The sequence below is a fragment of the Lepidothrix coronata genome, unplaced genomic scaffold (assembly GCF_001604755.1).
Source record: "Lepidothrix coronata isolate B3197 unplaced genomic scaffold, Lepidothrix_coronata-1.0 Scaffold102, whole genome shotgun sequence".
Lineage (NCBI taxonomy): Eukaryota > Metazoa > Chordata > Aves > Passeriformes > Pipridae > Lepidothrix > Lepidothrix coronata.
Window position 1 is genome coordinate 2258296 of NW_016690282.1, and position 144179 is coordinate 2402474.

Genomic DNA, 144179 nt, shown 5'->3' on the forward strand with positions numbered 1-144179 from the left:
TTTATGGTAGTTACTGTCATTTGCAAACTTTCTACTTGGTACTTGTCCTTGCCTTTTAGGCACTTTCGTGGACATCATCAGCCAATTAGTGACATAGGAGAAGACCCAGCAACAAAAGTTTCTTTCTAGTGACAACCAGAGTGCAGGGCATCTTCCAACTACTTTAAGACAAGTCCCATGTCACCTAGTCAGTCTAACTGAAATTTGATTTATTAAGGAAGGAGAAAGAGGAGATGTCAGCATGAAAATGTTCTGCGGGAAGTAACCAGCCATAGCCATTATGTGTGAGAATATCGGACTACTGAAGTACACCCAGCTTAGTGGAGAGAAGATGCATCTTCCAAAAGAGAAGGAAGTGGTTTTGTGGGTTTTGGTGTTTTTTGGTTTTGTTTTTTTTTTTCCGTTTAAGCCCTGTTTGGCAGGGAGTTTAGGCATTTTCTGTGAGCTTATTAGTAAGTTTTATCCTTCCTGCCATCAGGTCTTTATTTTCGTTTTTTACTTTCAGGATACCTAATTTCATTTTTGTTGGCATGCAAAACTGAGCACTTATTACCATCTCCAGATATTCCCTTTATCTTGCTTTTTGTCTCTAACACCCCCAACCACACACACCTCTTTAATCTATTTTGCTTCTACACTGACACTTGCATCACATGGCATGCAATACTAAGTTTCTCTGCTCAGCTTTGATTTCTATTACTTTTTCTTCTTCTTTCTTCTGTCCAACTCTTAAGGCCCATTCCCGAGAAGACCACAGACTAGGGACATCCAGTCTTCTTTTATTTTTCTTTCTATGTAAGAAGAAAACTTCTTGATGGGCCAGACAACACTTTCCTAACAGTTGTCCAGGTGAGGAAGCTACAGAATTCAGGGAGGCAGGTTTATGCAATTTTCAACTCCCCATTAACGTTATTGTATATTATGCTAAGCACATGCTATTGGCAGACATCATATCTGTCATGTTTGCTATGGAATAGTAGAAAAGAGAAAACAGTCTTCCCTGATTTACAGGATATTGAATATACCTGAAATTTAATCACGAACACATTTGTAATGAGGCTGAAAATGACCTGTCAAATTCTGGCTGATGATTTCGTAATTAAAAACAATGATAAATCTTCTATATGAGAGGTAAGAATATTTTATTAAGATACCAGTGTGGGATTACATAGAATACATAAGGAAAAACAAAAGGAAGAAAGCTGAAAAAAACCACCAAAACCACAGAAAAATCCTCATCTTAATTCTGTTTATAAAAAATATGCATGAATACCAATCTAAAAGTAACAACAAGGCATGAGCAGTACCTTGAAGTGACTACTCAATAAATGACTGAAGAAACATCACCGTTTCTGGGCTAACATTTATTGTTAGAGCTCAGCTTTTGTTTTTCATGCTTTGCTTCAGCAATATGCAAGCTGAGTGGCAGCCCTCTTTTTACAGCGATTGACTTAGTCCTTTTAAAAGAAAAGTTTCCTAGAATTATGCCAAAGACTGAAAAGTGAAGTCCAGATGACTTAATTCAGGGAACAAAAAAGACTGAGTATCTTTTCACAGAATATTCTGAGTTGGAAGGGACCCACAAGGATCATCGAGTCCAACTCTTAAGTGAATGACCCATAAAGGAATCAGACCCACAATCTTGGTGTTATTAGCACCATGGTCAAAACAACTGAGCTAATCTCACAGTTGTCTTGCACTGGTCTTTAACATGCTGTCCATGGAACTGATCACAAATATATATGCTGTGTTTTAACCTCAGGAGGCAACGAAGCCCCACAGCCCCACTCATCCTCTGAGTGGGATGGGGAGAAGAATTGGAAGAGTAAGAGTGTGAAAACTCGTGGGTTGACATAAAGACAGTTTAATAGCTAAAGCAAAAGCTGCAAGCAAAGCAAAATTTGCTTTTTGGGATTTGTTCACTGCTTCCCATCAGCAGGCAGGTGCTAAGCCATCCCCAGGAAAGCAGGGCTCCATCACATGTAGCAGTGACTTGGGAAATCAAAGCATAGAATCATAGAATCATAGAAGATCCCAAGTTGGAAGGGACCCATAAGGATCATCAAAGTCCACCTTCTGGCCCTACTATCACTCAAAACATTCCCCTTTTCTTCTTTTTCCACCAGCTTTTATTGCTGAGCACAATGCCATATGTTATCAAATTTCCTTTTTCTTCAGTTGCTGTCCCAGCTGTTTACCCTCCCTCCTTCTTGTGCACCCCCGGAGTCCTCACTGGCAGGGCTGTCTGAGAAGTAGAAATGGCCTTGATGCTGTGTAAGCACTGTTCAGCAGTAGCTAAAGCATTGGTGTGTTATCAATACCATTTTCATCACAAATCCCAAAACCAGAACCACACAAGCTACTAGGAAATTAACTCTATCCAGGCAAAACCAGTGCAATTAATTAGCTCTTATCTTTGCACCCAATGCATCACAATTCTACTTGTTTGTCTTTCCCACAGATGTCTGCTCAAAGCACACATATTTTCCCAAAGGAAAAATGCCTGGTTTTGACTGTGCTTCCCGTACAAATCTAATCTGGGTCCCACTGGGGCTGTTCTGTTCTGTTCACAAGCAAAATCACAATATACAGATAAGATTTGTCATACACAGCCGATTCAAATTTACAACTACCATATAACTCCCACAAGCATGGGCTGCACATGTCAAAACAAGGCTCCAAGCCCTGTTTCCTCAGCCATACTCCTAAACTATTTATACAGGGTAGGGATTGCTACCTTCCAGTCTGAGCAGTCTTCTAGACTATAGCATAGCCTGCAGGACCCAGGAACTCTTTTAGAGCATCCAGCCCCAGGTGCCTCTGAATACCACACAGAAGCAAGACTGGGGACATGCACACATCCTTACCTCTGTGCCCTGGTTTCTGTAGAAGTGAAAAACACACATATTGTCCAAATGAAAGCTATGGCACATATCAGACAGCTCTCCAAATGAAGTAATGGGGAGACTGGGATTCCAGGACATATCACAATCCCCATCTCCTGCAGAGCCTTCTCATTTTCTCTTCTGCTTTGAGGGTAGTGACTGCATAGAGCATAGCCAGGAGGTTGAGGAAAGCATTCACTCTTCTCTTTCTTGGCAGTCCTGGACCTGCATCTAGAGCACTGAGTCCAGTTCTGGATTCCCTCTTGCAGGAGAGAGAGTAAAATCTAGAGAAAGTTTAGCAGAGTGTTATGAAGACAGCTAGATGGCTGCAGAACATACCATGTAAGAAAAGATGTATGTATCTGTATTTCTTCATGCTAGAGAAGGAATGGTGGAAAGGGATTTAATTTCTGTCTGCTACAGCTGAAAGTGGATTTATAGGGAAGATGGAGCCCATCTCTGAGGTGCACAGAGAAACCAAAAAAATAATGATCAAAAGTCTCAGCAGAAATAAATCTGACTGGATATAAGGAAAACAATCTTTACTGTGAGAGTAGTTAAGCACTGGAATAGGGGACCAAAGAGGCTAAGGATTTTCCATGATCAAACTGGAGAACTATGGACTGGGTAAATGGTTGGTGAGAGGGTGGAAAACTGGCTGGGCTCCACCACTGGCAATCCACAATAACAAGGCCAGCTGACAGACTCTTACTAGTGGCATCCCTCAGGAACTAATACTGGGAGAATATAATTTATTATGATTGTTAGCAACAAGCGTGATGAGATAGAGCTCACTCCTGGCAAGGCTGCAGATGATACCAAACCAGGGGGAGCAGCTGTCATGCCAGAGGGTATGAATGCTATTCTGAGGGACCTGGACAGGCTGTAAAAATGGACTGACAGAACCATGAAGTTCTGGAGAGGCAAATGCCAAGTCCCCCATCAGGGGCGGAATGACGCCATGCAACAGTGCAGACCAGGGACTGACTGGCTGGAAAGCAGCTTTGCACAAAAAGACTGGGAGGTCCTGGTCAACAAGAATGGAACATGACTCAGCCCTGTGTCTTTGTAGTAAAAGCAGCCAACCAGGTACAGGGATGTTTTAGTAAAAGGGTGGTCAGCAGGTTGAGGGAAGGGATTATTCAATTCTGTCTGGCACTTCTGAGACTGCATGTGAAGTGTTGTATTCCCAACTGCAAGAGCCATTGACATACGGGAAAAATTCAAAATTTCCCCAGTCAAGTGGTGGGTTTTCCTAGCTTCTGCTTGTTAAACCTTTCAGAAGTACCACAGACACTCAGGAGTGTCAGCTCCCCTGAGTTTCAGTTGGATGTAACCTGTTAAGATGCTTAGGGGTTTCTGAAGATGTTGCATTTTGGAAGGAAACTAAATAGCTCTGCAAGAAAAGGCAAAACAGGTTGCAAAGCTGGGAAAGGAAAACCAAATGAAATTATGTTGAATCAACTCCTTGCTCACATGTTGTTTTTCTTTTAGTAGTGCTGAAAAAGATTTTGTACCCTCTTCAGCTAGACCATTTGTGTCCTTAGCTCATTCAGAGTAAGAAGATTCTCTTGCTGAGCAGGAATAATTCTCCTTTTGTCTTGGCCCCTGCACTGGTAATTGGAGAGAGCGAGACAAGCAAAGAAGAAAAAAAATTGGTTTCTTCATCAGAGAAGAACATTTGAAGGTGAGACAGGGAGGGGTGATGGGCTCAAAAGATCTGTAAAATTGCTTCAAATGTTTCCTGGTGTAGTAGGCACTTTATAAAAGCCCAAAAGGCTGCACTAAATGGTGAACTGAGCTGGTTTTTTCTCTTCCTTATATTGGTTTCTCTTACCTGCAGTAACTGTTTACCCACATTAGACATGCAGTTTTGAAAAGAAAGTACAACATATAATTTTTAAAGCCATGTGTTGCTTCCAAATCATTTATCCAAAGAGACTTCATAAATATCCAGAGATGTCACTCCTCTGCTATGCAACAATAACAGATATGTTCAAAGCACCTGATGCAATTAAGGTGCTCAGGAGAGGCAAAGATATAGAGGTGCAATAAAACTCAAAAGCTGTCAAGGCTTAATAAAGTATATAATGTAATAATAATATATTAAATAGGGTGGAGGGAGTCCAAAGCAATGATGGTTAAAAAAAAAAAAAGCTGTAAATAAGTATTTAATCATATCAGACATACAAAGGAGACTGCTGCGTGGCTCACTGATGCTGTCTAATCTTCATTTTTGGAAGTCCTGTATGACTTTGTAGTTTTTCTTCCATAAGCGACTCAAGCACACAATCAGGAAAAAAAGCCTCCATGCATTCTTATCTAACATCATTTTTGGTGTTATTATCCCCTCTATAGGTTCCCTCCTCAGAAGGCCAGTGTAAAGCTGTTGTGTCACTTCAATACCTCTTAGCCCTGCAAGGTAGGTATTGCTGCTCTCTGATCGGAGTCCTGCTTGGAAGTGGTTGAAAGTCAGGATTGTTGCTCTGCAGCAGGGAGGCAGAACATTGCTGTGTTTGGAAAAGAAAAGCCGAATTTACAGTTTTTCTAGGGGAGACAAATCCCCACACCCAGTTGAAAAAAAAGAAAGTTTGCAAATACAAAGACCACTTGTAGCAGGGAGTGCAGATGTAACATTGGAACATCCTGGAGCTGCAAACTGGAGCTTAGCTGGAACAGAGGCTCGAATCACTACTTTCCATTTTAGTGCAATTCCCACAGCTGACTCTTGAAGACAAATTGTCTGGCTTCTGCACTTTTATGAGCCAGGCAGGGTGACAGGTCAAAGAGCTAAACAAGAGGTATTAGGAACAGGCACACACAAGTGAGAGGCTACACAGAAATACCCAGCCAGATACATAATCCGAATATGCAAAAGACCCAGATGGAAAACCTTGCTCAGTGATAATTGCAGCCAAGAGCAATTGGGAGAGAAGCTTTGTTTGCCTTAAATGTTTTTGCACCCACCCCTTCAAGTGACTCAATGGTAGCCACCATAACTGCCCAAGAATTCCAGTTTGATAAGGTAGTAGGACTGGACAGAAGGATGAAATAAGGGCAGAGGGACAGGGAAGGGGCAGAGAAGGCTTTTATTTTGTGTCAAAGACTCTTTTCATGGGTGCTGTAGACCACTGTCTCCATGAATAGATACCTTTCAAAAAGCTGACTAACAAATAGCCCCAAGGAGGATATGTTAACAACCCAGTCTCTCTGAACAGGGAAAGGCTGAGTTAACTTCAGTGAACATCAATTACCTAGCACAAATAAAGGTGGTGTAATTACAGAGGGGAAGGTGGGGGAATCTGAGGACAGATCCAGGTACCACTTCTTCCAGGGACTAGAGTCGTAGCTGAATATCTACCATTTGAACTGGTGGCAACTCAGGAGATTATAAAAAGCTGGTTTCCTACAATGTGGTCAGGATGCTGCTGTGTTTTCCTTACTGCTATATCTCCCTCTGACATTCCTTTGTGGTACGTGTGGACTCCATGTCAGCAAACAGTGAAACTCAGCTTTTAAAGGGAGCAAAGAAAAAATTTGGCTTGTCCCAGCTTTTGGACAGGATTTTTTACCCCAGGGAGCCCAGGCTGCATTCCCAGGTTTGCCGGCAGCTCCAGCAGGATGGTGATTTTCAGAGAGTATTCACAGGCAGGTGAAGCCCACAACCACTTGACCTCTACCAGGTGTCCTGCTGATGGGATCTGTGGGATTGAGGGGAAGGGAAGACCACCCTGCCATGGGATGGATGTTGTACCATGTAAGCAGGGGCACATACCCCACTGAGATGTGTTGTGAGGAATAGATGTGATCCTCCAGCTTCCCCAAGGAAGACTGCTTCCATGTTTACACTGCCATTACAAAGAGGAGGAATGAAGTCCTGACACCATTAGCATCAGAAAGAAAAACAGACCCCACAGAAAGAAAAGTGAGAAGCCTGCACTCTTTCATCCTACTCTCCACCTGCTCCCACACAAACCTCAACATTTCCTTTTTATTCAGCCCCACTGTCATTGCCCCTTTTTTTGGGATGGGTGTTGCATTGTGGCAGCCTGGGGTGCAAGGCTGTAATCCCCCAAATTAATTAACATGTTGGAGATGCAGAAACATCCCACATGTCTGACTCCTCCTGTTTCCCACTGCCTTTCTCTAGATTGTCATAGCTTGACGTTATTGAAACGGTGTTCTGGAAATAGAGGACGGGATACATTTAATTATACACTATATTTGTAGTCTGCCAGACTGACAGCTTGTTTTAAATAACCAAACACTTGGTGATAATCAAACAGAATTTTTGGGTTGAGCTGACAAAGCGCCAGCCAGGAGGAGCACAGCAATGCAAAGGATGCTGGGACTTCTGCAGACATGGCAAACCCACCCAGCCATCAGCCTGGCCCTGGGGCAAGGACGCCAGTGCTGTGCTGTCCAGCAAGCTCAAGTCAATGTGTACCTTAAAGTTGGGCTCTCCAGCATTTGTCTACCAAAGTGCTGTAAAGAAGCTGTAGTTTTCGGAAACTTTATCTTGACATATAGGTGAGAGACAATATCTCCATTTCTTTTTCATTTTCACGGCCTCCTGTGGGAGGCCTCCATATTCCCCTACCCCCCATTCAACATTCAAGTATTCTCACTGGTATTTCTTACCTCGTAAAGACTGAGCAAGGACTATCATCTGAACCATCCACAATGATTGAAAGATTCTTAAAGATTATGATAGAGAAGCAAAAGCTCTCTCCATGGTGATATTTCACCTTTATATGATTGCCAATCTCAGATAAATACCACACTAGGTTTTCTTTCCCAGCCAGCTCAGAATTTACCCACCTCTCTACACTGCAATGCTTATAAAAGCAATCTTGCCTTTCACTTAAACCCTACATTGTGTCCAGAACACAAACTGAAACATTTCTGTACCTCCTAAGAACTTTCAGCACATTCCTGGTGCTTTTTTCAGCCCTCATCAGACTTTTTCTCTCTGGTGGACAAACATTGGCTTTAAAACCCTAGACTTTTCCACAGATGCCCTTTATCTCCACTGATAGTCAAAGCTCCACATACAAACATCTTCAGGCTCTCACGAAACACAGTCTTTGGGAACAGCTTTAATTCTGTGTACACACCTTCATAGGACATTCCTAGAGACCTCTCTTTTATGACCTGGAGCAAAGATGTTCTGTGATACATCCCACACTGCCAGTGTGGTGATACAATGTAAATTATGTTTCCTGTGACTGCAGAGACTGTGAGAACTGCCGAACCATTACTGGATAAGGAAATTACTGACACAGTGAAGACTCTTTTGGAAGCATTATAATCAGTTTCTCCCTATTCCTCTCGCCATGTACACGAAAAACTGGTTATTTAATTCCTAAGAAGGTAAAAAAAGGAAGGGTGTGCTGTGTGATAGCTGAACAAGAACAATAATCAGAACAATGAAAGACAGAGAAGGAGAGGGAGCTTTGTCAATATTGCAAAACTATATGCTCTGTTTTATATAAAAAGTAAATACTATATGATACGATCCTTTATGAGAATGAGGAGACTTTTAAAATCCTCTCTGGACCTCCTTTCTCCCTAGAGGATCATTTCCTTGTTCATTGCAGATGGGCTAGCTTTTCTGTGCCGTTGAATTTCATTTTTTCCTCCTGTCAGAGGACAAGACTCCTGGATGACTTTGTCTAAACTCCTAATGAGCAGCCAGGTGACCGGTCACTGAGTCCTTTTAGGAAGCCAGAGGACGACAGTTCCATCTCTTCCCATCCTTATTCCCTGTGTTATTCATATGGGGTCAAATTGCCCCTCAGCTGGTTACTCACAAGCCCTATTGCAGTTACAAAGGTCTTTAAAATCTGTGGAGGGGGTTCCATACCCCAGAACCAGGCAGTGATGCTGGCATGGACAGGCTGGGTAGTTTTCAAAGCATGGTTGGTGTGAGGCTGCCCCTGACAAAGCCTCTGTGATCACGTGCTGTACAGTGCACCCACTGCCCCTGCCAAGTGGCCATGGCAGCTTCTCTCTGTTGCCTTTCTTCTAGTCACAGGATGCTCAATGCTCAACCCTTTTGCACAAAAGTTGGATCAAACTCTCAAATGGATGAGTCATTCTGGAGTAATCTTTTTTTCCAGTTTTCCAGCAGTTCAGACTTGTAGTTGTGATAAGGATCTAACTATAGCATGAAAAAAGTACAAATATAGTAACAGTCCAAAAAGGTGTTCCAATGACAGCCCCACTTTCAGGAGAGAGGAAATAAGCTAACACTTAGGTACATGTCTCACACTTACCTTGTAATTTGCCAGCATAGGAGGCCTATTTGTAGTACAGCTGTGACAATATTTAAATATAGTAATTTTGAATCTGAATTATAGATGATGTTTTGTACTTTAACAGATCTCAGTGGCTAAATATTTATCTTTTCCTCTTTCAGGTGTCTCCTTTTGTTGGCAGATTTCCAGTTCTCTCTGCATTGCTTCTCTCCTTTGGAAATAAGGCACTGAATAAGGATCTCTCTTCTTCAGAGCCCCGCTCCTCTTTCCCTTGGCTCCTGTGGTGAAAGTAATTAAGAGCAATTGATTGCTATAGAAATATTAATATTTATTATTGGTACTGCAGTAATATCCTGAAGCTTCAGCAGCTGTGATATAAATATATGAGAGAGCAATAACTGTGGCAGTGGCAGCTGAGGATTATTACTTCAACCACAAGGTCAATAACCCTGACATCATGTAGGTGGACTCTGAAAAAAGTGAAGTAGGGAACCTCCCAGAAAAAAAACCCTGCAAAACACAGTTGCAAACATTTGCATGCAACACAAATGGAATAATTTTAAGCACCGTTTCTCTTGAAAGAATCTCTGAGAACTGATATCTATGAATCAGTCTTTTGAGAAGTTGATGAATATGGATTGACAGAAAAAAAATCTTCCATTTAAACTTCCTTACCATGAGTCTGCTTATCTTCTGCAATTGTACCACGTGCTTCATTCTGCTGAAAGTTAACTGCAATCATCAGAAAAGTTTCTCAAGACACAAGCACAGTAAAGGAGCAGTTTTATCTTGGTGTGCCTGGCCTGCCAAACCACCATGCTAGAGCATTAGCCTCTAATATTTCCTGTTAAGTGTATCCTACCACAAAAGGCTATCTTCCTTTTGAGGAAGAATATAACAGTGAGATTTGTGAAAGCAGACAGCATCCATTCCACTTTGCTGCCACTGCTGACTGCAGTATCATTGATTCTGGCCAAGAGTGAAGTTATTTTGAATATCTCCAGTCTCTTATTTTGTCTAGAAAGAAATCCTGCATGAAAAATGTATAATTGCAGTAGGCCCCAGATGATACAATTTCAAGGTACCACAACAAAATGGTTACCAAAAAAAAATAAAAATTACACATTAAAAAGATAATAGAAAAGAACATTTGAGATGTGTCTGCTTTTTCAAATCACACTATAACAATTTGAAGAACATGGGACACTGCTTCATGGAAATTCCTCTACTTCATATCTTTGTGCTAAGAGTTACTTTAAAGAAAATTTTCACCCACTATAGTGGATTAGTGTATTACTATTTAGGCACACACAGATTAAGAGGATATACACACCATGTGTGTGTCTGATGAGTTTTTAACAGCTTTATCTATTTACTAATGAGTCAAGAAAATTTTAGTTAGAACATGAGATGGAATGATAATGCACTTTAAATCTATGAAGGGATTTTATGAAAATGACAAGGGCCAATCATTCTAATTAGCCAAGAAAGAACAAGATGTAAAAGGATTAAAGGAACATTGTCAGATTGCATTTTAGAAACCATCTAATTGTACAAAGTCCATACTCTGACAACTTACACTTTAAAAAGCATGTCCTGGCTTTGAGATTATTTAAAATTCTCTTGAGAAGGAAATTTCCACTTTCTGTTCATTTTTGGAAGATATGTGAAAACTGGTTTTTGCACACAAAGGTCTTGTAAGCAATTATGCATTGAACAGTTTATTGGATGTTACATAAATAAATTAGAGTAAAATAACTTCTTCAAATCTGCCAATTATAGCTAAATTTTCATTTTACTTCCATTAAAACATATGATTTTTTTTAACAAATGTGGTATTTTTCAAATAGACAAAGAGAAATACAAGGGTATGGTTTTTGTTGTGTTGTACCTGCTATGCTACTGGCTGTGATGCAATTTAGAACATGTATTCAAAAAGAAACATTGGTTCTGGGAATCCCCTTTTGCAGCTTCCAATTTGAGACAACTAAAAAAGCCCATTTTTCAAAGTTGCACTACTTAGTTCTTTCTGAAAATAAGGTCCCAGCTCAATGTTTCAGAAAAGAGATGTCTCTAGAACAAATAGTCGTTTTGAAAAACTGTGCTGCTTTTTTAAATTGAATAAGTTTTCCAGAAGTAACATGTCAAGGAGTTAAGAAGAAATATTTGATCTCTCTTGCTATTTTCCTTCAAATGTGTCATTTGGTCCCAGTATTTCTTCTGAGGAATGGTGGACTAACTGTAGTGTACTAACACAATTGTAAATATCCTCTTTTTTTCCTGCAGAGATACAAATCTAGTTTTAAAATTCTGTTATATAAATGTATTAGCTAGTTCTGCCCTAAAAACACCTCTGACAGTCTTAAATGTCCCAGTTCAAAATATTTTTCAGTGACGTTAAGCATTTTGTGGATTGTTTCTTGTTTCCCCTAATTTTACTTTATTTTTTTAATGCCACAGAAACGTTCCACATGTTTAGTTAAGAACTAAGATAATCTTTGTATTTTTTTTACAGGAAAAATATTTACTGTTTCCTAAACAGCCAAAATATTTTCATAGTGTAGACCTGCCATAGTACCTGTTAAGTACCATTGAAAACTGCTTTCCATTCCAGGCACTGCTTTTAAAATAAAAAACTTATTGACAAATATGAAGAAGTGCAAATAAAAGCAGTAGAAAGCAGATATGCTTTGATAATAGGAGAGCTAGGGATGAGTGCAATGAGAGCAATGAGAGCTAAGGGTCACGTTAGGTAACCAAATGACTAGATGAACTGGCTTACTGAGAAGGATAAAGGAAGCTAGGCACAACTAGGTTGCCTAAACAAAAATGAATGGTCAGTGGAATATTAGGCTATATGTATTCATAATAAGGAACAAATAATAAAGAGAGAAGGGTACTGTTTAGGGTGACATAACCGGTCATGACTTGACTATTGCCATAACCTGAAAATCTTGACAATGCAAGAAGCATAGCAAGGGAAACTTCCTGACAAGATCTTCGGGTTGTTCAAAATTGCAAAGCAGGTGAAGGAAGTTTGATTGTCTGAGGCTAGACTGGGCAATAGTTGAACCTGCTGAGTACGTATTTTACCATTTCTTGAAATTCGTATCAAAAAATTCTAGAAAATTTTTAGATGGCAAAGCCAAGGTACAAAAAGAAAGCTGCTTCAGAGTTAAGATTACTGACCCTGCTACACTAAAGCTCTGCAGGAAACTTTCAAGAAAGGACCTTTCTGTGACTCTTGGCTTGTGTCACTTGTACAAATAAAAAGCGCAGGTATCAAGCCTTTGGAGGTAAGATGAACTAGATAACGTAATAGATCTTTTCCATCTCTATTTTTCACGAGTGTACAAACAAATATTCGTGCCAGGGAACATTAATCACTATTGGGTAGAGGTCTAAATCAAAGAAGGGAAATAATGTTTTGTGCATGCTCAGCACACAATGTTCTAATGTTTATAAGTATGTAATTTCCAAACCAAATTTCTCCAAACAAGGCAATGCATCATTCAGGAGTACATTCATTTTCAAGGATGATGTTTCAAAACAAAGTTGTTTTGAGTTACTGGGGATGAAAAGCGTATGAAAAATACCTTAAGTGGTGAAAATCACTTTTTCCCTCCTCTTCATTGGATAACTTTGAAAAAAATACAAACAGCTGGATAGATTTTTATGAAAGTTTCTAAAACCAATTGAGTCTTGGACTGAGAGCAAGCATGAAAAATTTGAACCCCAAAGGTAAAATTTTTTTAAGAAAGTTATAAATGGCTGTGATTTAGAATTGAAATGTCATTTTCAATCTTGGCAAGATCATAACAACCACAATGCTACATTAACTTGTGTTGTGCAAAGCTGTACTGATAATGGAAAAAACAATTCTTTGAATTTCCACTGACCTGGAGCAAGCTACTCTGTCAGGAAATCTGTCACAAAAACAGAAAACAGGGAGTAAGAAAGAGGGTGAATAGAACTAGAGAAGAGAAGGAAGAAAAGGAGTAGGAGTGAATGATAGGTGGGGGAATGAAGATTGACCAGAACAGTCTCTCTCCAATTCTTCTGTTTCCCCATGGGAGGGTAAGATCTCTGTGGTCAATGTTGTTCATTTGAACTCAGTGGTGAAAAACACAAGACATGAAAATGGTAAATAAGAAGGCAAAAAGAAGATGAAAATGGAGGCAAGGTAGAAGAAATTGATAAAATGGGGAGATTAAAAGAGAAATTACCACAGAAAGTAATTTTGGACCTACTACCAGAATTCCTAGAAGAATCCTGGAATGAGTCTCTCAGTTACAATTCAGTGAGAGCTCACTTAAAACCATTTTGAGAAATCTGCAAAAGCAGGGCCAAGCGAGAAATAGGGTGGGTGGAGGCTGAGTGGAGAAAGAGACAGTCTGGAATTGTTCAAGACCGCAAAGCCATATTTTTTCTTCCTACCTGGAAGGAGCTATAGTTAATGTTTGCCAGCAAGGATGCCTCACCAAAGCCAAGACTCTGGAAGTACCAGCTGCTACAGAAGCTCCTGAAGCTCCAGATTTGCCAAGGGTGCCTCTGTGTCAGGGAGCTCAGATTAAACAGACTGTGAGGGATGAGATTATCCAAACTTAGCAGCTTTCCTTAAATTTGTTAGCAAACTGAAGTCTCTTGTTGGAGATTCTGTGTAAACATACTGGTTAGAGATCTTTTCTGAAATTTCTATAGCTTCTCAAAACATTACAATGGTTGTCCTAGTTGCTGACCCAGCTCTGCAAAAGCTAGTTATAAAGCATTTCAGGCAGCAGTTTTTGATGGAAGCTTGCTCTTGCCCTTACAGCATAGGTCTGAAGCCTTATTAATTTTCTTCTGCTACCATTTTCACTCTTCTCAGATGCAAAACGTTTTTTGCATTTTCTGCTTGTCACCAAGTAGTTTTCAATGAAGAACTCCTCCATGAGTTTCAGCCACGGGCTCTGCTCTTATCTTCTTCCAAACCACTTGCAGGGGTTGAGAGTATTTCTAGGTTTTCCTGTATAAACCAGTTGTCACATTGCAAACATCCATTCAGCTTTTGATTTGTCTAGTTAAGAGTGAACTCTTTGTTCCTTCATGACCATAACTCAATATGGACAGACAAAAACAGGAAAAATCTCCTCTGAATTACAGATATTTTCTCTCCTTTGCATATTCTTATTTTAAACTAGCCATCCTTGCTCTCTACCAAACAGCAAGAAAAGTTCAGAGATGCATTTCACTTGTTCTGGACCTGCTGACATTTAGAAACAAATGTCTCCCTTATCTGGGAGACAAGAGACAGGCATTGTCCTCAACTATTCAAAGAACCTTGGTGCAACATTCTAACACTTTTCGCAGTATTCTACATATTACATATAAAGGTATAACTGATATCAATCTCCACCTTTATTTTAGCAAGTACTGAGTATGTATGGCAGGCACATTAAGAACATGAATCATAAAGCTGTTAAGAAAGTGCTTTGATCCATAATTTCATTCCTCTTGGGAATTTTTTAGGGCCATCTTACATCACATATAAGAAGCTTCATTGAACCCTAAGGGTGCCTCATGGATGGAGTGTCACATAATAGAACCCCCAAGCAAACCTTTGGTACAACGTAAAGGTGGCTAAAGGCAGGTATTTGACAGTACTGGTTCAAAATACGGCTATTTGAAAAATTTCCATGGGGATTGTTTTCCAAAGATAAATATCTTTGACAAATGTGTGCACATAAATATTTTGATCTGGAAAAAAGCTGATTCTGTAGAAAAACAAAGCCCCTTAAAGCAAAACATATCTATAAATCTCTATAGATATGTCTAAACAGAAACGAATTTTGGTTCTTCCACACATCAATAACCATAAAAATGCATTGTGGGACAGAGAGTTTGGTTTCTTGAAGTTTGAATTCTGGATATTAGTTGAAGTTCTCTGGAGAAAATGTATCATTTTAAGTGGTATAAGAGACTGTGATGCATTCCACAGGCAAATAGCTATATTATTCTATGGTATGGCTCTGTTTAATGCATTTTCGAGATGAATACTTTTTGCACCAAAATATATGGTTTTTAATTTTGCACAAATACTTAGTAACTTACTTCAGGGAGAAAAAATAATTTTCAGCTTGATTCTTTAGAAAACAATTTTGCGTCAAGTAAAGGTGTGCTAATATGCAGGAGTTTTCAGCACTGGGAAGGCTTAGTATAAAAGCTGGGCTGGGGATTACTCTGTACTGCTGAAGTGAATGGATAACAGGTACAAAACTCCACAGGACTGTGGTTCTCATTGTCTTCCTGTTATGAAGAAAGTGAGAACCCTCTCTGTAGCATAACTTATTTTTATAACATGTTTTTGATATTTTAAGGACAGTAAAAAGTTCTAGGCATGTTTTATATTGAGAGATATTTAAGGATAGGTTGAAATTTCATTTTGAGGGAAGTTTTTAGGGATAATATCAGCTCTGACACAATTTAGGTGAATGGTCTAGGCAGACAATTAAAAATGTATCCCAAACTAAACAGATCCATGACAAAACATGCAAAGTGGACTTAATTGCTTCTTTTTTTTCACATTAAAAAGTCTGCCAGAGAGAAAGACTAAGAAACATTAAATAATTTGTTCAACAGATCCCCAAAGGTGATGGAAACAGGGGCACAGTATCTGACATGGATTCTATAAGAAAAATACTCTTTGCAAACTAAGTATGTCCTCTGGGTAATGATCACAATGGCTCAAGTCTGCCTTGATCAAAGCCAGGATCTGATTGTAGGATGAGACCTGACAGCCTCATATTTAAAAGATTTGAAGACTGAGCAGTTAAAAGTTAGAGTGATTATCTACAGCAATGGGATATACATATCTCAGAATGAAAATGGTCTGTAACAACATCTAGTCACTTCTGGATTTAGTGAAAGTCAAAATAACTAATCCTAACCTTTCTCTTCAAATGGTGCACATACTTTTGATCACAAAGCAAAGAGGAAAAAAGAATGCAAAACACACTTTTTTTAAAACTGCCATGCAATTTAAAGTTTAATTTAGGTAGATTTTGGCTGAATTCTGTACAAAGTTATGGGCTGTTTACTAGTGGACAGCATTATATATTGTCAGGTCACTTTTATAAGGTTTACTAAGTCAAATCTTTTTTCTAGAGAGGTACAAAGGTTTAGGTGTTTCCGATAGTTACCTTTGGATCAGTTATTAAGAGAAATACTGAGAGTAATGCTTCACATGGCATCTGTCAACACTAGGGATGGCTTAAGATCTTTTTGCCCTCAACCTGCTTTCCTTCCTCCCTTATCGCCAACACGTCCTTGGTGCTTACCAGTGCCTTATCAGTGCTCTGCTCCATATTGCATCTATGGGTATAATCTTGTTTAAAACAAAAGAATCTCTTATGGAGAGTTTTTGGGTTAAAACCACAGAGGTTTGTGTGCATGTGTGTTAAACAGATTTTCCACCTCTTTAAACCAATACCGCACAAATAGCAAAACGGATGGAAGCAAAGGAGTAACTTCAGGAGAAAAGTCAGGATGTAAATCACTTAAAGTAGCTCTGCCACCAAAGGATTCATAACGTGAAAAAATGTATTTGTAACACTGCTCACAAGTAGATTTGCATTTTCCAGTCTTACACAAAATTTGTCTCTCCACACAGACTGATAGATTTTTATTGAGCTTTCCGATTGTTCTATTTTATCATTACTGGAAGCAACAAACCTATGATTGCTTTGTTTTAATTGTCTATCAGGTACTGTTGCAGTCTTTTGGGTCCCTTTGTGCTACACAGTTTTTAATTAATAGGTTATGGACCTGCTCACACCCATGAGACTCCATTAAATGCAGCTGGATGGTACATAACACTTACTGAATTACAGCACAAAATTTGTGTAAATGTACTGTCTTAAGTCATGTCCAGCTAAAATTCAATGAAAAGTTTAATGAAGCTTGTCAGCCTGTCTAATAAAGAATACTGTCACTCTGTACAGAGCTGGAAAGCACAGAAAATTTTGTCACAGTCTTTTTGTCAGACATGATGAACACTGAAGCCCAAGTCAAAGTATAGACTAGAAACAATTGCTTTTCATAGTTATATTTCTATTGCAGGATCCCTGACAACCCTACAAATCTAAGAAACTGGTTATTTTTACATTTGCTTCTCTTGTGCAATGTGGTGCTATTTAATGCTATTTTCCACACACACCTAGTGTTCTTTACAGTTGATTGGTTTGTGGAGGAATATGTATTTGTGCTGGGGGTTTTGAACATGGCTGTTGCAAAATGCATTTATTTTCTAATGTTGACCATGATAACTAGAAAGTTATCATGGTGAGGTTGGTGAAATCCATAGACACTTTAATGGGCAGGTAGTTGTTAATAAATTGGCGATGAAAATTGCTATAGGATTCTAAGGTTTTAGGTCAGATGAAGAAATTGTCCTCATACAACATAGATGTCCTGCTGTATACAACTCCTCATAAACTTCTTAAAGCAAAATTTTTCTCTGATTATTGTTCCTTCAAGAATAACTGCTGGTATCTTTGCACAGGAATTTGTGAAGCTATGAGTGAAAAAAATAAATGAACTATTGTGCATTATGCCCAGTTTTAAAATCTTCATGCTGACATGTTCTTCAGGATGAGATTGTGCTGGTATCAGATCCTGGTACAATGCATGGATATACTCTGAATGATCAAAGAAGTTTTATGCTGAGAAATTTCTGAGGCATAATTTGCCTTAGAGAAAAAATGCTCCCTGAGTGGAAAGACAGACACAGATAGTTTGCGTATCCTACTTCTATTAGAGCTCCGGTTGTGTCTGATGCATCTACCTGAGTTTCTGTATTCATCATTATTGAGAAATGTATAGGAAGCTCTGGGGAACAGGGGTGGAAATAAGAGAGCAGGTAGTGCAGCTTTTTCTTGGGGTTCTCTGAGAAGTCATTTAGTAATGTCTTTGAGATAAAAGACAGATGTATGTCTTTTTGCCTTGAGTTCCTTTTTGTATCTGCTTGTCTTGCTGATGCAATCTTGCATGATGTATAATTTCAGTCGCTCTTCCCGAACGTAAAGATTCTTATTGTTTTTGGTGAGAAATAAAATACAACTTAAGTGGAGATTATTTTACTCTCATCCATCTACATGAATATAAGGTCAGATTTTGAGCTTTCAAATGTGTGATTCCCGAAGCAATTGAATTAAGAGCTTGACAAGATGAAGAGGGCCTAAAAGAGAAAATACTGTTTCAGGGGAAGGAGTTATTGATATGTAGGTGGGAGAGAAGACTAAAACCTGTTTTACCATATAAACGCCACCAGTGGGGTTGGCTGTCACAGTCCATGAGGGATATCACGTTATCTGTCATCATTTGTTCTCTTCCTTTCCTACTGGTAACTGTTTGCAGAACAGGGAGCATCTAAGATGAGACAGGGGCCACAGATTTGATGGAAACTCCCCATCTACTCAGCCTGTGTGAACTACAGAAAGTGTGTCAGAAAGACAAGAACAGGAAGGAGAGAGGTGTGATGGATAGCTCCTCATCAGTTCTCCTCAATCCACCATTCTCCAGTCTTCACAGGAAACAGAAGCGTAGCATCATTATTCAAGAGTAAATAGAGATGAGAGAGAGGTCATGCAGAGGAGAAAAAAAAAAGGAACAGGAGGAAAGCAAAGCAGCAAGAAAAATACTGACATCTGTTACACTGTGACATAGCCTGGAGGTCTCACTTTGTTTTTGTACTCTTCTGCTAGCCATTGTTTCAAACATTACAAAAATACAGCCATTACACTAGGAGTGTAAAAATAAAAAAATCCTGCATGAAACAAGGGGACCAGATTTACTGTTAGAGGTCCGAAAATGCTGGTAGCAACAAAACATGTTATAAGGGATGGATATCATAAAAGAGGACTGTACAGCTTCTTAGTCAAACCTACATAGATTTCAACAACATCCAAGTCCTGCTGAACATATTTCAACCACATCAAAAGACAAGGAGAAAAGTTGTCCTGACTGAAAATAACTTCCAATGTGCTTGATGGCATAAAAAGTCTTCTGCTTGCTGGGACCCAGCATACCAAAACCTAATTGAAGAACTGTAAGATATCTGCAGGCACGAGCAACTAACTAAGAGAGATGAAATGGGGTTAGTCTAGGGGACGTGTTTGACCACTGTGGGATATGTCAGCATGACAAAGTCAAAACCATACAGCCTCCTTGGAACAAACACAATGAAAAAATTCTGAAACAAATGTTCCTCCTTGAGCTTTTTGTGCCCAAACTCGTTGGGATCTTGGCTTTTGACAGGACATAGCCTGGGAATATATGTGCAGCTGCTGGGCAGAGGCTTCATGCAGTTGGATGCCAGCCTTGGGTAAAGGCAGGAGGAAGGACCAAGCATCTGCCTGCAGCTGTACAAGGATCACATCACACACTTCACTTTAGTTTTTCCAGGTAGCTGGTCAGAGTTTAGCTCCACTCTGCTGACTCTGAAAAATTAGCATTATGCTTGCTTACTGGAATTTTTAAGTATTTTTCCAGGAGCATTTAGCCCTCATATGCAAGCACATTTATCTGAAAAGCTGAAGGAAACCTCTTATTTGCTCAGAAAACTCCAGCGAGGCTTTTTAATACATCTGTTAGGATATCTAGGAGACTGAAAAAGCAAATAACAACTGATTCTAAGGTTTAACAAGTAACAGGAAAACCAGTATATGATGCAGGTACTAATGCCTTTGGAGTAACAGTAATATAATTATATAATTGCCAGAGAGGAGTAACACTCATTGCTATACCGTGAGTACCTATTACTATTCCAAGTCTGCCTTTTCTTAATTTTCTTAGAATTTATGCATGTAAAGTAATATGCTCAATGACAATTACATATTTTCTCTAATTGTAGTAAAAGACATTTCAACACTTCTAAGGAAGGTGGTAAGGGAAAATAGTCTACTCCTTTGTTTTTTGTTAAAGAAGTAGTTCAATTTTTAATTTTTTTTTAAATAGGTCTTCTAATGGCTGTATACTTGCAACAGACACGATATTTTCTTGATGGTGGAAGTGAAAAATAAAGAAAAACTTTTTGTTATGACTGATAAAATCCAGTACATTTTGTAAGTCAGAATTTTTACGTTCTCATTAAAAAAATCTCTGTAGTTGCCAAACTCTATTTACATTTTCCTATGTTTTGTGCATGTTTCCAGACTCTCCTAAACTGTCTCTTCTGTGTTTTTTGACTCTGTCATAACGCTAAAGCCCCTACCCCATCAGCAACATGAAACAGCTTCCAGAGGTCTGAAATCCCCCAGTGCAGACATCTGGCCCTTCCCACAAACAGTTTTAGGCCACAGAAGTGAAATGTGTATTAGCTTCCTCTCCTAAACTTAGTTCACATGAACAGCAAGAGTCTACTGATGATATCAGTTAGTTACTTCATTAGCTGAAATAACAGAAGCTAGTGTTGGCACCCAGCCTCCCAGGGAAGGAAAGGGACTTTTTCCACATGAGACTGTTCTGGTGGAGAAGTCAGAGTGCAAGTCCAATGAAAAAATGAACTAGAATGCCAATATTAAAAGTTTGAAAAGTCAAATTGTGAAGCTGAAGAAATGTCAAAATTGTACCCAAAAAACATACATTGCTTTCTCACCCAGGATTCTTGTCTTGTTCAGTACACAGAGTGGATAATGGATGAGAGAGGAGCTGGCAAGAACAGAAAGGATGTTCTCTGCTTCAAAAGCTGGATGGCTGAGCTTTATGCCAAATTCTGCTGATACCTTTTGTCCAGGATGATGGACAAAAGTGTAACAATAATTGATATATATAGGAAAGGTTGATTATGTTATGCAACTCACCTTAAATCTGCTATCTCTTGATTGTTATTTCAACTTTAACCTTCTTTTAATTTTTTTCAAAAAGCATTTTAATACACTTTGAAATGGGTCTGTTTCTCACACTCAGTAATGTCTGTTAGTAGGCTGTTCAGTGCTGATCTGTTGCATACAAGGGGCTCAGGTATTCCTTCTACTGCAGTCCTGTGTCCAGGAATCCTTCTATCCCCGTGCCTCAGCCTGACACATGTTGCAATACGTCTTGACCATGTGGAGCTGTTCATGGGCAAGCAAAAGTCAAGCAGGTTTTAAGCCACTGTAGCCTATGCTATGATTTGAATCTACTCCTGGCTGGTTCCTCACCAGAAGAATTATGAAAACATTATATTATCATCTTTATCGGCCATCTGAGACCTTGGTTAAACAGTAAAGTCAGGAAAAAGTGCAACCAGGGTATTGCATGCATTGTTTAGAGAGGTGTATGCGTGCATGTATGCACGATGTATCACAGGCTCGTGTCATAACCTTATGCAAGAACACTACATAAGAACATATTGTTTTTTACCTTGTGGTTTACTGACTTTTTCTATTTTGCAGTATTATCAAAGAGGAAAACACACTTTTCCTGGAATTGTTTTTCCCCTCGTATTTGTGAGAACACTGGAATCCTCACTGACCTATGCCTAATAGGAACCACTATCCAAAACACTACAGTTGAAGAGAATGACCTTTGCCAATAGCGAGTTCATCTTGCAGAAACCACTGGACAGGGAAAGAGCAAGAGAGCGAGAGACAGCTCCGACAGTAATGGGCTGTAATTGAGTTCTCAGCCTTGCTTTAAGTGCCTTGGTGCGATTGTCTGTGAAAGTTGCTCTGTTTTATGCTCTTTGTTAGGTTCTGTCAAGCCCCATTTAAAATAATGAGGGCCCTTCACTCACTTTCTCTTCATATATTTCAGAGCAGACAAGAGAACTTTCAAAGGAAGAACAAAAACTCATCTGCAGGGAAGAGGGGGATGTTGTAAATTACTGATACTCAGGATTCTTGCAGAGGCAGTTAGCCAGGTGTGACCTTGGTAAAGGACAAATCAAACACATATTATCCAACGCTTTCAGCCAACGCCTTCTGTTCCCAGGAGGTGCAAACTCATGCTGGATGCCTGATAAAGTTCCTGCTTTCTAGCGGCTGATCCATCTCTCATCAAGTGTGCGAATCCACAACACACACCACAGGAGCAGGCTGAATATGAAGACTAATGGGTCTTAGAAGGCCCTTTATGAAAGTTGTGTTTGAATTGGGAGCAAAGGCCATGTGTAGAGAGGTGCTGAGCACTCACAACCATGCATTTCTCCGGTGGAGCTGAAATGCCCATAGTCCCCTTTGCATGTGGAACAGCTCTACCATGAAGTGATTGATCTCATCATCAGGTGTGTGTTGTAACTATCCACAACTGTTTAGGGTGCAATAACCTGCATGTCAGACAATGTCAATCAGCAGATCCTGCAACTACAGACACTAATGAAAGGGTATTTTGCCCTCATGTAACTCCTCTTAATCACCCTTGAACAAAATCTAAAATATTAACCATTGTTCTGAAACAAAGGTAGGTGTAGGTTTAATTACTGCTTGCTTTCCTTGCACTAAGAGGACTGAAAATCAGTCACAAGTTCAGCTGACAACAATGTCTTTAATGATCAAAGTAGGAACTTAGGGCTTGAGGGTGGAGTGGTCTAATACTTCTGGGCTGAGGAACGAAGATCCAGTTGGTTTGTTCTCTATCACAGCAGCACCAAACTTCAGTGTCTCTCACTTTATAACCCTTTTTCAAGAAAGGAGTAGATACCTAAAACTCCAAGATACAAATTGATTTTCTTCTCAGGAGTTGGAAGCCAAAATAAATGAACTGATAGGCTGAAAACCTTATAGAAAAGACATAAGTACCTGGCAAGCAGAGGCCTGGAAGAATTCATCACATGACACCCATTGCAAGCACTGGGCTTGCTTGCAATGTATTGACAAACCATTAGATGTCCCTTTGTGCCTTGCAAAGCTCCAGACAGGGCATGGCCCCAAGAAAAAAAAAAAAGGAAAAAAAAAGCTGGTGCTCAATCTGTGCAGAAACCTTTCTGCTTTTTTGCCTGTTTTGGTGTTATTTAGTAAATTCCACTTGTCCAAGAAGGAATGTGCTTTTCATTTCATAGTATATACAAACTACTGGCATTCCACTCTGTGTTAGGCATGTCATCCCAGTATGTTGGCCAGTGTTAGACTTTAAGGTTGTTGGAGTGCTATGTAGAGTGACAGGTAGAAAATATGCTCTTGCCAAGTTTATTAAAGAGGTCCAGCTCTGGGATAACTTTTACCTTGCCGACCTACTGCAGGAAAAGTTATCCTAAAATACTGAAACATCATCAAGAAGTGAGAGTGCCAGAAAATATGGCAGGCAGTATATGGCTGGGAGGGAGGGTTTCCCAAAGCTTCTGTGGTCACGAGGAGGGACCCTCTGTAAGGTATTAAACAACATCCTTTCCTCACAGAGAGCAAGAAGCTAAATTGTCTGTGTTGTGGATGCTTGTCTCTCTATTCCTGTTTTATCACCAGTTTACCACATTGAGCATATACCTTAGGCATAAAAAAATGAAATTCAGTTTATTATTTAGTCATAAGTGTAATTTTATAATCTCTTAATTGGTGAAGAGGCAAGAATTGTTTGGTATTCCAGCTCTGACCACATACAGAGCTGCAGAAAAAGACATAAGGCTGAGTTTGCAAGAAACCAGAAAATAACTCATTGCTAACAATCCCCAGAGCTGCTGCTTTTCTTCCACAATATTGCTTTTCAGGATTCATTATGCTTTCTTCCTTCTTCCCTTTTGAACACTTTCCTTTTGCCTTTTTACAAAGATCCCGTTACCAATACTCTCACCTTGTTTCTCACAGTCTCAGAATCAGGTAATATATTTTTATGTTGGGTTTCTTCTTCCTCCCCTTCTTCTGTCCATAACTTTGTTCTTCTGTGTATAAGCAGGCTTAGACAAAGCATTGTGAACTCCAGCCTTTAAATATGGTGTTTATTTGCCTTCTGGTTGATTTTATCCTTACAGCTATTTATTATTGGTTGTTTTCTTTCTTTGGTGTTTCTCAGTGGTGGCACTCAGCTTGCTTTATTATACGCACCAGTCGGTGAAATTTATATTCACTGTTCTCTCATAATAATAGTAAAAAGAAGGGAAGATGTCTCATTATGCTGTCTGTCTTGTGTGTTTATTAGCAGCTTGGAAGGTCTCTTTGGCAGTGATGTTGCTGATAGAGTTCTGAAGCCATCAGATTTGAGACAGAAGGTGGAATTTGTCCTGCAATGACAAAGACTTTACATTTCTCATCTTGCTGACTAGCATACTGTCAATTGCTTGGTTGCTTTTTATTAAGATATTGTTTTGTGCTATTATTTTTTATTTCACTTCTATTGCTCGTATACATTTAAAACTGCTGTTCATCTTGCTGCTCAGGGCTTTCTGCAGCACAAGACGTACATGGACTATGACTTAAAGCTGTCTATGGAAGAACTGGAGAGCTGGGAACTATGGGCTCACATAGCCTCATCCATTAAATTTTAGGGACTTGGGTTGGGTGGTAGTGTAGAACTAGAGGAAAATGATATTCTAGAGGTACGTGCCCATGGCACAGCACAACACAGCAGAGGCTGCCTGCCAAGCAGAGAGCCCCAGCTAAATGAAGAAAGCATACATAAAATTGTAAGAGGAAATTTTTGCAAAACAATCAGTGCCACACAAGTGATTTAAGAGTTACATTTTCACAAAGCTTTCCAGGGATTCGGGGAGAGGTTGCCAATTCCATTTTACCTGAACCACACCCTGAGGTGTGGCTCATCTGAAAAGCTGGCAAGGCAAAATAATGTGCTCTTCCACAAGTCTGTGATATTCTTCAGTGTGAGTAGTCACTGCAGTAGCCAGGAAGGAACTTGGAGGCTTAACTTATCTGTTTGCTGCATCATTGCCTAGAGGAGAGATCCAGTATCATATTATTACTATTGGGCTCAACTTAAGAGGCACTTTCATCTATTTACAGTCAATTATTTCTCAGAGATGGCTTGACTTCGGCCATGTAAAAACCAATCCATACAAGACTCATTAGCAGTGCAGACGGATTGCCCCTTCATCATTGTTTGTTTAAAGACTTGTCCTGGGAAGAAGGAAGTTTGCATTTCGAAAAAAACAACCCACATTCATTGGGGATCATCATCTCTCCTGTACTCTAGCCAAGTAAGTAGCCAGAAAACAGAAGATAGGTTCTAGGCCATAATAGTAATGGAATGACATTTGCAGAAATATGAATCCATGCTGAGATCCACATCTCAGTCCTGAAACCAGGGAAGTCTCTGCTGATAGTCTGTGGCCTCAGTGAGATATTATGGCTCAGGACCAGAGCCTCTAGGTGTGTATCCTCTTGCTGTAGCTGCTTTCCAGACTTGTGAGGCAGTGTGATGTCCACAAAAGTTCCGTGTCACAAGCCTGCTGTGCCAGCAGCAGACCTGGGGAAAAGCCAGAGTGCTGCTCCATGCCACTACATGAGAAGAGTGGATAGAGTAATGTGGGAGTCCACTTCCTCGCAAAACCAATCAGTCTGAAGCTGCAATGAAATTACCTTCCTATGATAAATGGTCCAGCGCTGTAGGAAATCAGAATCTCACTTTAGGATTTAGGGGAGAAAGGAATTGTTGGATATAAATATCTGCCCCCTGTAAGAAATGGAACTTACGCAGACAGCTGAAGAAGTCAGCAAGCTCCTCTTGAGTTGATTGAGATACAAAGAGTTTGGTATTGTTCTGGGAAGCAAGGGGAATATGAGAAGAAATATTTGGAAGGCATTCACTTACTATTTAATGCAATCTGGTTTTCAGTTTGTTTGACTTGGACATTTGGGGGAGATGTGGAAAGAACGTGTGAGTTCCCCACAGCAGAACCTGGGATGCAAAAAAAAAATCTAGGGGGAAGGCTTCTTTTTACTTTGCTATAAATCACTTGACACGATCTTTTTTTATATGACAGCCTGAAAGTGCCTGTGTCTCATTATCTCTTATCCCAGTTTTAGTTAAACTCTGCTCAAAACTCAGTCTCAGTGATCCTCATAGGAGGTGATGCAGCAGCCTGCAAATGTGATTCAGGCAAGAGGTGAGGAGCGGGAGAGTGATGGAAGTCTCACTTCTATCTGGGCTATTTTTATACTGCTCTCATCAGCACAGTATCACTATGCCTTCCGCTAGCACAACAAGCTGCACAATTAGCATCTTGCAACTGTGCCTCTTTCTCCTCTCTCCTATCCCTACTATGCACAGGGGGATTTTGTTTTTAGCTAAGTACTTTATATGCAGAACTATAAATTTATAATCTTCAGTATCTGATACTAAAGCTGGTGGGTTGCTAGTGACTAAACCAGAAGCATTTTGGCAACATAACATGGCATAACATAACATAACATAACATAACATAACATAACAACATAACATAACATATAACATAACATAACATAACATAACATAACATAACATAACATAAGCAGTGTAGTGTAACATAAACATTCTTCACACATAGCACTTATTTCTTCTTTGAAAAAAAAACACAACCAAACATACAGAAAGCTACCAATGTAGTTAGTACCAGTAGGGAAGATACAGGAGCCGTTTCCTGATAGGAACAGCAGGCATCCACGTTGGTGTAATAGGTGAGAGGTAAAGGCCAAGTAGGTGTGTTTGATGAATAGCAGTGGTGAGTCAGCTTCCAGTCACTACAGCAGAAAGGCAGACAGGAAAGTGATGCTGAAATACAGCAAAATGAGAAGGGAGATTACAAACTACAACTGAGTAAAGCTTTTTTCCTGGGCCATGAATAGAGGGAATACTCTGGGCCTTGAACACCTGTCTTCTTCAATGCCATTTGATCTCTAATTGCTGCAGCAGCTTTGATGGGTTGTGATCCCCACTGTGGCTTTGAGACAAAGTAAAATATGGGCAAAGTAGGAACTCATTGATTCTGGTACATAATTCATAGAACTTCTGTGTAAAAGATCCAGTTCATGAATTCCAAGTTGATGAAATATTCAAAGGAAGATAAATATATTTGCAGGTGTTAGACTTCCTGGCACTTAAAATCTCTCAGGACATTGTGCCAGAGAGTTCCCAGCCACGTTAATCACGCTGTGCTGTGAGTAACCTGCTGCAGAGTACATGCTCTGCCAGATAAGGAGAGCTAGGAGAGCAGGCAGCTGGGGAACCATGGACAGCACCAAAGCCACCACACAATGGCTCCATTGACATGGGCTGGGCTTGGAAGAGGATGCAAAGCCTCTGAGGTGGATACGTTTGTCCTCTTAGGGTGTAGCTCCCAATTACCAGGCTCTGAGGGTAGCTTGGTGCATCATATGCACTGCTTTTGACAGAGTCAAGCAGAGAAGTCTGGGAAATCCCCCAGAAAATGTTTCTTGCCATTGGAGCCACTCATGCTAGTCTGTCCCAGGTATGCATTGGTGTGTGGAAGCCATCAGAGACCAAATAGACAAGGCACTAGAAGGTCCTGAGCAGGCAGGGGAGGGCAACAATGACCAAGTAGATAATTGCTATGAGTGGTCTCTCTTGTATATTCTCACAGCCATCATCAAAGGACCTGGGGAGAAGGACTCTGTAAATGGTGGGATCTACCATGCACCAGGGACGTGGATTGACTGTGGTCACCACAAATCTCTCGGCATCCACATTTCCCAGCCTTGGAGAGGTGCACCTAGGTCTTGCTACCCTCAGCTCCCTCTGACATCCCAGAGACCCTCATGGCATCAGCACCTCACACACCTCACAAAGCATCATCATTGAAGACACAGACATGTCCAGTTTCTGTTTTGAAGGAAACATCTTCTTTAAGGTGTGCCATGATAATCAAGTCTGTCACACCTCACTCACCAGAAGATTGTATCAATGTTTAGAAAGTATCTACCTGCTGAAATATGAAGGAAGTTTTAATCAATAGAACTTGTGACCGCCCCTCTTTCGTGTTGGGCTAGCCTCATTCTGTGAGGGGAAGATAGTCATACCCCCTTTCCAGAACTCCTGGCAAGGTCTGAGAGGTCTTTTGCATGCTAGACAAGAAAGTCAGCAAGATTCAAGATGAGAGGGAAGAGCAGAGGTCGTTGAGCTGCATCTTTTTGAGGAGCTAAAAAACAATATGTCATAAAAGTGTCTGAGGTCCAACAATATAAGGAGTTCTCTGTGTCATTTGGTTTAGGAACTGTCCTATTCTTGGAGATACACAGGAAGGAAAAATTTAGATCTTCCTGTGTCTGGAATAAAGATTTCTTTCCTTGCCCAATTTTTATATTTATTTTAGCCTTATAGCTCAAATTCTCAAGAATATGCTTATAGCTTTTATGTGATTGCTCTTTTTGGGTAGGAGTAAAAACCTAGGATTACATGATGTCAAAATGCAAGGACAAGTCCCTGCAGTGATAACTTCAACAAAGTAATATAGTAATGGTTATAATAAGCATTACCTTCTTACCCAATGGCTAAGGGTGTGACTGAGAAAACAGGAATCACAAAATAGTCCCACAATATGGGAATTCAGCAACACTACAAGAGAGAAACAGTTGAAGATACTCTGAGAAATGTTTAGCAGTAATCCCCACTGATTGGTTGTGTGTCCCAATAACATATTTTTTGTATGCTTCACTGTAGGTTTCCTAACCAGTGCTGGAAATGCCCTTCCACTGAAATTCTGGGCAGAAATCCACCGAAGTCTAGAGAGGTGTCCATATGCTCGTAACAGTCATAGGCACTTATATGTAACTATAAAGTAAAAACAAATGCGTCTGGTGAGCCAAAGAAGATGTGCTCTGCCTCTAACAGTCACCCAGTGTCCAGAGTGATGGAAATCAGATCATCCTTTCTTCTCCAGATCAGCAAAGACTGAACCAGCTGACATTTGGTACAGAAATGGGATGAATTTCCACTAACTTCATTGAGGTGATGATAACATTTCTACAAACTCTGTGTTCTACATATATTTTTCAAGTGTGTTTTTTTTAAGTTAAAGTTCTCATTAAACTTAATCTAAATGTCAGCCTTCTCTAATCTTCAGTTTCCAACCCTGAGGACAAGAAAGGTTTGTATAAGCCAAGAATCAGCTGCTACAGAATTACAATCAATGTCTTCAGGAAGGCATAGATTGTCTTAGTTTGTATTTTCTCCTCTTTCATTATTAATGCAGCTAATGGGCCTAGAGTAAATAGGAGCAGAAAATATTGTTGCCAAACATTTTAAAAGGTTTTCAGCTGGAGTACTGAGAGTTATTACATTTCCAGAAAGCACAGAATAATCTGTTTATCTCTTCAGTAGTTATAGTCTTTCATTCAATGCACTTGTGAGTTGTTTTATTTCATTATACTAGTGCCAACAGATCTATAGAGAGACTATTTACTTTCAAAATGAAGTAACCTATGTGTGTACATTAAGATATTAGCATGCAGACTGCAGGGTACTCCTAAAGGCTAATTTAGGTAAAAATAAAGGAAATCAGTCTGCTCAGTCTTTTTCCGTAGTCAGTGAAGGGAGAGAGCTCTTCTAAGTGGGTCAACTCATGGCATTTAACATTACATATATAACCATTATCTCTCCACAGGCTGTAAAGTGAGGCTGGCCTCCCCCATATTATCATTATTCTTGTAAATATCCCTATGACTAGAGCATTTATTGACACAGTGACATTGAGGAAGGTTAAATCCAGCTTTAACAACCAAGTGCATTTATAATGGATTCGTTAAACTGCATTAAATCCTTGCACAGCCTCTGGAAAATGGAAATAAACTGAACTGAATAAAGGCTATATTTGTTCTGAAGAAGCATCCATCACCAGATCTGAATGCAGTCAAATGGGCTTTAAAAAACAAACACAGATTATTTTTTTCTGAATATCACTGTATGGACAATATTCCTATAAGTGTCAACACAAAGTATATCACCTGCTGTAAGTTTATACCCTGCTTTGCTGTCCACTCCTTTTTCCTCAGACAGACTTGAGAATCTAAAACCTCCATCCTGGAATTGCTGATCTGATTTCTACAAAGCTGTAGCTATTGCAGGGATCTGCAGTTGCCAGACCTTGCTGACAAACCTGGTAAGGGCTAGAGATGTTAATCTATTACCAAGTGAAAGATATTTATTTTACATCTCTTTTTATTATTTTTTACACAGTATCTTCTGGTTTGGCAAGCTGTGCTAGGTCACGTGTTGTCTGCATTTGCCTCAAGAAATGCATTTTACTTACGCAAAACTTTTCCTTTGTTGGTTTTCATATCTGGTCTGGAAACATTCAGTAGGTAGAGACAACAGTTATCTCAATATTTCACTTATGATTTTATGAGAATTATGGCTTTGACTAAAAATACAAATGAAGTAAAGACTCTCAAAGACCACTGCAGGTAGTGCATAAGAAAGCTGTTTTTGAAACAGACCTAAAGTGGTATAATTGCAGAAGCTTTTTCAGGTCAGTAATGGGGTGCATCATCAGAGCCATCAGGCATTGTTGCAGACATGGAAGAGAAAGAGAAGTGCTGGTCACTGCCAGATTATTGTCACAATTACTTGCTTACAGTTTGATGGCATTCATCCCTCTTCTGTCCTTCTATTAGCCATCTGACTATGAAGGAGCATACAGATGTTCACTGTAATATGTATAGAAGCATTTTTGCTAATTTTAATCTTGTTTCAAAGTTCTCTAAATTGCTGTGGAAAGGAAAAATGCTATTTGAAAGGAAACTGGTTCAAAATGCCATAAGGTAGACTTTCTTCCAAGTACATTCCACATGCCTTTATTCATCAGAAAAATATGGCCCATGGATAAATGGCAGAAAATACTCCTTCTCACAGAGTATGAGTTGATAGAAAAGATTCATCTGCACAAGACTGCAGGTGGAGGAGATCTCCTCTGAGCTGAGAAACAGCATCCATGAAACTTCTATAAAATTAATGTAGTGCTGTTTTTTGTCTGACACTTGAACTGGTCCTAGTATTAGTGGCCAGAATCTCACACATTGATGTGCAAAATGCTGTTGCAGCTAGTCACTCACTGGACTTTTCCTGATCAAACAATGTGTCTCTGTTTTGCTTCAAGTATTTTTATTCTGTGATGGGCACAAACAAGATTTAGGACAAAACTATCAGTCTGACACAATGAGACACAAAGGGGGATTGAAGTCGGATATCTTGGGATGAACAGCTACAGTATCAAGGAACCACACTGTATCAAGGACTTGCTCTTGAAGGAAATTTTTTGAGATTAGTTAAGTTTTACAAAACTGAGCGCTGATCAGTTGTATGTAAATAAATAAAGCAGCAAATCTCCTTTTAAGAAGAGATTGGTAACATGATAAAATATTCAACAAGGAAAACAAGACAAGGTTTAAAGTGAAGAGAAAAAAGCAAATTATCTCCTGAATGGCACTGTGCCAGTTCAGCTCTTTCGCTTCTACACCACAGATGATTACTTATCAGAAAAAGGCAGAAGAATATATTATCACAAGTCAGGTGAGAAGAAAAAAGTGTGACCTGGTTAACTGCATGGTTAGATAGAAAAATATTTCTGAGAAACACTAATATCAGTGGATCTAGTAATTTAGTATCTTTCCCCCACTATTACGGCCCAGGTCTCCATATCCTCTGTCTGACATTTTGTGGCACATCCACAAGCATGGCTGTCCAGAAATAGCTAGATTCACAGACAAAGCAAAAATTACACAAAAGGATCAAATAAGGTCTTAGTTTTTGTGCCAGCCCTGATGATGTGTTTGTGTTTTCGTAGTGGCTTTGTTATAACCTTGGGGAATGTCATGCTACTTCTAATTCCACACAGGATCGAGACGAGCTGTCAGTTTTCACCAGAAGACGCAGTGAAGAGCTTTAGAGAGAAAAAGTTCCCACTGCAAATTTCAGAGACCAGTCAAGCACAAAATCTGCTGGTTTATACCTAAATACTGGGGAAGGAGGCATTCTGGATGGATTCATCTCACCTAGCTTACATTTGACTAAAGAGCAGTGGCTATGATGCAGTTGGATATATCTGACTGAATGACCTTGGCTTCCCTTCGTAGCTAATTTAGACCAAGTCAATGCAGCCAGTAGACACTAGGTAGCAATTCTTTCTTTTCCTAGCTTTTCACTGAATACTTTTGAGTGGTCCCAGAAACCTGTGTCATGATGGGTATTGACCAGTGTGAACAGACATGCTAAGAATCATTACTTTTCCCAGAGTATTTCTAGTTCTGTTAGTTGAGACAGAAAAAAAGTGGGAGAAAGGCATTATTACCATGTACTACAACTGTGTTATTTCTTTCCCCTTGTTCCTAAGTGACACAGGCTGCATACAAATTAAATTTAAACCAGGGAGCATCAGTAGGATGTGAAATAGCATTATTTGGAACAGAGTTCTGAAGGAAAGTGTGCAATGCATCACTAAGCGTGGAGAGATACAGCCAGACCTTCAGCTCTCCTTTCTTGCGGGGGCAAGCACATCAAACTGCTTCATGGAAAAACACAGTGCATTTCTATCCATCAAAACACATTGATGGTTCATGCAAATGATAATATTTATGCAGTGTAAGAATATTGTGGCATGGCAGATGCCATACAGGTCCGCACTTGCCACATAAACTTATAGCTAATGCAATAAAAGGAGACTGAGCTCCATCACGGTGTTGCTTTTTATATAAGGTGTGGAGAGGCACACAGAGAGTTACAGAAGACTGACACTTCAGGAGGCCAGCAGAATTTGATCATGTGCCTGAAAAATGATACTTACAAGGAATCTCATTTTTCTACTCTAATTTGTGACTATTGCTGTTACTTTACCCACAGAGTAGGTCTTACTCCACAAGTGATCCCTTCAAGCTTAGGTGCAAATTTTGCCCCATTAGAGCAAAATATTCAAAACATGAGCAGAACAATGAAAAATGAAAACATGTTGCTGGGCTTCTGTGGAGCAAGTCAAATTGCTTACACAGAAAGTAAGACAGGATGTCCTAATGATTCTTAATGGCCTTATGATCCATGAGACCCGAACATCTGAGAGGGATAAGACAGATAAAAATAAAAAAGGAATGTAGGACTTTACTCATAAGTCTTGGCAAGGTTAATTTGCTTTTAAATTTGGATGACAGTAAATTCCTGCATGATCATCAGATAAATCCCATTAAGAGAGTATCTTTTGCTACAGTGAAGGTTGGATGTAGCTTAGAGTCTCCTGTCTGAATTTTGGCAGTAAAAGTGTCAAACTGACACTTTTTTCAACACTTTTGATGCATCTTTCGTGAAAAAAACCAAACAGCAGTAGAAACAGGAGTAAAGATGGCAATCCCACCTTTCTTTGGGTATAGCCAAAACGAATCTTTCATGAGTTTCTTCTTGCTGATAGAGATGAGCTTAAATAAAATAAGTTTTACTATTTACATTCATAGTAATAAGCTCAAGTGACAGAGATCTAGCTTGAAAAGTGTTAACAACTGAAAAGGCATATGTGAGAGTGTGTGTGTGTATATATATATACACTTATAAGTGTGTGTGTAATTAAGGGTACAGCTACTTTAGGGAAGAGTGAAGCATTATACACAAACTCCATACTGTTAGATGGTGTTTTGAGAAGACTAATTCTGTACTTATTTCTAGGATGTCATTGTTACCTCCACGTGAGTTATAATTACATAGAAGAAGATATTAAAAATTAGAGACAAGAGGAGCATATCTCCACTCCTTGAATTTGTGCCTTATGAATCAGCTAAAGCAAAACTAAAAAAAAATATTCCAGCATGTCAGCACAATCTTCATAACCTAGATATCTTTACTGGGAGAATTCAGGAACCTCAATAAAGTTTAATCTCTTAAGGACCTGTTATTTTGAAGATGGGACTTAACTCCAGATCCTCAAAGCTACTTTGTCCTGTAACTTCAAGTAATTTGAATGGAAATACCTTTGAGCATATGAACTCTAAATCTAAGCAAGCACATGTGAAAATATCACTCTAGAATTACAGATGTATCTGTAGCTGAAAATTAATTCAGATTAAAGTAGAGTGTACATTTGAAGTATAGGAAATATTCTGGAACAAATTTGTGAATGCAAGCCCATGATGCACCACCAGCAACCTGTGGTAGTTTAACAAGTTGATGACAAGTTTGAGTTTTAGTCATGCTAAAACTCCAGTGGGGCAGTTTATGCACTTGCTGCTTATAAGGTAATGAGGCTTAAATATTGAGCATCAGCTGATGATATGAGAATTAGGGTTTTTTCCCCATAGTCTGCATGTGGACATGCCTACTCAGTGTCCACATATAGTGCTTTGCTTTCATTCCACTAAATTTACTGTCCAAGCAGACTACATTAAAGTGGAGTGATACGCTGTTACTCTTGAGTAGGTCTGTACCTGAATCAGTCTTTCAAGTAAAACTAGGCAGCTCAGCCAGGCATCTAGAAACTTAGGTTTTCTCTATAGCCTGTAAAAGTGGTGGAGAGATATAACCATGGCCAAAGGCAATTCATCCTGTTCAAAGACAGCATCTAAGAGAGTCGCTGTCGGCTAGAGAGCAAATCTAGACAACCAGGCTGCAGAAATCATTTACTGTTTAGAAGGCAAAGGTAGGAAAGATTAATCCCATCCAAATACAGAGCTGTTCAGAACTTGTGGAGTAGTTTTTTCTGAGTAATTCCATGCACAGGGTAGCTTTAAATCTTCATAAACTAACCACAGTGATATGTGGAACACCAGATATGACATCCAGTGCATTTATTTTCTAAAATCCTGGGGAAAAAAAAAAAAAAGAACTACTGTGGTGCTCTTGCCTACCATGTAATATTTCAGGAATAAAAATAGCTGAAATTATTTAAAATTTGACAGTTCAAATTCTAGAGCTTATTTTCATGAAAATGCAGCATTTATATTACAAAGCAAAGATTCAAATGGGAGGTGAGACATGTCAGGTTTGTCTTTCCATGATTCTCTTGGATGCCAAAACACTACATTTTAGGGTGGAATTTCTGAAAATTGTGGCTGAAAATCATCATCATACAAAATCATTTACTTATGATAGTTTCTCACTTACATAGTGTTGTTTCTCATGCTTCAGGCTACGTGCCTACAGATGAATTCATATGAGTAGACTTAGTTTACTGAAGCATCTAGTCTGTATCACCTTTTTATTCTGGGCTGAGTCGCGCATATTAGTTACCTGACTGAAAAGCATGTCTCTCACTTACAGTTAAGAAAGGTTACAAGCTCTAGAGTTAAAGTCCTTGTTTGAAGGGTCAAACAAGTACTTAAACACTAGCCACAGTTCATTACAGCCACCATCTTTTTGCCACCATAAGGAAAACAGAAGTTGGTTCTTTTAAGTTCTGCTCATCAACTCATCAACATGCAATGAAGGAAGGAATTTATCTCATTTTTATCACTGAAAAGGCAGTGCTGCATAATGTTATGAGAATGCACTGATTTTCACAGTGACCCAGTAGCTTCAGTCACATGGTCCTGGAAGCAACCTAATGTATTTGGCCCATTGCATTGTTCTGTGTATGAAAGGCCGGAACCCTCCCTGACTCTGTACCAATAAGATTCAACTTGCCTTTTATTGGGTTAATAAAACTATAAATGTTGTCAATGGCCCCAGATGCATTCATTCTTTTTTTAAATCCACAGACTGCATTTGGTTTGATGACCTTGTCTGGCAATAAACTAACTCTACAGATTATTAATTGTTACTAGGAAATATTTTTGTATGATTTCAAAGGTGTGAATAATGCCTCACCTGCACACACACACAAAAAAAAACAAACATAAGGAGAAAGATTCTGGCTCTGTGGTTTCTGGGTTTTTTTTCTCTCTTGTGCTGTAGGGAATACCTGGTAAGGAGGGAAACAATATCCGTTTACTCTTCACAGTGTTGACTCCCATAAGTCTAGCTTTGGAAAAGCACCTGCCTCTGTGGGCATGTGTGGGTCATGGGGTACACATGACAGCTACTGCCATAAGGTCATCACAGACTGTGCTGGCTCCACTTGCAGTCACAATTTAAGGTTCTCTGGTTGATAAAAGGGACAAGTGCTGGCTTGTCACAGCACCGGAGGTGGGTGAGTAGATGTGATGTGCAACTGGCTGAGTCAGTGGTTGGGTATCCACATGGGGTCAGGCTAAGTTAGAGGAGTCCCAGGAGCAACAAGCCTCCGGTATTACCCAGCAGACTTCACAGCAGGATGGAGATGAATATTGTGTGGGAAATTCAGCCATTTTTATAGGGGGAGGTGGGGCATATTAGAGTCCTGGGAATGTTTAAACCTGCTTGCTTCTTCCCTGTGTTGAGTGGGCTTCCTATCTAACCATACTGCTCTTCAGCAGCTCCTGGGATCATGAACTTTTCCCACTAAACAGACATGCACCAAGGGGTTCTCTCAATTAGAGGTGGCCATATGGCCTCTGTGTAGCTTTTCTCCATTATCCACTCCCAAGCCAAGATGAGGAAGCCCACTGTGAAGGACCTGACCAAGTCTCTGATGTGCAAGGCTTTCCACTGGAGCACTGGGTGCTCTGAGTCTGGGCAAGGAAATGGCCTGTATGACTCACACATTTCTTGAAGCAGACCACACTGATACTATGCATTACATTGAAGTCACCCTGAACTTAAAGCAGGCCTTGAAGGCAAAAGGAAATTAAAAAAAAAATCTATTTACAAAATCCAAGATAGACACTACAGTTAGAAAGTGATATAAAGACATGGGTGACAAAATGGAAAGAAAAAAAAATTGAAAGAAAATAGTATTTAATGTATTTATCCCAAGGTTAAATCTAAAGGTTGGTCTCTTCTCTTGTATCCAGCTGACAAGCTCTTACTTATTTAACCCACATGGTTAGGGAATCAGTCTTTGGGGACAATCTACATCTCAGCTTGTATTTATAGCTACAAAAATATGTTAGATTTTATATCTAATTGTTCTCTTCAGTTTTCCTTGGAGCTCTGTGTAGATTCTTAACTCCCTTTCTCTTTTCATTTCTTCCTCTCAAGGATTATTGATCCTTAATTTATTTTATTCATATAAATATGTAAAATGACATCCACATTTTATACAGACTTTTTTTCTGTTCTTTATTGAGCCTAAACAAAAGGTTATGCAATCACAGAGAGGTGATGCCAAGTCTGGATGATGGATCTCCAACTCTGTTTTCATGGGATGAGGAATGGACTCACTTTTCTTCTTCATGTATTTTCTACGCTGATGGTTGGACTGAGATAGCAGCACCATTTCTTTTGGTTCAGTTTATAGGAAAAATGAGAATTTGTGTCTAATGTATCCCTATAACATGACCCATAAGTTTGTGGACAAGTCACTGCATACAGAGTGAGTGCTCACCACTGCAACTCAACTCACGCTTCCCCTCTGGTCCCCTTTACCTGGCTCTAGGCTGCAGTAGTCCTCACCACAAAGGTGATCTTAGCATTGCAAATTACACCCTTGTTTACAGTGTGGGTGTATGGAATGGAAAGAGAGGTGCTTGCAGAGAGGTAGAATAGCATAAGCCAGTTCGTTGTACAGAGGCCTCCAAACCAGCTTAATGAGGAAAGGCTCCAGGGCTCTGTTCATCTCTCTCACTGTAGGCATCTAAAACCATCTGGGATCCCCTACAGTTCTTCCTGGCTTCCAGATGCTGCTTCAGGGCATCCCATAGATCCTGTGCCATGTCTGTCAACCCTCTGGGAATGTATCAGTTACTCTTGGGGTATTTCAAATGTTCCTGAATGCTTATGCTCAGTGGGAGTGAACTAAGTGTTCAATATCTATCATCGCATGCACTCACTCAAAGCAATGACTTCTATAACCGGTATGCTCCTCTCATACCTGTTGTTCTGCAGTTAGTGAAGGACCTTCACCAAAATCAGAACCTGTGTATGCCAGCAGGTCTGCACAAAGCTAATTAAATAGTCCCTAGCCCAAAAGGATGTGGGGAAAAAAAGGCAACGTATCTTGCCCAAACTTATGTAAAGGATCTCTTGCAGAAAAAAAACCAACACAAATTCATATTTTCTGAATCTAGACAACAGCTACACAGTCCAGACTATCCTTTTGTAGGGTAGGGTACTTTTGCAATATCTCCTTTACCTTGTTTGAAAGAAATCACAGAATAACATCTTGTGACCCTACAGGGCCAGTGAAGGACTATGTCTGAGTCTGTAAAAGAACAGTTGAATTAAGACAAAATCAGTCCTGAAATGCAATTATCTGTTTTCTGTTCCTTGAAATACCTCTACTCTTCCTGCCTTTCCCTACCTCCATTTCATGCCACTTGGAGTAGGATTTATTTTCAAGTAGAAGTACTGAATTATGGTCACTGTGCTGCAGCCTCTCCGACCCTATATATCACAGAAAGCTCTTTACCAGCAATGTATTGCTAAGAGCATTAGTGTAAAAACTTCAACTACTCCATGGGGATTTCTTTACACCCACACAATGCAAGAGGCAGTGCAATGTTATGGTGCTTGTATCTTTTCTCCTTGCTAGCTCTGTTCAGAGTGGAGGTTGGATTTTGTGGACCTAATGGTTGTCAAACAAGAGTGGATTTCTTGGCAATGACTCATAATCCCTGCCAAGATGGAATTTTGAACAGCAAGATTTTTTTCTACTCTAAGGACCATTGAGGAAACAACCCAACCCCAAATCTCAAATAACTTTGGACAGTCCCTCTTGGATGTCTCTGATGTATCTTTTTGCCTTGCTCAAGGCAGAACTCCCACTGATTCACTTCCAGTTTCACATGGGAAGGACAAAAATGAACGTATAAGACACTGCTCTGCTGGGCAGCTGTGACTGTCAGGATTACCTACTTGCTGATAACTTTGCCCTGCATCATCTGGCTTTTGCAGCACAGAAGATCAAGCTCAAGGAAGAGTGACTCACTGCAAGGGTCTGGGCTTGCCTCAGGTCAGGTACTTCGAAGAGGCTCAGGGCAGAAACATTCCTGAAACTGAAACCCATCACGCCATCACCATGGGTCAGCTGCCTGCTGTGTTTAGGTGTCAGAATCATAGCATCAGAGTAAGCCTGAGCTCTGCCCTTGTCAATGCTGAGGCTCCATGTGCATCTGTTTCCATTTCCCTCTCAAACTATGGGCTCAGAGATACGGCCTTTGTCTTCCAGTCACTGGGAAATGTTAGTTCACAGGTCTAGCCACCCTGCACATGCAGTCAGCCACTGCTTCCACAGTGAGAAGGAAAGAGGCTGAAAAACAGAACGGAACAGATTTGTTTGGGAAATGTGGAGAAAATGCTTCAGAAAATTAAGGAGGAAGACTACTATCAGCTAACAGAGCATCTTGCTTCACTTCAGTTTAACTAGCAGCGCTTGATGAAAAGTTTTGGTGATGAAAGGGTCTTTTCCCCCTATATCAGAATAAACAGAGACAGATAATAACTTGGGGATTACTTATATAATGCCAAATCTTTTACCTCCACTTAATTTTGGTTTATTACCACCTTTAATCAGCTCAGTACTGCAAAGACTAGGAGACAATGCCAGTTACAAGCTGTTTTGCATTGCCCTGGTGAAACTTGTAGCATAAAGGCAACCTTATGACAAAACACTTTGATATAGATTGCATTTCTTCTGAGTTCCCATCAAAAATAAGTTGTTTTTGTAGCCTCTCATTCTGAGAGATGGTCCAATCAATCAGATATTGCTGGGGAGTGCTGACAAAAGGATTCTTGTGCTGCATAATACAAAGTACTCTATGGACACAGCAATTAGTCTGACATCTTCACCAACATATGACTGCCAAGAGAGAGCATATTTCCAGAGGAGTCTGGGGGTGTATGCACTGTAGTGTTGTGTAGTTCTGACTGATTATTGTAGTATTTCAATTGGAAAATAACCCACTTTGGAAAAAATCTACTCCTAAAGACTTAGTCCTTTGAGTATTTGGTTCTGGCTCTTGGTAATATCTGTACTTTAAAAAAAAAAAAAGGAAAACAGCTCTCTGTCTGATTACTACCTGTCACAAAAAAGATGCAAATCAGAATCCTTTAAAAAAAAAACCAAAAACCAAAAACCAAAAAAAACCACAAAACTAAACCCAAATAAAACAAAAACCTCGAAAGAAAGATATTAATAATTGCAAACCAACCTCGAAAAAGCTGAATTGAAAAAAATCAACCAACTGCAAATCAATTACATACAAGTATATAAAGCAAAGAGAGAAAGGTACTGGTTGGCTGGTTGGTTTGTTTTGCTTTACTGTCCCCTGTCACAGTGGATATGACATGCACATTAGCCCCAGACGAATTCATAATGATCAAGAAAGTCATTACATAGCATGACAAATGAATTATTAATGACAGAGTACAGAGAAGAAAGCATCCCCTGAGCCAAGTGGTGGGCGAGGAGTTCAGCACGCTGCACTGCCAGGAGGGAGCAGCAGTACAGTCACTGGTCCCAGTCTCTTGCTCCCCAGAGATCAGGAGGGAGGATGACTTAACATTGCTTGGTTAGTGTCTGCAAGGAAGGCAGCTCTTGCACACCATTTAGAACAGTCTTTCTGCCTAACTGAAGACCGGCATTTTGTGGCTTCAACTAGTGTTTGCATCTTCACAATTCAGAAAAATGCGTTTGAGTAGTGCGGTGTCACACAGAGGAAAGTGAAGGGACAGGGCCTCTAAGCTCATTAGTAGACACTCAGGCACACCAGCATAGACAACCCAAGCAAAGATATCTGGTGTGTCAACCACAGCCTGAAAAAAAAGGAGGCATTACAAAAGGAGCAATTGATTTACTGGGGCCACCCAGGTCCTTCACTAGTTGCAAGAGCTCTTCCAAACTAAGACTTCCACATCTCCTAAGCTGGCTGCTGCCGACTGGACTCACGGGGCTTGAAGCTCTGCTTTCACTGATCCCTACCACCACTTGTGGGACTCAAGCACTTTTGTACTGTGGAGCCTTAAGTGGCTTCAGGAAATGTTCCCAAGACCCACAGGCAACAAATACAGCTCCATTTTCTAAACAAGCAAGGACTTGTAGAAGGCCAGCAGAAACAAGTTGGGGATTTTTATATTTTCCCAGGAATCAGTGTGTCTTGTTCCTTGGATGACACCTTCCTCCCTCCCCTTCCTAAGGAAAAAACTTAGAAGGGTTTGGAGAACAGTGGGGGGAACTGAGTACTTTTGAGCTGTTTCTTTGTAGAAGTTTCTGATAGGACATCATTTCTGCTTTCAACAGTGATTGTATAAGGCAAAGAAAATAGAGATGCTGTCATCCTACAGTTTCTTTCCCTTGTGTGCATCAGATTTCCTAGATCTGTGTCAGGAAGCAGTTTGGGGTAATTTGTTTAATTTACATCTCATCTCCTGGTTCTCTAAGGATTCCTGAGGTTTAGGTTTCCTGAGTTCTCAGAGAGCAAATGACTGTTTTGGCTTTTTCTCTTTTCCATTAGGTTGAAAAAAAAAAAAAAAAAAAAAAGATAAAACTCACTGTAACTGTAATGCATGGTTTTCAATAAGTAGCAAAGGCAGTCAGTCATATTTCCTTTATTAACCACAAAGAAAAAAAAAGGACAAGGGATGATGCTGTGCAAAGGCACTGGGATTGATCTAGGAAAATGCAAGAGAGGGGACAAAACCAGAAGATTTGGGAAGGGAAAGGGGAACTATGCCCACATGGGGGGAAAAGGGAAAGGGGATGGCAAGACCTGGGGATGGGAAGGCAGGCTGGAAATCGTGGGGGAATAGGGCTGCTTCTGTGGCTCAAAGTCCTAAATGAAGGGACTCACATGTTTCCCTTAAATTGGAGAGAACAGCAGTTCTGTTGCCAGTTAACTTGATACAGACATACTGTCAAAGGAATATTTGTGCTCATGGAAAAACCCCAGCGATGGCTGCAGCTGCATTTTTAAACAGGGCTCTGTTTCATTGGCATGAAAGCTGGACACTGCACAGAGGGACAGCATAGGCAGGGAGCAGAGGTGTCTCTCCCTCTCTGATTTGTGCCTGGCTTAACCTGAGTGAAGCACTGTGGCCTGGGCTTGCTACTCCCCCCTAGGGTAGTCTTGCACCCCAGAGAGTTAAAGCTCAGTAAAGAGTAGCTTAGCTTTGTTTAATTCACATCCCATTGACATTAACAAGGTCATAGAGTGCTTGCTTCACTGGCTTCTAAACTCTCTGGGATGGAGGCCCATGTTGTGTGTTGGGAATCACATGTCCCCATTGTGGTGTGCAGAGGGCAACACAGTCAGCCCCAGTAGTAGGAGGGTGAAATCCAAAAGAGGGGGGGTGGGGGGGAAGGGCATCACTGTTCAAGTGGAGACATCTGATGTGGCTGCCAGTGGTGTCAGCTCAGATACAGGTCTGTCAAGAGAGGAGAACAGGGGATGTGCTGCTCCCTTGTCTTCACAGCTCATGAGACCAGACCATGCTAACAGCAGAGATAGATTCTCAGAAAACTTCACAGTCTCCTACAAATCCAACCTGATCTTTGGCTTCTTTTGTGTGGTGAAGCAGCACCTTCTTTTGTGTGGCTACTGTGACCTTTCTCCTGGCTTTTACAAACCCTGCAGGTGGACAAGAGATATTACTAAACCCTGGGTGAGTGTGCTCAACCTTTAACTCTTTTCTGGTCATGCCTAGACAGGAAAGACAAAGCTGGAGCGGGACTGATTAGGCAGATTCGAGGCCCAAATGCTGAGAGCTTTCCTGGGAGCTATGTGAATATTTACTCCCGTGACATGGTCTCATAGCTCACATCTCCCACATGTTGTATTTTTCCAAGAAGAAAAACTCCAGGCACAAGCACCTACAAGATGTACCGTGTGGCTTAGGACACTTCAGGATGTATGAAGTATAGTTTTTCTATTCTATCCTCAATTCTGCTTCTACTGTACCTTGGTACCATTTTTCAAGGGCCAGCTAGTTCTGGCTCAGTAATCCTGGAAATGGACAGAAGAATAGACCAGAAAGGTGACAAGGACAAAAACAATGAAACCCCCTCAGTCCTTGCATGGCAGTTACAGCCCTTTCAGGCCAGGGATGGTGAGACAGCAGCTGGGTTGGACTCATAATACTCCCGGGAAAGCTCAAGAGACACCCTTGTGTCATTTTGTTCTTTCTCCAAACCTCTTTAGAAACCTGCTGCTTCTGCAGCTGTGTCTCCTGACCAGATATGAAGGAGTTAAAAGGATCCAGCAGGGCAGAGAGAGGAGTCCCACAGTTTCTGAGAGGAGAAACTTTGAGTTGCTGCCAGTCAGTTCAAGAGGGAGCAGCAGGCAGTCATTTTACTGCCTTTCATCTGGAGCTGTTTTGGTATTTGTATTTATTTTTCGCTTTCTTTATGTCTTTCTCCTTATTAAAAAAAAAAAAAAGAGGAAAAATAAAAGAAAATGGGATAAAAGGGAACAGCTCTTGTCTTCTATTAAGTTTGAAGGTAAGGGAATCAGGATGCAAATTAGCAATAACACATCAAAACAGAAATGGTGATAACATGTAGTTAAGTTTGCTAAATTGCTCCTTCAGCTCTGGGGGTAAGACAGGAGTGTGGAAGTTCAGGAGTCTGAAAAGGAGCTGAGATTTGTATTTAACTTTCAACTAAGCAGCAGCAGAAAGAAATACTCGGAGACGCTTAAATGCATGAGTGGAAACATATGCTAAGGCCTTGAGCTCAGGAAGCAACAGGAAGGACTGAGGGATGCCTCAGAGGGGCATTTCTGTGGATGTGCCCTCTTCTTCCACAAATAAAGACATAGTAGGGAACATGATTGTTGACTTTTCAAACTTTTAACAGTAATGAGGAAAACTCAAAAATCTAGCCAGGGCATTGTGAGCTTCAATTAAGGTTCCCATCCCTCCATCACCCTGTTGCTTACCCTGTTTGGGATGCATTGATCTGGGCTTCAGATTCCGATAAATGATCACTCTGCCATCCCCAGCTGCTGGCTGCTGCTGGTGTCAGGGCTGCCTCATTACTGAACTCTCTTCCTAGGTGCTCAGAGATGGCTACTGCACCGTTATGAGAGCCACAGATCAAGAAAAAATATTGTGCTCGGTTATTTTTGCCTCCTTTAAGACCTATTTTCTCTCTTTGTTTCCATCTGTCATTTGCTTCAGCTACTACTGGCTTGCCAGTACAATGTCTCTTCCTTGTCAGAGATAATCTGCATTCTTATGGAACTGCCTGTTTCTTTCCATCTCTCATTTATCACTTCTACAGCTGCATGGCTAGCAAAAGAAATGTTTTCATGTCCAATGTAGAGTAGCAGTTTTCAACTTATGAATACCTATCAGGACCAGTAAATATACAAACTGCTTCAGAAATTAAATTAATATGCATATCCTTCACATCTTTCTTTCAATGCTTGTGAAACATTCTACAGACAACAGACATTTTGCAAAAAAAACCCTCTCTAGAAAGAGCCAGATCCCCTCTGGGTCCTTATGTTTCATATTCCCCTTTGTGAATGTGAGATGCTCAGTAAATCTGTGAGTGAATTGCCTCCCATAGAGGAATGATTTGAAAGATGATTTGGCACCCAAATATCTACCACTGTACCTGGCTGGTCCTCCCATATCTCAGCTAACAGTTGTATGCAGGCTAAATCTGCAGAGGTATATCTATATGTGTGTTCAGGATTATATCAGGTCAAACCCAAGCCTCATTATTACAGCCATGTGGTTTCTAAACAGGAGCTAGACTGCACCCACATCTTTGGGCACGGCCAGCTCAGTCTGTCCACATCTGTGTGCACAGATGTGCCTGCTAATGCCTACACTCTTTCAGGCATCCCACATGGGATCCCTTTCTTTCCTAACAGCCATGTTCCCATGCGCTTCACTGCTGCCTTCTCTCTCCTTTGTACATTTTGTCTTAATCTTTGCCTTTTTGTCATCAGGTAGAGCTTAGAATCAGAAGTGATACTTGTTTCAGGGAAGGTCCTCGCAGATCCAGAGATCCACAGCAAAGGGAATTTCACAAGGCTGCATCACTTGGCCTATGATTTGTCAAAGACTTACCTGTATGTATTTAACTTCAGGCACTGTGAAGGCACCCTTCAGGCAGCACTGAAGTCAGCTGAACTGCTCACAGAGCACAAAGGGCACTGCATGCATATAGGCACTCCCTCAGTGGAGCCTGAGCCTATAGACACACCGAGGCAGGACTTTTCTCCTTGCTGTTATTTGTATTAGAATTATATCTCACTCAGACTGTGCATTTCCCCTGTCCCCAAAGTGCTTTACAAAGGAAGTCGGCACCAGAAGCCGACTGCAGCAGCAGAGGGGCAGGAAGAGCATGCGGCACTAATGAGTCCTCTCATGTTTGCCATTTAAGCCCTGTCCCTACAAAGTGCCTTGAAATTTGAAGATGCGAGGTGCTCTAAAAAGCTCTTTTACTCCCAGTCTCACTTGTTTATTTGACAGACGTGCTACAGCAAAACATGGTCTTCCAGGACATGCGATGCTGTCATATTCCATGAGTGATCCAGCTCAAGAAGCAGGCCAGTGTTCCAGGATGCTGGGCCTTTGATTTTGTCAATATCACACATCATGTCGCTCAAAAATGGCCTCTGTTGCTGCCAAAGTTTGGGAATGCTGGTGATTAAAAAAAAAAATTATTACATTAGATTTCACAGTCTGTCCAAGAGACGAATGTTCCTTATCTATTTTGGTTTTATTTTTTTTTTCTTGTTAGTGAGTCTTTTTTTTTTCTTTAACTGAACCGCCTTATAATCAGCATCAAGCAAAAAGCTGTTGAATTTTCTTCAATGTTTTGGAACTGCTATACAAACTGATAACCCCTTTTCTCCATATTCGCTCTCCCCTCAAATGAATTAAATAAAAAAAAATGCAGGATGCAGAGGTCCTCCCTAGAGATATAAGAGCAGAGCCTGCCTTTTCCTTTGCAAGTCTGAGCAGATGGTATTATCTGAACATACAAATCAGAATTATTATGCTCTTTATAAAAAGGTACACTGAGTCTATGAATAAATTTAGCATAAAATTCACTGTTCTCCTGAGACTTCAGGAATTAGTAAAAAATCACATGCTGACTCCAAACAAATAGTCATTACAGGTTTCTGAAGTGGAGAGCCCATTCTCTTGGTGAAGTGTCTGGTGAAAAAAAATACAGCTCCTCTGTCCTGCTGCTTGGACTCATAATATTTTTACCATATTGAAAATCTTTTTAGGAAGGAATTTACGTGTGAGTGAATCTCCAGGTATGATTTCATAGTCCATCAACAAAAGTGTTTCCTGCATTGTTATGAAACTGATATTGTCAAATTCAAGCAACATTGAAGTCTCTAAAATCTTTGATTGGATTAAAAACACACTAAGATTTGTAAAGAGAAAAAAAATTGGCATTTCTGTTCCTTTATTTTACTGTCTGATTCTTGAGCTCTCCAGGTTTCTTCTTCAGGTTTTATTTCAGCACGTGACAGCTGTTTGCATTATAGCTGAGATTCGTACACAATGTGGCGGTCCAAGGAGCTAGAGTTTGATGGAAAACAACAGGTTTCCTCAAGTCATTTGATAAACTTTGACGGCAGATTGAGGGAGGTGATCCTTCCCCTCTGCTCAGCAGTGGTGAGGTCACACTGAAGGGCTTGTCCATTCTGTCCCTTCTATCCAGTACAAGAGAGACATAGATACACTGGAGAGAATCCATTGAAGGTCCACAAAGATGATTAACTGACAGGTAAAAAACTGGATGGCCAAGGCCAAAGAGTAGTGGTGAATGGAGTTAAATGCATTTAGCCGGGATTGAGCATACTCTCAGTAAGTTCGTGGATGACACTAAATTGGATGGGAGTGTTGATCTTGTGGAGGGTAGGAAGGCCCTACAGAGGGATCTGGACAGGTTGAATCGATGCGCTGAGGCCAACTGTGTGAGGTTCAACAAGGTCAGGTGCTGGGTCCTATAACTTGGGTCACAACAACCCCCTGCAGTGCTACAGGCTTATGGCAGAGAGGCAGGAAAGACACCAGATGGAAAAGGACCTGGGCGTGCTGGTTGACAGCAGCTGAACATGAGCCAGCTCTGTGCCCAGGTGGCCAAGAAGTCCAATGGCATCCCAGAATGTATCAAAAATAGTGTGGCCATCAGGATCAGGGCAGTGATCATCCCCCTGCATTCAGAACTGGTGAGGCCACACCTTGAATTCCGTGTTCAGTTTTGGGCCCCTCACTACAAGAAGGACACTGAGGTTCTGAGGTGTGTCCAGAGAAAGGCAGTGAAGCTGGTGAAGTGTCTGAAGCACAAGTCTTATGAGGATTCACTGAGGGAGCTGGGGCTGTTCAGCTGCAGAAAAGGATGCTCAGCCTTATTGCTTTCAACAACTACATGAAAGAAGGTTGTAGTGAGGTGGGGATGTGTCTGTTTTCCCAAGTAATAAGTGATAGGAAAAGAGGAAATGGCCTCAAGTTGTACCAGGGGTGGTTTAGATTGGATATTAGTCACCAAAAGATTCGTCAAGCATTGGAACAGGCTTCCCAGGAAGTAGTTGAGTTACCATCATTAGAGGTATTCAAAGACATGTAGATGTTGTGCTTAGAGGCATGGTTTACTGCTGGATGTGGCAGTGTTAGATTAATGGTTGAACTCAGTGATCTTAAAGGTCTTCGACACAAGCAATTCTATGATTCTAGCTCTCATGTTTCTCAGATAGGTTGTGGAGTCCCCATTCTTGGAGATATTCAAAAGCCATGTGGACACAGTCCAGGGCAGCCTGCTCTAGGTGGCCCTGCTTGAGCATGCAGGGTTGGGCTAGATGACCTCCAGAGGTCTCTTCCAACATCTGGCAGTTTGTAATTCTGTGACTTCCTTCTATTTTTTCAAGATATATTCAGTGCCATCCATGCAGCACACAGGGCTTCCTTTATCAGGCGTCTTTTGTTCAGACAAAGCTCTTGCTGATAAAGACTAGAACTATAATTGTCCTTTGGTTAATCCTAGGGAATGAAATTATATATTTGAAACTACTAACTCTTGTGCCAGGGCAGAATCTTTGTACGGGGCAGTTCTCTGGCATTAAGAATCAACTGGAGGGGAGTTGAAATACTGGAGCATTTAGAAAGAAAAAAAATAAATCACAGAATTACTATTAGTGAAAAAACTAACACCATCTAAACAGTCATGCAGTGCAGGGTCTATTAGCTAAAGTCCCACACTCAATCAAAGCACTCTCAGACTGATTTAAACAAAATCTTTTCCAGTTCTGTGCTGATGTTGCTGATGACATATTCAGTCTCATGGTCACACATAAAAAAAAAAAAAAGAACAAAATTATAAAGGGTCTGGCTTCTCTCAGTCAAAGAATAAGTCATATTTACTCAAGTTTTATGGTAGTAGTGGGAAATTGAATCTTGTCATCTGAGCAGAGATAGACTAAATTACCTGTATCCTAGAAAATGAGACTAATAAGAAAAATTCTATAATCCAAGTGTTTCCTGTGTCAGTGGTCTTACAGAAAATCTATTGGTTTCCTATGAACAAACTTCTCATTGTTGTCAACAGACTGCAATAGGATATCACTTTTGTGTGCCATTCATCTACCTTTTATAACAATGTAATTCTACCAGAGTAAACAATGGTACCTGAGAGAATCCATAAATAGGACCAAGGCACTTGAAAATAAGGCCTGCTTATTTGTCTGTCTGTAAGCTCTATCCCAAAGACATTTCCAAAAATTATTAGAACAATAATAACAAGTACAGTACATTGAGAAGAACTGGCAAGGAAAGATTAATTTTAAAGAAGGAACATGAAGACAGGTTTAGAAATTTGTGTTGAAGCACAGACTTTGCACAGACAGTGTGGTCCATATATGCATTACTGGCCATAAGGGATGTAGCTCAGAGGGCTTATTGGCCCTGGGAAAAGGAACTAGAAAACAGGTCCTGCTTTCCCCTTTCCTGCTTTTCTCCTTCCTCCTCTACTCCATCTTCCAACTCTAACCGTGGCTATCCTAATGACGACAGAAAACATTGAGAAAAAAAGAAAGTAACCACTCTTCTGTCAGTTAATGGAGCTGAATCAGCTTGCTGATGGCTTGGAGAAAAGCTGGAGAGGGCACAGGGGAAGAGATGGGCAGGGACAAGCAGTATTGTCATTTCAGCAGAAGCCACAGGGTCAGCACAGCCATTTTTGCCTGCTACATCTTCATTACAAAGCTCTGACTGCACTGATAACAAAACACCATCAGTGCATATTTCCAAGTTCCCTATCAGTTACTTGTGGGTGGGATTACCAATTACCTACCAATAGAGTCATCCTCTCACCCCCACCACTCTGCTTTCTGCAAAATATTTTCCTCAAACACCACACTCAGTGAGTAACAGTCCTATAACTGTAGATAATTGGGAATTCCCTGCTTAGCTTACTTTTTCCTTCCTGACAAAGAATTGCTTATTCATCAAAAATAAAATTCTTCTTTGAGACAGTTTAATTGCAATGAAGTTGCTGTGACAGGCTTCCAAACCTGACTGAAAACTGCGCCTGGCCTCCTACCAATCTGCCTTCCAGCTGGAGGACAAGAAACCCCATTTTTTGGACTGCTCCCTTCAGTTCACTGTCCTGGAAGGCTGATGAGGGATGGAAAGCCCAGAGCCTGCTTGGATACTGAGCTTAGAAGCTTCAAAGTCTCCAAGTCCCCACCTCCTGCCTATCACAAGGCTTTCATTGCTCCTGGGCTTTAGGGATGCTGGATTGCAGCTCAGAAGTGGAACTGAGAAGGAAATGGGAACCTGGAAGCTCCATATTCAACAGATGCTATGAATCTTTTTTTTTTTTGCTTCTCCCCAGCAGAAGTCAGATTCCAGTACAAGTGGGATTGTTCTCAGTCACCGTGCAAATTTGAAAATTTTTTATTTTCTAGGTTTAAAATGAAAACAGCATTCAAACCCTGGCACACAGTTTCTGTGTAGAGCTCCACCTACTAATATCCTTTGTAACTAAAAAATGCAAAAATACAGTCTCCCAGACCCTCTCTTGGGTAGAAGTCTCCAACATATCAGTGACAGTTTTTAGGAGCATTACAGCCCCATAGTAATTGTAAAAGTAATCATACTCATCTGTTTAAAGAAGACATAGAATTCCTTTCAGAACCCACAGCTATTTTCCCAATAATTGACTCATTGTGGGTCCCACAACAATATTATTTTTCATTCACTTTTGTCACAGCACAATACTATTTATTGCAATTGCATGACTTATGAAGCAAGCCATAGGCTTTCCATTTTCTTATGGACTTTGTTTTATCTTAATTTCTTTTTCTTTGATGTCACTATGCTGTTAACACAAATATAATATTATTACAGCTTAAGAAAAACTCCTCTCCACTAGCTCAGTTAACCATAGCAGAAAGCTCAGATGTGTCTAGGGTGTATTTTACCCTAAGAACTGAAAAGTTACCCTTATATGAAAATCAAGAGGATCAGAGCTAAACAGATGAACATGAATACTCCCTAGAGGGTTGCCTTGCTTCGAAAGATGCCATGGTATCATTTGTATCATGGAGAAACATGTTTCTTCTGTAATGGAAGGTCCATTTTCATTTTTTTAATGTATCCAGAGAAAATATCTGCACCTGTATTCAGATCAATATACAATCCCAACCACACCAAGTAAAACAGCTGGAACAAGGAAGACTTTGTTAGTTTTATTCTATCCCATGCCAGTAGGCCCTAAGACACCTGGATCCATGGACAACTCCAGATTTCCAGTTTAGCTAATAACACTGCTTGCATGAGGTTGATTGCTCAAGACAACTTCAGAGATGGTTGCCACGAATACCAATCATGTAGTGACAAACCAAGTGATATCTCTGACAGTAAATGTTTCAATATAACAAAGACTGAGACATAATGAAGCAGTTGAGAAGACTGAGTTTGAACATAGGGCTGACAGTAGAGGTTTATAATGGAACTAAATTGCAAATCAGATTCAACACATCAGAAATGTTAGTATAGTAAGAACAGAGAAGCCTCAAAAAGTCCTTCATCTGGATATGAGAACAATTTTTCCTTTGCTGTCACTTCCTCTCGTAAACATTTTTGCTCCCTTCAGACCTTGCAGCGTGGGTCTGAGTAACAGATTTTTCGTTCTGGTGCCATAATTCTTCTTTTTCTCATGTTTGTCTAGGCTTTGCTTTTCAATTCCACATCAACTCTACAATTTAAAAAGTAGGCCACGTGCTACTATGTAGAGACTTATTGCCCTCTGCTAGGACAGAGATTTCTGCACTGTGCTCTATTGTCTCATATATGTTAAGCATCTTGGGTCCATTACATTGAAGATAATACCAGAACACAGTTGATTCAATTGACTCTGAGAATTCACTAGAAGACCAATCTGAGGGGCTGTCAGCAGCCTTTGTAGCTAAGAGCTCATATGAGGTGACTGAGATCCAGTCGCAACCTAATGGAAATGTGAATGACTGAGACCATGGATCACTGACCATAAGGACCATACAGATTCTGCTACCCAGGCAGAGATTATTGTAAACAAATCACAAATGTCAGTATAGGTCAGTTTAGGACAAGAGGCATCTAAAAACACGTCTAAACTGTCAGCTGAACTGGTCAATCATGGATGTGCACATTCAAGTCCAGTGATACCTGCTACTGTAATCTGATACAAATATGACAAAAATATTTCTTTCATTAACTAGTGCCTGTCTTAGCTGAGCCAACATGCAAAGAACTGTTCGAAAATACAGTTCACACTTGACCTGGGCAATGGGCATTAATGTGGTCACAAATGTTAACAGTTGAAGAAATATCTGCAACCTGGTAGTGCCCAAGTCTGCACCATGTGACCACCATGTGGCTCGTGTGGCTGCATAAGGATTTCAGAAGCAACAAAGGCAATTGACACCTGTGGTATCTCTGGGCACGGTTCTAGAAATAGAGAGAAGTACCATCTTGGCAAAATCAAAAAGGCCAGTAACCATTGAATAAAGATGAGGAGTGAGGACCACTGGTGACAAAGAAATGAGGGTGGATCATGTTCTGCAGGAAGTTTTATACTTGGAGGTGTTTCAGACTCCCTGTTCTGCAGAAAAATGAGGATTTTCGGAAAAATATTTGTTTGTTGAAACAGAATTTTGCATTGTAAAAACATCAGTGTCTCTATGAAATTTTTCTCAGGAAGGTTTCTTAGGCCCAGGGTAGGACTTTAGGTCACAGCCAGAGACAGGGCCAAAAACCAGTAGTTGCATCCTGATGCAGATGAGGAAACAAAATGTCCATCTTTGATATTTAAAGATCTTTTATGACCAAGTTTACAACTCACTTTTCCTAATGAATTTTTATTATCTACATGAAGTGGAACACAAAAAAAAAAAAAAGCAGGAACTGACTTCCTACCATCATTAGCTGTATTTTCCTGGGTTACTCTAGTTTCACATCCATACTCTGAACTGTGTAGAAGCAGAGGACTTGATTGTTGGTGTTTTGGGGGAAATTCTAGTTCTCAGATTATTTTCTGACAGTCAGCCAAAGAAGTCATGGATTGCTTTAAGCACCACTGCTTTCTCCTGGTTAAAACTGGAACTGCACAAATAACATGTACAAACATAGTATTGTCATGTGCAAATTAACTTTCTCCTGAGCAATTTGATCTGTGCACATCCCAAAGGTGAGCTACAAAAACTCTGAGAAGCATGGCGTTAATGATGCCATGTGGAAAACTTGCTTCATAATACCCATAAATGTTAGCTAATGACTGTGTGAAACAGCTGTAATACTGTTCTTATTTTAGGAGAAGACATGATACTTTTTTGTCCTCTCCTATCGCATAAGCTGTACTGCTGTGAGAGGGACTCATGCTACCACTCACATCCAAATGCTGGAACAGATAGAGTTTAAGAAAAGTGGTCAGGCCCTTAAGCCAAATCTGCTTAGCTTGACCTAAATTCTCAGCCACAAATCAGTTGCTCAGATAAAGAAATCTGCAGATTACAAACAGAGAAGGCTTTTCCACTGCTTTGTCTTGTTAAGCAAAGAAAGAGAGAGAATAATCATGTCTTTGTCTCCAGACAGGGAAAAATCAGGACCCCATTGTCACAAAGGATTGGATATACTTGGTTTACATATGATACTTTAGGGTCCATTCCAGCTCCTCACTGTACTCTGTTACACCAAAACTGCCACTTCCCACTGTAAAGACTTGCTCACAGGCAAATTATTTATATTCTCACCTCTTCAGCAGCTAGAGTTCATCATCCCTACCATTTCATCCTCATTAGTATTACCTTTTGTTAACCTTGGAGATATAAATTTGACAAGGCTTCAGGAAGATGTTATGTCACTGATATGATAAAAACTTGGCCAAAGTTTAGTGGCTATTAAAAAATATTAAGTCTTCCTTATGCTGCTTGCTATGGTCTGTGCATAAAATTTGCCCAGAGCCTGGTCCGCAGACTGAGAGAGAAGATATTCTCTACTGACACCGGAGTCAACCTGTTCTGTCTCATGGCTGTGGTGGCTGCCAAGAATCCCCTATTCAGATGGGTATATTTCTCTCCCCTTTGATACCTCTGGGTATGTCTTAATAAACTATAGAAGTAAAATGTGCCTGAATCCCTGGAAAAGGTTTAAAGGAGAGATTCGCAAAATGTTGCTGATGGCTTATCATCATTTATCACACAAAGGAAAGTTGACTCTTTGGCAAGTTGTTGCAGCATGGGTCATAGCTAAGCAGGGGTATGTGAGTCATGCACAGCTTTTCTTGTAAGCATCCCTCTGGTCTTGAAGTGCAGGAAGGACTGGAATCATGCCAGAGCTGCCTCAGTTTCTCTCCTACATGCTAAAGATGTCAGAGGAGCATGTCGCTCTTCTCTCTCTGCTTCCTCTGACAGAAGGAACTGTCATAGGTCTTTTGTTCCCTCTGCTTCTGTTCATGGATCTCTTGGCTTTTCAGCACTGAATCTGATTCTCCTGAAGCTTAAGCCTATGGCAAAGCAAGTATTTCTGATGGAGATTATGCTTAAGTATCTTGTTCACATAAGGAATGGAACAAACAATGGGGGATAAGTTATGCAAAGGATGTCATTATGCCAGTCTGAGGAAACCAAAGAAAACCTCATGTATTGCCTCTTAGACTAATAAATCTCCAAGACTTTTCTGTTATTATCTTTAAATGCATATTACAAATTAATTCTTACCTTTCTTTAAAAGGCTGTCTTTGAAGATCTGCACCTCTGTATATATTCCGGGAAATGGGTGACTTACAATTCATAAGACCTTTGTATCCTATAAGTACTAATTTTTTGTGATATAATGAGGTCCTGGTTGGGTATTTACATAAAGCCCAGTGCTGCCTTTTGGCAACTCTACATAGTAGTTTACATTAACAGTAATGTAAGCCCTTCACATTCATTCAAGACCTTAATATAGCCCAAGGCAGTATCTCATAATTTCATGGTAAATTATTTCTGTCTTTTAAGGCACAGAGCAAATTGCAGGTAAATTATTAATAATAATACTTAGATCTTATCTTCAAAGGACTTTACTAACATTAATTAATTCCTGCACTGCTTTGAGGTAGGTAGCTGCATTATTACTTACATTCTTTACAGAAGGGGGAATTAAGACAAAGACAGGATGAGATCTGCCTGCAAATTCTATGAGATGCAGATTACCAGTCAGAGGCAGCTGAGCATCCAGGACCACATAAAATGCTCTGCCTCCAGCTATTTGCTATCATATCCTGCTGCAGGTCACTGCTTGTGTTACAGAAATGATGGGGCACAAAGTGAGACCTTTTTCCAGCCTCTTCTTTTTCAAGTCTGGCACCTTCAGTTACACCTCCCAGTGAGGTCTGCTGGGAGAAGTAATAGAAGGGTTGCCCTAAGTTGTTGAGCATTGTCTGAGGATGATGATCTTGACCAGTAGAAACAACACAGCTGGGGTATCACCGTTTTAAGCCATCACAGCGAAATTTATTGTAGGTTACTTACTAGTAAGCTTAATTTCAAGTATGAAAGTAGAATTCCAGGCAGAAGAGAAAAGAAATTGGACTTTCAAAAATAATTATTTTTTTTTAATCTTCCAATATTTCTTACCTGGCTTTCAAAAATAATTCTTAGTTTTATTTGTGTTTAAAAAAATTATTTTATATTAAGACCATAGAATATTTTTTCCTACTGCTAATGGTACATCAAAATACAACAGCAAGCGGTCACTGAAATATCTTGGTATTTGTCTGCTTTCAATTATTGAGGGCAATTACACTGAGCTAATTAGAGTATCTTACCTCTTTTTGTGAATCAGATTGGCTCCTGGTTTCATTAATATACAAGAGATTACTTCATTGTGAGAAAATTAAAATGAGAACATTTCAACAGTGACCTCATGAAAGAACACATGCACAAAACAGAAATAGGAAAAATGCACAGAAAAGGAGTACAGATACAATATTCCAATTTCAAGTTGAAATTTTGGAATAGGATCCTAAATCCCTTTTTGTTTTAGAAATGTTTTCTCCTGTGGGAATTCCACAGAATTTTGTATAGTTTTGTAAAAAATAAAAATTTGCTTAATACAAAGACTTCTTTTCTAATGAAAAGTTTGAGAAGTGTTATCTAATCAGCCCCACCATAGATAGCTGCCAGGATTCTGCTCACACCTCTACAGCAAGCTTTGTTCTCCTTTGAAATTACTTGGCCTTGTATCATCTCCTCCCATAATGAAGCCTTGGTTAAATAGCCTCAGGAAAGGAAATCTACACAGCAATGATTTCAGAGAATTATAATATGCCCACAACTCAGAGCCAGTCTGCATTTGGGGCTGGATTTATCCTCCCAAAATTCATTTACCAGCAAGTGCAGAAGCAAGGCTGCTGTGTTCTGCAGTCAGGAGTGCTGCTTGCACCCATTGCCCTCTGTGGTCCAGTCTGCTTATATCCAAACCATGAGCTGGAGATGCCTAGCTCTGTCCTCTGGCAAAGAAAGAAGCCTTGGACAACTTTGGTCATCCAGTTAAGTGCCTGAAGTTGGAGCAGCTTTGCTGTAGCATCTCTGCAGCTGAAGCTCAACTGCTTCAGTTCAACTGCTGGCTGTGGCAATGGGGAGAATGTGGAAAGGTTTTCCCTGAACTGGAAGTGGATGTGGTCTACCTGTGTAAAGGGCTCAGAAAAGTATTCCAGAGAGTCTAATTACTCATTGTAGAAGCACTGCTCCTTATCCCTACCAGAAGTGGCTAGATCGAGTTCAAATTGTACCTTTTTCTCTCTAATTTTCTTTCTACATGACCTAACTATATTCCTAAACTCGTCATGAGTAGCCAGCCCTTTTTTCCATAGTCACTAAGCTCTCTTTCCCCCCCTAATTTCCTTCAAAACCTCTCTGTTCAGCCAGGCTGGCCATCTTCCCCGCCATCTCGCCTTTCAGCACACTGGGACAGTCTGCTCCTGTGCTTTCAAGACTTGCTTCTTAAAGCATGTCCATCCCTCCTCGACCCCTTTGTTTTCAAGGGCTGTTTCCCAAGGTATGCTCTGAACCTGCCTTCTGAGTAGGCCGAAATCTGCCCTCCTGGAGTCCAGGCTAGAAATTTTATTGATGGCCCTCTCTGTGTCCCTGAGTATTGAAAACTCTATTATTTCATGGTCACTGTGCCCCAGACGGCCTCCAACCACATCACTCACCAGCCCCTCTCTGTCTGTGAACAGCAGGTCTAGTGGGGCCCCACCCCTGGTAGGCTCATTTACCAGCTGTCACAGGAAATAATATTCTATACACTCCAGGAATCTCCTAGACTGCCTCTTCCCTGCTGTGTTGAGTTTCCAGAAGGTTAAAGTTGCCCACAAGGACAAGGGCTGGTGATTTTGAGACATCCACCAGCTGCTTGTAGAATAATTCATCACCCTCATCATCCTGGTTGGGTGGTCTGTAACAGACTCCCACCAGGATATCAGCCTTGTTGGCCTTCCCGCTGATTCTGATCCACAGGCATTCAACCTTATCATTACTGACTTCAAGTTCTGCAGAGTCAAGAGACTCTCTAATATGTAGATCCACCCCTCCACCTCTTCTACCTTGCCTATCCCTTCTGAAGAGCCTGTAGCCAACCTTGGCAGCACTCCAGTCCTGCGAGTCATCCCACCATGTTTCTGTGATAGCGACTACATCATAGCTTTCCTGCTGCACGATGGCTTCCAGCTCCTCTTGTTTGTTACCCATGCTGTGTGCATTGGTGTACATGCATTCCAGCTGGGCTGCTGATTTCACTTCTGTCTCTGACTTTCCACCCTCAGGCTCATCTCTGGAGAGCCTGGTTTCAACCCCTTCCCCCTTCAAACCTAGTTTAAAGCCATCCTGATCAGCCCCAACAACTTACAGGCTAGAGTCCTTTTGCTCTTCCTAGATAGATGAAGCCCATCTGACTCTGGCAGGCTAGGTACCATAGAATTTGCCCCAAGGTTGAAAAAACCAAAATTCTGCCAGTGGCATCAATCCTTTAGCCACCTATTGATAAGATGGGTTTTCCTACTTCTCTCCTCATTCATCCCTGCTACTGCAGGAATTGAGTCGAACACCATCTGTGCTCCCGTCCCATTAATATTTGACCCACACCTTGAAGTCCAAGCTGTGAGCAATGAAGAGATTACAGCCCCGCTGTTATTAAAAGCATTTTATTTTCTGTTTCTCTGTCTTTTTTTAATTTTTTTTTCTTTTTGTGTTTTCATGCACCAGGAGATCTTCCCATACTTTTTATACCCTCATTTTAAGGGGAAAGCCTGTGACTGTGTGCCTGCGTACACACTCGGTGCCTATAACTACCACTGGGAAAGAGCCAGGAAAAAAAAAAACCACAAAGTTTTAGTTTTCTCACACTCTCAAGCACATTTTAAAGAGTATTTTTATATGACAGGATTTAGGACTGTTTAAAGACAGCAGCTACTGACTGTCAAATAAGGGTAACGAAATTTCAGTTTCCCTATGTGCCCTGGTTGGACCTGTGATGCAGCAGTAGGAGGGCAGCTGCCTACACAAGACACTTTATATCCATGTCTAGGTAGGTGATTCAGACGCCAAATGAGCATAGTTTGGGTGTCACCGTCTTTCACCGGCTCTGAACTTCAGTTTAATTACATACTTTATTTGGTGTCTGCAGCAGATCACACCATTGCCACCCCTGCCCCTTTCCAATAGTTTTTAAGATAGGGAATATGTGTTTGATTGGTGACTACACAAATGAGATGATTAAATGCTGCTTCAAATATTGGAACTGGGCTGTTTAGCTCTGGGGTTCTCATAATAACACCAACTGAAATTAATATCTACTCTTGAATTTATTTTTTTTTTGCCCAATAGCTTTAAGACTATGTACAAAATCCATACCGAATCGCATTTACTCCTCTGCGGGTGTCAAGCCTCTGAGGAATGGGACAGATCCCAGCCATACAACTCAAAAGCCTGACTAGGTGTCCACCTACATACTCTACCACTTTTATAGGTAGGAATAAAAAAATAAAGACATCCATCTATATTGAATCTGAGGCTATGTAAAAAGCTTTATGAATCAGTCTAGCTATTCCTCAGAGTCACTTCAAATTTCGTAGTACCTGAGGTATTAAAAGCCAGATTGGTACTTTGAGTCTCAAACAAGTCAGCAAAAGATAAATTGCTGACATGTGAATCCATATAATCTCCATTTGATGCCCAGCACATGAGCTGCTCTTACATGGCATTACAAAGAGAAAGAGCAGTCACCTGAGAGAGAGAGAGAGAGAGAGTGAGTGAGTGAGAGGGTAAAGGCACATGGTATAAGGAAAGGAAAGCATAATCCCAAGCCATTCTTCTGCTTTCTGTTTATGTTTCCAGAGCCCACATGTTTATGGGAGTAAGTCTGCCTGGAAAAGGCAGGTCCCTTCTGTGTAGCATCTGCCAAAAAGTGCCATACGGTGTCGGCTATCCCACATTACAAGCTGTGTGAGAACTCTGATTTGTCTTCTGTTCTCAAACTCAGTCCAGGCTTGAGTGCCCTGTCTCTTGCATAGGCAGCCTAAACCTCTCAGGTCATCCCCGCTTCAGCAAATGCAGGCGTGCATGGGGATGGAGAGGGAAGAGAGGGCAGCAAGGTGAGATTCCTGTCACACTCAGACAGGATGATCTGAACCCCTTCCTGACAGCTGAGATCAGCTTGGGCAAAATAGCAGTGTGTGGAACCAAAGCCCAGGACTCAACTCTGGGATGAAAATACAGTGTAAATATAACCATTCAGAGCTGTGGAGCATCTGGCGTGCTTGGGAAATGCCAAGGGCACTGCACAGTGCACAAAATATCTGAGTGCAAGTATTGGAAAAATTTCAGGGGCATTAGCTGTGCTCATGCTAAAAAGGCAGGGAAAATTAGGTCAAGTAGAACTCCTGCTGGAATGAGTCAAAGCCAGTATAGGCACTTCTGAGCTACACTATGCTGTGCTCCATGGTGGTTTCGATGTTTTGTTGCTTTGTGAAAGATGTAGCAGCCTACAGAACCTCAACAGACCAAAGCAGCAAAGATTGAGACTCCCCGAAGGCACCACAGGAACAGTCCTTTTCAAGTGATTCTATAATCTGCAGGACTTCAAGCACTGAGTGTTATTAAATGTTCCTTCAATGATCAGGACAAAGAGGAGCTACTCTATTGGTTTAGCTACATTAAAATAAGTATTTGAATATGCATGACCAGGTACCTCTAGACCTTTCCACACAGGCTCGAATCCAATATTTTTACCGGGAGTACCCCATACAGGCTAAAAAGAGGTAGATTATTCCCACTAGCCTCACTTTAAGGCAGGTAAATGAGATAAAGATTGATTACATGACTTGGCCAGTTCACCTTGCAGGCCAGTGGCAGAGCAGAAAGCAATGCTGTCCTCTCCTGAGTCTCATCTGGAACTGTCAAACCACAGCATCGCAATGCACAAGGCAAACTATTCATCTTGTTTAAACTAGGAAGATAGACTACAGTCAAATGACCAAACTGTCTTGACAAAAAAAAAAAAAAAAGTTGCTTCAAAGCCTAGAAGAAGAAAACCATTCTATAATAAAAAATAATTAACTTTCCCAGAAGGCTTTTGTTTCCCAGAGTCACTGTTTCTCTCCATACCTTCACATGCCTGATCAAGACTAGAGTCTTCCCTCCATCTTTCTTCCCTTGCATTTCCATTTATATAAATATTTCTTGCATCTGCCTTACATAAGAACTTATGTTTTAGCTCAAGCAAGGGCCTGTCTGGGTACTTTTACCACCAAAAACCCATTCTGATCAGAGAGACATTAATAAAACCTCCTTCTTTGGTTTATTTGATTTTCTCTTTTAGCTGACAGGGTGCACTCAGCTATATGATAAATATTTACAGCCGACATTAGAAAAGAAATAAGAACTGTAATAGAGTCTTGGTTTGTGTCTTTCACTCACACTTCAGGCTACAGCAAATGTAACCCAGGCTGCAGGTGCTTTGGAGGATTGGGTCCCCAGCTCACCTTTACTTGGTCTCTAACTATACCTCCAGTGGTAGAGAATCTCTCACCTTCATTTTCAAAGCTACACAAGGGTGGGAGTGACCCTGTAGACAATGAATAAAATAGGAGATGTCCAGTTCACACCTCTGCTACTGGCTTTATTCTTCTCCTCAGTTCATCCACCTCTATGGCCACCTGCTCTTCAGTAACATCACCCAAGTTCCTGAACTGCCCTCAATTCTGAGATTTTGTTTCATGGCAGCCTCTGATATAAAAGGGAATGGATAATGATACACCTGTGATATTTACCACTGATATCAACACCTGTGTTGTGAACATCAGAGAGGACAAGCAGTGACAGAAGGGAATGGTGGAAGAGGCTGGCGGGCTTCCTGAATAGCAGCCGGCAAAGAGCCAGTGGTGATTTTCCCAGTGCTCAGCAACCATCATCACCTCCTTCTTCAGCTTCTGGTGGGTGTGAAGGGTCAGGAAAGGAAGAGAGGCAGGGGAGCACAGCCAGAGCAAACTTCAGAAGCAGTTTCCGTAGATTCAGCTCTGAGATGATAATGATTATGTCTCACAGTTTATAAGGCTGAAAAAGGGAATTGAGACATCTCCAAGCATGTCTAAGCTTTGGGAATGAAGCTCCATTCCATATGGTTTTGTTTGCTTTCTTTCCTTATTGCTGTGGGATTAGGAGCCTCGGTATTTGTTGAGGAAGAATGAGAAGAATAATCAAACAATAACAACCCAATTAGATCTGACTTGGGGAAACTCAGGTGATGATGGTAGGCCAGAGAGTTATCTGGGATGCTGGAGAAGTATTGGAAACTAGAAATCAGGGGAACAGTAATGTCAAGTGAAGCTTAGAAGGGATGGTGGACTGTGGGTGAAATTAGCAGACTGGTAGGGAAGGCACTTAAAAGGGCTGATGGACCAAAAGGTACTCAGTGGGAAAGGACCCTGTTGTGGGACCAGGCCTAGTGCTGTTAATAGATTATTTTTGCTGCTGCTTGAGTTAGCTGGGCACCCTGAATCTCAGAAGATGGTCTAGCATTTTTTCTCTGTTTCAGAAACTGCCTTTCATTAGAAGGGTCCAACATTCATTTTTAGAGTCCGTTTCCTTCACTTGATAGAAGAGTTGGAAAATCTGTCCTGACCATGAAAGAACTGTATGATGAAGTGAGAGTGAAAAGAACAATTCTTCTAAAGTTCTTATGAGTAGGAAATACCTGAGAAGAGATGCAAGATCACACATAAAACTCGAGGTCTCTTTTTTATTAGTACATCCTAGCAGAAACTGGGAAGAAATTGAACCTGTACTGAAGACCAGGGACATTATATTAGCAGTTTTTCTTTTAATTGTGAGGAAATGATGAGGAAAATGGTAGAAACCCTATCACTTGGAACTACTTAAATAAAGTATTAGTTAATGGACCAAGAACAATCCTATATTAAGAAGATGTACTGGGTAATTATTTAGTCTCCTACCTCTGTTTTTTGCAAACTGCTTGGACAGATCTGTTATTTAACCTCTTGACTCTACAGAATCACCTCTCTACCTCTTTTAAACTGCTGTAGTACTATTAACTTTAATGAAACTAGGCCAATTTTACCATCTGGGTTGGCCCATGACTACTTTTGAAAAAGGAATTCTTGTCTTAAAGAAAAAAAATAATAAAACAACCCAGAATTAGTTTCCAAAGGTACTTTTAAACTTATATATAATAGATGAATGTGCTTCTCTCACCTTGATGAAGAGGTCAGATGAGAAACAAGTCTGCATATGCACAGTTAAATCAGTGTTGCAACCTACAGCACAAAATCAAGAGTGGAGTAACAGCACAATACCATTCTGGGATAGGTAAAGACAGAGAGAGAACAAAGATTCTCCTAGACCCATGTGTGTGACAACTGTACAGTAAGAAGTTGTTTTTAGGCATATTTGCTGCAATAGGACAGCAAATGATGGTTGGTGTCCATTAACTTGGCAAATGTTTGATCTTTAATTACAACCCATTAGTTATTCTCCACCTGTCCACTTGATTTCTTTTAAACCGCAGTGGAAGGTGAGGTGATGGTCAGCACTGAGACAAGGATGTGCAGATAGAGATGAAGAGGAAGAAGGGCATTGCAGGGCACACTTTCTATGACTGCAGAGGCAGGTGTGAGGACAGACTACCCAGTTGCTCATTGTACAGCAGTTCCCTGTGTTTACCTCTGAGAATGGTTAAAGCCCATGAGATCTTTGGATAGTATTAAATGTACAAGATTTAGGAATACAGCCGTCTTGGCATACATCAATGAGAAACTGAATTCAGGAGAGGCTAAAGGCATTCTTAAACTCTTAAAGGACTATTTCAAGTCCTGAAGACAGATCCCCTATGGAGAAAAACTCTTCAGGCGTTGCTCTGACATCTGTTATAGCAACTCCTTCAGATTTCCCAGTTTTCTGTAGTGAACTTGTCTTCCTGGAAAGTCTTCCTCGGAAAAGACAAGCTGCAAACAGTACAAACTGACCCCTGACAGCCCCAGGGAGTGCATAGGAAGCTACATCATCACCAAGTAGCAAGGAATACTTTGACTTTGTACATAGCAATCCAGTTAGCATTACGCTATTCTCCGGAAAGCAAAAGGAGGGGGAAATAAATGGGAGGATGCAGAAACAGCTTTCTTTACTAAAAAACAAACAAACAAACAAAAAAAACCCCCCAAGAAACAACATTTGAGATTTCAAAACCTTCACAGACCCACAAAAGTACCTCTTTGAAATTTCAAAGGAGAGATGTCTCCAGGCTGTCACCTGCTATTTACATGTAGTACCTGCACATACCATTAATGCAGATAGTGGAAATTCAGTGTATAATATTTTGTCATGAAGCAGAACAGTCAGCAGCCTTAAAATTCTTTGAGCCATCCATAAAAGTGGAAAATTGGCAGATGGAAATAGAGTATTTTCATAACCTCATCACTGCATGCAAAGAATTGGTAGCTCTTCGTCTAGTGCTTAGAAGACCAAAGATGATATGCACCACAGCAATATCCACCACTGTGGAGCTGAACTCTCTTGGGATTTTCCATGGTAATCAAACACAGCAAAGGGAACCTGCACAGAGCATAAAATATGCAGGAGAAATAAAAAATTGCAAAGGTAATTCAAAGCACTCTCTGTTCAGGGTCCTGACTTCTCCCATGCACACCTTTCCTTTCTGTATTATCTCCTCCAGACCATAAGAATGCTGCAGAAAATACCCCTGTTACATCTATATACAGAATTGGTTTTTCTTGTTTGGGCCTTCCAAAATGCAATGAGAAAATATTTTTACTTCATTTACTTGAATAAGGAGTCCAAATACTGCATTGGCTCCAGGGATTTCATTTTCTACTTGCCCTCTGATAGATAGTGAAATAATAGAAGACATAGTAGACTTTGTATCTACTATAGGAAAATAATTCTCTAGGGCTATTGAGACAGTACCTTTCACCAGAAACAAATTCACAAGTTCATGAAGTTTGCTTTTTTCTATACATTTTGTAGTCATCTTTAGAAAGGAAGTAACTGAAACTATGTTTCCAAAAGAGTAGTTGTATTTAGACAAGCCAACATGCCAGCCTAACCTTCCCCAACCTCTCAAGCTCCGAACACAGCCCCAGCACCTTTGAGAGATCAATACCCTCAGGCACACCATCATTTTCCCACATCATAGAATCATAGAAGCATTTAGGTTGAGAGAGACTTTTAAGATCAGAGTCCAACCATAAACCTGCTGTCAAGCACCACTGGATGGTGTGGTGGGTTGGGGGAAGGTCTAACAGTAACAATTGAGGAATTTCATACCTGAGACCCCCACTCTGGGGTGACAGAAGTGAGTAGCCCTGCTGTGCTGGCACAGGGACAGGGTAGGGAGCCTCTCACAGATGCCTCAGCACCCTGCATATGCTCCTCAGGCCTTTGGCTCTCTTCAGTCACATAGGAACAGACTAACCTTGGCCTCCAAAATTTTTAAAATGTCTTTTACCAAATGTAGAGTAACTGTATTATTAGGTGGTTTCAATCCTCTAAGATGTGAGAACTTCAATACGGACCTGAACCCTGGTGTGCTGCAAGACACCTCTCCTGGGATTCATCCTTTATATTTCTTTTCCGGGATTTGCTGTGTAAATTCAGGTACATAAACCCATGCCAGGTCAGGCATATGAACTCAGCAATCTCCCATGAGTTCTCAGATGCAACCTTTACTGTAATACAGACATTTCTTATTCTTCTGCCTCCACAGTAGAAATTAATGCACCATTTAAAGTTCTCGCTGGGCTTATGGCCAAACAGGCTCAAACAGCTGCATCATCAGATTTAGGAGTTCCTTCTTTTTCCTTCTGGGTTTTCCATACTGCAAGCAGGGGAATGAGCTGACAGGTAGATGCAATCTTATAAATGGCTCTCTTACCCTTTTCTTCCCTTCTGGCCAGTTTTGGGTCCTTTCTGTATGGAGCGAACTGTCTTCCCCTAAGTTGCCAAGACAACCTCTTGGAAGATCGCTTTGCAATTGTGGCTGACAGTGAAGAAGTTAAACAGATGTACAGGGAGGGGGCCAGGTCTGACTGAAACTTGAGGCAGAAACCAGTAAGGACGACTAGCATTATCACTGAAGTGAAAATGAAATCTATTTTATGATGCTGTTTTTAACCTGCTATTCTTTGAACTGATGTGTGTTTTAGTCAAGCTGAAATTGGTTATAGAGTTATACAGAAGGGAAAGAGGAGGAGAATGATTTATTTACTTAAAAGCAAGAAAAGACATATCTGCAGAGTTTTCTGACTCTACATTCTGTTATGTGGATGTTGTGTCTACAATATAATTGGTTGGGAAAGAGGGCTCCTGGAAGTGGACACAACCACTTCTTCACCACTCGGTTATGACCTAGAAGAATGGATCACCATAGCACTGTGGGCACATGTGCATGACCACTCGGGTGCACTGCACAGCAGTGCTTTGTGCTGTGCAATCTCACTCTCATTCATTTCTTTCTTCTTCTATTTTCATACACAACCCTCCTTCTCCTCCTAGTGAGCTGCCCATGAGGACTGAATTTTGATCTCCCATAACAAAAATCATGAGTGAATTTGTTTCTGATTAGGAGCTAGTGTGCCTCTGGTGTTGTTAATCTCCTGTTTAGGTCACCTGTGGAGAAAGGCAAAGGCCTTCTCTGTGCAGTAACACCTGACAATCAGAGACACAACTCATCATAGATGATCATTGTAGAACTCTTCAGGTTTCTTTATGGAAACTCTTGTACTTGCATGTTCACTCAGCCTAGTGGAAGTCAAGAGTGCTTCCTGGGAAAGGGATTAGCACCCACCCACAAAAAGAGATACGGCATCAGCCTCATTGCTGATAATGCACCACTGGATTCCCTTCAGCAGCCATATCTATGTTTCAGCAGTGGGGTGGGCATTTCTCTTTCCTTTGTTCCCCACACATTCACCAGTCTCTCAAATGCTCCTCTCTAAACAAGAAAAACAAACTGTACTGTGCCAAATGCTCACTACGCACACTGGCTGGTGGAGCGGTTAAAACACCAGCCTATAATTAGACAGCTTTCAAAGCCCTGCTTTTCCTTCTGTTCCTTTCCCACTCTCTCCTTTCTCACTGAGAGGGGGCACAGCTGTCCCTCAGGCATGCATTGCTTCCCATTAGTGTCAGTGGGAGTCACAAGAGCTCATCAGGGGAAGAACAAACCCTTAAGGGAAAGAAACCTTTGACGAAATCCAGCCACCCCATGCTAGGGCGCTGTAGGAATTCTAAGAAGTTAGATCTAAAGGAAATGAGGGCATATTTGCCCAAGAACTTTTCTGAAGTACAAAGAAATCTGTTTTACTCTGTTGTGGCTCTGAATGTGATGAAAACTTCAGATAAATCTTGCTTATGACCAGTATGTAGCAAAATGGCAACCTTATCTAACTCTGCTAAAAACTGAAGAAAATGTAAAATATACAGTTGATTCCTTTCCTGAGGTTTTGTTTTATTAACAAATATAAATAATCATTGAGCTTCTCATCTGAACCATCTTTCAGTCTTACCTGTTCTTATGGTTGGTTATTCTAATAGGACCTCTGTGTTGTAGACTCTATTTTCCTTCACCCAGGTAATGACTTTCCTCCTCTATAACCAGAATAAAGTGTTCTAGTTCCACCAAGCCAGCAAGTGACAGGAGGTGGCCTTTTCCTGCTTTGTCTCCATCACTGGAAAGAGGTCAGATCAGCAAAGACTATGAAACAAGCCAGCATTGCAGTAACAAATATGTATGTACTTATAGTCAAAGAACTAGTCATTGAAATTAGTAATTCATTTTGGAATGGGAAAAACCTGCTTAAAATTAATATAAACTCAGTGAGTTTGAAGATCACGTGAAGTTTGATGGGAGTGTTGATCTGCTGGAGGGTAGGAAGGCTCTACAGGGGATTTGGACAGGTCAAGTGCTGGATGCTCCACTTCGATCGCAACAACCCCATGCAGCACTACAGGCTGGGGACAGAGAGGGTGGAAGGTGGCCTAGCAGAAACAGATCTGGGCGTGTTGGTTGATAACCAGTTGAACACGAGCCAGTGTGTGCCCACGTGGCCAAGAAGGGCAGTGGCATCCTGTGCTGTATCAGAAATAGTGTGGCCAGCAGGACCAGGGCAGTGATTATTGCCCTGTACTTAGCACTGGTGAGGCTGCACCGTGAATCCTGTGTTCAGTTCTGGGCCCCTCACTACAAGAAGAACATTGAGGTGCTGAAGTGAGCCCAGAGAAGGGCAATGGAGCTGGTGAAGGGTCTGAAGCACAAGTCCTTTGAGGAGCGGCTGAGGGAGCTGGGATTGTTCAGCCTGGATAAAAGGAGGCTCAGGGGGACCTTATCATACAACTACCTGAAAGGAGGTTGTAGTGGGGTAGGGGTTAGTCTCTTCTCCCATGTAATAAAGAATAGGGCAAGAGGAAGTTACCTCAAGTTGCACCAGAGGAGGTTTAGATTGGATATTAGGAAAAATTCCTTCACCAAAAGGTTTGTCAAGCATTGAAACAGGCTGCCCAGGAAAGTGGTATTCAAAAAGACGTGTAAATGTGGTGCTTAGAGATACTGTTTAGTGGTGGACTTGAGAGTTTTAGGTTTCTCCAACCTAAATGATAGTATGATTCTATGAATTAGCAAGCTGGCATACGGACCCCAAGAAGCACCACTTTATGTGCCCATTAATTATTTTGCACCACCAAAATGATGCTGGAATTTGGAGTAGACATTTCAAAGCATATTCTGAAGATAGGAGCTCACTCAAGTCATCTGACAGTACCAAACAGGTGGCTGCAGTGGAATAGACATGCGTCAAGGGATGAAGAGTGGTTTGAGGCAGGACAGCACTGTGTTTTTCCCCTTTCTTTAAGTAAAGAAAAGGAAACAAGTTTTATAACTTCTTACACCTGCTTTATATCTTATATCTGAAGTATTTTGTACCTAAAGAATGCTTATGTTAGCAAACATTTTGCTTAAAGACTCCTACATGAGAAAAATGGGCCTTTCAGTTTCAAAACAATGAGGAGAAATTATCCATGGAAGAAGAGCTCAGACTTCAATTCTAGGAGACAGGAAAACTCTCTTTTCATTTCATTTGCTACTTCATAAAAGGAGAATTCCTGTTTTTTTCTGAAGTCTAAGTTCTGCACTCTGATGAGCAGGTTAAACATAACCAGATTTGTGTAGGCAGCAGCAGCCTAATTAATAGCCTAACTTATGTCTGAGTGAAACATTTACTTTTTTGATTTATCCGTGTTACTAACAGAACACTGAAGTGATCCCATCTCCCTAATTACCTCTGGTTCCCAATTAACAGAAGAGTAACAACCTCTGTAAAGGTTTCTCACTCAACACCCCATCAGGAAGAGGCCAATGATCCAAGCAAAGGAACATCATTAGTTAAACCACACATTAGTCAGCATTCAGTCAGGTGCGGGGACCAAGGGGAACCAACCTCACAGTCTCTCTCCTTCCAAGAGAGAGATCAGAAAGTACTTTTCCTTACTGCATCACATCTCTGCCATCTTATGCTGGAGACTGAGTAACTCCCTGGACTTCTTTGGAGTTCTTCCAGATTTACATCACACAACTTTGGATCTCAGCACTCATTTTCTGGCATAAATGGAACAACACTTCAGATATTTGTTCATTTCTCTCATTATAAGAAGATAGCTTTGTTGTGTAATTAACATGCCAGTAATTAGGGATTCCAAGATGATGTACTAATTTCTCTCTCTCTCACATACACACACTCTTTCAAAATGTTATCAGCAGTAATTGCATTAACATCTTTTCTTTCCTTGTTCCCTTTGGGAGTTTATTAGACTTTCATTTAGTCTTTTTCTCATTTCACAAATATACACACATTTCCTTTGCTTCTCTGAAAATTTGTTTCAGATTTGTAAACTTTGAGCAAATTGACCTGCTCCCCATGCAAACACAGGGGAATCTTCAGTGCCATTCATTTTTTCAAACTGTTTAAGATGGAAGATGAAAACTTGCAAGTTATAATCTGTTTTTTTTCCATGGGTATGGATTCAGATAAGTCTTGTGATAGCAGGATCATTTATGTAGATTTACCAAGTCAACTGAAATGGAGATGGATTTAGGAGTGTGGATTACTATCATGAAACTTTAAGAAAGTCTTAAAATCATGCTATGGACAGTTCATTGCTTGCAGAATATTTCTTTTTAGTGACCTCATCTCAAGATGTAGAGGACTGTAAAATAACCACAATTTTTTTCCAATATAATGAAATTCATAAAACAGGAAAAGTCAGCAGACAGCAGAGCATGGTTCATCTTAGCTTTTATTCTTTTTCTGTCTATCATTTCTTGGACTTTTAAAATATTTTATTCCAAGATAAAAGTTTGAGCTCTATGGCTGAAAGTTACCATGCAGAGCTTAGTCTGAGTTTCCAGTGAGTTTAAAAACTGAACCATAAGCCCCGGAGTTTTGTAGTTCCCCAACCTTGGTGTCCATGCAACACCAATGCTTCAATGATTATAAGTCACAAGAAACACAGCCTTTTGCTTTCACTGTTGGTTTTAACTTTCTCTTTTCCAGCTGTAACATATTCCTAGGACAATGATGTCAGGGATCCAGCTCTGGTAAATCCTTGGTAGGCCTTAGTTGGACACCCTCCTTTAAGTTCATTAAGATGTAACCTCACTTTGTTTTTTGCAGTTTTAATGTGTGTTAATCACTTAAAAAACAGTCCTTGTTTCTAAGCTGAAATATTAATATTTAGTGTTGCCCTACTGCCTCTGCTTTTTAAGGGATCAGCTGTGAAGAGTGAGGAAGAACCATGATCCAGACTTTGAATCATAAGCCTGACTCAGGTATTGACCTTGACCTGCAACTTCAACTTGTCCCAAGTCAATTCCCAGTACCTGCCTGAGCCTGAAAATAATAGCTACCCATTCATCACCACACTATGACAGGAGTACTCATTCTTTTTTCCTATCCCTTCACTTTCTGCTGCATTTTATCTTTCATCTGCATTTATTAGCCTGTCTGTCTTTGTCTGGGGAAAACAAATTTGCTGAAATCTACGACCGTAGTGGTAAAATCACAGTGTTTGGTTGCAAGCCAACTTGATGGTACTTAGATGATAAAAAGGGCTGGGAAAGAAACAACTAGGTTTGTAGCTCCCTTATGTGTAAAAGCTTAAAAAAGGAGTAAATCTGCATTTCTTCTTTTTCCTCTTCTGTGACTTTGAATTAAGCCTGAGAAGACAAATTTGATCCTTGCTTATGTTGCAGGCCAGAAGGAAAGAAGAGCTGCTGTCACTGCCAGAGCAAACCCAGGATTCTCTGTCTGGGAAATGATGTTTTGCTGTATGGCTGGAAGGACAAACTTGAGGCAGTTGCAGCTTTAGATCTTTACTGAGAATGCCTACCCTGGACAATGTGGTAAAACATAGACATATCCAAGCTATTTTAAGGATGGAAGTGGTCCAACTGTGGTAACACAGATCTCCAGGCAGGCTAATGTATGCTCCATGTTGTCTCTGTGCTTGAGGTAGGAAATGACTCATGCCATGGTAAACTTGTGTTACACAAATATTTATGCAAACTACTTCAAGTGCTTGGGCAGTAATAAATTGCTATAGTTTGGTCTGTTAGAGCCTGATGAACGGCCTGTTGTTTTGTCAGGCTGATTAGCTGGTGCTGATGCAAACAAGAAAAATAAACCCAAATCTCTCCTTGCCCACACTGCCCAACAGAGATGAATCTTTCCACTTCCACTGATAGGATGCAATGAGAACTACATGCTAAGCTGATATTTAATTGCTCCTTTTTCACATCTAAAGATTGCATCTTCAGGAGCAGACATTTCCTTGGGAGGGTGGAAGGACAGGACATGAGATCTCACAATACTGCCTTAACTGAGCCACACAAGGTGCCTGTAACCAGAGGAAAAGATCAACTATAGGTCAAGGGAAAACCCCAAAACTGATGTAGAAAAGCTGTATACATCAAAGGAGCATGTAGTTTGTTACACAGGATTAAGATATCAGTCCTGTAATTTATCTGTCATGTATTTAATGCTGGTTTTCCAGGAGTAAGACTCTCTATGGGGTCCAGTCAACTGAAATAAAGGCAGTATGTAGGATGGAGGTCTCTCTGCTGAAGCAAAAGTGGGGAGGGAGACAGTCTATGATGAGAGCATATGGGATTTTCAGTCTGAACGGAAAAGGTAACCCATTGCCTTTGCAGCAGCCTTGTTTGGTTTACTTTTATGCAAATCACAATGTACCCTCCATTATTCTGATTGGCATGGGAGATTTCCATGGAAACAGCAGTACTCCATTTCATTTAAACTCTGATGCCCAATTTCCCTGTCAAGTGGAAATCAATGTGTTGGTAACAGGAGAAGCGTTCAGAGTATTGCCTGGAGATGGTGCTTGTGCAGAGGTCTCTGGAGGAGTGCAGAGATCTGCCCTATCCCATCACCACTCACCTGAGCATGATCCATCACTCCACTCTCCTTTCTTTCTTCTATTTAGTCAGCACTGTCCTCAGTTTCACTGTTCTCTTCCTCTGCCTGACCTCACATAAAATTATTATCCTCCCTGTCTGGGGGGTTATACACAGAGAGACAGAATTGGCAGTGCCTGGATAAGTACACCAGTTCTCTACTTTCTACCCAGAATTAGGAGCATTCATGTAACTGGGAAATGAGGCTTATTTATAAACTGGAGGGGGAGGGGGAGAGAACTAAAAAGCTGAGAGACATCCAGAATTATTCAAAGACATTTTTCCATGTCCAGCTGACGTGGGGAGGAGGGGGGAGAAGAAAAAAGACCAGGAGTTCCTTGCAGCACATCATAACCCAGATCTGTTCTCAGTTTTTCTCACATACCTTAAGCAACCCCTTTTTTTGCCCAACTAAAATTGGTCAAGATCATCAGGGGTCTTTCTGTGGAGCCCACTAGATAAAGGTATCAATGGTTCCTGCCTGCTCCATCCCAGAGCACGGGCAGACTGAGAGAACATTGTTCCCACACTTCTCAGCTGTCCACCTGCCACTGAGGCACTAGAAAACGACCAGCCCTCTCCAATATTTCTATCTAACACCAAATGTTAAGGTTAAACCCCACTCATGTTCCTCTGTCTCCTTAAGCTCCAAAGCTAGAGAGGGCCAGGGAAGGAACAGAGTATGCACTGTGTTGGCGTAAGAACGGGAAGGAGCTGAAAGACAACTCTGGTGAATGCATTGATATTCTACAGGGTGAAAAGATTCCTTTAGAAAACTCTTCGTAAAAAGAGGTAACATGGAGGGCATCGTTGTGGGGTTGCAGGAAGACCACCACCTCAAGATTTCTTCCCTTGAAGCATTCTCTCTGATGGCAAAAGCTGGGGACACGCACTTTTAGTGATGGTTCTTCCTCCAAGGCTGTAGGTCATGTGGGTCACATGAGGGGACAGCAGCCCCACTAAGGACTCACCTCAGTAGCTCCTGCACACGATGTTCTCCCTCCAGCTAAATATTCCCCTGCTACCACCTCTGTTTAGGCGTGGACCCAGCTCCTCTACTCTTGCCTTCATGGGTGCTCTTTGCCTACACACATAGTTGCAGAAGTAGCTTAGCTCACTGACATGTTTTAGGTGGCCTCCTGGACTATGCAAAGGTGCTGCCATACAAAACAGCTTCTTTTGGCCTTCAAAATCTGAGAGACCAAGACTAATCACTTAGAAGGACTTCAGGAATGGTATAGGGGTTTGATATTCAGAGTATGAGCTCCTTCAGTAATGCAGTTTATCCAGACCTTGCCATCAGGGCTTTTTTTTTCCCCCTTTTTCTGGGCACTTTCCAGGCCTTAATATATTTTTAAGTGTGGCCATCAGAGGAAGGCATAAGTAATTCAGATAATGGTGACAGAAAGGGAACTGTTTTAATGGGAAAGACGACACAGAAAGGGGGAGATACATTGGGAGGCTAAAAGATACACCTTAAATTAATGTAATTCAGTATAAATGAGTGTAGGACCCTGGAGTCCTGGATTCCCAGTCCTGACCTTTAATCATTGCATATCCTCTCCTGTCTTAAACTTGAAGCAAATTTTAGGCTGCAGAAAAAGATTTCAAATTAATCAAATTACTGTCAGTCCTTCCTCGTGGCTGGGATAATGGTTCAAATACACATACACTAATCTTTCTAAAGGCTCTTCTAAAAAGACTCTTACTATTCAAAATCGTGTTCATCTTCTCTGCATGTATATCTTGTATTTTTCTTTGGCTGCTGACTAGTGGAACCTCATTCTACTTGCTTTAACTGCATACTGTGGGAAAACACAGAAGTCCTTCCTCTTGCATAGCTAAAACAATGGAGAAGCCAGATCAGTTTATCTCATAGTGGCAAAGCAAAAAAATCAGACTGCTAGTTTATTCCTGTCAACCTCACTTCAACCTTACAAATTACACTTTCTGCCTGGCCTGTCAATCAGGAGCTGTAATGCATATAGGAAGGTGCTTTCTCTTGATGAACAAATATTTCCAGGGTGGGAGGAAGCAGGAGGAATCTGACCAGCCTCACAATCAGGCTGGGAAGATTTCACCTGACAAGAAAGTCATCACCTTAAGACCCTGCAGTGCCAAGGGCAGCCAGGAACAGAACAAACTGGAGATAATGCTGAAGAAAACTCCACAGAGACCACTGCTAGAGTCCAGCTTTGTATTCCAGAAGGACATGGTTTTTTGGTTACTGTGACCACCTGAAGCACTGCCAGGGAAAGGTCAGGTGATCTTTGCATGTCCTCTGCCATCCCTCTTGCCCCATCACTGCTCTGTGCAGCTCTCCCAGTCTGTTCCCAGCAGTGGCATTTCTTGTGCTGTGGAATGTGCCTCTGAACATTTTTCTGCCTCTTGAGACACGTCAGCTGTATCAAGTTGTACAGAGGGGACCATTGTAGCTTTTCAAATTAACCAACTGAGCCCTGTTCTGTCATGAGTCCTGTTTATCTTCTGTGGGGAAAGGACAGGGAGGTCTTTATGTAATGCAATAGGATCCAGTGGGTCCCTGATGTCATTAATGAGAACAGTAGAACATTTTTTTATTTGCAGGAGTTTTTGCCAACAGAATCATTTACTCCAGGCAGCCTGTTCAGTGCATGATCAGGAAAGGGAAAACTTAGCAGCACTTGTTTGGAAAGACAGAAGTGGACTAGGACAGACAAATGAGATTGTGACAATGAAGCGTGAAGGCTTGAAACAACCCTCTTCCCCAGCCTGGGACTGAAATTCAGAAATCTCAGTCTTACCATTTCAGAGTGCCTGCAAGTATCTATGAACCCCACAGGCAGGTCTTACTCCCTCCTAGCCCTGCAGGGCTTTCCAAGCACATAGAGAAATAGTAATAATAGCAACAACAAAATTAATAACAACACCAACACCACCACTAAGAATTATAACACTTCAAATTCAAGCAGTCTGTCTTAGAAAGTGCCAGAAGTCACCATCATACAAAACTTAACTCCTCCCCAGTTCACACACTTCCTTTTTCCAGCAGCTTATGTCTTATATTAGGAGGTATTGCCGCTTTACCATAAAATCCGAGCTATTAATGAATTTATTATCATTTTTAATACACATTTTAATCCATTTAGAGTAAGAGAACCACACTGTATTCAGGCCTGTCTGTTCTAGAGGCTGTGCTGAGAGTCAAAAACAAGTCTGTGCCTTGGGAACTTTAAAAATCAAAGTTTGTACAGGAAAACTCCCACATATTTGTGGTGACAAAAGGCGATATTTGCTCTTAAATTTGCCTGGATCAAAATGTAGCTGGAAACAAGCACTGAAGTGTCAAGAAGCAGTTCTGTGGGTCTCTTGAGATTAGCAACTGCTGTGTGGAGTTGACAGAATTACTATCTTCAGCATCAGCATTTTGCCAGCTTTGTATTTCCAAGTAATTTTTGAACCGGGGCTTTTGTAGGTTAGAATAAGTGGCATCTATCCATTGATAGATGATCTGAAATATTAAAAGATCCATAAACTCTCTGTCTTATAGGATGAATTTTTGTTTCCCCTGTGGTCATATGGGATTGTCTTTTACAGGTCAAGGCAAGATATACCAAGTGATGCTGGTGAATTTAGAAGCATCTCATTTCAATTTGCCAAGAAACTGGTGAGCAGAAGTTAGGAGGAAGTGGGATGAGCCACATCATCCTTTCTGAAAAATCAAAAGTCTACGTTTGTTCCCTAGCCACTGAAACTGGTTCGACCTGTTGCTGCCATCACATAACCACCACCCCTAAACCATTTTTTGTTCCCTCTACTTTCCCAGGATTTTTCCACAAAAAGTGGACAGATGTGCTGCAATATACAGGATCATCAGACCTGACACCTGGTTAATCCGGTTAAGAAAAGTTATCAGTAATAAACAGGTAGTTCAAGGAAACCGCTAAGTAATTTTCTGAACAATGTGCTAGTTTCCTGAAATTCTCAGAGGAAAGTCATGGAAACTATATTGCATAAACAAAAAAAAAACTTAGAGAGAGAGGTTGTTTTTTTGTGGACCTTTTAGAAGGATAGCTCTAGCTTCAGGAAAAGAGGACTTCTGACACTTGATGTTGCACGCTCTGCGTGTGTGCACATGTGTATGTTTGCAGATAATGGAGGGATTTTCCTATTAATGGCATCTAACTAATAGATTCTGCATATCTAAGACATCCCTGAGTTAAACAGTCCCTTTATAGAATCATGAGTGTATGAAATTTTAGATTGGGAATGTTATGTGAGTAATCCTGAAAGCATTTCTCAGTACATTTCCATTTGAATTTTGAATGTAACAAGCTGAGTCATTTTGACACGCACCAGGATGTTTTTGTGCGACCTCCCTTGGCAAAGCAGAGATATTGGCTACTGTCTGAACATCTGTAATTTGAACAGACTATCTTAATGAACACCACTATCACCTCTGATCTGGGAGTGACTGGCACCTTGCTATGTCTGGCATTCAGATGGAATAAGATGTTCCAGCTGGTGCTAATAATGCTATGTTGTACTTATGGCTGGCAACTAACTGCTGTCCTCCAGTGTGTCAGATAAAGCTCATAAGGTTGTTGATTTATTAAGAATGGTTTAATTAAGCTGATAATTAGATTAATTGTTTTTGTTTATATCAAAGTAAATTAAAATAAATTGGGTTAATATTTATCTTATGTTATGCTTCTACTTAATTATTTGATTTAGCAATTAAAGCGCATAAAATTGGAAAACTGGAGGACTGGAAGATGAGGTTTTTTTCTCTCTCTGGAAATCAGGACCAGGTCTCTGAGGAATTCTGGAGTAGGTAAGATCAAGCAATAGCGTGTCCCAGCGATTACATATACAGTGAATCATTGGTTACTCTAACACTTATGATACCCACCTACAGAGGAAATACAGGCCAGGTTTGTAAAGATGCTTTGGTACATAACAGTGCATAATGAAATTTAGTTTTATTTTTTAGAACTATGTACACTTGTCTGTGCCTTCAGGCGCATCTGAGGTGCAACACCTTTAAAACTCATGATCAAATAGATGCTAAGAATACCAGACAGCCTGTGACAGAAATGGTTTGGAGAGAACAGTGTTTCCCAGTTAGAGGAGGTAAAATTTATCACCTTTTCAATTACATTTTTAACTTTGAAAGGAGGAAAAAATCTTTAAACTCTCTCAAACTGAAATATTTGGCAACTCTCTTGTTTTTATTTTATATCAGTTGCCAAATAGGCTGAATTTTCAAAGTGTTGATACTTGGGGGGAAAAAGAAGCCTGTTTATATTCTCAGCCAGCTTTGATGCATCCCACTGGCACAAGCATGCATGTCTGATATATTTCAGATTTGAAACTCCCTCCCTCATACTGGTAATGATTATCAGTGTGGTGTTACATTTAGATGCATATATGAATATACAGAGACTCTTTTACATATATAGGCGTGTAGGTGTAAGTGTCTAAAAATATAAAGGGATGCATTCCACAACCTACACGAGAGAGATCAAAGAAACCCCACGGAAGTGAGGGAGGAACACCCATTCAGCAACTCCACCATAGCTTCTGACAATCCTTATCCACCAATGTGCTCGCGCTCATCACCTCTCAGCTGTCAGAAATGCCTCTGTTGTCCAGGGCCAGGGCGACCTGAGGCACTGGAAGAGCTGATGGGATGCTATAGACAGCATTCATGGCAGTGCCAAGGGTGGCACTGGTTTTCTTGGCTCTGGGTTTGTCTCCTGACATGGCTATTGCACCTTCTCAAAGCTGCATAAATTATATTCCACAGCAAAATGAAAGAACTCTGCAAGTAGTAAATAAATGTTGTATGACCCTGCAGACATATGCTCTGCTTGCCTTCCAGATCTGTTCTGGTGATTTAGTTAGCAGAAATGTTCTGCCAGACAGCTGCAAGGGAATATTACATAATGGTTATGAAAAGTGATTTTTGAGCTCTCTGGAGACCTTTATTCCACAGTTATACCTGCCCAGCACAGGAACAGAAATACCCCCCCAACTTTGAGTCAATACTTTTGTGAATCCCTCCACCATCACACATGCAGTCCGTTCTGCAGCAGAGCAGGGGAAATGGCTTTGGAGAGAAATAACTGGATATTTCATCACCAGCTCTCTCCTGCCCTCTTGTTTGCCTCTGAGGTGAATTAGTGACTGGTGGTATCTGGTCCTTTGACTGCTTTTAGACAAATGAGGAGGTGAAGGGGATTTGTCTGTGTGCCTGGCAAGTGATGGAACTGCAGCTGGGAAGGAGACAGAGCACGTCAGGTGGAAGCCTGGGCACGAGTGTAGCCCAGGCCAAGAGCTCAAGACCAGCTAAAGGGCCCCAACATGGATAGCCAGTGGCAGACAGACATGAAGGAGCCAGAGGGTTTGGGTCTCCTGGGAGGCACCAAAGTCCTGGCTTGTAGACTGGACTCCACGCAGCAAACACAGCAGGCATCTGTCATGCAGCTTTGATTTTGAATGCTCTCCAGGGGACTGCTCAAGAATAAGCCACACATGGAACATCGCTCACAGAAAATATTCAGGGAGTAATGTATGACTGCGAGGATTGGTTCTCAAGACAGCCTGAGAACAGGGAGGAAAGGAGAAATTTTGGTGAGTTATTCATCATAAAACACATTTTCCCATCCCCTCAACCACACACCAGAGTTTATCCTGAAGATGGCTATTGCACATGCAAGAGAGATGGAGGCTCTAAGGCCTTTCATCAGTGCAGGACTGCCTTATTGAGTCATCCTGATGATGAATGCTTGAAGACTGTGCAAAAGTGCAATGCAATTACTGCTGAGTAATAGCAGCAGGTGGAGCCTTTCAGCTCCAGCTGGGATGTGAGATGCAATGGTGAATCAATCAGTGTGCAAGAGACCTTGGTTTGGGAGGGAGGGGGACAGGGGGGAGATTTTTTCCTTGAGTAGCCCCTGAATTTAGGGAAGAGGGAGCTTAAATTGGTTTAAAGTGTTATGGGTGACTGAAGTAAAATTTATTGTTCACTAAAGCTGCACCTGAAAGGAAATATATCTGAGCTCCGAGGAGCATAAAGGTAACTATATCTGATTAAACAAGAAGGAGATAAAAGGTCTGACATGGCAAAGGGAAGAAATGAGAGTTGAGCATATATGCTAGAACAGCCCCAAATAATTACAGTAAGTCCAGTCTACTGATGTTTCCTAGAGCTCTGGGACCATTGGGAAGGCTGCTTTGGGTGCCATGAACTCTGTCAAGACAAGATGCCAAAGAAAGTGGAAGACTTGGCCTTCACTTACTTTCGGTCAGGATGTTATTTGGGGTTGTGACTGTTTTTCCGCTTCTTTATAGACAACATGCCTTTGCTGCCTAGTCTCTGAAAACACACCACTGCCTACAGCAAAACAGGCTTGGGTTTCAAGGCTTGGCTGGTACTTTCATGAAGAATTGCCCAACTGTGGTTCACACAGATGTACCAGGGAATAAAAGCAATAAAACCACTGTAGTTTATTGCACGGGAGGGATTCTTATTATATGTTTGAGCTAACCAGGGAGTTCAGCTAAAGTTGCAAGCAACCAAAGGAACATCAGGAGCCCACCCTGCAGAGGTCAGTGTGTTGAGGCTATCCACACTCCCTTCCCACACCAAAGCCCCTCCTACAGAGCAGAGCAGAGGAGGGCTAGGACTAGTGGGCTGGACAACTCCTGAGATGCTCTACTCTTTACATGCCTCACTGGAAGAAGGGCATATCCATGCTTTGCTGGTAGTTGACATACCATGTTGGACAGGTTGGTCTGGAGATTGACAGAAAGCTCGTCAAAGTCAGATACTGGGGTAAAGAATAAAAACATATTTGAGGAGAGAACAGGAAAGGAGAGAGACTGTGGAAAAAGTTGGATAATGCAAAAAGCATTATCAATCTTCTGCTTGAAAATGACAGGTGGTGCCTATGAAACCTACTTAAAGTTCCTGTGTGTCATAGGGAATATTTTTTTTCCAGAATCCTGAAAGAAATTGGACAATTATGTATTAAAACAGATTCTATTTCTGGTCACCTGTGTTTTAGATGTCTGAGCTGTGCATGTTAGATGATATGTCAGACAGAAACAGCAGATGGATTATTTATTTCCCTGCAGGGAAAAGGCTTGACCAAAAGCAAAGGAAGCAGAGGCTCTCCGCTGCTACAATGCTGACTGGAAATGAGAAATAAAGTCCCACTTGTCACTTTATTTGGCAGTGGGCTGTTTTAAGGAATGTGGCCCTGTGCTCAAAGCACCAATTTTGGAGCCTAGAGACCTGTGCCTTGGTCCTGAGTTATGCCACAGGCTATGAACAACTTTGGAAAAGTTGCTTCAATGCTCTGCAACACTGCATTTCTGTATGTATAAGAGTAGAACTAATAACTAACTGATTCAGAAGGTTATTCCAAGGTTAGACCAGTGCTAGTGAATCACTTCAGTATCTTAAGATAGAAGTTACTGTAGAAATGCTTATTATTATAACCTCAGTCTTCCTCAAAGGTTAATACTGGCAGAACATAAGGAACTTGCCATCAAGAGTCAGGATGTCCATATTTAAGCAGAGACTATTTAAAGATCAGGCTTGCATCTTGCATTAATTTTTCATGAATTTCTCTTTCTTTTTTTTCTTTTATCAATAGGAAAAAAAATAGGAGATGGAAGAACAAAAAAAAAGACTCTTCTTTCTCTACAGTTCAGTCCTCTTCACTTGCTCCCCTCTTCACTGCCAGTTTGCTATCTAAGAAAAGATGTGCACGGTGACCTATTTTAGAACATATATTCTTGCTCTGGGGAAGATGCATAAGACAGCAAGAATACAGGAGGTCTCTAAGGTAATTTCAAGCAAGACATGAAGATACTTATAATTGTGCGACTAGAGCATGAGGAGGGAGCAAGTTATTAATCACCAGTGCTTCCCCTTCTTTCTAGCATGTAAATAAGCCTGATACACATTAATAAAGAGAACGAGCCAGATGGACAAACAGGAATTGCAATGGCTCACAGCACAGCTGGCTCTGGCCGACCAGAAAGATTCCTTCGTATTCACGCTGACTCTGAGTGAATGCAAAGGAGATTTCTTCCTAAACAAATGTTATAAGAAACCCTGAAGATTCATGATAGTGACAAAATTTGAATTGCATGACTTCTTTTAAAGGAAACATAGACCCTAAATCACTGCCCTTTACCTCCAACCTTGCTGGAAGAAGAAAGTCTTATTCTGCCTGGTTATGGTTACAGCTCTGGGCCAAAAGGTCGGCAACTGCAGAGGGAATCTGAGATAATAATATTCCAGAATTCGTGTGACATTCCTCCTTGACTAATACCTTCCTGGTAAAAATGAGACTGAAGACTCTGATCTTCAGTGCTCTCCTTGAGGAGCGGTGAAAGGAAAAAGAACAAAAACAACAAAAAAGTCCTCTGCAACTTTGTGTGTGTTTTGTTCCTATATTAATACCCATTGTGGGAATGGATAGAAGAGGATTAACAGCGGCTATCCTCTCTTCAATCTAATCTCCTATTGACTAAGAAACATCACATAGGGACGTCCTGAAGGAATTAACACAAATCCTTTTAAAACTCTTCAGTGCCTTTTCCCTTTTCTTCCCCCTCCCTGGCCCCTTCTCCTTGTGCCCCATTATGCCGAATTTGTTGCAGAGGATGTGGCCAAGGAGGAACATGGGTAATCAATTAAGATGCAGACTTTCACCATTTGAGATGCATTACCATGGTCCCACTGACACATCCTGAAACACAAACTCAATCTATCACATTGTAAATGAATTCAAAGTGGAAGATTAAAGAGGCAGAGAGGCACACAATCTCACCATAGAATTCAATTAAAAAAAAAAAGGGTGAAGAAAAAAACATAAAAGCAGGAACAGCAGAGAGAAACCTGGCTCATCTGTAGCCAAACTTTATGCTCCATCCTATAATTCTTTCAATGGAATCAGATGGCAAGGATAGTTTGGGATAGTCTGAACCATGACTTGGGTGTAAATAAAGGGGAGTTTGTCAACTTGAGATATGACAAAAGCACTTACACACAAAGACACTTCTCTGTTTTCTCATTAGCCTCCCCAAAAGAATTTCTCAGGACCAAATGGATTGAAATGGATTGAATGCAGGTGTATTTGTTTGTTATCTGTGGTCATTCCAGGCCAGCAAAGCACCTCATCATCAGTCAGTCTGGAGTGAGCACTAGGGAACTAAGTATTCAGTGTACGTCATGTCCATGGTCGCAGGTTTCTGAAGCATAAAATGTCTACTCTTCTCCATGGGGCTTGGTGCTTGTCAGGACTCACTGCCCTGACTTCAGAGAAGGTAAATCCACTGCAGGCTGAAAGCAAAGGTGTAGCTCTCGTAATTTAGGTAATTTCTCAGATTTTGAGTAGATGCTTTTTCTGCCTTATTGCTTCTATTCTCATTCCTCCCTTATCCTCCTACAAGGTTTAAGTTGTAGATATTTCCCACCCTGTCCAGCACACCTGAAAAAGTGCTGGTATAAAGAAGAGAAAAAAGTTAGAAGAAATTTTAAAATATGCAAGGCCTTTCCTTCTCTTCTCTCAATGTTTTCTGCAATTTTTCTGAAGTATTTGTATTTATTATATTAATGCTATAAAGGCATAAAGCTTTGAGATGAAAATAGAATTAATACAACTTCAAACAGAACTGCCCATCAGTACGTTCAATATGCAGCCAATTCACAAATAAGAGTCCACTGATCACGTTCCCCATTTATATCCTTGCTCCTTGGGCTCATCTTTAGGGCGCATCCAAGTTGTATGTGAGGGAATCAAAGGCCACATAAGATTAAAGGCAGAGAATGAAGCTAAAGTCTTATTTTGGATGAGCTTTTGTCTACTCCAGCAAAGTCTTTGACTTCCACCCTGAAAAACCACTGTCTGCTAAAACCTGCCTGTCATTTCTAACTTTCTCTATAAGAAGCATAAGGAACAGTGGTGGGTCTGCTAAGGAACTACACTAATTACACAACTGCCCGAAATGTAAATGTCCTCTTTCTTTAAAATTAAATTGTTATGTAAATCCCACCATTGGGAGGCTCCATGTGTCACAACCTAGAGTGGTTGAGATACCAGAAGTAAAGAAGTCTGCTAGATTAGCTTCTCATCTATTTGCTCACAGAGAGCTGGTTAAGGAGGCCTTCCAACAGAGACAGGAGTCAGACACACACAGAAGGTAACAAGGACATGTTGTGTGTTCTTTATCAGCCATGGCTCAATTTGAGATTTATTTTAGTGCTTGAATTAATTTGATGCTCATGAGGGGACAGGCTGTCAGCACTCACAAAAGCCTGCCTGACAGCCAGGAGGCACCAGGTGGGTTTTATGTATACAGGCTTTGCCTGCATCCCTTGTTCCTGGTGTGCAGAACCAGCTGCCCTGGGCTCTACCCCTCTGCTGTGCAATCCTGATCACCACCCAGAGCAACAGGCACATCAATGCAGGGCTCCTTTCCACCTCCATGCAGTGCTCTTACCCACCTCACAGTGCCAACAGAGCCTATGAGCTGAGATCAGGTATAGTAGGTGCATCCTAGAAAAAAGGAAGCAATTTGGAAAAGTCAAAAGCCGAGCTACATTATTAACTTTTTTTCATTTCCTATCATTTTCAGTAAGGGACTCGCTTAACCTTTATTGAGTTAAGGGTAGAAGAGGTAGAAAAGAAAAAAAGGAAAGAGTTATGCAACCTGGAAATGGAAAGGAACAATTCTTCTAAGCTGCCAGGGAAGTTCAGCAGTCCCAGTGCCTTCATCTGGAGTCCCTGGTTCAGTGACCTATTGAGCCATCAGTCATTGTTGGCAGTGTAACACTGTAACCAGAAATACTCTTTTTTTCTGAGGATCTCACTTAAAAAGTGATGCTGACTTCCTGGGATGATTTCTCCTGAAAGAAGGTGTTGAGTAAAAGCATCTGTGAAGGGCAAAATATTTTTGTTGACTTTTTGTAAAAGCAAGTTCTCATGTAATTCTGTTTCAGAAAGCCTAAAATGCTTCATCAGACAGATCTAGTTCAACCATTTTAGAGTGGATTTAAAGAGTTTCCAAAGTAAACATAGTGCTCAAAATTAGCCTGAAATATTGTACTTCATATAATCTACTTTGGAAAGCTCACTCATTACTACAAGTAATGTCAAATTCTTGCAGCCTCTGGAGACATATACAAAATTTTAAACAATGCACATCATGTAATGGCAAACTGCCATTTATAGAGATCTCAATCCAAACATCAATTCTTATTCCTCACTAGCATCCTCTCAAGGACTAATGCCTGATTTTACTATCTTTACTCATGGAGAAGGCAGAAAAGACTCTCCCAGTAATTACCTCTATCAGTGGTGACTTTTGGATTGTAAGGAAAGAGTAAGTATTCTTCCTTTCCTGCACTCTCCTTGTCCTTCTGGTTCAGCCTCGGTAAGTTAAAAAATTGAATATATACTGGCTTTTCACATTTTTTTCCTGAAATTTCACAAATATTTCAGAAACATGGAAGATTGTCATACACTGTGTTTTTATTTAAAAACTATTATCAAGTAAGATGTGTTTTGTTTAATAATCTCTTTGGTCAACAGAACTCATTAGCAGTTAAACATTAGTTGCTTCTGTTAAGTACCTACTTAGTCTGAGATCTGGGGCAGAGTGGGAAGACAAAAAAGAGGATATTTCTACTCTGTCTCAACAAAGGAGCAGAGAGGAAATCCTACCGCAAAAATCCAGACATAATCCAGCTTTTCGCATCTGCAGTGATGTATCTAAAAAATAAAAAAAATTATTTTCTTTAAAATATGAGCAATTCACAAACTGGGCCAGATGTGGCCCCAGTGTGGAGGTTTTAGCTGCATAGCAGTGTGATACCTCTCCTGTCTCGTGATCAGGAGCACATGTATTTTGTCTCAGGCAGCACTAGTAGGGAAAGAGAGAGATACATCCCATTTTTATTCTGCCCCCGTGAATCCATTTCCAGGAATACCGATGACCCTCCATAGCCCTGAAAGAACCATCGTCTGCCTAACAGAGAGAGGAAAACATATAGGAATTTTAAAAAAAAAAATTAAAACCAAAATTGTAATCTTGAAATACGTCAAACTCCTGCTATGCTAGCACACAAGGACACCCTGAATCCAGACCTTTGTTTTCCTGTGTTGGAAACTGCAGAGCAAAGGAATTTGGGTTTCTACCTGCTGTAGAGTGCATTTCCATTTCAAAAACTATACCCTGGTACTTTGTTTTGTTTTCTCAAGGAGGCCTTCACACACCTGAAATCCTTCTATCATCCCAGAAGTGGAGAGGGAAGAAAAAGAGTTGCAAGATACATATTTCTGTCAGTCTATATTTCTGAGCATGCAGATTGATATTTAAACACAGAACCACACAATACATAATGCTGAAAAGCACATACAGAGAAGATAGTGCTGTATTCCCTTACTTTCCTCCCCCCTCCCTTACACGTCTCCTGCTAGTCCCATATCACATTCTGATGAAAGATATGTAAGAAGGATGTTACACCTGTCAAAGCTTGTTGTATTAATTGGAAATTCAAAACACTGCAGCGAATCAAGGTGGGATTTTGAAGGGAAAAAATACCCAGAAGTAGGCCATTGGTTTCAGGAGGGCTGGGAATAATGCCAGCTGCATGCTGAAAACACATGCATGTGTGTGGCAACATCATACTGAGACGTTCAGCAGTTCAGCTGTTTTGAAAAGCCTGCCTCTAATTTAATTTTGAACAGAAAATACTTCAAACTGACTTCTATAAAAAGTTGGATAGGATAATTACTTTTACTTCACAGCTTTTAGACATCATGTGTCCTGCAGAGGTGACTGGAAGATTTGCTGTGAGAGAGAGGTAAATAACTGTGGCAAGATGTCCTCACACTTCTTATTTTAATTGATCACGTATCCTTCTGCTCTTTCTTCTGTCCTTTGGCTTCTGCACCCATGCCCTTCACCATCTGGCCAAAGAAGATCCTTCCTTCAGTCTGCTTGACCCTCACCTCACAAGTCAAGGTAGCCATAGTAAATTAAAAATAGCTACTAACACCCCATTTTAGATAGAAGAAAACAGTCACTTAAAAAAAAAAATCTAGAAGATCATCTAAAACCACAGTAGTGCCAGGCAACTTTAACACTTTTAAGGATATTTGAGTGGTTGCTTCTCAATCCTGGGCTCCCTGGGACTCCTTGCTATCATATTTTACATAATTTTTTTTTGCTGACTGAGGAGTCATGGAGGGCATCTTACAAAGTCAGATGTCTCCCACTAAGCAGAGAATTTATCCATTCTATTTACACCTGGCAGCACAGATGTTTTTTTTAGGAGAAAGGATCTACCCTTTCCTACTTTATCCTGCAAAGTTATCACCTCCCCCCACCACACTGTTTAATGCTCCCATTAAAAAATAACATTCCTTCCCAGCCTCAGCAGCCAGTCCAAAACACCGGAGTCTGGCAGGTTCTTGCTGTCAGGAAATGAAACATTTGGATGATGGAGGCCTTTGGACAAACACTAGTAACTACAGTGGGATGCAACCCAGTCCTGCTGCTTTAGAGGCAGGAGGAAGCGAACCGCCAGAGTTTATCTGCTTGCCGCTCCCCTGCCATTTGGCCGTGAGTCGGCTCACAACGCACTCCCTTCTCTCTTCCCTTACACTTTTTCTGGAGACACTTTTTGCCTAGTCTTTAGACACATTTTTTATACAAAGGGGTTGTACTTGATCACTTCCCTTGAGTTTTCCTTAATTCCCTCTCCCTGAGCTGTTCCTTCTGATTACACAGAGGTACCTGTCCTCTCAGCAAACTTTCCTAACAAAAAAACCCTTCGAAGTTCCTCAGCTGCTTTGCATTTTCCCCCACACTGGATGACAATGTGTGCTTGCCTTTCCAGTTTGGAGATTGCGTCATTACCAAAGCTCCCTGCTTTCACAAGAATATTTAGGGATCCTCTCAAGCAAATAATTAACTGGTTAGACAAAAATTTGGTAGATTTAACACTCAAATGGTGATAATATTTTCCATTTTAAATTTCCAAAGGATTTAGTCAGACTAAATAGGTTTCTAATCCCTGTGTCTTTCATGATCCTAAATTGGGTACAACCTGTGTTTCTATGGGGAATTAATGAAACAAAAGAGCCAGCAGTAGTATTCTCCTCAAAGCATTAGAAGGAATAATACCCATTTAATGGGACTTATAAAGTTTCTAACAGGCATGCTTTAGAAATAAAAGGAAAAGAAAAAAACCACTATTATTGAAGATCTCTACAGGAAAAAAACAACATTCAATTTTCAAAATTAAGATCAAATATATTTGTAAAGAAACAGATATTTTATTGCAAGAAAGTTATCTTCCCTTTTTCCTTCTGAAAAACTATAAAAAGTGCAATCTCATTGTGATATTATTATTATTGTTGTTGTTGTTGTTATTATTATTATTATTAATTAAAAATCCTTGTTTGGTCCAAGCCCACTTTTCATTGGAAAAAGTTTCACAATGAAATCCCCCAATCTCATTTACATTTTAAGACAAGTAACGTGACAATAAATGCATTATTAGTTACAGCAGATTTCTCAGGACGAACCAGTTTTTAGGGACAAATTTAATTCTATTATGAACCATGGAATTTAATGAAGTGAACTAAAAAAAAATGTGGAAGTTGCCTTTGTTTTAGCAGCAAGACAAGTGACATCTCTGTCAGCCAGAGATGCAGAAAAACTGGAAGTGTTGAATTTTATTTTTACCTGTATTTTGTACCGAAGGGGCAAACACTCTATTTTTAATCATAATTTCTCCCACAGTGCTTCCTTTTTTTCCTATTTTAGAAAGGACTGACGTTTTTCAGTGCAGTCCTTCTATCCAGGTATCTGCAGGACACTTCAGACCAGGAGTTCAAACATGCTGCAGGCTGTGCAGTGACCAGCCGAATGAACACACGTCTCCCACAAAGCCAGCACCTTTAAAAGTACACATGAATTTCTGACAATTCAGTGCTTCAGACTGTGCAGTTCCTTCAAATGCAAGGCTGAGACTGTAAAAGCTTTTTTTCAGAGCTGACCTTTTCCCAACTATTTTCCCAGCTTCCCTGACACTGTGTGAAATAAAACATTTCCTTGTAGATTCCTGCAACCCCTGGCTCAGAGGGGAATTATACAGCACATAGCTCCTCCCCAGACACGGACCTGCATGGTGCTGATGTACCAACACAAGCTGTGATAACTTGTGCTTTTAGGGGCAGTGTTTCTCTGTTTCAATTTGCAGTGTGCCAACTGAGATGGCAGTTGTCATGAGAGACAGGACTTCCCCTGGCGACTCACTGATTTCAGGCAACAACAGGGACCCAGGGGTAGAGTTGTGTGATTCAGTTCCATAATGAACACAGAATAAATAGCTTTTCTGAGCAGGGATTCGGCTTCATTCTAGCTTCAACAGAGACAGGCTCTGAAGTGCCGTCTGCCTTCCCCTACCAGTGGCTGCCCACCGGTTCCTATGATTAAGGTGCCACTGGACCTTTGAACCTGTCAGCACAGGACAGGAGTGTTGAAAACATAGGGTGCCTCTGTTGAATGGCAATGACTAGATACTTGCCAGCTGCAGTGCTTCCTTACAAAGTCTACTTTTTCTCATAATGTGTATCAAATAAACTAATTTTGCTTTGCTTTGCCCCTCTCATAGAAAAATGGGCCACATGAGTTATGTACCACAGAATCTCCACTGTCTTCAGAATAGGTCTTTGAAAGTGTTTAAATCAAGGACTTTGGTCCCAAGAAAAGACTTCTGTCATTGAATTGTTGACAAAACAGTTGATTTTTTCAGGGAACAGCTGCTAAATAGAGATTTGTCTCACAAGTGGAAAAATAAATTATGATTTTCTAGATAGCAGGAGGATATTGGAGATGGAGATTCATCGGTCTATCCTGGGCATGGGAGGGAAGTATGGTGTAAAACTTACAGAAAAGACTGAGAACACAACATTTGATTTGAAATGCAGCAACCAACATCAGATAAACAATTTGCAAGGTGAAGGGTCTACACCCTTCAACCCCCAATGCAGCCTGAACTGTCTTCATCTATAGAATTATTTTGCAAGAGAAAAAATCTAATAGGGCCTGACTGCTGGGTACTTTTATAGATACAAGATTTTTGATCAATAGAAAGGGCTGCAAAGGGCATGGAAATAAAAGGAGCAATCCGTGCAGGTATTATGCCAAGCACACACCCAACACAAAATATGCTCATTACAGCATTCTGGATAGGAACTCTCACTCTGCTGTAATTGTAAAGCACTGCCAGCCTTACTGACAAGTTCATTAGTCAGTCTGTGGTCCCCTGGGCAAAACTCAGACACATGTGAGGGGCTTTGTCATCCAGACACTTTCCTAGCAGTTACAGAGACTTATAAGATCATTTGTGTAGCTGATGTATTTCTATGTCTGCATAATGTGAATTCACACACACTATGCTCACATGATTGCACTTGATTTTGATAAGTCACTTGAAGTCTAGAGTAATGGGGTGATGTCCCTTCAACTAGTCTCTTCTGCCTCCCCATCAGCTTTATTATATTCTCCATTCAAAAGCCAATATAGCTGCACATATGTACAGCTTGGCCTCATGCTGTTGTACGCTGCTAACAAACATGGGCATTTGACTCCCGCTGTGCCCAAGGGGGTCATTTTGTGCTTTTTGAGGGAAAGAAACAATACGAATGCTCAGCTCATTCCCCAGAGAAAAGCAGTAATCTCTGGAAAAGCACTGAGATATGTGGCAGGCTGGTGCTGCCTGGGCAGCGAGCCCCATCCACAGGCCATGAGGAAGCCCACTCCCATGAAGTGCTAAAATTCTTTAGTTGAAAGAAAGATCCCATGACGCAGTTTAGAAGTAATTTGGCAGCCCTCAATGAGCAGCCACTCCCCACACTACTGTGCAAAGCCTTAGAAAAAGCGATCATGGGGAACTGAGTGCCACTTCTGGGCAATAGTCATAGGACTTTTGGGACCAGCTTCTGCCTCAGAGAGATGGTTCAGATTTATTATATATTTTTCATTGTTTTTCTCCATGGAACCATGACTTTCCCAGCTTAGCTTGTTAAACTTTTCAGCCTTTCAAATTACACGGTGTTTTCAATAATACTCTTACAAAAAAAATTTTAGTTACAACTTCTAAACTGTATTCAGAACTCAATAAGTTGAATCTAGCAAAAAGAACAGGCATCAAAAACCCAGGAATTTTTCTTATTCTTATTTTCTTATTTTCTTATTTTTCTTATTTTTGAACTATCTCTATCTTTAAGGAAGGGTAAGCTTATAGGGAAAGAAGGTCATATTTTCTCCAAATCAATTAACATAAAGATACAGGATGACTAGACATTGATTTAGTTGAGGAATTCTAAAGAATCTGTTTGTTTAATGTCAGTACTAAAGTCCTGATTTTTCAGGCATGCAATTCTTACATCTATTGTCATTTAGCCATGGCCTAAATTTTACTTCCAATTAGTTTTACCCATTAACCACCATAGGCCTAAAACATATCCTTAACTATTCAACTGACAGGCAGTTTGGACTGAAAATGCACACAGCCTTTCTCTTGTCTTGAGAGACTGGTATTAAATAATTTGAAAATAATTGAATTGTTCATGGTATCCTCAGTTGAGCTCCCTACTCACAGATCATTGATCAGCAGAAAACCTCATCAGACTCTCAAAGATTTGTGATATCTAAACACAGGGAACAGAGAAACACAGTTTAGCTGGTGATGAAAGGGCAGCAAGTGAAAGGAAGACTGCTTCAGAGATGAAGATAGAAAGCACCAGGTGTGTTTCTTCAGTATCACTGATTTTAAGCCCTGTATAAATGTATCTTTAGCCCCTTTCTCAAATTTTCTACCAGTAAACAACGTGTGTAACTTGTAGTCATGGGGTTTTTTCTATATAACTTTAGGAATCATCAGCCTGGTACATATATCTCACCTCTGCAAGCTGAGTCCTATGCTGGCGAAAGAAACAGGCTATGTATTGTCATAGGGTTCTTAGTCTAACAGCCACACTTACCTTTTCCAGGATTTCATTCTGAGCAGCAGTGGCAACAATCACAGTCTGTCCTTCATCTGCCAACAAGCAGATTTTAGGCTGCTTTCTGAAGTGAAAAAACAACCATACTTATGCAATCATATTCTGCATGTCAGCTTGTTTATTCTCTGCATGCATCTAGCATCCCTAACTTTTGAACTCTGTGTCTGATTTCTGCTAAATTACCAGAGGAACACTCATCTGAAATATTTTAAGCTCATTTAAACTGCTGTTGATAGTCTTGAAGAGAAAGATACTGTTAGTATCTAGACAGGAGAGAAACATGAAGGGTGTAATTTCTAAAGAGGAAAAGTCAATTGACCTTCACACCTTTAGACATCAATCTAAAAAGTTTTTTCGTGGGTAACCAGACTGCCTTTGGTCTGCCACTTACAGGAAGACTTGCTGAAGGCAGACTCAGCTTTGCCTTCTCATGGAGGTATGGGAAAGAGCCCACGAACAATTGAGCTTTTCCAGTCCGTCTCTTTGCCCCTTATATTTTCATCCCCAGTCTATTGTGTGTATATATGCACAGCAGCACTTCCAAATTACTGATTCACATAGCCAGGCTAAAGATGAGTTTCCACATGGCAACTGCCTCACTTTCTACCTTTTCTGTCCTTGCAGGCTTGCAGGTGATAATTTCAAACTACCTGTGCATATCTTACTGCTTTAGCTTTCCTCCAAGGCTAAAGGCTTGCAGAAAAACTCTCTTTTTTCTAGTTAATTTAGGCTTTTTTGAGCAGCTGTAGGCAGGAGCTCTGGCTCTCTCTGAAGTTGCCAAAGGCCCTTGGCCATACTTTTCTGTTGTTTTTCCTCAGATCTAAATGTTATCAGTGTGGAACAGATTTTATTGTAGAGTATGTTTCCCAGGGAAATGCCCTGAGTTCCCAACACATGCCAACTGTCAGTTTGCCAAAACCATACCCTAAGGCAAGAATTAAATTTAGGCAAATGTAAGTGCCCTGAGAAATTCAGGCCAGAAACAGAGAGGGCACAGCAAGTAGACAAGAAAATATTTGATGTCAGCAAGAAAACAGATCTCTAAGTGATGGGAAGTGTTTCCATTTTAATGGTAATTTGCCTTATGTGCAGACATAAATCTCAAAGAAGAGACTTATTCCTCCCTTGGCTGACACGAATATAGCCTTTCTCTCAGCAGTTCTACCCACCTGAATTTAAAACTCTTCCAGGATAGTTTGGATTTACAGGAGGAGAGAAAGTAGTCTCAAGACCAGTAATGGCGGGACATTTGGGATCCTTCAGCTCTAACCTATACTCAGAGCTTCTCTGTGCCCTAAAGACATCCTCACGTGTAACCATTCTGGCCTCCTGCCATTGTCAGTATAATTGTTCATACACTTATCCCTGTTAATAGATAATCACCAACTAGAATCTCTTAACAGGAACATCATTATTTCCCGGAAACTGTAAAAAGTAGCTCTCTGACCCTGGATCCTCTTGAGATGTTTCACCTGCTTTTTTTTTGTATTTTTAAGTAAAAACTATAGACGCTCATTCATTTTATTTTTAATATCAGAAAATACACGTGTCTTTATTACAATTTTATAATTGGCCACCTCTTCAGTTAAAATTTTAGAAGCATTTAATGTCTGACAACAGACTATTGTCAAAAATACAGCTACGATACAATTTTTATCAGCTTTTGCCCATCACTTCATGTAAAGTGGAGTAGAATTCAAACTTGTTGTAGCTTTTATGTACGATCTCAGTGTTTTAGCTCTGTAGTGATTTTAGCTGCTGCACTTCACAAAAAAGGACGTATCTCTATCTTGTTTCATATGTGGTACTCGGAAATCCCTTAGCACTGAGCCTTTGGACAGTTCTGTCACTGTTCTGGTAAAGCTCCGTGACCTGCACACCTGTTTTTGAAGCTTAACAGATCAGTATGTCGGAACTTAAGCTTCATCTTAAATGCATTTTTTCCTGTCAAGATCCTTTCAAAGGCACAGTGCCCCCATCAGGGTCATCTTTTCTCCTGCTCTTGCAAAAGCTATGAAGCATCCCCCCATCAGTGATGCCTTTCAGCCTTTCTCCTTTCTAGATAAAAGGAAGTCCTGGAAACAGTCATCCACTGACTTTCTTCAGTACTTCAGCTAGCTCAGTGGTGTTTAAACCTTGTATCTCAGCATTTTCAGTTCCCTGAATTAAGGGTTTTCATGCTATCTTCCAAAGTAACAAGGAGGGAAACTTAAGGTATGAGTCAGCTCTGGACTCTAACGGATGTTGTCTAGAGCAACTGAAGCACTTTCAGTCATGCATTTTTCTGTCCCCCTGGACTACTTCTACCTTTTCTTTTGGTCAAATATTTATCTACAACCTTCTTGAATCCTTTCTGACAGTACTAACAAATAGCATCTCAGGGAGCTTTTTCTTCCCTGAACTCTCATGTGTCCTCTGCCTCATAGTTTTTCTAGCACTCTCCACGATTCCTATCTCAGTGTTCTGTTCTCCATGATTCCTATTCCCTAACCAACCCCACAGTCAGTAGCCAATAGGGCTGTCTCCCAAGGAGAGCCTGGGATGGCATTTCCCAGCACCAACACTGTGGACAACACAAACCCAGACAACCCCATGAGTGAGAAAACTGAGGCACAGCTAGAGAGTGGTCCTGTTTCCGATCCAGTGAGTTTTCCAGCTCTGAGCTGTGAGGTGGGTGCCAGGTCCTGCCATCAGGTTTTCCTCAGCCCATCACCACCTAGTACCATCCTGTTTCTGTTCGAGGACAGGGATTTCTCTCAAAGTATCTGATAATTTTCTCTGTTTCCTTCACTGGACTGGATACCTAACTAAGGTAGGAATTCCCTGTAGGTGCAGCCAGGTTATGCCATTAGCTTCTGACAAGTCTTTCCCTTACCACTCAGCTCCACAATTCACCTTGCTATAAGGCAGCAAGTATTTCTCCTTTTTCCATCACTCCAAAAGTTCAAAAACACCCAGCATAGCAGGTGGACCTGTTTGTTGACACCAGTGAGATGATCCTTGACCACCCGGCTACCAAAGCAACCATTCTACCATTATTAGCATTGAGCAGTGAGGAGGCACCCCTGGTTAAACACTGAAAAACTAACATTGGGCTTTCAGAAACCACTCCTTAATGATCTTTCACAACCCTCCAGAAAAATCTCATTAGCAGCAGCAGAAACCCTGGAGCTGTGCAGAACACATCCAGCATGTGTCGAAGGAGACCATTAGTTTGTCTCCTGATGAAAGAGGCCCATGAGTCACAGTGTGGGAGTCACTTGGGGGCCAGCAGATATTTTGAGAATAGTGAGAAAGGACATCTAAACAATCTAAGTGGAAACCCAGCAGCAACAGGGAAGTCACAAAAGGGGTAGCTGTAGACATTCTGAACTGAGAACAAACAAACAGAGTGTCAGGTTTAATATTTTTCAGCTTTTGAGGCAGAATGCCAGTTTAAGTTAATTTGGAGGAAATATCAGCATGCAGTACAAAATGATCTCTGCTATATGAGATCTCTTTACAGAGAAGAGTTCAGCACCTTTGGTATGAACTTGGCCAGAATATGCTCAAAGTTGTTCTCTTTCTCTTTTGCAAAAACAATGACTTTACTTTTCTAGTGAGCAAAGTTCAAGCAGGAATTATTCTGCCCTCATTCCCTCAGTGCAAAACTAAAACATTCAAATGAACAGATGTCAAAATATCTTCTGGATGTCGTAAATACTTTTCAAATTCTTCTGTTTTGGACCATATCCAACTAATGTAGCTAGAGATTCTGCACCAAAATCACACCTGAAGTTTTGACCTACGTGTCTTTTACATTTAGATTCCTCAGCCACCCTTATTTTTAATGATGCTCAGAAACATTTAACAGATTCAGCTACTTGCATCTCTCCATTCTCACCGTCTACTTCTCTGTCAGTCAGCCTTCATCTTTTTCAGGGAACCAATTCTTGCAAAGTGCCAGGTATGACCAGCTGACATTTAACTGAACAGAAATAGGGGCTGCTCAGCCTACTGAAATATCTGCTCAGATCTTTTTAGGGCTTTCCAGATATACTGATCTATGATGTGGACTAATTGGAATTGAGACAAATCCTCACATTGATTTTGCTTGAGCTAAGCTGGAACAAGAACCAAATTCTTCAGAGATGATGGCTATCCCGAGGCTTCTTGCTTCTAATTCTCCTATCAGACACATTTTTCCCGGTATCTGATTATTTTATTTATTTATTTATTTTTACATAAAAGCTGCCTTGTCCTCAGTGAAAAGAGTGACATTAAGGCTGAATATTGCACTGCCCAGTTTCAAGATTTTATAAGTCTCATAATCTGGTTTCTTATCATCATAGCTAGCTTTCAAAAGAGAAGAAAAAAACAATGCTTATGAAATCTAAATGCTAAATGCACAAAATGCTCCCAAAATTCAGCTGTAAGATATTCAAAGAGCATTTAGGACTGGTGATACTGGCTGACCTTCCTTAGCTGTTTCCTTGTGAAGTCTGTCTCCTGTAAATGAGGAACATTCCCATGGATTCACAGAAGTTATCCTCAGTCATTTGTAAAATGGTGTTCACCTCCCAAACTTGCCTGTTTGCATATGCAGAAAGTGAAAGAAGAAGATTTGCGGAACAGCAGCAGAATGTTAAATAAATCACAGGTATGTATCTTAGATAGCCCATGCCCTCTTCATCTGAAGACTCAATGATCTTAGAGGTGTTTTCCAACCTAAACAATTCCATGATACTGTGACTCTGTGATTCTGTGAAGTGACAGTACCGTTAAGGGAATGTCCTGTTTGTTGAAAGAAGCGGAGTCTGGGTTCATTTGCCTGACATGTCATCTTCTGCTTCCTTATAGAGTTTAGGATAGCTGCCTCCAACACAAAACTTCAAAGTACAGAATGATTTTTCTTTAAATGAAAGAAGAAACTGAAAAGAAAAATAGAAAAATTGAAATTCATAGAAGTAGTGTGAGGCCACCTTAGAAATATTTCGTCAGATGCACAGGAGGTCTGTGGCACATATTTAAGCAGAAAAGGGAAAAAACAGTGTACACTAATAGCAAGGTAAATGAATATATATGTAAACATCTTCCAAAAACTAGACCAGACAGGGCTGGCAGAATTAATGAATAGAAATCACAGTTAGCACCAGGGGAAAGAAAAGTATTATGATCTAGGTATTACTTACATGATGTTCTGAAAACAGCCATATCTAAGTATACGCTTAAGTGTTTCAGTAAAACAAGATTAAAACATTGCCATTGTCCAAAGAGACTCTGTAATTAGAATTGGACTCCCAGGATAGTACATAAGCACAAAAAATTCTCTACCTTTTCTTTTTGATCACATTTCTCAAAAAAAAATTACTCAGAAGAGTTTCATTTACATGTCACAGACAACTTGATCTATATTCAGAAAGAACATTATGTCGTCCTCGGATGTCAAAATAATTTTGTCTCTTAACCTGAGTTTGGAGTCAGACATCAAGGATGCAATGCATGTGGCTCCCATTAAAGTGTTAATCTGTAACACCTGCAGTTCACAGAAGTTGCTATACTTTAAATAAACCGAAACTTTTCTTTCCTATTCCACTGCTATGCAGTGCTTAGTTGCAAATTGTTTTTCTAACTTGACTTCTACTTTTGAAAAAAAAATACAATTTAGACTAACTACTGAGGAAGCTTAATTCAGTTTCCTGCTCCATCACAGATTCCCTGTGTGTCTTTCAGGAAGTCACACAGGTTGGCATTTAAGAGATAGATTGGAACTTTGCTTCCCTTTGAAATATTTTGTTGTTCCGGCCTTAGGCTCTAAGACTGTCTATAATATGTATACAATCATATAGACATACCATCCCCTTGGAAGTACCTTGTAGTGGATTAAGATTTTTCTACCTACTAGCTCTTCATCATGGGTCTTCTCCTGTTTTTGTAGCCAACCTGCATTATGAGGTTGTATGAGTATTTATAGTCTACCTCGGTACAAAATCAGCTAGTTTAGCCTGAATTGTTACTGGAGGTAGTCTGGGCTATTATCACAGATCAGGGAGTTGAGGAAGAAATAATGCCTGGAAGATGACAAATTCAGTAATAAACAGTAGAAAAAAGGATGGGGCAAATAACAGCTTGATCAGTTACACATCTACTTACGTACAGAGGACACCCCTGCCTTTAGACATAGTCATGATCCTCAGTACTGGGAAGGCATAGGCAGGATGAGGGTAGACAGGTTAGGATTATGGTACACCAGAACAAAGTACAAGCAAGTTGATATTTGGTCTGGAGAACACAAAGAAACACTTAGACAGCATTACCAAGAAGGGACACAGCCAGAAGTTCATATGTGTGCCAGGGAGAGGGATGGAAGAATATGGGGGCAAACCAAGCGAAAGAACATAGCAAGAAGATAGTCAAAAGCTGGAGAGATATGAGGAACAAGCATTTGCAATGATGAGAGGGCACCACAAGGATAAAAAACTGACAGTAGATGTTGGGCAAACAGGTGCCGGTTAAATGGGTTCATCCAACAGGTCAGAACATTTGCTTCGGGGAGGTTTTAGTCCCCTGGTAGCACAGCTACCACCAGGCACCTACCACTTAATTGCTTCTGCAGGGTCCCGCAGAAGGGCAGCTCAGCATTATGGCAATCAAACCTACATAAGCATCATGCTGGAAGAGCACTTCCTTTTGCAAGAATGAAATAAATTACTGGAGAAAAAAATCACTTCTACCAAGACTCTGAAAAACAAGGATTACATCTGAGAGATCCTCCTTGCATTATAAGCAGCTGACTCTCTTCCCAGGCTGCTCAGAAATATTTGGTAGATATATTCTACAATATATCTATTGTAGAATAAAAGAATAAAAATTCTACACATCCTTTGTGGGATTTTGTATCAACATATTAATTTTCAGTCAAAAGCAGCAACAAGTCCTCCAGAAGTGGGATCTATGTTAGTAAAGAAAACAATAGATACTTATTCTAATGCATTCTGCCTTAAATATTTTCAATGTCAGAAACTCAGTTTTGGGTGTATCTGAAATGCCTCTTACACATCACTGGCATTTCAATTTGTCCTTTCCCTCATCTCCAAAAGATAAGGCGTGTTCGGGTCACAGATTACAAGTAAATGTCCTGTTCCTGCTGACAAATCTGGTAGCAATGAGCCCTCATACTAGTAAGCTGTGTTTTCTTTAATGAGGTCCTTACATTAAGCATAGGGACTGCTTATTAAAAGTGCTTTTAATGAGGTCAATAGTACCACTCAGCATTTGGTTGACCTATGGGAAGGTAAGAAGAGTTCTAATGCTGCAATTTTGGCAGATCTCTTGGTACTTATCAGAAGTGTTATGAAACCTGGTGTCTTACTTTATTCTGCAGCTCCCAGAGGTTTGTGACTATTTGGAATTCTAATCTGTGTTAAAAAGAAAGCAGTTATGGTAACGACAGAACTAATGATGACTGGTTTTCTACTTACTTACATCCTACATTTGTTCATCTTTCTGCCTGCCCCTACCACAATTAGTTACTCCTCTGCAAACCCCAAACTCCCTCCCATGTGACCTCACTTCAGGTCTATAACTGTGGTTATTTCAGCCCATGATGAAGTCTCTTGTGCTTGCACCAAAGCTTTTGCCTCAGTGATAGTATTAATTCGATGCTTGCTTTTTTTTACAGCTGCCAAAACTTGTCAGAAGTGAAACTTGTCAGACCTTTGTAACTTCAAGATACTTTGCCCTTTTGCTGACTCTGGTAAGATCAGCAGCTTGTTCAAGGCAGTGAGGCAAGCAAAGAGACTGATGGACGCACATTTCAGTCACACTTTCTTAAAAACCCAACCCTTTAATGAGTCATTATGGCCAACAAGGAATGCTCACATGACCCCTAAACTTAAAAATTAAGTTTCCAAAAAAGGCATCTCAAACCTGTTTCATAACATCTAATGATTCTGTGGACAAGATTCATTACATATTTTATCTGCAAATCTATATAAGCTATATGTCTTTGTGACCTATTCTAGCCTCTGAGACAGCTAGCTTTCTGCTGGCACATCTCTTTTTTGGAGAGATGTGATTGATGTCAGGAAGTTAATTCGTTAACTTTTTTCAAAATAATTTGTTTCAAAATTATTTTCTGAAACCTCAGGAAAGAGAAAGCACCTTTTCCTCTCCAATCCCATAAACTGTACAGTGCATAAAGGCTACTAGTCCCTAATTGTGCAATGAAAACTGCAATGCAATTTTACTCCTCTCAACAGAAGGTAAAATAAAATAGGTTTTCCACCATGGAATTACCCTTATTCTAAAGGTTTTAATCTTCTGAGTTTAACGATGTTCTCTGTGGCTCCATCTGTTATATTCAGCAGCGTGCATTGATGTTTAGTTTTGGTCTCCCTGTCATTTCCATTTACGCATTAGTACTTACATTTGAAACGAAGAAATCCCTGGGAAACTCCCCCCGGAAAGGCAGCTGACTTTTCCCACAGATACAGCTAGTGCCATGTTACTCATTACCCTGACTGCCTCTAAACATGCTGTTGTGCATCTGAGAAGGGGGGGGCACAACAGCTCATCCTGCCCTGGAGGGTATTCGAGTCGATGCCAGGGGCTATCTGAACAAGAAACAAAGAATACAAGTGCTTTTTAACCACCCCCACGGGACAGCAGGAATGTGAGCCAAAGCACTTTGCTACCACTGGAAGAAAAACGTCCCTTAGTGCTTCCTTCACGACTGCACTGCAAACCAGCTGATAGCTGTGTGAGATCAGCCCCAGGAAAACAGCAAGTCTTAGCTAGGGCTCCTCACCTGCCCAAAGAAAACAGTGACTCTGTCAGTGCAGAGTCCTGCCAAGTACATACCAGCCAGAAACCAGAAACACTGGATTCTCCTGTGTAGGTGAAATCAGTCAGTCTGAGTCTCATATGCAAAATCTGTCTAACTCCATCTGTCACTCCTGCAAATCAAAAAGATACAGACTAAAATGATGTGGTTACCTTATAAATCCTGCTTTGCTCTTTACACCTTTTGAGTTGATGTGGGTTCTTGAAGCCTTTGGGGTACACTGACATCATCTTTTCCAGCTTTTCTCCACAGAACAAAATGATGAGAAACTCTGTGTTTGCCAGTAGCACTGGAGGGGCTGCCAAGGTTTCTGGTCTGGATTGGCACAGTGGACAGCTGAGCTTCTCCTGCCATTGACTAAAAAAAGAACATCAAAAGCCAGAAGCAGGAAGAAGAGTCCATGACTTTTCCTAAGTATTACTGCAAAAATAAAAGAAAATTAAAAAGAATAATTTTGCTGAAAAGCTTATAATGGGCATATTACTCTTTGATTTTCATGTTCTGCCAATGTGGCTTAGCCACGGGTTTCACAGCTAAAACTCAGAGATTGTAAAGCTGGGGTTGAGGCTTTTTAGACATAACAGATTCTTGTACAAGGCAAGTATAGTGAAGATTTAGTATCTTCCCTAGAGTTTAAATGTCCATTAAGATTTATACATAGTGAAAATGGCTTCACAGGGCATCCTGAGTTGGAAGGGACCCACACAGATCATCAAGTCCAACTCTTAATGGCCTCTGAGGGGATCAAACCCACAACCTTGGTACTATTACCACCATGCTCTAAACAATAGAGCTAGTCTCAGGGTTTCTACTATGCAGTATCTGGCATCATCTTTTTAACAAATGAAGTATGATCTATAACAAGGCAACATTCTGATACCTGAGGACAGAAAGATGGGAAGACGCTTCAGGAGGTTTCCACTGCTCTTTTCATGTGAGTGCTGTCTCTTTTCCACATTCAATAAAGACCTATGTGATATATTATTTTGTCAAGCTCACAGTTGCAGAGGTAATCAGGAAAATACAGTGCTGCTTTTTTTTTGCTGTCTATAAGTTTTATTTTTATTTTTATTGTGCTACTCTGTATCGTCATTAAATAGTGACACCACATCTGCCTCTGTCTTCTTTACTTCATATGCTAAGGCCAGATCTGACAGCAACTTAGCTGGAGTTAAGCAAGTACTTAACCGGTCTCTCAGGAATTAGTTCTTTTAATGTCAAAGAAGAAAAAAAGATGAATAATAATGGTTTAAAGTTCCTCTGTTTCTCAGTGCCCTTCTGGAAATACTTAAGATAGGCTTGATTTTTATTTTTTTTTTAATTGAGAAACTTCAAACCACCAGGCATAAATTAGCACAGAAGTAAATCCTCACAGAACTAGAATCTAAGTAGGTTGCACTGTGAAGAAATATTTTGTAGTAATTTAGACATGTTTCATAGAAAGTAATTAGTGATTATCTAATATTCCAGTGTGGCTTTCCTGCAACTGCTATTAGAATCTTTTGAACGCAACAGAACATGAGATAACAGGCAAAAAAATAATTCTTATTGAAAGATAGCCATGAAACCTGAGCAGGCAAATGCAATCCATGTGAGACAGCGAGGCCAGATTTCTTGCTGATAATAATTCCGCATAGGAAAAACTAGACATGAAGGAAATACAGCACAGGGCAGAGCTATTAGCAGAAGTGCAACTGTCTCATATTCAAAGCAATCACGGGGCAATAGCTTCCAGTAACTATCTAGGCATACTCAAAGGAGATAGAGAATGTAGACCCAAGATCAAGACTCAGCAATGAGAGTTTCCCCGATGAAGGTCAAAAGCTGCAATACCATTACCCAGTATTTTACAGAAAAACATTTTATGATGTTGCTGATGATAAAAGGAATGACTGCTGCTATTGTTGTCAGAGATATTTTTGTGTACTGTGGAAATAGTCTCCTCATCCCTTGAAGTCAAGAGGAGTTTTATACTTCCTTCCTTCATTCTAACAGACTCTGGGCCTGATGTTAAGCATGCCAGAGCATGCTTGCATTCTTGTTCAGCAGATCTGGGTAGAACACAAAAAAAGTACTTTCAAACAAATAAATTGAGACAATTATTATTATAATCATAATCGTCATCATCATCAATATCATCAGCAGCAATGATACTATGAATATCCAATGGCTCTTTTCAAACACCTTATAAGCACCTGTACTAGAAGAAATGTTGCTGAAAATTCACATATTTGCCGTATTCTTCGTAGTGTAAACTTCAAGCATGTCTGTGCCAGGAATTCAAGAGTAAATTTTCAACATGCAGAATCATATTATATGCTCAGTTTAAGATGCTTCGAAGGGCCTAATTTTCCAGATAACCAGTGCTCAACTCTTCCTCAGAAATGCTTTAGAATGTCTTACTTCTGAAAATACAATCCCAGATTCCAAGAGTTAGGTTTCTTTAGTCAGGGATTAGAAACTATTTTAAAAGCATTTGCATTTCTCAAGTCTCAATACCTAAAGTTAAAGACCTTTTTTACATTAATATATCAACATCTTTGTAAGTTGCCTAGACTAAAAACTGCCTAGTGCTCAAAGTCTTCAAGTAAATGTGGGATGCTTTTTCCCCAAGATGAACCCAAGAGATCATCCCAGAAACAAGAACTTTCAGTTTCTCTGTTTAATTCACGTGACTTCGAGTGGATTTCATGGATGCAAATGAAAAAAAGAGATGTTTTTTCAACTCTACAAACCACAATGCATATATTTGTTTTGTCTCCCTTTCTCCTCTCTCCTCCACTCCACTCATCTCTCCTTCCTTCCTTCTTTCATCCTTCCTTCCTCCCCTCCCTCCCTTCCCCTCCCCTCCCCTCCCCTCCCCTCCCCTCCTCTTCCCAAACTTTCCCGAGCCTTCCTTTCCTGAACCTTCTCAAACTTTCCCTTCCCAAAGCGTCCTTTCCTCTCTCTGTCATTTTTCAGGATCTACTCTCAGTCAAAAAGTTGCTCTGGACTCTCTGAAATACTGATAATTTATTTTTTTTTAAATGCGAAATACCAAGACCCTGAGGAATCTCTTAATGAATGAGACTTGAAACAGTATTTTGTCAGGCTAATTGCATGCTGTAAATGATTTCAGGTTAAATCTGAAAATATATGTGGCTTGAGGTTGCAGTGTTATGGATGAAACACTAAGAATGTCCTTCTTCATTATTACCTGGCTTATTTCTTTGAGCGAATCATGACAGTCTAATCATTGCCTTTGGATATGTGCTTGCAAGTCACTCTGAAGACAACAGGACTTTTAACTGCATGTCCCAAGGCAAGGTTTTGCCCTATATTTCCAGTGATAACAAGTATTTTAAGCGCATTTGTAATTAATAGTTCACCGAGAGTTCTTTTTTTTTTCTTCCTTCTTGTGGATAAACTGGTAAAAATGTCTAATGTAATAGTGGAATATGTCACTCTGGTTGGAAGTAAGGCCAGTGTAGCAAAAGTGACAGGCTCTTGTTCCATTTCTTATTCATTAAGAACTTGACTGCATGTTGTTCATACAACCTTAGCTGTATGGCATGGGCACAGTATGGTAATATCCTTTTGGGATTTAGCTGTTCCTTGACTGTGTAACAAAACAGAAAGATTTAAATTGCATGTAATGAATCTGTGCAATGTTTTCTTGCTGGGCAATGCAAGCTATAATTTCATAGTAATAACAAACTGGAAGTCCATCATATCCACTATCTATACTTGGAGTGTTTCCTGCAGTGCATGTCCCAGTCTGCAGTGCAGGTTTTGATCAGCTTAATTTTAAATGTCCCAAGTAATAGGACATCAACTCTGTCATAACTGCTGTGTAAACAATTCCAGTGTCAGGAACTTTCTCTGGTATAAAATAATGTGTGTTTTTTTTTTAGTTTCCATCATTTAATAATGTACAGTCCTATTGCCTGTGTGGGTACTCTTCAAGTGCTTGTAGGGTATAACTGTACCATAACCTACTCCCAAACACAGCTTTGTATCCCATTTGATTGTCCACCTTTGCCCATGGCCCACCCCCAATCCCTGGCTTATGCCCAATGCCTGGGGCTGCGACCAGTATCCTGCTCCCTGGTTGGAGCTGTGGGATGGGTCCTGGCTGCCAGGACCTGTCCTGCCTTATGGCTATGTCCTCCACAGGTGCTCGTGTTCAACCCATCTCTGTATGTTCTTGCCCTGTTATTAATGCTCAGTGTAAGAGAAGGGGATAATTATCATCTTGGGGATGAAGCTCTTGAAGGGTTCATTGGCTTGTTTTGATTTTCACAGAAGGAAATGAGAAGATAATATCTGTTGGACAGAGTCCTGTTGGAGATCAGAAATGGCAGGAGAAAAGCAGAAGCCCTGGATTGTCAATACTGTCAGAGAATGTCAAAACACAGAGACGCCAGGACTGCAGTTACCGCTGTGTAGTCCCTCACACTCACAATCCAGAGCGACGTCTGCTCCTGGTGAGCGGCGCTGTTCCAGGGTAGTGCTGCTCTGGATTTCATGAAGATAATGTAGGAGCAGCTCAATTAAGAGAAGAAATCAATTAGAGAATTGCCCTGTAATTACACTTCCTGAGGCAGCTGCAATCTCTTTGCACAGCTACAGACATTCCTTCGCTCTCTAGGGTGACAGAAAAGATGGGTTTACTTCTGACACCATCTCCAAAGTCTTTATATCAGGTATTGAATCAATCCCGCTGTGTTAATACTAAATAATAGGAAGACAGAATGACCAAAGCAAGCTGCAGTATTGCCTAGAGGAATAAAAGCTTTCACTGGAAATGAGGGGAGAAATTCTGAGAAGACCTACCAAACTGAAGAAATTTGTAATACAAAACAAGATTAGATTTACTTTAGACAAGTGCAAGGTAAACAACACTGGAAGGAACAATTTAAGATACTGATATATACTGATGGATTCAGAATTAGCTGTTATTTCTTAGGGAAATAGATCTAGACATCATTATGGATCATTCAATGAAGACATCTACTCTGCATGAAGAAGTAGCAAATAAGATGCTTGTCTTCATGGGAAAGGAGATGGCAAATAGCAAAACCAAAATTATATAAAATGCTATTTTTTACAACCTACTCTACTGCATATCCTTACTTTGCTTTTGGTCACTTCAGTTCAAAGAGGCCATGAGAAAAAATGAAAGAGATTTTGAGAAAGCCAAGTGAAATTTATTAGAATCACAGGAGAATATTTCAAAAAGGGTCAAAATGGAAAAAAGCTAGATTCATTAATTTGGTTAGGAGAAAAGTGAGGTGTGGTAATGTCATGGTTTAACTCCAGCTGGCAACTGAGCTTCACACAGCCACTTGTTCACTCTTCCCCAGTGGATAGGGGAGAGAATCAGCAGAGTAAAAGTGAGAAAACTTGTGGATAAGACAAAGAGTTTAATAGGTAAAGCAAAAGGTGTGCATACACGCAAGGAAGGCAAAACAAGGAATTTATTCACCACTTCCCATGGGCAGGCAGATGTCCGGCCATCCCCAGGAAAGCAGGGCTCCAGCATGTATAATGGTTACTTGGTGAGGCAAAGACCATCACTCTGAATGTTCCCCCTTCCTTCTTCTTCCCTCAGCTTTATATGCAGAGCATGATGTCATATGGTATGGAAAATCCCTTGGGTCAGTGGGGATCAACTCTCCCAGCTCTGTCCTCTCCCAACTTCTTGTGCACCAGCAGCCTCCTCCATGCTGGGCTGGGGAGAGAGACAGAAAATACCTTAATTCTGTGTAAGCATGCTCAGCAGTGACTGGAATATCCCTGCACTATCACCTCTCTTTCCAGCACAAATCTAAAACAGAGCCCCATACCAGCCACTGTGAAGAAAATTAACTCTATTCCAGCCAACAGATAGGAGAAACCTGTCCAAAACACTATATTGTGCAGAAAGAAACCTAACCATATAATAAATAATGTCTCCATTTTTCTATAATGTGTGTTCAAAGAATGTTCTAGAAGAACACAATGAAATATCATTATATTGGATATTAGGAAAAGTTTCTTCACTGAAAAGGTGATCAAGCATTGGAACAGGCTGCCCAGTGAAGTGGTGGAATCACCATCCCTGGAAGTGTTCAAAAGATGTGTAGACGTGGTACATATGGACGTGGTTTAATGGTGGACTTGGCAGTGCTGGGTTAATCTTTGGACTCAATGATCTTAAAGGTCTTTTCCAGCCTTAATGATTCTATGATGTTATTATCATTCATAACATAGCCTGCAATGTCCTGGGATGCAGGATGAAATTGCAGCAAGCATGTTTAGGTCCTGATTATCCATTAATGGTAGTGACTGTCATTCACAGCAGGGTCCCACAACCGCTGTAGGAGTGCTCTGAAAGTGCCTTACTATAAATAAGTCCCTTATATGAATAGGTGACGAGGGAGACTGGGATAAAATTTTCTAAGTTCAGATAAAATATCAAGTTCTATAATATCTGCATGCCTCAGGGCACTTGCACTAACCCATTGCTGTTGACAAAACGGAGAGGATGACACTATGATATACAGGATCTTAGAGTTTTGTTAATGTAAAATTTTAGTCTGCATCACTCAGTATCAACCCTCCTTGCTAAACGAACTCCTGGATCACAGATATCCCCAAAAACCCCGTAGCACCTCTACCTCTCCATGAACAGTGCTCACTAATCTCTGTGGGACATTCTTCCACTGATAATCATCTTCATGCTCTGTACTTTAATTCATAACTGAATTTAGAAAGGTCTTCCTCCTTTGCAAAAACTGGCAGTGAGGCTGAGGACAGAGATAAACGAATGTCTGGGACTTCACAGAAACGTGGAAGAAGAAATAAAGGAAGAGACACGTGCATGGAAAACAGTCAATTTAAAGTAAAAATTCTCAAATGAATGATGGAGGGAGAAAAAGATGAAGCATTTGAGAGACGGGAGGGTACAACAAAACAATAGAAAGGGTGAAGACAAAATGGAATAGAAGGAGTCTGAAAGGAAAAAGGGGTGGAAGGAAAAAATATAGCACAGATTATTCAGAGGCCACAAAGAGTAGGGAATATAAAGGCATATAAATTTGAGGGGAAAAGAAGGTAGGCAAGTACGAAAGGAGCAGAGAAAAGAGCTAAATGAAAGAAGACCTAAAATTAAAAAAAAAAAAAGTAAAAATATGTGAAAAGACAACATGAAATATGCCATGGAATAAGTAAGAAAGACTGTTTCCATAGAAATAGAAATGTTAACAAAGGATGGTGAAAGTGGAGAGGCAGAATTGAGGATGTATGTAAGGTGGAATTTGAGAGAGAAGACCATGCACTACCGATGTACTACCAATGCCTTCCAGTGCAGGACAGAGAATGAACTCTGTCTATCAGCTACCCCCAATTCAGAGTTTCTTCTGTGCAGGGTCCAAGTGTAAGATACATGAAAATACAAAACAATGAATATGTCTTAGTGGTATAACTGTTGGACGGTTCACAATACAGTGAATCTAAGAGCATTCTGCTGATCATCTTAGAAGAAATCACACATTTTCTATATACTGTTCCTAATCCCAGAGGAAAATGTACATTCTGCAGAAGTACTAGGAAGAATGGACCAGTCAGTGATTTGTGTCCTTTCACAAAAATGGAAAGCTAATGACCTTGTTAAAGTAAGTCCTATTGCTCTGCTACCTAGAAAGTAAAATTATCATCAATTAATTTTAAATAACTCTCAAAATTCTTTAAAAAAGCTTTTTTGTACCTAATAATTTTCTGATTTTAGAATGTGACTGTTACTCAGAGCATGGGAACAGGTTCTGTAATCTCAAGTGGATTTCCATTTCTTCCTGACTTGATTTTACAATACAATTCCAAAAGTTCGTCTCATCCACTCTGGCTATTTCATACCCATGAGGGTGTGAGATCCAAGAACAAATAAGCCCGATATCTGTTCTCCTACCACTTGCTTCCATAGGCAAGCAGCATGGCAGGGAAACAGGTCTAAAGGTGTAGGTCTTGGAATTTTAGCCACATTCTTAGGAGACGTCACCGGCTTTTGTTACCCTTTACAATTATCATTATCAGTGTTTCCTCCCTTGCCTTTTCCTCCCTTGCCTTTTACTTCCCCATGTAGATAGGGAACAGTTTCATGCTAGGTATTTCTACAGCATACAGTGCATAAAGACTTCAGGTCATGCTATCAGGCAAAGATAATAATCTACTAAAGGTAGTTACTGCACTACCCTTGGCCATTATTTGCGATCTCCTTGGGTATTCATTGCTCTCACTGCACATCCCTGTCCTGGTCCAATAGAAGCACAAACATGAGATGTTTGTTATTTTTCTATGTATTTAATCAAAAAAATAAGCTTTTCTTTTCCCCCTGCCCAAACCTCCTAGTACGCTTGTGATGGAGATTTATACTGTAATTAAGATGTAGTTAACAACTTCCTACGAGTCTTTCAGCTTTTTCATTTCTTGCAGGTTAAATCACTGTCAAGACCTCATTTTCTAGAGATTATTTTTTGGTACCTGAAGAGAATTCAGTCATCTTTATAATTTTTTTATTTTGTTTCATTTGAATTTTGCAACTAATTTTCAGACTGGAACAATAAATAAACTTAGGCCTGGATTGGGTTGGTAAGGATTAAGAGATTTTTTTTATTTCTATCTGATCTTTATATTCTGATTCATTTTCAGAAGCAGCAACCCCTCTGAGTTTCCAGTGTTGATGAAAAGAAGAAAAAAGGGACAAAAAGATGGAAAGGAGACTTGGTTTAAAATGCATATTAGGAATTAAGTACTATCTATAATTTAATATTATTTAGTCTTTCTGCTCACGAATTTAAGGAGTTATCTCTTACAGGTCTTTGCCTATGATGTCAGAGTCAGGATTTTACTTCTGCTTGTCCGTTTCTTCTGCCTTTTACTTCCCTCCTTTTTATACCTTGGACAGTAGCTCTGCATCTCCCATTCTATACCCACACCTTGGCAAAGCAACATTTAATGCAAATAAATGTGATAATGGGATTTACCTTCTGTACAATATTTAATTATCCGTGACACCTACGACCAGGCTCATTTCCTTGGACTTCCCTTCGGTTATACTTGACCATCTGGGTTAAACTCTTGTATCCCCATCCTAGCAGCTCTGCATACTGTACTCAGCTTATAAAGGGATGGATTTCTGGTTTTGCTCTCAGCAGTGTGGTATCTGATGCCCTGTGAGTCTTGAATCATCCTTACCAGTGGGATGCGAGGCCCAGATCAAAGCAAATCCTCACTGACATTAAATTCATATCCACTGAATTTAGCAGAGCTGCATTAGTGCTTATATCTTCCTATCCTTTATCTGCACTCCACTCATAGTATTATAACAACTGGTTTTGTGGCTCATTTCATATGTGCTTGTTTATCATTCCTGGGAACAATTTGATTTTATTCTTTGAAGACCATTTTCCTGTGGCATTTTCCCACTCAGATTATCCATTTAGCACTTACGGTTTTGGTTCAGCAGAGCACTTAAGCGCATGCTAAAGCAAATGCATTCTAAACATGCAGAGACATATGCTGCTGATATATCATTAGGACTTAATATTTACGTGGACACAGTGCCTAGCAACCCAGCCCTGTTCCAGGAGTTCTGCTGCTGTTGTGTGTTGTACTGCTACACAACAGAAAGACAAACGCTGTTCCCAGAATCTTCCAGACCTGAGCTTTTTACACTGTACGTCCCTTGAATGTATAATGAATATTAACCTGTGTAAGAATTATGCTGAGGGTTAGATGAGCTACAGTAGCTCTCATTTGTTGATAGAGAAAATAAAGCAGCAAACAGTTGCCTGAGTCAGCCTTTCTGCACCAGCACTGGCAGATGAGCCCACTACTCCTCACGGGCTTTATTCATTTTTCTGGATTTAGGTTTCGCAACTATACTAAAGCATTGCTTCCAGGCCTAGGCATGGAAATCGAACATTTTGTTGATCAAGACATAAACACATTGATATGTTATATTGATTACATGAGCATAGAGGATTTGCAAGCTCCAGATACGTGGAACAGCAGATAATGAACCAGTGTTACAAAGAAGACCAACCATTATATTGAAATATCAATTTACATCACAGTAGAATTTTGTTCTTGCATGGTTTGGTCTGTTATGGACTTGTACTACTTTTTTTGTCAGTTAATCAGTCTCTTCTGGGTTTTACAGCCACTCTGGAAAACTTTGTTTTAGATCTGTGACAGGTTGGGTTGAAAAGGTCATATTTCTGTTTTGTAAATTCTCACAAACTGGGCTTTAGAGATACAAAACTACAAGCAGTGTGTTTTATATATGTGTCATCTTGTGTTCTACTGACCCTAAAAAGGCAGAGAAATAATTTTAGATGCGAGATGTAGGGTGAGTTCCTCATCCTGCTTTTTGTCCCACATTATAATGGTTAAATGGGAATGGTTCTGCAGGGCCATTATTCCGGGACAGTTCAGCTCCTAATTCATTATGTCCAAAATGGCTTTTACACTTCAGATTTAGATTTATCTGCAGTTGTTTGAATGTAGGCTAATACCAAGAAGATATTCTGCCCGCTCTGGAGTCCTCCACACAACTCTGAGGTCATTATTAGAAGCATACCAGCAAATTCAAAGATTTTTGGGTTTAATCCACCACGTAAGCCCCCTTACCCAATTATGAGGATCTGATTGTGCCTAATCTCATGTGATAATCAACCCTGGTCCATCTATTGAACAGCCACTAGTTGTTACTACAAAGAAGTACTTGGACTATCAAGGCCTTTAGTTAGTTATGGTAGGGACCCTTCTCTGGTCCAGAGACCAAGACAAATCTCCTTGACCTGCAGATGTTTTTCAACAGATCAACTCAAAATATTGCCTATATCCTTGTGTACACTGTGACACCGTACAAAGAAAAGGGTATGATACTTAAGAGAAAGATGTGACCCTGTGCCTAAGAGAAGGATAGTGTTGTAGCCTCTTGGCTCCCATTTCGCTTCAAATGGACTTTAATCCTGCCAAGACAGTCACTGCTCCCAGATCTCTGCTGCAGAACACCCAGCACTGTTTGCGGACACCACAGCCCTTCTGCACCAGTACTGCACACAGAATAAATCAGAATGTTGGTTCTTATATGACTGGCAGGCAATTAGTTTTCTGCCACCTTCCAGGGATTTCCCAACTGCAGCTGCACTAAGCACCACGGATGGAAGCCATTGATTTTGCATTCTACTCCTCAATCCTATCTGCTTTTGGGGATTCAGATGTTTTTTAATCAAAGGCCTAAACTCATAAGCAATCTTTGGGTCTCTGCAAATATGTGACTCTGTGGTTAAAGTCAGAAGTCAAAGCAAGACAACAACTAAGAGCAAGCAACATTTAAACTGAATATTTCTGTCATTCCAACGCTGTTTTTTCATTATACTTCATGGCATTGTTTCCTTTCTATCCTTTAAAAGAAGACACCGAACACTTTTATATTTTTTAATGCTGAGACAAATAAAAGAAACTGATGGGCTGTGAAAACAGAACCAGCAAGGAACACTAAGAACAGAGTCTGGCCTTCAACACAAAAGGGAACTTGCTATAAGATGTGCAACAAGAGCATCCAATTTGCTAAAAGACTTATTCTTCCCTTTTCTTTTTACCCAGAAGCAGACTGTAAAGACAAAATAGTACAGAAGGCCCAGAGTAGTATACTGGTCTCAGCAGCCAAGAATCCCAAGAAAAGATTTTTGTCATAAATAAAGATAAATTTGGTGTCTCCTATTTAGCCTTTCTTTACAAAGCCTGAGCCATAGCCATTTTTCAAATGGATAATTATCTACTAACTAAAAATGCATTTTGAAAATTACTCAAGCCACTTGCGAATCCAGGTTGGATTTACAAACTGTTTAAGCCAAAATGAATGAAAGAAACATGTAAGATGGAGGGTGGGTAAAGCTCAACCTTTTAATTTAAAATTTAAAACAAAAATTTTGGTTGGGTTTTGTTGTTTTAATCTTGAACACTGCTTTGAGATCAAGTGGAACAAAATTTTTATCTCCTTATTTTCAGTCTTATCCAAAATGATAGTTATTGAATGTTTTATCTGGGTGCAGAGAAAAACTAAGAGTTTGTTTTGGCAAGAATGTTTTCTTTGTTAGTTTCAAGCTATCATCCTACATAGTTTCTTTCTTTCAGTTACAGTATCAAAAATTTAGAGCACTAGAACAAATCACAAAATGGTTTTGTGCAATCAGCAACTTCGTTTGACAGAGTCAGAGAACTAGAACAGCAAGGGGGCAGATATGTACTGACAGAGGTCTCTGGAGTACAGTTATGTCTGGCACTTGAACTTCAGGAGCTTCAGAAACAGTGAGAAACACAGGAGAGACAAAAGACTGACATGGCGTAAGGAACTCAATATCAGATAGGGAACAGTATATTAAATCAGAGGCCAGGATAACAAAAGAGGTTCTGGCAATCAAAATTAAGGTGAACTGGCAAAGCTGAACCAGATCAGCTGGTATAAAACCCAGAGAAGATCAAAGGTAATTTCTGCGGTTACAAAAATTAGCAAGCCAAAGCTAGAAGTACTTATTTCAGACTTTATCAAGAACTCTGCAGGCTTCATGTGATGCCTCTGTGTGCCACTGCCACCAGCTCCTTGCTTCTCTGGCCCCTTAGCAAGATTGCTTGCTCCCAGAAACCCACTGAGGTGTTAGTTTTTTGCCCCACAGCAACAGCCTTGCTTGTTGTCCACTTAATAGCCAGCTCCAGTGTCATCAGCATTAGCTGTCAGTGTTATCAAACAGCAATAAAATTGAGGTCTGAGAGTTGTTTTGCAACCACTGCTGGGAGGGAAGAGGGAAGGTTTCGAACTTCACACTCTCTCTAATGCATTTTATATTTCGAGTCTTGCTCTTTACCACCTTTCAGGACATGTTTCCAAAGTCTTTGTGCCCTTTTCTGAGGCTTGAGGAGCAGCAGGTGGAAATGACAGAGGTAGCTACAGGAGTTAGAAAAGAGGAACAGAAAATCTGTGATACGGGAGAGATGACTGAGGCCTATATTTCCACACTTCCCAGCCAATGGCCAGCACAGCTAGGAAGAGACTCCTTCTGTGAACACAGTCAGTAGATCATGAGCAGTACTAAGATTTCATACTGTATTGGCAATTTCAGCTCATAAACCCTTTAGTGTCACTTCATGTTCAGTGCACTTCTGGGATAACTCTAGAGATGACACATCACACACAGTCTCTCTCTGTTCAGCACGCAACTGTCTGTCCCCAGTCCTGCACCCAGATCAGCATCTCCAGGGACAGTTCTCCAGGGATAGGTGGGAAGAGCATCCTGTGAGTGAATGCACTGTATGACTCTGCTCAGGAGTCTCAAGTCCTTGTAGGTTTACCCCCACCCCAGTTGTTACTTTTCCAGATTAGGCAAAAAGAAACCTCTTATAATTACATAATATGACTTGAGTGGGAAAATGTTGCTGCTCTTCACGTACATTAGGCTCATCTTTTCAATTTACAATGTTCAATGCTCAAAATCTGTAAATGACTTGCCTTAATACCTTTATCCCTTAACACATGTAGAACAAAAAATTCAAAGGTTCACTGGGTCTTTTTCAAAATATAGAGGTTGTTTCTGAAATCTGTAAGAAGGACCGCTCCAGGGAAAGTGTATAATAACTCTGGTGGGAAGTCTCTATACTTAAGAAAAAAGAAGTAAGGAAGAATCCTTACATCTTCAGTTTAGCAGATTCACTTGCTTACCTTTGTGGTTTCATTTAACATTTTGATATAAAGCTTGTCGTAGAACAAGTACATGTAGAAGCCCTACAGATCCTGTGTACTGTACATCCATAGCTCACTGACTGTGGTTTTACTTTGGATTCTTGTTGTGACGCTGAAGATGAAAGAACGGGCTTTGCCTGAGAAAAAAAGGAGAAGAAAAAGTAGAGTACAGAAAGGGAAAGAAAGGATGGAAAAACAGTAGGAATGAAAATGTTTGATGCTGTATTTGTTATATTTAATAGGAAAAAAAAGGTAGAAAACTGTGCAAAATCACTTTCTGTCCTCATCCTGATGAATAGGGGAATTGTAGATGTGATTGTGGTCGGATAGGAGGAATACGACTTCAGCACTCTGCAGGGTTCAAGGAAAAAGAAGAGATGTGCTCCACACAATCCAAACAGCTCCTTATGCTGCTCAGAGCGCCTCTGGCAGCAGCTCCCATATGCAGTTAAGATGCTGTTGGATCCAACATAACCTGAGGTACCATCTAGGTCTTTTAACCTAAGCTGCTGAGCTGGTGCTATAGTAGTCCCAGGTCCTTCTGATCCTTCCAGGGACACCACACTAGAAGCACACTAGCACACCACACCAGATCCTTTGCTTCCCGTTCATGGGTTTCTCTAATTAGAAATAGAATGAAAAGCACACCATGAGAGGGAGACAGAGTGCTGTATGAAATGTGTGTAGTTCCACGGGGTTTTTACTTTTAATATGAACCCAGAGATATTCCTGCATGTTTGCTTACTGTTATTGTTTTGACTGCCCATTGACATTAGATTGCCAGAGTTCTATTTCAAATTTAGTAGGTGATGTTTCCTTTGTGTTACCTTTCATCCTGACAAAAGCAGGTCCAAATAAACTTGTCATTGAGAAAATGATCTCTAGTATTTCATATCTTCTGCAATTGCTTCCCTTCCTTCCCCTTATGTCTCTGTCTTTCTGTGGCATCTCCAGTCCTTTTCTTTTGCTTTTTTGTTTTCCCTTATGGCATATCCAGGAAAAATGAAGTAGCATAAAGGCATTAGTGAAGATAAATTAATATATGATTATGAGCATGTCTGTATCTGATGTTGATGATGAGATACAGAGAAAATCATCTACATACAGCAAATCTGACAGCGTTAGGAATCAGGTAAGCTTCCCTGAAATCATCCAGATCCCCATTTGGCCTATCAGCACTTGCTTTCAGCAAAGGAAGTGCATCTTTCCTTTTAAAGAATCACAGAATATGCCAAGTTGGAAGGGACTCACAAGGGTCCTCAAGTCCAAGTCTTAGCCCTGTGCGGGACCACCCCCAAGAGTCACACCATGTCCCTGAGAGTATCATCCAAATGCTTGAACTCTGTTGGGCTTGGTGCTGTGACCACTTCCCTGGGGAGCCTGTTCCAGCACCCAACCACCCTCTGGGTGAAGAAACTTTTTCTAACATCCAAGCTAAACCTCCCCTGACACAACTTTAGGCCATTCCCCACAGGTCCTGTCACTGGTCCCCACAGACAAGAGATCAGTGCCTGCCCCTCCTCTTCCCCTCATGAGGAAGATGTAGACTGTGATGAGATCTCCCTTCAGTCTCCTCTTCTTCAGGCTGCACAGATCAAGTGATTAAGCAGGTTGAAGACTGGAATATGAGGGGCATTTATCTACACCATTGATGTATAGTAAGTCAGTCTTAATGCTGGTTCATCCATGATGGTGAAGTGCAATTTGCAGGATGTTCCCATCTGGCACACAACATCTAAGGACCTCTCCGTAGTATGAGGCAGTGATTTCTGTGAAGCAGTGTTTGAATAGTCACTTAGCAGACTGCTGGTGGGGCAAATATAAATTTATAAGCCCAGGGAGACATGGAAGTGTTATTGCTTCCACAGGAGACAGCTGGTGCCTGCTGGATAAGTTTAGGAACAGTTTCACAGTTCAAACTACAGTGCCATCCAGACCTGAGCTCTGCTTTGACTTTTTTCCTTCCCACGTGAGGAAGGAAAGAGCTCACTGCCAGGCTGACATTTCTTCTCACTGCTGCTGGTGGATGGTTTCCTTGCTGTTTGGAAACTCCAACAGGCGTTATGACTGAGCCATGTCAGGGTGATTGACAGGTTTGTACACACAGCAGGCTGGGGCATCCAAGAAACACTGATGACATCTCACAGACACATGAAAGCAAGAAAGAGAATGGATTTCGTAAGCTGAGGAGCAAGCAAAACAGCTTCAGCCCGTAAGCCTTGGGAAGGCAATGGGGCCAGTCAAGAGTTTGAATTTGGTGAATGGGATTACTGAGATGCATAAAGGGGAGGCAAAGAAGGATGAACAGATGAACAGCCATGGGAAAAGAGAGATATAAGATAAGTGAGACAATTCAAGGAAAACGAAGGAAGAAAAACCACAAAGGAATATCTTAGTCACCAAAGATTGCTGTGAGCCTTGCTCTTCCTTCTTACCCTACCCCAGCTCAGGAAAGAAATTACATTTTTCTCTCATGCTGTTAACACCAGCCTCCCCATAAATAAGAACAACCTATTGAGTTTGCACATTCACAGAGCAGACCAAATCTCTTTCTTGGCTCCATCAGGAGATTCTTATCACTTGCTAACCTTCCAAATGGAACAGTTCTTATATAGGTCTTATATTTACAGCAGGTCTTCCCTAAAAGTACAAACACGAGGTCCTGTCCAGTGGTACAAGTGTCCACTGTCTTAACATTATCCCACCAAGCAAGTGGATAACATGATTGACCCTGAATTTAAGTCATTGTGCTGGTAATTCAGGAGGATACACCAAGTCTGCCAAAAGCTGTGGACTTTCCTTTTGTTTCCATTTGCCCATTGTAAGACGGAAAATAGGAACACCCCTTTCCTCCTTTATTCAATGGGACCATGTACATGGGTAGGCCCAAGAGATGCAAACACTCCTCCTCCGGCTCCGAACCTATGGAATAGAAACAAGAAATTGCAAAATACCTGTACAAGGGTAGCCATGAAACTAGTCCAGACAAATGTGTCCTCTCAGTGGGAAAAAATACTGAAAGGGTAGCCCAGGAAAAAGAATTTTGGTCCATTTTATCTAGTTAGGCTGTAACCACCTGGAGGAAGGGGTTGGCTACCAGTATGGGTTTTATCTGTTAGGGAACTATGATCTCAGTTTTCTCTCTCCTTCCTCTTAACCTTTCCTCCCATTTCATGCCCCAAGAGCTATCATTATGGGTTTCAAAATATTTTCTTGCCAGCATCTTTTGTTAATTTTTTTGTTTGTTTTGGTTTTTTGTCAAGAACATCCAAAGACTCATTCAGAACTGAATATGCATGATGAAATTTCTCACAGTTTGTGTTGCCTTATGTCTGTGTTTTTAGCAAGGTCAAACTTGAGAAAGGATTCTGATTTCTCTTCTCTTGTATGCAAGCTTTGTCATCTTGCCATTTGTCTGTTCTGTTCACTGAGTTTGACTGAAAAAGTCAAGCTCTCTCCTTAGCAAGGAGAATGAATATGGCAAAAGTACCTTCTTTTTCACTGAGATGTTAATAACTGGTTTATTTCTTTGTGTAGACCTGCTTTGCCATCAGATTCAACAGAGCCCTTGCAGATGCAGGCATGGGTAGCATTACATTGACTTTGAGTCAGCCCAGATAAGGACTCCCAAAATGAACCATCAAACTTTCTGTACTGACTTCTAGAGAACCTTCAGTGCCAGCATGTGAGAAAATGCTATGTTGGATCAAGTGGTCAGAGAGAGTGTCCATGTCTAGGCTGAGAATGAAGGCATCACCACAGCGTGATTTACATTGGCCTGTAGTGACATGGGATTGCAAATCAGGGCAGCAGCCACAGCACTGCATCATGCATGCATGAAATACATGTGTGCCAATGGGGAAGGAAAGCAGAAGCCACCTCCTTGTGGTTTGGTCTAGTCCTTTTCTACTTTGGACACTAGCTCTTCCTTGAGCAAGGTCTTGGATCAGGCAACATCCAAGAGTATCTTCTGACCTAGGCTGTTTCCTGATCCTGTCTCAGTGAGGCAAGCTGTAATATGCAGAATACCAGGTAGCTCTCATTTGCTCTACCACACTTTTTTACGGGGAAAATCTAGACATTTCAAAAGTCAGTGATCAAAGTTTGTCTCTTACATTCCAGTCACTATAACTAAACAAATAGATTACATAGGAGAGAACATGTGTCACTGAAGAAGTGAATCAAGGCCACTTATTTATACACTTCACTTTAAGCAACCAGTTTAAAAATCTCAGCATACTTGAATACAAGTGTTATCTGTTGACACAGCTGCTACTCTCTTGCTGTTGTCTCTCAACCTTCTTTCCCCCCGATATAACACCACAACAGAGCTGAAGGTGTCACTGGCAGTGGTGTATGAGGGTTCTCAGCTCCCTTCTTTCTTCCCATGCAGTCAGGGCCCAGGTAACCACCGTGCATAGATTGATGATGCTGCCTCCTAAAAAAACGTGGCTTGAGAAAGGTGGGTAGATTCCCAATGAGCGCAACTTCTTCTTTAGGCTCCCTTATTTAAACATATGCATGGACTGGAGGTAATTTTGATCCACACATCTGGAAGATTTACTTGTATCCTTGGATCTTCTTTTTAAGCCATTTGGATCAAAATTCCTCCAAGTTTCACAGCTGTCTAGATTTATGCAGTAAATAGTGATGGAGCAGCTGTGATAAGAGTTTGAGACACTATAAAATGTGGAGGCGGGATTATATTTCCAAATAGGATGTCCTTCATGGTTTAGTATGGAACTCCTTCAGGGGTGATGAAATTCAGATTTGTGTGCTCAAGGAGAGTCAGATCCCTCTGATACTGCCAGCGATAGTCCCCTTCTTGCTTCCATACCATGTGCAGTAAACCTCCATGGCAAGACAGTGTGTTGTCCAACCAGAAAACTACTGACAGACCTCTTACATTAAGAAGAGAGCACTGACTTTGACACAGAAGGTGATTCCAATTTTGCAACAAAAGTAGAAAAAATTATGCTAAAAGAATCAACTTTTTTTTTTTTAATTTATTAAAAAGCACTGGAAGAAGTTTTTCTGTCTACTTCTTGACATTTCCCTGCTCCTCCAGGAATTCCTATTTAGCCTAATTAGGCTCTGTTTCTCCTTCATTTGGGTTCCATAACTCATTAGCTTCCAGCTGGGCAACTCATGATTCCAGGGTGTCTAATTACCTTCTTCTAGCAGATATCCTGATTGCCTCTGGTCAAAAAATGCTGATCCAGTACCCTCAGCTGATCTGAACTGATCTCAAAATGAGTTGTGTCATTAGCCCCTTCTAATTTCATCCATTCTTTCTACTTATTCCCCTTGGCCAAGATCAACATCACATGTGACCTGATGTGGCAGAGAACCAAGAATATAATACAGTTGGTACCTTAAAGGGGAACACTCAGTAACTCTACTGGTCTGCATTATTTTGATAATATCAAGAAGTTTAGTTTGAAGTTACTGAGGCACACAGACGGATAAGCATTTTCATCTCTTTCAGCTAACCACAGAGGCCAGCTCTTTTTCTCTTCTTTTCAAGAGTGACATTAAATCCATTTTAATCAGGTATGAGACCCTAATTCAATTTTGACTCTTTTCTGGGACTGTCTCCAAAGTTAATTTGTCACAGTCACATTCAAGTTTAGCTCAGTGAGATTCAAAGCAAAGTTTATAATATTCTTTTAAATTTGGGTAAATACATCAATGTACATCCAGACTTTAGTAAGAGGTTCATTCCATTCTTTTTATGGTTCAGTTTATTCAGATTTAATTGACTGATTTTCTTTAAGGGCAAAATGTCTTCAAATGCAAGGACTAACCCTGATTTAACAGTCTACACAGATTGTACTTTTTGTGTACCATAAATGCCCCAGTCACAAGACATCTGCTGTAGCAGGGAAGAATTGCACAGTTCAAATTGTTAAAACAACTCAGGATTGAAGTGCTTTGTTGATCTATTAATGACAGGTACTTAAATGCCAGTTAGCAAAATATATGTTCAGCATGTAATGTCAGCAATACAATAGATAAACCATAAGACCAAACTCTTACAAAATGTTGTTGTATACCTACAAATTTCTAAATATCCTTTTACAGCTAGCCCCAAACTTCTAATCCCATAGATATATACACTCAGAGTTAATTTTCCAGGGGTGGGCTGTGTGGCTACCTCTACATTCAACTGTCAGAGCTAGGTGTTTTCAGTAGCTGGGAATACATGGGTGAGATATCCACAATGTGACCAATGTGTTCTTTCTTTCCACTAGCCCTTTCCTGTCTCTCTTTCCCAAGCTTTATATAAGTTTCACTTGGGCTGCAAAGAATTTTGGAGACACTCCACAGAATAATTTCTTTATTTCTCATTGCTGTAGACTATTTTTCCCAGACTAAAGGCTTCAGCTAAAGAGTCCTTTTGTGAAAAAAAGAGACTTAGCCTCTCCCTCGAACAAAAGTGTCTGCCTATTGTCTGTCATGAATAAAGGCTGCTTTATTCTATTATATCCTCACTAATTACTAATTACAGAAAAGTTCTGTGCTGATATTCTGCCACTCACCACCAGTATGCAACACACTCTGTTAATTTAGACACCTGGAAGTGATGGACTTTGTGCTTCAGCTGTAATCAAGACAGTCCTTCTAAATCATTGCTCAGTAGTTAGTCACTCTGAGTACTGAGCTGATACCACCATCCTAAAACTCCTGTTCTAATTCAGGTGCTTATGGATAAAAGGGGTCAAGAAAGCAGGTGGTGTTGCCATTACCAGATTAGCATTAGTATTTTAGGCAGAACTCTGTATTTATATTGCACTGATATCTTCAGCATGCCAGGGACATATGTTGTGAATTCAGGGATACAGCAGTGAATTCATGCTTGTGGTGTCATCACAAGCACATGAAATATGCTTTTCGGGTGTGGGATTTCATACCTGGAAAGGCGACTTACTCAAGATCACACAAACTAGGTCCAATAAGTGATTAGACTCTGGAAAATACATTTAACCCAAGATACTATGTTTTTTTTTTTCCTGTCAGGATTCTGAGTTTCCAAACTGTAATATTTTCAATAGATGAAGTTCGAATTAAAGCAATAAGGCTGATGTTAATTTTTAAGAATTTCCACACTGAGGACTGTTTATTTACCTCATTTTTTCATTACTTCAACAAACATTTTGATATCCAGTTGTGAAATTGCGTTTCCCTTGAGTTGTTACCTTTCCCCATGAAGTGACACCTTTTCATGTCATTAAAAATTGTGTCATAAAGACCCTGGTCATGGCATAGAAAGGAGACACCATTGTGAGGATAAAATATTTTGCTTTTGCAGCAACCATGTTGTCACAAAACCCGGGTTTTTCCCTTCGTAGCATTTTTGATGGAACATTATTTCTCTTTTGCCTACTTATTATAACCTATGCTTTGAAGTTTTTTCTTTTTAATGAAGATAGCTAACTCTCTGGCTTAAGCATGTTGACCATTTTATTGAAGTTCACATCAGTTTGTCAGCTGTGCAAATCATAGAGTCCTTTTTGCTGACATAGATGCAATATGTTGCATCCTTCCATAAATGAAACGAGAGATTCTGCTGTTAAAAGGATCAGCTGATGCAACACATTTTATTATTTCAAAAGAATAACAACTTCATAAGAATAAATAACACCTCTCCAAAAAGTTACTGCTGCCTCTTTAGGTGCACGCGAATGTGCTCCCTCCCCCTCCCACTCCAAAACTCGGTTAGCTGATATCTTGCCCTGACGTGCCAACAATAGGATAATATGATAGATTAATCCAAGGCAGTCACAATTAATTTCTAACCAGTTTTAATTTAATTTTCCTTTTTACATAAACCCAATTTACCTTTGTGGAGGTGTGACGTGTCTGATTACACACAGAGATGTTGGGAGCAGCCATGCTTGGAGAGGGAGAGGGAGGAAGAGAGAGACGGGAATGAGCTCTGTGCACAATGTGATAAGAGATCAAAGCTAACAGAGCTCCTCAATATTTCTATTAGGAATAATTCAAAAGGACCTTCATTTCAAATGTACCTCTGTAACTGCTTTAATTGCAGAGATAATGACTCTGAATCCTGGTAAAGAAAAATAGTCAGGGGTCAGTTCTCTAAGCAGCAGAAATTACGAAAATTAGAAAGTCTAGTTAAGGTAAATAATCCTTGTAGCCTCCTGCTTCCTCCTGGTTTTAGAGCATTTGGCTTTCAGCTCATGTGAGAGTAGCTGAGCAGTGGATGCTGATGTACATTGGGCCTCTTGCAGGAATCAGAGGTAGGTTTTAAAATGTACTTTGAGCTCTACCATGGGCTTTCTGTTTTGCCTCCCTTCCATGACCTGCTGTACCAGCTCCAAGAACAAACTTTCAAAGCTTTTTCAAATTTCCCTTTCCCTTAGTAACGTAGGCTTGGTTGAGCATGTGTGTGAGTTGATGTGCACATGTGTGTGTGCATCCCTGTGAGAGCCCACTGCTTTACAACTGACTTCTAATTCTTTAAAAGCTTATGGGCCACATTCCCAAAGCACAGTCTGTTTAAATCATTTCACTCAGATGGAATTAGATATTTCAGAACATTGGGAAATTTAGCAGCACTGGTGGCTTTAAATATTGTAATATATTTGAAGACAAAACCTTTCGTTGTGGCTAGGTTTACCCCACGTGAATTCTAAGCAGGTAGTACAGTTTAAAGCACAATCTGTACCTTGGCTGCCATGACACTCCAGAGCAAAGGTTAGAAGAGGAGACTGACAGTGGCTTTAACAGTCCAACACACACAGGCAGCCCAAGGGCCTGGCATGGTAGGAGACTTGTTGCCAAAAGGAGAAAAGGTTTGCACGGGAAAACAATCGTAGCAGTGATACTCCACAGGGATAGGTAGTTCTACACTCAGGCCAACTGGTAATGATCTGCTGGCTTTGAATTTGGTAACTTCTGAGCCCAGAAGCTCCAAGTGATACTGGAGCTGAACTGGAACAGATTGACTAGAGAGATAGCAGATGCCTCATCCCTGGAAACATTCAAGGTCAGACAGGATGGGCCTCTGGGCAAACTGATCTAGTTGAAAGTGTCCCTGCTCATTGCAAGAGGTTGGACTAGGTGGTCTTTAAAGGTCCCTTTCAACTCAAATTATTCTATGATTCTATGATTTAATTATGGTATTTCTCCTCTGATTTTTGTCTCTAAGCAGTAACCAGGACTAGATTAAGTCAGGAGTAGAGCTTTGGGTCTGTTCGGCAAAGACTGAAAGTTAAAGTTATTTCTCATTTGTTCTCTTTCCAGTTACCTCATTAAGATCCCTGGCCATTTTAGAGATGATCACACTGATTCTCAACTCTCTCCATCCAGATGCTTATGAATGCAGAGTTCAGATGGACTGGACAAATCTTTATCTCATTGATTTGATTTCTTCTACTCATGATCTAGCTTAGATCAATTTTATTAATAATACAATTACATTTTTTTACAGTGCTTTACAGGTGGGCTGTGGAGGTTAAAGTGTTAATTTTCCTGTTCTGTCATACATTTCACATTTTTAGACACTAAGAAAAACCTACCTTAATTGCTTCTGTGCCAAGCACTTTGTACTTTGACCATGTTCATTCAGTTCTATCCTTTAAATGTGTTCTGAAAAGCTGAAGGTTGTGACATACCTAATATAACTTTTCCTTCAAGTGGGGTATATGCATATTTTTTGAAGTCCACATGTAAGAAGAATGTCAGATGTTTGGATTTTGCTTTGCATTTGCTATTTTTACTGATGTCTCTCTGTTCAGGGACTAGGTTACTCTGTCCTGTTTCTGTGTCAGTAAAGTCTGTCTGTTGTGCTTGACTAGCATTTATCACTCTTCCCTCTTAGCACTTTTCATTCTTCATTTTATACTCTACCTTATGCATCTCTTCAGCAAAGGAGAAATGGATTATCCTGAGAAAAACAGTGACAAAAACAGAGAAATTAAAATGAAACATAGAGATCTCTACGCCATCCTACCTTCTTTAGTGCCATTTTGTGGAGCCTTACAGAGGTAGAAAAGAATCTTTCTAGTGGATTATTATGATCTGTAATCAAAAAGGTATTTACCTGGCTTAGGTACCTGAATTTGCAGTGTGGACCCAGTGCTTTGATTCCCAAAGTCTTCTTCATGTCATCTTTCAGAATCTTTGCTTATTTCATTAAAGGTTTAGAAATCTATTTAGACAGTAGAAATTGTCACCAGAAAGCAGACGGCAGCCTTGTTCAATACTGCATTTTTATGACATCCTACCCTTCTCCTTTCATTTAGGAGGCCAGGTTTTCTCCTGGATACCTTTCTTATGCATATTTAACCAATGTCAGCTTTCCTAAATTCTCCCAGTAATCTCTCCACCATAAACATATCCAGGCACAAAATGGACTCTTAACTCATTAATCTAATGTTTGGCTTTACTTAATTCTATGACAAAATTCTGCAATTGCATTCATGAGGAAATCCCAAGGGCTTGTTTGGTTCTGATTAAGACCAGTTGTTATATTTATGGCTCCAATCAATAGCATATGGCATTTAGTAGAAATAAGATAAATGTAAAGTATATATACAGCACTTGCATCCAGAGTTCTGAATAGAAAATAAGAAATTTTAGGGTAATTATTTGTAGGGTTCTACACATGCTCCACTTTACCAGGCTTGACTTTGTGCTCCTTTAATGAACTTTTTGGAAAGTTTCGAGAAACCGTATTTGTGTTTGTCTCTTGCCACACAATGAGTGGAAGCTTTAGTCATCAGTTCTAATAAGGAGAGCAAAGGGCACAGTTTTTTACTGAGTATATGAGTTTACTAATAGCAAGACCATCATGAATCTCGGGCTCAGAGGCTGACCTCCAGTGAAGGTAACCAAGACGGTGATTGGATGCTTTTAATTACAATAATTATTTCCCCATTAGACATCAAGACCCTGCTGCCTTCAGCACTACACAGTAAGGCAGCAAAGTGACCCTTGGCTCAAAGAGCTGTCTAAGATGTGGAAAAAATGTCTGCAACATGCACAATAGGGATCACAAGATCAAATCCAGGCTGTTGTGGCTGCGTGACCAGGCATAAGCACAGAACCTCCACTTAGTTTGCTGGTATTGTCCAGCTCTGTGTTAGCAGGCTGCCTCTGTCTCCAGCTACTGAACATCTAGCAAGTGTGTGGAGATGGAGTCTCCACTTCAGCACTGCTCAGCTCATTTATTATTGCTGATATACATGGAGATCCCGAGGAACACCAGAGAGAACCTGATGTGTGGTGCTGCACATTGCAATACGCTCAGTCATCGTCTTTCCAAATCTCCTTGTATTTTTACTCCATAGCAGCTGTCACATAAGATTTACCACTGGTACTGCAGCATTGCTTCCATTTCATATTGCTACAACAGACCTAAGATGGGACATAGCAGCTGACTCTAATTTTCTAAAGCCAAGAACCCTAAAGGTTTGGACAGTCCTATGGAAGGAGCCGGAAGTTCGTAGGTGAGACAAGAGCAAGAGAAACACCCCTTTGAGAGTAAAAAGGAAAATATTTCCCTTAAACAGATGATACTTAATGAGTAAAAACCTAAATGCTGCTTCTAAACACAATGTTTTTTGCTCCCTCTGCTGGCTCTGACATGGCAGCTCAGCAGCACACACCTCTGCCAAAGCAGGCTGCTGGTGGGACTGGGCACAGGGCGCAGTGCGGTTGGTGTCACAGGGGATAGCTGCAGGATTGGGTGCTGACATCTCTGACATTGCACCCACCCTCCCCTTCAGGGAGAAATTAAAAAAAAAAAAAAAAAAACAAAAAAAAAAAAAAAAAAACCCTGAAAGTACATATTTGGTAACAAAGTCAAAAAAACCAACAAATACAGCATTTTACAGTGTGCATCAGGTTTGTGAATCTAATAATTTCTCACTTCAAGGTAAAATTAGTGAAAAAAGAACATGAAGTTTGCTCTCAGTTCACACAGAAAATATTGTTGTGTGACATAAAAACACAGCTAAGAATCTCACATAAATAAACACTACTGCTAAAATAATTTCTTAGTTTAGGGATTAAATCTATTCAGATCTCACCATGGCCATTTCTTCACTGAGCAGTTCTATCCCTGATCCAAAATAAAGATTGAGCTAATTACATTCACAGGTGAAACAAAATCAGGAGGTGTTGCAAATCCCAAGGAGAACAGAAAAGTAATGTAGATTGCATTTAATTCCATGTAGCTTCTTGTACTTGCCCCGTAACTGTCAAAGCTGAGAAAGAAATAGAGTTTGAAAATAAAACAAAATTAGATTCAGCCTGGGAAAATGCACACAGGGGAAAACTCATCTGAAACTAAATTTTTTTTGAGGAAAGGGAAATACTTGAAGAGCTGACTGGTGAGAGATGGATGGTGCGAATGAATAAATGAGTTACGAGTCTGCAATGCAATATGCTGAAGGGAAAAGTCAACGTGATTACAAGATCCTTCCACTTGAGGTTATGCAATCATGCAGGAAAGATTAAAAGATCTAATTTGGCCAAAATCAGGCTGTTGGTTTTGATGGAGTTCATTTTGGCCCAAACGTGTGCCCCAGCATACAGATTTTGGTTAAGTTATGGGGAAAGCAGCATCCACCAAGCATGACTAATTTTCCTGATTCTCTACATCACATAACTCAAAGCTTCACGTAGTCACAGTCAGCAGCACATGTCCCTTGTACCTTGCAAAGGACACAGTGGGGAAGCACTGAGAGTGGACCACAGACAGCTGGTGACAGGGTTTTCCCAGGGATACTGTTGTGGCACTGAAAGACAGAAGACGAACATGGACCAGGCTCACAGATCAGGAATGAGAGGTAAATTTGAATTGCATAAAAGGTGGAGGTTAGCTACCCGTAGCTAGTGTATCTCTAAAGAAAAAATAAACAACAAAATGAGAGGGAGAGATGGATCTACAGGGTGTATGAGTTTAAAGAAATGACAGGTAGATAAACAAAGGATTTGAAGAACCATTAGCAAAAAAAATTAAAAATAACCTAGTAATGATCTTAAATAGACTGCTGAATAATCTCAGTGGAAACAGTAGAAACAGTTCATGTATATAAAACTCCAGGTCAAAGTATTAACTAACATAAAATAAGAGACAATCCTGCAATGGCTGCAGAGATGACAAGACAAGCTGATACAATCTCTAACTCACATTATTCTATATCAAAACATCGCTGAGCACTCAGGAACAGGAGTGAGGCCAAATTTAGCCCTGGTAAAAGAAGATTAATCTGTTCAAAAGACAGGAGATGGTAGATTATGGTGATATGCACTAAGCTCCTGACAAACATTATCACCCAGTAATTCCTGAGCCATACATATGCATTTTAGCTGCTTTTGGGTATTGACAGAGAAATTCAAAATGCAAGATGCCACTCAGTAGGTGGAAAATGTGTTATATCTCTTGATAAGCTAATTCAGCAGTTAATTATCCTGATTCTTTAAAACATGCACTTTGCTTCCAGTTTGATTTTTTTTCTCCTGTCTTCTAACGATTGGGCTTCATCATGCCTTTGCTAAAGAGCCTTCAGACACTTTCCTCCCTGCATAGGCAATGCAGCCTGCAAACTAATCTCCATGAAGTCAAATTAAGGCATTCAATCCCCAAGAGAGACGTGATTTAAAACTCATCCCTCCTGTTGTTTTCTCCTATTGGCTAATTTAAGTAGCTCTCTTCTCAGCATGCTGGCTCTAGTGAATTCTGTTCCTTAGCACCCAACCCTCCAAAGTGTTGTTAAATCAGAAATGAAGGGTTTGAAAGACAGGCACTGCAATGTTCAGTGTTTGCAGTTGAAATACTTTCATGGATCTGTCTCAGGCTTCACAACTCTAAACAGAGAAAACCCTAACTCTATGTACTGATCCTGCTGTATGGATCTTGTCATCTCCACACCCATATTTCAGGAGCATCATATTACCTCTGCTACTCCTCCCCTCTGAGACCTTGCTCTATGGAACATCCCATTGCAAGTTATACAGTGGATATTTAATGCCACTATTTACAGCTGTTCTAATAGAGTACTAGATAGCCATGGACAGGAGCTAATGAGTTGTGAAGAGAACAGCATGAAGTAAATTTTGACATGTTATGAATGGATGCAGTGACATCAGGTTCATAGAAAGTCAGTTTTAAATCAGTGATAGGTTGGGCTTTTGCATATTTGGTGGGTCTCAGTAAAGAGCTGCTGTTTTGGGAATCACCGCAATGTATAGAAAGTTACCAAAAAATTGACAGGGCCTGCCATGGATCTACCAGGTAGGGCAAGAGTCGGTCATTAATGTAAGTAATAACCTATTCAACTGGAAATACCTTAAGGGGATTATTTGACTGAAGCTTGCTAGGAGAACTAGTTCTTTCATGGCTCTGCAGATGGATGAGGCAGCTGGAAAACCTCAGCAGTAAAAGTAAAGAATCAGAAATTCATGGTGGGATATATAAAGTCAAGTGCTTCACAGGCAGACCGGTCTATCTCTAAGCTAGGCTTTGGGTTAGAGACAGAAAGGAGAAATGCAGGATTTTATAGATGAAGTGTTGATTAAGTGTGGCACTAACCAAGCTCAAAAAAGCTAGTCTGGAAAAAGTACAGAGGCACCACAGTCGGGAGACTTAGCCAACCAGCCAGATTGATAGACAGCTCCAGGGAGTGATTCAGCCCAGTTAAGGTCTGATTCACTCCCTAGAAGTGCCAAGCTTTTGATTTAGATCTTGGGTAAGACTGACTCACTCTCTGAAGGTGCCTTTCTCCAAAAGCTTTAGAGGACCCAGAGCACAGAAGGGCCTAGAAGACAACTCTAAGAATTGAATCTGGCCCCAACTGATTTTCATTGCAACCCGTCACGAATAGCTGAGCCTGAAGACAGGTTGTTTGCCTGATGGGAGTCTTGGAAAGGGTGTGTGCAGCTACTGAGGGAAAGAATGTGGTGCTTCCCTGTGAGACAGTCATGACAAGGGAAGATCTAGAGAAGTTATACCCCAGCAAATGGAAACATATGATGCCAATTAGCAGGTATCTGAACATTTCCACTAGGACCATGATTCCAATTAGCAATGCATGAATGCCAAAATTGCCATGTACATTCAGCAATTTTATAGCTATTAGTAAGAATGTGTATTTCTGCTGACTATGAGGAACCAACCAAGAATAGGTAATACCTTGCTGAGTCCAAAACCAATAATGGGTATTTATTCTTTATTTAAGGAAGAATTATTTAGTTGATTTGAACTATTTAGGAGATCATAATTTTTGCCTTTACATATCTTTCTCCTATGTTTTTTGGAAAGCTATCAGGTTAAATATAGCACTGCAGGATGTGGGAGGTGGGTCTTCCTACTTTGTACTGTGCTTACTACAGTGGTGATTAGTTATTTCTCAATACTGCTGTAAAACTGGTTTTGTTACTGCTTATGAGGTGCCACAAGGCTCTTGGATGGACAACACAATGACCTTGTAAAAATTATTCTTTTGATGATGTATAAAGTATATAGATGACAGTCAAGTCCAGTGATTAAATACTGGCTTTTACCTGCTCCGTGAAGAGAAGTACTACACAAAAAATATTTCCTAATTATTTCTGTAGATAAAACTCATCATGACTTTCTCAATTCTTAATCAATACTTTAGAGGCCTTCTGTTTTATAGAACAGCTCATCAATATTTTATTTATTTTAATAATTTATCCTTTATTACAGAACCAGATGGAGCCTGCGGCACACTTGTCCTCAAGAAACCAGAACAAGGAGGAGAAGGTGCCCAGATTCTTCATCACCTGGGACTGAAGACTTGCATTTTCCTCTCTCCTGTCCATATGTCTGCTAAGTCCCGGGTTCAGTCACAAGGACTAACCATACCCAATGGCCTTGCAGTCACACTGTAACCTTGGAATAGCAGGCTTGTGGAGGGGAGATTGTTCTGCTCCCCTTGATACTGATTCTTAACTATGGGATATGCCATCTGTCCCTGCTGAATGGCTCACAACTCTCAGGAGACATTAACACCATTTGCCAGATTTCCCTGGGTGCTCTTTGGACTTGGGGGAAAGGAATAAAATGTTATGATGAAAAGGTCCATTACATTCTTTTCTCTGCAGCTGGGAAGCAGAGTGACAGTCATCTCAGCTGAAGGATCTTGTGTGTATGGTTATGTAAAATTGCCCCTCACCCTCTTTCTGCATGTATTTGTAAGTATGTACGATCCCAATCAAGAAAAGGGAAATGTTTCTTCTTCTGAAATGTAGGTGTGAACTGTGGAGCAGGTAAAACTGGTGAAGAATTGTGTTTTTACTGAGGAACCACTAGGGTGATACTGAGGTAGGATTTCATGCCATCAGATCCAAATGGTATAAGGTGATACTTTCCAGATGTCTAACCAGGACAACAGTAAGATAAAGGTCTCTTTACTAATACCAGTAGATGGAATACAGTTCCAGTGAGTAGCTCGAGGGAAACATTTTTCAGGATCAGCATCAATCATCTTTGTTCACATCTTTTGTACCATTCAGGGAAAATTTGAGAGCATTTTTAGATTTATGGTTATTACTAGAAATCCAGCTAGCATTGGTGGGAAACCCACAGAAGCTCATTCTTTGACCCTGTGTCTGGCTAAGAAATGTAGCCTTTCCTCTGGAAGCAGTCATTGCTTTGACAGTTTGCTCTCACTTACTTTCCAGACCGTCAGGTGAGGTAGGATATGCTGGGCAGCTTGTGGCATTACTTCAGCCACTTCAGTCATGCATTACACTGTCCTCCCATACATGCACATATCTGAGGCCAGCACTTAGTGGTCCTGTTTTGTAGTTGTTAGCTTCCTTTTCACCTCCAGTTGCAGTTAAAGTCTTTGTTTAAAAAAGTTTTTACATCTTGCTTTTGGCTACTTATGGGACCATCTTTCAGCCTGCTATGTACCATGGTAGATGGTGTTAGCTGATGTTACCAGTGAAAAACTCCAGATTATACACTTCTTTACCCAAGTTTGACTTGACAGAGCATGCATCGGCCTTTAATATGGATGACAAAGCCTGTCTGTCTCCTTACTACCCTGGAAGACCATGCTGACGGGAGAGGATTGTTTGACATATACTTCTGCCATTAATGAAAAGTGAATTAATCTGTAAAGGGAATGGAAATAAATACTGCTGTTCATTGATACAATAATCTAGGACAACACGATGGTGACAATGAGTACTGATTTCAGTCTTGTTGACTGAAAATCTTGGTTTTCTTGGCCTGGTTTTCTTTTAGTTCAAGAGTAAGCCAAAGAAAAGGTATCCAATCCCTTAGAATCTGATCATGCATGCAGACAGGGAGTTAGGTAGGAGAAAAGATAAAGGTGTAAGGAAGTAAAGGAGAGTAGGAGAGCAAAAAGAGATGACAGAAGAGTGGCAGGAGGGACTGAAGAAGACTCTCCATGTTAAAACAAACAAACAAAAAACAATGAAGGCAGAAGAGGAGGAAACAAAGATAATAGAGCTGCAAAAGAGAGCTGGAAATAGAAAATGCAGAGGACAACAAAAAAACAGCCCAACTAGACAGGTTGCTAGAGGTAAGATGTTGAGAGAAATATGTTCAAACAATTTTGTATCACAGGGAAGTCAGATTAAATACAAAACCAGTAGAGTACGGAAGAAATAGTACAGTATATAATGGGAACAGACACAAAGAAGGGAAAAAGTATGGGTAAGGAAAAGAAAGACCTAAAGCAACTGAGGCAGAATAAGCACATCAGTTTTGATTGTTTTGCAGGGTAGAACAACTAATGTCAGTTCCTTGTAAAACAGGCAAATAGGCAGACAAAAGGGTAAGATTGGACCAATCTTCCCTTCCAGGCTCAGATTCATCCCACTGGTAGTTAGGTGCCTGGCTGTGCTCCCTAAAGCACGGAATATTGTTACCTTAAAGTCACTCTGTAATCAATGGCTAGTGAGACAGTAGCTCCAGGAGGCAATTCAGACTGTCTCTCACTTTGAACTGGAAGGAGTCCAGGGTGATGAGAAGCCAGGTCTCACTCATGTGCCTACCTCTCAAGTAATCTTCCTTACTACCAGACAAACCTTAACCTCTGTGTCCCTCAGATTATTTATGTATAGAACCCTAGTCTGCACAGTCATAGCTATTTCTCATCCTCAGAGCAAAGGCTGCTGCAGAGTCCTTTGCCAGGGCACAATGGAGCTGCTCCTACTGCTACTGCCTCTGTTGAACTTTTTTTGTGAAGAAAAATAACATTTCAGTAGGTGGATCTGCTGATAGATCTCAGTCACAACCTGTGGTGGTGCATCCTCCCTTGCCCCCTTGGTCTCAGAAATGCTTGATAGGCCTCAGCCTTGACCAACAGCACCCGAGCTGAGCTCCTCTTGGGCTTATCAGAAACACTGTCTGCTCCCAAGAACTTATGCTAACCTAAAGAGCTCCTGTTTTTTAACTAGCAGCTTTGGAAACTTGTTTTTCTTGCCTAAGTAACAATCAAAGTGGAACAACATTTTTGTTATTGAACTTACAAAGAAACTTACTGACCCAAATTGTGACCAGGATGGAAAATTACTGTGACTAAAGCCAATTCCCTTGCAAACCTATAAACAGAAGTCTTAAGAGAGACCATTTGAGCTCTCCAGGATCACAGATTGCTGGACCACTGCAACCAGCAGTCTCCATCTTAGTGGCATGCCTCTCAGAGCTAGAGAATTCTCAGATCTGCTGTACTTGGGGGGCCACTGCCAAACACTGACGACAGAGCTGATACTCCAACTCCTCAAGGCTCAGCTCTTTGCTTATTGAGATGCTGAGAAGATGCAAAGGCATCCAGTGTGAGTACTTCACTGAATTTGAGGGTCTTGTAGGTCTGTGTGCATGTGAATGTGAATATGCTACAGCAAATGTACTATGAATGTTGCTTTCTTGGGTTCTTAAGTACATTAGATTTGTAAGTAAGTTACGCCCATAAGGGAGTTGCTGCTGTGCTTATATAAAGTTCCATAGAATCTTTTATTAAATTGTTTAAATTAAGCTATTAATTAAATGTTGTTAAATTTAAGTGCTGTTAGAACCTTTTGGCCGAATATGTTGGTTGAGTCTAGGACTGAGTTTGGCAAGGGGGTCCACTCTGAACCTTGTGACTCAACAAGAGGGTCTCCCTTATTCCTTTTTATCCTTACCCTCTCCCATTCTCACCTTTTTTCCATCCCCTGCCTTCACATGGATCAGTTTTGGTTGATTTTAGTTTTAGATTGACTGATTTTAAATTTTGGTCTGATTTTTCTCTTTGTGCTTCACCATCTAGTAAGTAGTAGAGGGAACCTTGCCAACAAATTCTGTCATGCTTTAACTTTCATATTAAACCTGCTTTTGCCAATATCTTTGCCAATGGTTCTGTGAGCAACCTAAAACACTAATTCACTGCACAACCTAAGAGACTCTCCAGTTAGATCAATTCAAGGCTTCTCTAGAGCCAAAGGACACATACACCCAGCTCTGCTGTGGCAGAAGGGTTGTAATTGGGACTAGGAGAAAGCAAGGCAGTACCCTCTGCCTTCTGGACTTGTTCAGGATTTAAGCACTTTCTAGCTGTGAAAAAAATGTAACTGCCACCAATTCCACTAAGTTCGGGTGCTGCACATATTACGTGTTTCCCCTTCAACAGTTCCATCCCTTTAAACAAAATGATTCATTGGAGTTACTGAGCTTAGCGAAGCAGCAGAGTTATTCTTTCACTTGTCCTTTCCCTATCCACTGCCCAAGCCTCATAGCATTTTAAGTCACAGCACATGAGATACTGACATGGTATGACAAGCTTTGCTTCTGTGGCGTCTTCTTTGTTTAAAACACTGTCGATTATGTTTTCTTCTAAAACACAGGATGATTTCCAACTTTACGCCCACAGAATGATTCATTTGACTTCTGAATCGTCTGAAAGCTTATGAAGATACCCTTTCAGCATCCCCTTAAAGAGAGGAGGGTGAAAAGGGGGTGAACACAGTTATTCCTTTTGGATCCAGAAGTTAAGGACAAACGCAAGCTTGGTAAAGGCTCTCCTTGCGCTAAGTGGAGGATTTATTAAGATGGAGCAATTGAAGTCAATGTTCAATTTAGTCTTAATAATGCAGATGTTTTCCAGTTCCCTTGAGACCTGCCATACTAGAGGTAGATGATAGCAGTGGTTTTCACAGCACTAAGGGTAAATGTATGCAAATCTCTGCATCATTCAGATTAGTCCAGTGCTGAGTGGAAGCAAAATGGGTTCTTCTGGACCTTATTCACACAGAAGCAAAAAAAAGATACATCAGATAAAGGCTTATTTCTTCTAATAAGAAAAGGGCCTGATGAAAAAGTGAAGATGTACAGCTAACCACCTGTTTATTCATTGGTTTATCCATTACACACAGAAAGGATTAATTTACCTTAAAGAAGAAGCTCAGAGGATGGAAAAGATTCCTAGCCATGGAAAAGCTTATAAAATAGATCTACCTATAGAATATCTCTGTTTACAATATGTCCAGTTAAGGACAATACACAGACAGGAAGGAATTCCCTACCCCAAAGAACCTACAGTCTAATATTGGTACTTTCATGGCTAAATATTTTTAAAAAAATCTCTATGGTAACAGAATTTCACAGCTTTAAAGAACACAGTGGAAGTGTAGTGACTAAATCTATTTATAGAGATGTGTAGGAAACACAGTTAAGGAGAGAGACAGTATATTAATGGGAATGGCTTGGCTATTGAATTTGTGGAATTCAGCACCAAAGTGAAAGAGCCTCGAGGGAGAAAAGGATCAGTAATTCAATAAGGACTGAAGAGTTCAGAGGGGCATGCAAATAGTACCCTTTACTCAAAGACAGATTTCTTCTGTACTGAGACTCATCCATCTGAGACATTTCCACTCCAAAATTTCCTTCCCTAACCTTACAGTTCAAAGAGCTTCTGGGAAATATCAGTCAAGTGTGGTGAATTGGTTGACCTTGAACAATGTGCTGTTCACAAGTAGCTCAAATGGGTCTTTGGCAGGGCTGTATGATGTGACTTACAGGGAGAGGCAGAAGGGACAACTGTTGACTCTCTGGTTTGTGGATTTTCTGAAAGGAGCATAGGGAAGTAAAGCCAGTATCACTGGTCTTCCTGGGATCTAGCTCACTATCCACAAAGAAATGGAGAGATGCCCTGTGAACCACCCACCTGTGAGCCGCTTTTGATGTACCCTTCTACTCCCCTCGGCCCTCTGTGAGCTGTAACGTGTGTCAGGACTTAACAAAATTCTGCAGTGCAGCTTGCAAGATCAGTGAATCTGACCCATCTCTTGTGGTCTGCTTCACAGAACAGCCTCAGACACTACCCCCTCCTGTTCCCCCGGACATAATGCTCTTTTAGATGGCAAAAGGAATGGAAATTAAGAGGATTCAAAGAGAAGGGTGAGCTGCACACAAGTAGACACCATTTTAGGGGGAAAAAAAAGGAAAAAACTGAAAGGTTAAGATAAAACCAGGACTGTGAGAGTCTAAGAGAAAGGAATGAGTATCTGTGTGGTCAAAGGGAAGAATCTGCTATTGCCTGGAAGTCATCCCAAACCCTCCTTGAGGTCCAGCTGTCCAGACTCGGGGTCAGTTTTGCTAAAGCCCCTCTCTGGCCTTAAAGTTATGAAAAGACTGTTTGAGCTTTTGGGGGGGCCTTCCATGACCCATCATCATGTTCTCTGTGGTCAGAAACTTACTCACGAAGTTAGAAAAGATATTTTGCCCCTTCTTCAATATAATGAGATAAATAGTTTCATAGATTTAATGATGCAATGACATTTTCTAGCCTTATTAAAAAAATGACCTCAAAGTACTAGGTATGTATAGAGAAGGGTAAATATGTCATTGAAAAGTTTTGATTGAAAGTGCTGTTTTCACTGCAGTCGAAATGTTTGTCTAAAGAATTGCTGTTAATCAAATTCTCTTAACAAGAAATGCAAGTAAACAAGCTAATTTTTTTATATAAATCATCTTTTCCAGAGAAAAATGCGTTCTGTTTTTGTGAAAAAGCTTTCATCTTGTGTTGCTATTAATGCATTGTTTCCAACTGATAAGCTCCCTTCTGAAGCAAAAATTCTTATTAGTCCCCAAGCACATGATGGTTTAGTTTAAGGCAGTGACTGTCATCCTGACTGTCATTCTGTTCCTGTTTCAGTCCATTTCAGTCCTTAAGGTTAGGCACTTCTCCCTGTAGCATTGTTTTCTTTTCCTGGATATTGACAATATTTCCCGACTTAGTATCATTGAGAAATTTCTCCTCTGAAGTAGAAATTCATCACTTGGGAACAATGGAGAATTACAGAGAGCTGTGTGATAAATCAGTCACAAGGTAACCATGCCTAAGAAATGTGATCCTGCGATACAGCAGTTGCAGGAGAGGTTTCCAGTAAGGAGATAGAAATACTTCTGCCATTGTATGCAGTGGTGGTCCCACTCCATTTATCACTCTCACTGTTTTGCAGTAAGCTGCTGAAAGAGCTTAAGAGAGAGCAGAAGAGCACCACCATTAAATTATGTAGTACTGAGTTTTCATTACAAAAAACACCAGGATAGTAGGAAAGAGGTCCAGAAAAAACAAAGGTAGCAGACAGTGAAAAGGGGCAGATAAAGTGAAAGAAAACAGTAAGACCTATGATGGTTTAGGATTGCATCTATTCTAACATTTTGCCACAAGAAAGAATTATTTGAGAGTAGCAGGGAAGAGGCAAAATGATACCTTAGGAATAAAACACTTGGGGTGAGCTGGGCCTGCCAGGGAGGCTGCTGTCTGCCTCTAAGATAGGAAGTTTATAAGGAGAAAAAACCTTGTTATATTGGGAGTAGAGCAGAGAAATTTTTCATTTGTACCTTCTTCTATTTTTCCCTATTGATTCAGTTGCACTTCACTGTCTCACAAAATAACTTGAGAAAATAAACACAGAAGTAGAAAGTTGGAGCAGCGTGTCTTGGCATTTTGTGTACCAAACCTTTTATCTCTTTTATTCAAAAAATACTCCTGTTTGGAAAACTCCTTACATTTTTTTTCTAAAAAGGAGAGACATTTAACTCCCGAATGTAACATTCTGCTTGATCTGAGATAAAACTTTCATTCTTAAAAAAAAAGTAAATGTTTGCAGGTGGTTTTGGCACCAGTGGTGAGCCCGTACTCTGCTGCTCACACCATCACAGATCTACATGCTGTGTGGATAGCAACGTGGCACTGAGCACTTGCAGGGCTGCATGTCTCCTCAGAAGCACATTTAGTGAAGAGGTATAGCAGCAGCAGGCAAGCCATCTCATCTGTGCCAGGAATATGGTCCCTCTACATGAAAGCACAGAACAGAATCCTTAATAAGCCACCCTCACCATCTAGTCCCAGTTTCCTTATTTATAACCCCTTTCCATCTCAGTACTGTCTCAAGAGACTTGGATACTTGTCTTGCTGGATTGTTTTCTTCATGACATCCAATTTGACAGTGTAATTTTCTGTACTTCCCTCACAAGTATCCCTCTTCTGAGCCTGAAAAACTGTAGATAACTGAACTGAAAAACAAGGAAATATTTTGGGTTAAATGCTCAGAGGAGGTGAGAGGCTTCAAACCCTTTTCAGTGTTCCTCAGAAAAATTTAAGGTTGAGGGGCTGCTGGTGGGAGGAGGGGTTGTGTATTTTTCTCCCCAGTGCTTTCTTTTCCCCTGTGGTGGCAGATTCTCATTCTAGTGGGCAGGTAAATTAAAAAGCTGTCAGGACACATTTAGATGGGTTAAACAGGCTCTGAAATCCAAAGTGGCTACGAATGCAGATGTCAGGTACATCTAAGCAGAAAAACAATTTCTCCCAGGTTCCTACATTCTCTTCTATCACATGGCATTCAGAGAGCCACTGTGTCTCCCACTGAGCATGCTAAGCGCACCTTTCTTCCTGGGAAGGAGGTAGGTTAAGGTATGTTGCTCTCCCACACCAGGAATCCAACTGTCAGGATGAGACTACATCCCATGGGGCTTTTCCATCTTCTCCCAGTCCCTGCTAGTATTGCCTTCACCCGAGGCACTGAATTCTAAAGAGGGGGAGACAAAATTGCATTTTATTTTCAGCCCATGGATGATGTGATCTGTGCCAAAACCAGACTGTTCCTGCAAAGGGACTGAGCCTGGGGCAGAAGATAATGAGACAGAAAGCCATGGAGAAAGATGTTTGGTTTCTCTGGCTGGAAGGAGTTAGGAATAATGGCTTATTGACACTAGATTAGGTTGCTTCTTCTCACAACACAAACCCTTAGACTTTCCTTTATGACCACAGAAATGGCCAGATCAAATTTGCAGATCTCTGGACCTGATAAAACAGAGAAACCATAGGCAATAGCTGTCATTTTCTGTGGCAGGAAACCACTCTGTGCCTTGACTCTGCCCACATCACACATGAAAGAAGATCCTTCCTATCCCCGGCCTCTTCTGTGGACTTTCCTGAGAATCAGGTATATCTCAGTCCTGACAATAAAGGAAGACATCTGTTCTCTTCTGATCCCACTCCTGACAAGTGAGACAATCTATTTTTTTTAGGACAGAAGAAGGAAGACAGTGTGAGGACACCTGAGAGCTCCACAGTTCTTTGCCATATCCTGGTGCAGATTTTGCTAGGAAGGGACAGTTTCCAATAGATTTGCGAACACATTACAAAATGGGAGGCAAAATGACAAATGAACAAGAACAGCATGGGAGGGAGGAAACTACATGGAAGTGAACAGCCATGTGTGAAGTATCAGGGAATACAGAACAGAGAACTCCAACAGCTCTGTAGGAAAGGAGGTGGGAGTTACAGCAGATCATGAACCGAACATGAATCCACAGTGTCCTGCTGTGGTGGAGAAAGCAAATATCCTGCTGAGCTGTATAAACAAAAGAATAGCTTGCCAAGTCCATGAAATAATCCTTCCATTTTGCTCAGATATGTCTGTGAGCCAACCTCAAGAGCTGCAGTTATGTGTACCACGTTAGGTCACAAATTCCAACAGTGCTTTTAGAAAATCTCCAGGACCATAGACTTTGTTTAGATTTGATAACCTTCACTTAGAAGCTGTAATTATGTTCCTAATGCAAACAACCTCCCCACTGACAATAAATATATTTTTGCGTTATAAGACTTTACACAAGCATTATGTATTTATTAGCCAAAATGAGAGCTTAATACAAGGCATCTAACAAATTTTGTTCCCTGTTCAAAAGTATCATAATCACATAACATAATATTTTCTCTTGGTTAAAGCATCTACATCCTTTAAAAACTTTGAATCTATATTTCAAGCTATGTATTTGTTTTCCTCTTCCTACTCCACGACTTTCCTGAAATGATGATGAATATTTTTCTCTTATCATTAGTTGTTTGACTAGAACAGATTTAAATCTAACATATCTCTCAGATATTGCATTCAAGTATACTTCCCTAGTTATCAGAAGGCTGAACTAAAACACATTTCCTATGCTCCAGAATTACTGAGGTTGTTGGTGACCAAGTCATCCAGACTACATTAATATCAGCTGTTCACCCATAACTTGACACATTGAGCACGAGTTCCCAGCGCAGAGTTCCTCACCAAAATGCTCCCCGAAGCTTTGCACACAGCTCATACTGCATTTGTCTTGTATGGAGAGAGTTGATTTGAGTCAGTTCCATTCCCCTTGACACAAGAAATCTGATTATGATACTCATGGAATCAGACACTTCATTTTTTAAATCACCAAGGGTTCTTGACACTTCTGAAGAAACTGGGCACAAGATCCCACACTTCTGGAATCTCAGAAAAAAAATTAAATCCATTGTTTATCTTTGTTCCCTTTACATAAACATTAGTCTTACAAGTTTATCCTACTTGCAAGTGTACCAAAAGTGTTGCTACCTGGTTGGGCATGCAGACCCTCCAGTGGCCAGAGTCTATTAGTCTGAAAAATGGATACTGCTTTACCTCTGCCATTGAGTCTCACTCCAGTCTGCATTTCAGTTTTCTACTGCATTTTTTGAGGGGTATTGTTGTTAACCCAACTCAGTGCAGAGGGTATCTACCTTCAGCACCCATAATAATTGATTTATATCCATCATCTGAGGCACAGATGAGATGAAAAGTTAAATTTTTTGAAGGATATCTTGAAACAATTTCTGTATTGTAAAGAAGAGAGAAATGTGTAAAAACATAGCTGTCTCCAGAAATATATATATAACTGCTGCAAAGAAAATAATCAAGTTTGTCCATGTCTATGGTGGATAAGGTGAGAAATAATGGGGAAAAACTGAAGGCAAGTTAGCATCAGATTAAGCATTAGAGAAATTTCTAGCAGTAAGAATAGCAAAGTATTGCAATAGGTTTCCTCCTTCACTGCAAGTTTTCATAGAATTATTCTGTTTCCCAAGAGATCTGGAGAGAACTCTACTGTAACTTTACTGAAGGGCTAAGAAAATTTGTAGTTAAAATTCTTCCTTAACAACAGACTGAAGTTGGAAGACATGGTTGTATCTGATTTGGAAGTCTCTCTCTCCTTTGCAAAAGCAAGTTTCTCATTGAGATATTTTATTTGAAAAGTCACATCCTAACCCATATCAGACAACACTGTGCATTTGAAAACTTCTTCCTTGAACAGATGGTCCTGAGGTCTGTAGCAGAACTGAAGTGCTTAACTTGGTTCAGTATCAATGAATGTGGCCTTCAGGCCTGCAGTTTCATTCAGTGTCAAGAGACATTCATCTCTCAGGGTTCAGATTTGTAAAGGCATTTAGTTTTTCCAACACAGTTTTACACAATCCAAATGACTGAGGCATTAAAATTTAATTATAAAACTAGTTTAGACCTAAAGTCTTAAAACTAAAGGACTACGAAAGGCTACAAGACCTTTTTAGACCCAAATCCTCCAACAGGAGAGATATTTAATCTCCAGTGTTTTCACTGGAACAAGATACTAAATGCTGACAATATTCTGTATCTAGGTGTCTCTCAACATAACACTTTGCTTTCTAAATCACATATGTGCTTTGAAGAAATTATCCATTGACCTTTATTTCAGTGCCTTCAAAAAAATCCTTGAAGTGCTTTATTTTTATCAGTAAGGTCTGTTAAAAACCCTGGAGCTTGCTATAGCATGTGTAGTAACTCAGAACACAACACGAGATGTTAACGTTAGCTAGAGGGTTGGGTTTTTTTCTTAAGTTCTGTTTGTTCTGCAGGTTTTATGGAATTTATCAGAATTTATGCTTTTCTACATGTAAATAAACACCCTGCTGCCGTGGCAGATGATGGTCTATAAATCAGGGGAATAAATAAACAGATTGAGCCTGATTCACCGCGACGAAGGCAGCATATGAAGCTCCTGAGTGTTTTCTCTTGTTTTAGCATATCTTTTGGGAGCATCACTTGAAACAGCTTACTCGGCCCTTCACAGTGTGCACAAAGGGTTATAGCTTTATAGCTTTTCTTTTTTTTTTTCTTTTTTTTTTTTTTGGTGTTCTGGTCTTCTCATCTCTTTCATATCTTTGGAACATCCTATTGGGATCGGTCAGAAGCACTAACATTTAGAGTGGCTTCTAAGCATCAGCAAGAACATTCCATTGATAGCTGCTTCTCCACCTTAGTGAGTATCCCTCACCAGGAGCACGGGTGCAGGAGCAGAAGAGCAAAGGATCTCATAAGTCTGCAATGGCCAGCATAGAGTGTCTAGTGGTGTCTCCATGCATGAAGATATAAATTACCATAGTCTCAGTTTCAAAAAGGTCAGGATTGCTTTTATCCATTGTGTAATTATTTTGCTGTTCATTCCTCATATTCTGTTGATTCGAGGCTTGCTGCTGTCTCTCAGCAGCCAGTTTATTCCAATCTCCTTGGCTGAACCTTATCATCCTTTCCAAATCTGCAAAAGTGTCAGTGGATTGCCCTAAAGTAGCTATGAAGTAAAAAACTCTCGTTGTGTTCATTTTCTTTGGTTGGTGTTTTTTGGTTGTTTTTTTTTTTCTTTTGGTTGGTTGATTTTTGTTGTGGGTTGTGAGGCTTTTTAACAAAACTGACTATAAACTCTTGTGGAGAGCAGATCTCATAACTTGAGTGTGGGAAGTGATTTACAGTTTTCATCTACTCATTACTGTGAAATGCTGACCTGCAAATTTTGCAGGCATTCCCACAACCTCCGAAGTACTACTCCAGTAGGATATAAATACAGCCATTCTTTCTGCTGTCTGCAGCATTGGACTAGCTTCTCAGCTTATCAGCAGGGGAAGCAGTGTACATTTTGGGGCATTGGAAGCCCAGAGATCTCATATCTTCAAAATTATACACACTTGCATCAAAATTACCTAGACCAGGACTACAATTTAAGGCCTGATTCCTTGTTGCACTTCATCTGTGTAATCCAAGGTTTTAACTGGGATTTTGCTGAGCCTGTGCTGCCTCTCAAACTTTCAAATATTGCTGCTAGTAATGATTGTGACCCCTAGATATTGAGATTTATGTTATCCATACTGGCTCAGATAATGTGTCAGGTTCATAATGTGCTGATGTTGCATCCTCATGGTGATTCTTGAAATAATTACAACATGCCTGAGCTAATTTGAGGAATATTTCTTTCAGCAGTAGCAGAGTTAAAGTAAAAAGGGCAGCATAGTAACTGTCTCTGTTACTTCAGTTACACTAGGTTTTTTCTGCCTGTATTACCATTTCTAATAAGTATCTTTGCACTTTTCCCTGCATGGCACCTTCACCTTTCAATAGTTTCTCATTAAAATCCACAGTTGCCTTTACATTATTTTCCTCCAAAATCATATTAAGGCCATGAGTGCTGTGACACCCTCCAAAATCCTTGACTCTGGAACAGCAGCTGCTGTGTGTGCTCTGGACATTGCTACTGAGCTCCTCATTGCTGTTTCTCAACTCTGCATGCTCAGGGAAATAACCAGGGTTTTCTTTTGTGTTTGTACAACACTTAGCACAGCAGAGTCCTGGTTCAGAATGAGGTAGGATGGATAGATCCTCCCACACTACAAAAAACCAAATAATAATGACACTGAAAAGAAGGAAAATGTACAGCAGAAATAGCTGCATTGCCAATTGATGCAAGTCAGAAGGATGTTATTAAATTTAACCTCCTACAACATTCCAGAGTTAATTTGGGGTCCATGGGATTTTTAAGAAGAAACATGGCCTACTTTTCTCAATAATTAGACAAAAGCATTCTTGCTAAAATGTACTAAAAATGCATGAAGAACAAAAAAAAATTAAAGATTAAAATTTCCCAAAATTAAAAGCTTGAATAAGCATTTTGGGGGAAGGGAGAGAATCTCTGCTCCTCCTGAATTTGCATAAAACTTTTTAATTAAGGGGTTTTTTTAAAGTCCCAAGGTAACTCCAAACATTTTCTTTGGGAGACTGGAAGAAGATAAATGCTGAATTTTGGCTCTGTGACCATCTTTACTGAAATTAATTCTGATTTTTATGGCACAAGACAGCACACACATGCATGTGGTTGAGCACAAGGAAATTTGAAAGAGCTGAGAAAGTTTGGGACTGCCATCTCTAAGGGCGCTTCAGGAACATACCTACCCTGCACTGGACAACAAGGCAGCCCTTTCACTCATCCTTTTTGTCCTGGTAGGCTTTTCCTGCTGCAAAGAGGAACAGTTGGGTTTACCCTGCATCCTTTTTTTAGTTCTCTCTCCCTCTTCCCAGTGCAGATCTGGGACAGTCCCTGAGAGTAAAGATCCCTGACCTGGCTTTTGGGGAGCCACCCTAACTGAAACTGGTGAGTGAAACTGGAGTGAGAAGGAACTCCTCCATCTTTGTGTGTGCGCCCTGCTCAGTCATCAGGCACCACTGGGCATGAAGGGGATACCAGGAGGATGCTGGTGAGACAAGACAGTATTTGCCAAAAGAGAGCTCCAAGCTTTTGCCTCTGCCTGAATGAGGTTTAGCAGAGAGGTGAGGAAGGGTAAACAATGCCACATGAACTTGTACTGTAGGGCATGGGACTGATGTAATGACTCCTAAGAGGCTGTTGCTTATTTTTCCTATATATAGGCTGTCTTCACGCTTTTCAGGCTTATACTGTGTTTTGGTTTTTCTCTTTCTCACCCAAGCTTTGTGTAAAAACTCACTGAATCAGAAACTTATACTCCACTGCTCCTGGCTTCCACAACAGAGAGTTATCCTTTCCTGGTGAATATTTAAACGTGTGTCCTTATCAAGAAAGGATATCCAGAAGGGGTTGTGAGGGAGTGTAATTCCTGAGTATCCTGTAGCCCAGGGGTAGGGATTGGGCTGAACATCCTGAAATGAGGAGGGGGTGGAAAAGATTCCTGAAATTCCCTTCCTTTAGAAATTCCCTTTTTTCTGAAGCACAATGGTGAATATCACTCCATGAACCCAGTTAGATCTATTCTATTTTCTAAGAAATGATGTCAATAAATGGAGAGGCAGAGAGCACATTCCTAGTGGAAGGAATACATAGCCTAGCCTTATAGCTGAAACACCTAAGACTGCATGTCTAGCTTGATAGTCAATCAAACCCATATCACCAAAGCTTGAAACTACAGGCAGGATGAACAACAGCTCTGATTAGCACTCCCGATGAGCCTCTGAGAGACACATATGCTGTCGTAAAGAGGTAGTTATTCAGTTCCCTGTGTTTGAGGGCACAGAGCCCTGGCATCTGCCAGGTGAAGTTCTGAGATCTCTGCTACAAGAAACGGGGGTAAATAAGTGAGCTCTAGACTCTGTTTTCTGTGGCTAGACTTTTCTGACATCCAAGCCAGTTTCCCTCGTAATGGTCACTTATACCCCTACCCAGCATCACCAGCATACCAGCATCAGCAGTGTTATACCTTCTGTATCAGTGATACCTTCTGTATCAATGTGTCTGCAAAACTATACACACTATACAAATAAAAAATTCATCTTGCTTCAAGTATGGTTCTATGACACCCTACCTGTATTCTGCCCAAATTGCTCCCATCTCTCACAGAGACACATGAGAGCTGTGTTCACACCAGC

The 144179-nt window shown here is 40.5% G+C and overlaps 2 long non-coding RNA genes across 3 annotated transcripts in view; one reads left to right on the forward strand and one right to left on the reverse strand.

Annotated features, from left to right (window-relative positions):
• LOC108501443 overlaps positions 1-5309 on the forward strand; it is a 9238-nt gene extending 3929 nt beyond the window's left edge. The window contains exons 2-3 of the long non-coding RNA XR_001876189.1: positions 4433-4572; positions 5244-5309. This is a non-coding gene — a long non-coding RNA (uncharacterized LOC108501443). The remainder of the gene's footprint in view (positions 1-4432; positions 4573-5243) is intronic.
• Positions 5310-9320: 4011 nt separating this feature from the next.
• LOC108501441 lies at positions 9321-84256 on the reverse strand. 2 transcript variants are annotated; one of them, XR_001876188.1, is made up of 3 exons: positions 83855-83883; positions 83013-83064; positions 9321-9423 (listed from the first exon to the last, which is right to left on the reverse strand). It is a non-coding gene; the product is annotated as an uncharacterized LOC108501441 (long non-coding RNA). The 2 variants fall into 2 exon arrangements; XR_001876187.1 differs by lacking the exons at positions 9321-9423; positions 83855-83883 and adding exons at positions 45411-45616; positions 84232-84256.
• Between the last annotated feature and the right edge of the window lie 59923 nt (positions 84257-144179).